This window comes from Candoia aspera, chromosome 7, assembly GCF_035149785.1.
Source record: "Candoia aspera isolate rCanAsp1 chromosome 7, rCanAsp1.hap2, whole genome shotgun sequence".
Classification (NCBI taxonomy): domain Eukaryota; kingdom Metazoa; phylum Chordata; class Lepidosauria; order Squamata; family Boidae; genus Candoia; species Candoia aspera.
In genome coordinates, this window is record NC_086159.1 from 37,192,867 (window position 1) to 37,337,045 (window position 144,179).

General features: G+C 38.0%; 2 protein-coding genes across 2 annotated transcripts; one reads left to right on the forward strand and one right to left on the reverse strand.

Moving 5' to 3' along the window:
- The first annotated feature begins 6,174 nt into the window (after positions 1 to 6,174).
- Positions 6,175 to 63,572, forward strand: EEA1 (early endosome antigen 1). The gene is made up of 29 exons (XM_063308897.1): positions 6,175 to 6,344; positions 12,441 to 12,533; positions 14,716 to 14,843; positions 15,542 to 15,596; positions 15,710 to 15,775; positions 16,653 to 16,692; positions 18,032 to 18,145; positions 18,236 to 18,357; positions 20,227 to 20,382; positions 28,050 to 28,166; positions 28,832 to 29,170; positions 31,868 to 32,017; positions 32,706 to 32,825; positions 33,500 to 33,703; positions 35,250 to 35,450; positions 37,131 to 37,244; positions 38,602 to 38,757; positions 41,608 to 41,747; positions 42,109 to 42,439; positions 42,885 to 42,986; positions 43,324 to 43,518; positions 44,171 to 44,353; positions 46,988 to 47,173; positions 47,842 to 47,973; positions 54,695 to 54,880; positions 55,697 to 55,935; positions 56,791 to 56,911; positions 57,214 to 57,312; positions 59,387 to 63,572. Exons 1-29 carry the CDS (start codon positions 6,321 to 6,323, stop codon positions 59,507 to 59,509), a joined length of 4,236 nt encoding a protein of 1,411 aa, XP_063164967.1. The 5' UTR covers positions 6,175 to 6,320; the 3' UTR covers positions 59,510 to 63,572.
- A 2,527-nt stretch (positions 63,573 to 66,099) lies between these two features.
- PLEKHG7 (pleckstrin homology and RhoGEF domain containing G7) lies at positions 66,100 to 85,492 on the reverse strand. Its single transcript, XM_063308470.1, has 14 exons — positions 85,381 to 85,492; positions 82,863 to 82,903; positions 80,925 to 81,026; positions 80,514 to 80,663; positions 77,516 to 77,611; positions 76,387 to 76,482; positions 75,370 to 75,483; positions 74,543 to 74,714; positions 73,484 to 73,599; positions 72,667 to 72,760; positions 71,594 to 71,673; positions 69,668 to 69,818; positions 67,789 to 67,886; positions 66,100 to 66,219 (listed from the first exon to the last, which is right to left on the reverse strand). The coding sequence occupies exons 1-14, from the start codon at positions 85,454 to 85,456 to the stop codon at positions 66,112 to 66,114; spliced, it is 1,494 nt and encodes a 497-aa protein (XP_063164540.1). The 5' UTR covers positions 85,457 to 85,492; the 3' UTR covers positions 66,100 to 66,111.
- Positions 85,493 to 144,179: the final 58,687 nt, after the last annotated feature.

Genomic DNA, 144,179 nt, shown 5'->3' on the forward strand with positions numbered 1-144,179 from the left:
AATTTAGATCAGCAAATTCATTATAATGTTTGAAACTGCATTCTTGCTTATCTCCTTTTTCTCCTTTTAGTTTTGGAACAAATATAAATATACGTATGGATTATTCAATGCTGATATCCCCACATATAATGATATATGCTGGCATTAAGAGTATGCAGTAATGCCATCCAATGGAGTTTAGACATTTGTCACTTCAGTTCTAAATATCAAATGCCAGTTTATGAAAATGACACCGTAAAACAAGTTTTTCACAAAGATTAGCCAAGATAGGTTGGTGCCTGAAGTAGAAAATCCATATAGTACCCTCTTGTGGGGAAAAAAAAAAATAAAACTAGACAACTGGCAAATTTGCTGATGTTTTTAGGAATTTCAAAATGTCTTTTCTGAGGCCATACCAATAATAAGATTTGCTTGGCATTTCATTCAATTATCCAACAGTATAAGCAAAGTTATTATTATAGTATGCAAAAATGAAATGTCTTTGAAACAAAGAAGAAAACTTTAGAGATGGTTTAACGTAGCTCTGCTACTAGAAACATTGTTTTTCCTTCTACCTTTTATAACACCCTGGAGAACTCAAAAGCTTTTTCACATTTTTGTGTTATTTTGGTTGATTGTAATAAAGATATGGCTCAAGTAGATGGCAGCTCTAGCCAACCTTGGCTGATTTTGAGAAACTGAATCGGCTCAGACCTGGGCAGGACTTGGATGTGAGACCACTAGGAAATCTGAGGAATGTCAGCTAGATTGTGAATTTAAAATATTTACTCTGGAGAAAGGCAATGGCAAAACACAAGAATGTATATGTCCATATAATTGAGCTGAATTTTAATAAAAGTATCACCTAGCTATGGATTTTGAACTTTTCCCCATAGACTAATATGATGACAATTGCTCTTTGATAGAATGTATAATATCAGACTTCAAGGAGATGTGGAAACTGATGAAAAAGGGATTATCTTTAAAACCTAATCCAATGACAAGGGGGGGAAAAGTAGAATTTCAAGAAGTGAAGAATAAAGGGCGGACAGGCATTAATCTACACACAGTGATAGAACGGGGGGGAGGGATGAGATCATGGAATAGATTATTTAGTGGTGAAGACAAATATACTGAACAAGCATGTGAGAACTTGACTGATGCAGGTGTTAGTCGATGTAGTGGTTTGTGGATAAGGGCACTGTGTCTATTATTAAATATGGGGATACTGGATGTCTTCACAATGAAGCCAGAAATCTGCCATGTGTGTCAATCACAGGAATTGCTGCCAAGTTGTCAGAACAGGATGTCCAGGAGGGATTACAATATGACACTGGAGTGCAAAGTTGATGCAAACACAGTATTTTTTTCCTTCTCTGAGGTTGTTTTGCTTTTCATTAAGCTACAATGGCAACTCCCTTGAAGCAGGTACTGCAGTGTGACATAGGATTTTCACACATAATCCTAAAACCACAAAGAGTACATATAGAGTACATTATGACATTGTCAAAAATGAGATGGTTTCCTTCTTGTTTTCCAGTTATAATGCTGTTCCAGTTGTGTGTGTGTATATATGTATATATGTATGATTGTATGAGGAGAAGACTGATATACTGGATAATGTAACAGTAGCATATTTTTAGGTGGGTACTATAGAGTGGTAAAGAAAAGCAATAGAAATCACACTTGCAGCAAACTTGCACAAAAGAAGAAGGGACAATTTGTATCATTTATGTTGTGTTGGATTAAAACCCTCTGCCTGCCATTGGCAATTATTGCTTCCCCCTTCAGGGGCATCCAGCTGCTGGACAAATTATTCCCATAAATATCTCTATCACTTCTAGATTCACATCCTTGGAAAGAGCACTGCACTAGATGGCCCAAGACATAATGGTCATCAATCTATTGCAATCTCTTGAAAATATTAAGAAAACAACGAACTAAATATTAAGAAAACACGGGTCTAGGAAAACTTATGATAACCTTTATTTGGCCTCTATAGAAGATTTTGATTAAATGCATCATGTTTAATGAAAAAGAAGCAAATAAAAGAAAACACATATGGAAAATCGAAGCCTATGATGACTGACATACCAAAAAAGGTTGTTTGTAGGTTTGGAATATTCATGCAGAAGATGCAGATGCTGAATTGAGATTTTTCTAATTTCTAATTACATAGACATCTACAAAATGGCGATGAGATGATGATTATATTGCAAAGTTTAAAAAACCAGGAAGTATTCAAGCTAAGGTAATATTAGCTTAGAAAATTACAGGATGGCTAGTTCTTTCCAAATCAATAGCAGGAAATTAATTGAATCAGCCAAGAAATAACACTTTTAATTTTCATCAACATATTCCTTATTTATGAAAGCCACCATCTACTACACACATTATCGTACATTATAACAAAAATTTTAAAAACCAACAGATAGGACTACTATTTTACTTAGTCTATTAGTCTATGGATTTTCCAAGATGGCTCTCAAGATGCAATACTTAATACTTCTAAGTATTAAACATTTTTATTACTTTTTAGTTCTGTTACACTTTTATTCTTTCTGATTTTTTTTCCAAAACATTGCTGGTTTATTGTTACTTTCTTTTATTTTCAAATTGTATTTCACTTAATTTTTTATTTGTAAACCATCCAGTGAACATTTATTATTGTGTGGTATATACAATTAATGAATAACTATACTTTTAATAATATTTGTAGTTGCCTTAACACTAATTTCAGTTAATCAGGCAAATGTATGGCAACACAAATGTGAAGAGTAGCAACTGAGTAGCTCATAGAAACTTAGTCTCATTCTCTCTTCCAAATAAACTGAGTCATTAAACTCAATAACACAGTTGAATTAGGATAGGCCTGTGTAGCAGCTTTAAGAAAATAGAGACTTACTACTCAGTTTCCTACAATCTTCCAGTTAGAAATAAAATGAATTTAAATGTGAAATCTTAATTAGTTTTGAATCATCTCTGAAATATTCCAAGATTTTGAACTTAATTATACTGCATGGTGTCTAATTATTGCTTTTGCTATTTTTTTAAAAAAATTATTTTCTATCCCACCTTTATTATTTTTATAAATAACTCAAGGTGGGGAACATACCTAATACTCCTTCCTCCTCCTATTTTCCCCACAACAACAACCCTGTGAGGTGAGTTTGGCTGAGAGAGAGTGACTGGCCCAAGGCCACCCAGCCGGCTTTCATGCCTAAGGCAGGACTAGAACTCACAGTCTCCTGGTTTTTAGCCCATTGCTAAAACTAGACCAAACTGGCTCTCAACTATTTAATAAGAGCTAGAACAAATGAATTATGACCCACTGTGCATTTTTTCCCAATTCTTTCATATTAACCTTTCATCTTTCATTGGTGTCACTCTAATCCTCCATATGTATGTCACCATGAGATTAAAGAGAAGTAGGGCTGTGTTCCTAATGGCCTACTCTAAAGGAAACATGAGTTTTCCTTGCAGTGATGGGTTGATCTCTTTAGGAGAAAGTAGTTTAGCTGGCATCATGCAGACATTAATTTATTATTAATGTATAAACAACCAGTTTGGTTTAGTGGTTAAGGGATCAGGCTAGAAACTGGGAGACCTAGTCCCACCTTAGGCACAATGCAAGCTGGGTGACCTTGGGCCAGTCACTGTCTCTTAGCCCTAGGAAGCAGGCAATGGCAAACCACTTCTGAAAAACTTGTCAAGAAAACTGCAGGGACTTGTCCAGGCAGTATCTGAGAATTGGACCCAATTGAATGGATAAATAAAAAATAAAAAAAACAACAACAACCAAGGGGACATCACATAACCTTGTCTTATTCCCTGCCACTGAATCTATTGCTATGCATTCCATGCATTCTCATGTATGCTTACTTTCATAATATATTGCTTTTGTAGCATTCAGTAACCATCTTTCACCTCCATATTAATGGAAAAAAATCCCTAATTCCAGCCAATTCATTTCATCATATAATTGCTTTAAGTATGAAAATGTACAATTAAACTTTCTCATATTCATGTATTTCTCAATGACCTATTGAAGAACAAAAATCTATTTTTCAGACTCCTGCCCAGAATAAAGTTGCATTGCAGTTCCTAAATGTTGCTCATTATTACTTCTCATAGTGTTTCAAACGGAATATTGCTAAACACCTTGCCAGGCATACTTAACAAACTATAGTTTTTGAATGTACTCTTACTACTTTTCTCCTTATAAGTGAATAATCAGTAATATCCATAGGAACTCATTGCTTTCATCAGAATGATAAAAGCAGCATTGCAATATAGTGCTGCAAATTCCATCCCTTTCGGTGGGGGTATGCAATGTCAGTCTATTCTGGACATGTGGTCTGACTCCTGCTGTGCCCCACCCACAGACACCAGTGGGAACAATGATGGCATTCTTCAGTTGTCAGTCATAATTGCAGTCTCCACACACATATTAAGGAAGTCACATAGCCACTCTACTGTATAGGCAAACAATATTCATAATGTAATGGCAGGGCTGAACCCATAGAGTGAAAAGTTGGAGGACTCAACTTCTCCACCACAAGTCCTCTGAGTAGACACACCTTGGTTTTGCCTCCTTGATCTTCAGTACATTAAGGGGTGTAGTGGCATGGTAGTTCTCACTGCCACCACCTATCTTTCAAGGGATGCAAGGGGTGCAAACAAAGCTCAGTGTTTTCCTAAATTGCATTGTCCTATGCAAGCTAGAATATCTAAAGATTATCCTGCAAGCCAATATACTATTGCCTGCATCCCACCAATTAAGAGTAGTGGTATTGTACTGAGATAACCAGGATACAAATGGATGGATGGATGGATGGATGGATGGATGGATGGATAGATAGATAGATAGATAGATAGATAGATAGATAGATAGATAGATAGATAGATAAGGTGCAAAGAGAGATCTGTCCTTATATTGTTTACTGTCTTACCATAAACAGTTTGGTTTCTGTGAAAAAAAAAAGGCTGAACCATAGAGGCCTTCGTTATGGTCCATTAGGACTAAGTCTTCTGGTCAGAAGATGATAAAGTAAAACTATAGAGTAATAGATATGAGAAAGTCCTAGTATCTATAGTTTGATCCAATCAAAAGAGAAAATAGCAATGAATCCAACAAGCAAAATTTCCTTTTCTTTTGTTAGTAAACTTAATTACGTTCTTTTCTTCCTTCCCACCTAAAGTGTTTCCACTTGGACAGTAAAAGTTAACCCTTCAGTTCTTAAGAATATTATATTCAGTGAGCTGCCATTTTGGCAAAGCAGAATAAGAACAGAATAGAGCTGAAAATTACTTAGTAAGATTATTCTTACTTGAATTGACTCCTTATCTATTGCTTTTTGCAAGCTTGGCTGATCAAGTACAGTTATCTTATTATCTGCCATAGATATAATTCTACTGTTGCAATTTTGGGGGAGTATATCCCGCTAGGGTCAATGGCTGTGTTTGCACTGTACGGGAACCCATGGTTAATTGTAGTATAGATACCTCAATTGGAATTGTACACTTCTAAAGGTTAAAGTAATACTTAGTTCTCTGAGACAATGGTGTGTGTGATCCCTTGTATTTTGGCGTTAAGAATTAGGATCATTCTGGGATGGTGGGAGATAATGAAAAAAAATGTTTGGGTTGATTTCTGTAGGCTTATTTGAACACCAGTATCAGTTATGCGAGCTGGGAAAATCACGCGGACAGCTGAATGGTTTTCTTTAGAGAGCATATTTTTAGAATCCATTTTCAAAGGACCCAAAAGAGCTAAACGTCAAGATGACATGGAGTACAGTATCTGTGGATTGGGCGGCAGTCGTGCTTGGAAAGATGCATATAGCACGTGGCTAGAGTCACCCGGGAAGCTCTGGAAGTGAAAAGCGACGAGAAGCTGAGATAAGAAACTCTCCTTGCAGAAGGGGAGGGAGGAAGACAAGGAGACCCTCGCTGCCAGCACTGACCTGGGACGGCGACTATCATCCGCCCTGCTGCCCGCCCACCTTCACCCACCCCGCTCCTCGGCCCAGTCTCGGACGCGGTCCGACAACCGTCTCCGCCTCTCTGCCAGACAGTGCGAAGCCCCACCTTTGCCAACCCGAAGGGGAGGAAAGGAGGGGCGGGAGCGCCCCTCCCCTTCGCGGCCCGTGCCCGCCCCTCTTTCCCTCTTTCCCCGCCCCACTCCTGGCGGAGCCTTTCCCTGCTGTCAAGGAGCGGCGGAACGGGTTGGGCCGGAGCGAGCGGGAGGGCGGGGGCAGCCCGTGATTTGGAGATGGCTGTGGGGAGCCTGCGATGATCCTGGAGTCGTTGCTCCCTGGAGGGACGTGACCTCTGCCGCGATGCTGAGGAGGATTTTACAGAGGGTAAGGGCCGGCGGGGAGGCGGCGGCGGCGGCGCCGCTTCGGTCGCCCTGCTGCAGCATCAGGCTTGGCTGCCTGAGGCGCCGCGGCGGCGTGGAGCGGCGGCGCTCCTGGAGCCGGCCCAGCACCCGAATGGGCGCTTTGACACCCAGCTGCCTGCCTCTCTTCCCCCCGGCCTCGGGGGCTGGCCGCTCCCTCTCATCCCGGCGAGCGGCCGCGCTGGTCTTCGATTACCCTCCTCTCTGGCCGTGGGCGCCTGCCCTGTTAGGCCTCTTTTTCTGACTCTTCGCGGCAGAGAATAGGAGAGAAGCCTGGGAGCAAAGGGTCTCTCAGGGACGGGAAGGCTAGACTGGTCCCGAAGAAGAGGCGTGGAGTTGCAGGGGGAGGGCGGGCGACATTAGGCTTCTCAGGGGATCGTTCAGAAGCTTGGACTAGGGAGGCGGGCGGGGGTGCGGGAGAAGTTGTGGGACTCCATCTTGGATAGGGGAAAAGGGAGAGTGAAATGAAGGTTGGAATGGACTTTCTCGTCGGTCGCGGATGCGGACTTTGAGGGGCCTCCGGCCTCGGTGCTGTGAACGTTGCTGCAAGGCTTGGCAGAGTTAACCATGGTTGGGTTCTCCTTTCTGTTGAGAATATTAGCCGTGCCTGCGTTATATTCAACAGAGCAGCAGATTAGATCTCTGTAAAGTTGTAGGAGCTGATGCACATTTGGTTCATGTGGCTTCTGGTGTTGCATTGTCTCTCTGGGGAAGGTCTTGTTTAGATATACCTAAAAATTGATGGCAAAACAGAGGTACCTGTATTTTTGACAATAGATGGGTTCTACACAAGGCCGTTTTGCTGCTGTAATGGACTATAAAAAGTAAAAAAAAAGAAGAAATGAAGATAAGGAATGTTGCAAATATTCATACAGAATGGAAAGTAGAGTGAATGGAATGTCCATCACTATGGCTTGTGAAGTTGTAAGTAATACCTAGGATTGTATTCTTATAGTCAAGCTGCTGGGAAGATAGGACCTGAGATGTGTGGATACCCATTAGGCTATCGGCCTTGTCCCTTGAAAATTTACACAGCTGAAACATGAAAACACTTCCTTACTATATAATTAAAAATCAGTTTTTGAAATTCTATACATGTGTCCAAGAGGGAATTTGAACATTTATAGGCATCCTCAGAGAGCCCAGATGATGGAATGCAAGTTGCAACTTCACAACACAAACCCTAATCTACTGGAGTCCCAATGTCTGATGCAAGTGCATAAGTTGCAAGGCTTGCTTGTTATGTCATAATGAAAGTTTTGTCAATTACCCCCCCATTTAACCCTCTCCGCTTATGGACCCCTATGGGAAGATTCTTCTAGAATCAAGTGAGAAAGAAGTTACTTCTGTTGTGTGGCTATTTTTGCTCCTCTAGTTTTGAGGGCTGCCAGTGCAGATGGCATGATTCACATTCTTGTGTAGTCCCAGTTTATGGAACTGTACTAGGTTTCTTTAACTCACATTATGTGCACTTTGTTTTCTTATTATCATTTGTCACCTACTGTCTTACCACCTTTGATAAACACTGAGATACTAGAAGAAATGTCACAAAAGTGATTTTTCTACTACATAAATTATATACACACACATACACACACACACACACATACATACAGGTGAAAGATTTTTTTTTTTGGTCATCTATAGTTTCATAAATCCAAGCAGAAGAATAAATATTGTGTTCCAGCGTTGTCAAATAACTGCCTGGTGAATCATGTTTGCACCTGTACTGTTTCATTTGATATATATCCTATTCCATATACAGCATGTGGTGAGATTGCTCACAGTCTTAATAGGTCTGACCAGCTTACAAACTACTAGTTAAAAAAAAAAAGTGAAAGGTCCCCTGTGCAAGCACCGAGTCATGCCTGACCCTTTGGGGGGGCACCGCTTTCGTGATGTTTTCTTGGCAGACTATAGTGGGGTGGTTTGCCATTGCCTTCCCCAGTTGTCACCTTCCCCAGCAAGCCGGGTACTCATTTTACCGACCTCGGAGGGATGGAAGGCTGAGTCGACCTGAGCCAGCTACCTGAGAATCCAGCTTCCGCTGGGATTGAACTTGGGTCGTGGGGAGAGTTTCAGCTGCAATACTGCCGCCTACCACTCTGCGCCACACAAGTAAAAACACTCATACAATACAGGTAGTCCTCGGTTAACAACCATTCATTCAGCGACCGTTTGAAGTTATGACGGTGCTGAATGAGGAGACTAATGGCCGGTTCTTGAATTTGCGGCCATTGCAGCATCCCCTCAGACACGTGATCACAATTGGAATGCTTGGCAACTGGCTCGCAATTATGACAGTCGCACTGTCCTGCAGTCATGCGATTGCCATTTGCAACCTTTGCTGCCAGCTTCTGACAAGCAAAGCCGGTAGGAGATCGCAAATGGTGATCATGCGATGTCAAGCCTAATGACTGTGGAATTTGCCTAATGGCAGCAACTGGAACTGCAGTTGTAAGTCAGTGTGGTCATGTGACATCACTCTTAGCAATGGAGTTCCTGGTCCCAATTACAGTTGTTACCCAAGGACTACCTGTAACAAAACAGTTTCTAGCACAAAAATTAACTTATATTAAAATATCTAGGTAAGTATGTATTAAGTTTTGTTGCTGACTGTACTAAAGATAAGGTTTGCTTAAACTCCAGTGGCAATTTCTTTCACATTGGCATTTTCAGTTAAAGAATCTTTGAAAGAAGAGCTAGTAAAAATCTGTAATAGTGATCTTGAAGAGTTGTTGTTAGAAAATAATTCTTAGCTTCACAGACATTCTGGGACGCCATATAAGGTCCCTTTGTATATTCATACTCTGTTTGGGTATTCAGTTTAAGATCAAGACAGGATTATTTCTCTTCTGATACTGTGAAAACAGGGTAGAGCCAACAAAGGAACTAAATTACTTTCTGTAATTCAGAAAGTATTTCTGTTATTGCTGCCTAAAATTGCATTTCCCACTTTTGCAGCCACATTGTGACTAACATTCAATTGGCAATAAATATATACACTGCATGCACAATTATTAGACAAGTTGTATTTCTGAGGATGAATTTCATTATTGAACAACTACAGTGCTCTCGGTCAATCCAAAATGTTAATAAACCTCAAACCTGAGTATTTAAGAAAGTAAAAGTGAGGTTTTGGCTTTCTTAGGAGCATATCTGTGTGTGCACAATTATTGGGCAGAATTATTATGCAACTAAATGAAAAACGAAAATTCCCCCATCTCGTTTATTTTCATCTCTTAAAGTGAGAATAATAAACAAACAACTCAAAATTTACAAATAAACGTTTCTGACATTTCAGACAAAAAATCAGTGACCAATATAGCCACCCTTCTTTGCAATAACAGTCATAAGCTTTCCATTCATGGAGTCTGTCAGTTTCTTGATCTGTTGATGATCAACTTTTGATGCAGCAACAACCACAGCCTCCCAGACACTGTTCAGAGAGGTGTACTGTTTTTCTTCACCGTACATCTCCCATTTGAGAAGGGCCCACAAGTTCTCAATAGGGTTTAGGTCAGGTGAGGAAGGGGACCATGTCATTATTCTTTCATCTTTGAGGCCTTTACTGGCTAGCCATGCGGTGGGGTACTTCGATGCATGTGATGGAGCATTGTCCTGCATAAACATCATGGTCTTCTTGAAAGATGCAGACTTTTTCCTGTAGCACTGCTTGAAGAAAGTATTTTGTAAAAACTGGCAGTAGGTTTGGAAGTTGATTTGGAGTCCATCTTCAACCCAAAAAGGTCCAATTAGCTCATCTTCAATAATACCAGCCCATACCAGTACCCTACCTCCACCTTGCTGGCATCTGAATTGAAGTGGAGCTCTGTGCCCGTTACTGATGCAGCCAGGGGCCCATGCATCTGGTCCATCAAGAGTCACTCTCATCTTATCAGTCCATAAAACCTTTGAAAAATCTGTCTTCAGATATTTCTTGGCCCAGTCTTGCTGTTTCAACTTATGTGTCTTGTTCAGTGGTGGTTGAGTTTCAGCCTTCCTTATCTTGGCCATGTCTCTGAGCACTGAACACCTTGTCCTTCTGGGCGCTCCAGGTAGGTTGCAGTTCTGGAATATGACAGCACTGGAGGATAATGGGTTCCTGGTAGCTTCACGTTTGATTCTTCTCAAATCTTTGGCAGTTAATTTGCATCTTTTTTTTTCAACACGTTTCTTGCAACCCTGTTGACTATTTGCAACAAAAAGTTTGATGGTTCTGTGGTCACACCCCAATATCTTAGCAATTTCAAGAGTGCTGCATCCCTCTGAAAGACTTTTTAGTTTTTGACTTTTCAGAGTCAGTTAAATCTCTTTTTTGGCCCATTTTGCCTGAGGAAAAGAAGCTGCCTAATAATTATGCACACCTTGATATAGGGTGTTGATCTCCTTAAGCCACACCCTCCCTCATTACACAAATACACATCACCTGATATGCTTATATCCAATAAGCATTCAGGTTTATAGAGCTTGGAGGTGGAAAATATGCATAAAAATGATGATACGGTCAAAATACTCACTTGCCTAATAACTGTGCACACAGTGTAGCATTCCCACAAGTACTAATAAAGTGAACTGATTAAAAAATGGGATGAAGTTATTCTGGCAAGGCTTGTTTGTTCATTCATTTATTCATTTATTCATTTATTTATTTATTTATCAAATTAATTTATAAAGCTACCCTACTCCATAGCAACTCTGGGTGTCATAAAATATTTAAAAACAGAACAATAAAAAACAAAATAGTGACCATCCAGGAGGTTCAAAACAACACATTCTGTTACACAAAACATTTCCTCAAGCTGAGTGCCATCCACCCTATCCCACGACATGAGGGGAAAATGGGTTTAAAGAGTTTGATTGAATAAGGTCAGGTTAGGGGCCATACAGATCTTTGGGGATGTTATTCCATAGGGCAGGTAGGGTGATAGGGAAGGTCTGCTTCCTGGGTCCAATCAGGTGACATTGTTTAATCAATGGGACCTAAAGTATGCCAACTATCTGATTGTACAGGATGGGTAGAATCTAAAAGAGGCAGATGGTCCTTCATATAGCAGTCTGAACAAAAATTGTTCTTGACAAATCTGTGCTGATTTTTAGTAATTACCGCATTGTTTTCAAGGTGCTTACAAACTGATCTTGTTGTGATCTGTTCTGAATTTCCCAGGTTGTGTTTTGACAGGTCTGTGGTTTCCTGAATCCTCCCTTCCCACTTTTTGAAGTTAGGGACAACATTTCCCTTTATTTAGTCTTTTGACATATCAGCTGTTCTCCAGGATTTCTCAAAGATAATACATAAAAGTTCAGACCATCAGCAAGTTCATGTGAGCCTGGAGATTTAAACGTTTTGAAAGTAAATAGGCATTCCTTGTCCATGTTTCTGTGACTCTCAAGCTTCAATCCTATCCTTTCATCCTTCTCTTCATAATTACCTGGTGGAATATATGTATATGTATATGTATGTGTCTGTCTGTCTGTCTATCTTGTTGGAAAGATACACATTTTATCATAGTCAGCTTTACATTTCTATTAAGTGATCGCTAAAATGTAGAATAGCTGCCAACCTAAAAAACTTTTATCTGACAATATATCTTAAATCTAGAGGACAGAGGAAAGATCCAAATGTTGAGTAAGCTTTTTAAAAAAGTTCAGTTTTCAATAAATGTGTTTAAAAATGCCACTTGGTGTATTTAGATTAGCAAGTAGGCAAAGGGTGTTGTCTTAATATCATAGCTATGATTCACACTATATCCATGCATGCACATTACTGTCATACAGAATTTTCCTGTAGGAAAATACATGTGAAGAGAAGCAGTTATTGGCAAAGGATATTTTTGTTGTATGACTTCTTCAAAGGAAAATTTGCAACACTGAATCAAGAAAGGTTATTTTATTTGGCTTTTTCTATAAGAATTAAGTGGCTGTCAATAACTGCTATTTCCTACCCCTGTGAATAATCTGAATCATGGAAGGATCTATGGGAATAAATTTACTGCTGTCAGTAGTCCCCAGAGCAAGGCATTTTGACAGTGATAATACATTATATTTTCTCTTTTTTCAGACTCCAGGCAGAGTTGGATCTCAGAGCTCTGACTCTGATTCTTCTGCAGTCCCTGGAAATTCAGTGGATATCAACAATGAGAGTACTTCAGAGGTACTACATTGCAACAATATATGAGTTTATATTCAAACTCGAATGATTTCAGGATGTAATTCCAGTGGCTTTGTAACATCTTACAATATTGCATAAATACTGGTTTGTGTGGCATTTAATTCTGCATTTGACAAACTTATTTTGTAATTAGTTATCAGCAGATTAAGCCTGAGAACTGGTAGTAGAAGAGAACCAAAATGAAATATCTTTTCTGTATAAGAGATGTCAGAAGACTTTGCAGATTTTCAGCCTCAAATGATCTATGTTCTGGTCTGAATTAATGTAAAATCTCTGGAAACTATGTAGATTTGCTAGAGTAAATAAAATTAAGCAGAACTTCTGAGTATGATTGCCAATATCTTTTTTTTTCACTATTGATATCTATATGGCAGACAGGGGAAGCAGACGTATTTTTGGCAACACTGGTATCAATGATTTATTTTAAGGAGCAGTCATTTTCTCCTAGAACATCATCCTATGTATCATAATGGGTATCTCTATTTTTTGCTATATATGACATTTTGCACCTTGAAGTATTAATGTAGCCCTGGCCTTTGAAAGACATACAGTTTCTTCAGAAACTGATTTTATGATTATTTGCCACCCTGAGTCACTTGTCTGAGATGGGTGGCTATAGAAATTGAAACTGAAATAAATCACTATCATTCCCATACAAACTCTAATATACTCCTTCAGGCATTGCTTCATTTCAATTTTGTCCCAAATAATTTCATCACTTTTAATTCCATTCATTCTGTTGAGGGCTCTTCATGTAACCTTTTCCACCAACTTCTACAATATTTTTTAAAATTGCTGGGCATTTTTAACTTTAATCTTCCTTTGTTCTCTTGGACTACATTCTTTGCAGCTATCTTCTTCTCTCTATTGTTTATATTTTGTACAATACCTTTCTCACATGCTCTTTTTTTACAGCAATGGTATGCATTTTTTTTCTCATTGATAGCATTTTTATTTCATTGTTCACCAAGCATCTTTTTTTCATTCTTCCCATTAGTGTAACACCATATTTACTTACTTCAGTCATTAATTCATGCCCTTTCCCATTTATTCCTTTTACATTCTAAGTTGCAATCTTCTGCATGCCATAGTAATGCCAAATAGTAATACCCTAGGTAGTGACATCTGCCATCCATTCATAGCTTTGGTCAAGGCTTTCATATAATGCTTGTTAGTAAGTTAGGGAATGTGTATGCTAGGTTACTAGCCTTTGTACCCACTTCACCTGCAGCATCCTCTGGTAATGGTAAGGACAGTACTGATCAGTTTTGACACATTTTGGCCAGTATGCCACAAATGCAACAATAGCTTAGTTTTGTCCTAAGCTTGTTGACATTATTCTATCCAAGCTAGGATCTCTAATCAAGATATTATTCTAAACTGCCCAGAGTCCCTTTTGGGAGATGGGTGGTGATAAATTTGACTAATTAATAAATAAATAAGTAAGTAAGTAAGTAAGTAAGTAAGTAATCTTGCAAGCTGATATACTATTGCCTGTGTATCGCCAAATAACAATATATATTGTAGTGACACACACCATAGTACATAACTGTTCCAAAATTTGAAGTATTTAAGTATGACATATTTGCCATTGAGTTGAATTGTAACAATTGAATGAGTTGATGTACACTGTCCACTCACTTCTGCTTCTCCTTAGGAATGACGAAGTATCCCAGGAGACTTCCATCTCTGGGTTGTTTAATATTATGTCCAGTGTAATAATACTTTATTTACTCCAAGCTAGAATCATAAATTAAACCCAAAGTATAAATTATAATTCTGGTTTAAGAGAGCAAAAGGCCAAGAATCCCAGTTTGAATATAATATTAACTAAATGATCAAGCCATGTATACCAGCAAGTTTGTCTGTTTTGACAGAATTTGTTACAATTCTTTTTATTGTACATGCAGATTAAGCCATTTTGCTTAGTAGTTCAAACCCAATATTGGCATTTGTTCTTGCAATTAGAAAATGACATAGCATTTAGGGTTTCTCTAAGAAAACTTAGCACAATTTCTCCTATTCAATTTGCATGGTAGTATTCATTTTCATGCCACTAAATTAGGTTGTTACATATTTTTCTAATTACTATTGATGTATAAAAATGACAACAAGTAAATGTGAATATTGTTAAATGGTTATTTTTTTTTGCTTCATGTTTCAGGGATTTATTTGTCCTCTTTGCATGAAATCTCATGGATCAGCTGAAGAACTTTTTAAACACTATGAAGCAGTTCATGATTCCGGTATTGATACAAGTCATGGAGGAGAATCTAACATGACCCCCAAAAGGTACTTATAAATATTGGTTTATTTCTTTTTATTATATATTGAATAATAATAATTTATTGTAACTGCATTTTAATCACAGGTTAATCTGGATATTGGATGATAGAGTGAAATATATTAGTTTGTAGTAGAAAAATACATTCAACAAAAAGAAAGTTGCTAATAGAAAAAACTTTTTTTTTAACCATATGGTAGATTGGGTAGTATCTTGGTTTGTATTTACCTTAGACTTTCCTTATGAAGACAGTTAAACCCTTTTTGTTTTGCTAGGCCTCAGAATTATGCTTTAATTTATAAAAATTAAAATTATTGATTAAATATTTTGATGCCACTTAAATATTATTTTCATTACATTAATTGAACTGAAATTAAAAGAATGACAATATAAAAGGAAAGAATAAATCCATACATCTAAGGCCAAACTTTATTTAACTAGGAAGTAAGTTCCATTACGCTCATAGTGATTCACCTCTGAGGGAACATGCTTAAGACTGTGCTACATTTTAACCTAACACATATATCTTAATTGTTTTAATGTTTGTTTGTTTGGTGACTAATATCAAGACTTAATTTTTTTTTTTAAATATGTTTAAAAATATATTTAAATATATAATTTTATAGAAATAGACTGAATTTAATTGCAGTGATTTTTAAAACATTTAAATATATATTTCCTTCTCTTTAATGTGGATTATATTTAGTGATGACATAACTTTACTGAGACAAGAAGTTCAAGACTTACAAGCTTCACTTAAGGTTGGGAAAGTGCATTATTTATGTATTCAGTTTTTTAAATTTCAATTTAAAAATACATTGGAATATTATCAAAGTCCCAGGTTCATACAATTTTTTTAACTCTCTTTCTTCAGGAAGAACGATGGTACTCTGAAGAGTTGAAGAAAGAATTAGAAAAAGTTCAAGGGCAGAGGCAGCAAGTAATTATTTTAAAATATTTGAAGCAAGCTTTCCGCAAGCAGTTTGTTATCAGCCTTGAAATGAAGATTATTACCTATTTTGTAAGGCACGTGGCCTGATTCAGTTAGTTCTAATTCTCCTATTCTACTGTGGTGATAAAATGTAAGAATATTACATGTGCATTGTATCCCCTATGGATGCCATTAAATATTTTGGTCGGCAAAAATTCCTTAACCTATACAGTATTATAGATTTATTATAAGAATAAAGATTTCATGAAGTTTGCTGCTTCATGTTTGTCTATCTGCAAAGCCTGAACTGTGGTCTGTGAGCCTTCTGCAAGCTTCTCCCATCCAGTTTTCTGTTTTCTTGTCATCTTCCCACTTCTGTCATACGTCTTTCCATTCCCCCATTCCCATGTTTCTTTTTCTATGGCTTTTTCTTTGCTAATCTCCTGTGTATTCATCCCTAATACAGAAAGGAGGATTTTGTAAATAATTAATTCTAAAAATAAATAGTTGATTTAAGCTTCCATTGGGATATCATAATAAAATTGTTTAGTGGGAAAAATGCTTATGGTTCATTCCTAGGTAAATCAGTTTGCAATACATGAGTGCAGTTTACTGCACATCTTTTTAGTCATTTTAGTGAATTCAGTTTGAAACAGCAGCATAGTGGATTATAGCCCCCAACACATGGTAGACTCTTGTAGTAGTTCTTGATAGTTAATGGAGGATCGATCAGTCTAGGTGATATGCTGAAGTGCAGGAATTCTCAGTCGTAAAACTTGGTTTAAGATCTTTACATTTTTATTCTCTACTGTAATTATGTAAATGGTTACAAACTTGTAACACAAAGTGCAGACTCATAACTTTTTATTTATTTCTTTTTTTACAGGAATCCAAACCTGATGGACTGGCAACTGCTGCCTCTACAGGTGACAAACATTTTTAAATGGTCTCATTACTATGAGAGAAACAATGTTAATGAAAATAGTTGTCTAGAAAATTGATTTCCTGATCCATATCTCTCATTAAGGAGGCATTTTTCTATAAAATAATTAATTGACTGATTGTAAAAAGCAGTCTTTAAATAATTTAAGATTTTGAAGATTCTTTTTGCTTATTCATGTAGCAGTTCTATGTTTTATAGAAGAAAAAAAGACCTAGAAGAAATACCTTTTTGTTAAACAATTTTATTTTTAAAGCTTATCTGCTGTAGAGCTATTTCCATTTTAATTAACATTGTTGTTAAAAAATAAGGATTTAAATGATCTTTTTACTGAGAACTAGAACCACAATTGCTATTTTTGTCAGATCAAATAATTGTAAAGCATTTGAAGCATCATAATTAACACACAGTTGTTTTTCTTAGTGTCTAATACTCCATTTGGTTGCAGGGCCAGTTGTTTTTGTGCTGTGCTTGCCCAGTTCACACAGCGACACAATCAGTGCGTGATGTGACAGAGCTTTTCTTTTTTTCTCAGTTGGCTTGCTGCAGAGTCAGACACTGATTGTGACTAAGAAAGAGTGATTGGCCCAAGGTCACCCGGCTCTGCTCATTTAAAGCCCTACACAAAAATATATCAGCTAATATCTTGCCAATTCAATCAGCCTGCATGGCCTAAAGAAGGCCCCCGTCCTCTCTGTATTCCCCATTTTGTGGAATAATCTCCCCTTAGAAGTATGTGTAATCTTCACTTTGCTGTCATTCTGGAAAACAGTTAAATCTGTTTTATTTTAGCAAGGCTTTGACCTCACTTGACTGATCCAAGGCATCTGTCTTTGGCTTTGATTATTGTCATTTGATCTCTGTTTTGTTAATTAGTTTTCTTTTCCTTGCTATACACCTTCCAGATTGGGGCAGGCTATAAGTAATGACAAATATAGAAGGCAGGCCAGAAGTCAGGCATACTTTTACCAGCATGGCAGTATTCTTCTTGGTTAAAGAAGGGAACTGTCATGAGTAAGGATGGCGAGCAGGGGGCTCCCACCCAGACTGTCAAGCGCATGCGTAGCACTGAGGAACTGTTCAGCCATTCAAAGAGACACAGATCGGGACCGCCTTAACCTTTGGGGTTTATATGGCTGGGTTTTTCCCACGCTTCCTCAGTTTGTTAGGATTCTTGTTAAGTACTAGTAATAAATATTAGAGACCAAGTCATTGTCTCAGTGTGTTTCCTGGTAGTCAGGACAGGAACCTTTTATCAATATGAGTTTCTATAAAATATTATGTATTATCTTAGTTCCACCTAGTAATTATACTTTTTGTTTTAGAATTGGAATCTTTAGAACAGCAGTTAGAAGACAGTCAAGTAGAAAAATTTAATATTAAGCAAATGAAAGACTTGTTTGAACAGAAAGCAGCACAACTGGCCACTGAGATTGTGGGTAAGTTGTCTGTACTTATTACATAATACAGTGTCATTCTTCTTGTTTAAATTGAAGGAACAACTTTTTAAAAATGTTTCTCTATAACAGAACTTAAAGCCAAATATGATGAAGAAACAAGCCTTCGAGAACTTGCAGAACAGAAAGTGACTAATTTGACACAAGAGTTACAGAAGCAAAAAGGTGTATGTGAAGATTTAAACACAGAGCTGGTAATTCACGTGTTCCTGTTTTATCATGCCTTGTCTAATTGGAAGGGGATGATTCCAACAGCTTGATCAATTTCATCACAGATGTTTAAAATTTAAACAAGTTGACGTTTATTTTTATAGTGATCTATTTATGGTGCAAAATAAAGAATCTACTTCTATGGTACAGAATCTGTTACTTTCCCATGCTCAGAGTAATATTTTAATTTGAAATACCTTTTATTTCCATACTTTGTCATATTTTTCCTGTTTATCATGGCAGTAGTAGTTGGCTGTCATTAGACATTTATTTATTTATTTACTTACTTACTTACCCGCCCACCCTCCCTCTATTTGTTGCTGTTCTTTTCATAGAGTTAATTTGTAGTATGTATATTTTTATAAATTATATTTATATATTTGTGCATGTTTTATAAATTACAAGTGCATTACTACAGAGGAAACTACTTTTGAATACAGAAATTAGATATCAGGACTTTGTAGAGATCCACATGCAAAGATTCTTGCCGGATTACAATATATATAAAATACCCACAATAAAAGAAAAAATGTCCACAGTATATAAAATATCCCTAGAGAAAAATGTATTTATGTAGTTGCTAAGGGTCAACACCAACTTGATGGCACATAATCAGTCAAACATGGAATATATATAAAAAATCAATCAAAATCATACCAACTTACAGTCTAAAAATGGAGCAATCTGGGGAAGAAATCACAAGATAGCATCATCTTAACTAAGTTAAAAAATGAAGTTAAAAAAGCCTCCAGAAGAGGTCTGTCTTCAATTGCTTCTACTGAAGGCACATACAGGAGAGGTCTGTTCCATAACATAGATGCTATACAAAAATGGAAAAATATCTCCTCCTGGCTTCAATGGCCCTAACTTTATAAGAGTAAGTGATTAAATGTAACTTTTCCTGGGATGTATGTTTTGGACAGGTTAATTCTAACTGCAGGAGATCCTAATCCTAATCCTAATAGGAGTTTCTAGGTCAAACCAGCACTTTAAATTGAACCTGGAAACTTGTTAGTAACCAAGCTAGGTCCTGCAGTGCAGGTGTAAAGTGGATTGCTGCCTTTTTGCATCAACTGTAGTTTTTGAGTAGTTCTTAAAGGAAGGTCCAGATAAAGTGCCTTATAGTTCTCCAGTCTGTGATGCAGTAGTCCAGGTGGCGATGAGAACGTAAATTACTTTTGCTCTAGGTAAGACTCTAATTGGTACATCAGCCAAAATTGGCCAAAGGGCCTTTTGATTCCAGAATGTACTTTGGAGCACTTATGGGCACATGTAGTGTCTGTTGGGAACACTTTTAAATCCAGAGCCTCTTTTCACAGCCTCTTTTTCTTTTTTAGCAGTTAGGAATCAATCCTAGGAAATGGTGCAACTGCTTCAAGGGTTTCTCAACAGGTGCTTTGTGCACACCTTTAGGTTTTCAAAACTTACTGTGTCCTCTGAAACTCAATCTCTGCTTACCCTATGATTAATTAATTGTTTATTATTAATTAATCAACAGTTGAAATGTTGATGTTGAATGACTCTTAAGAAAGGGATTTAGTTGCATATTTTAATAAAATGAGTTTAAGTAAATTTATTAAAATAGCATAAACCCAATAAACCAAATACTGGAACTACAACTATAGATGTATTTCAGCTATATTTGAATATACTGTAACAGCTTTCATGAAATTAAGTAGCTCTAAGGTTGGGCACTGGAATACGAAATATATATACACACACATATACATACCCATAGAGAGAGAGAGAGAGAGAGAGAGACTGTTTTGCAGCCTAACTTTATAAACCATATTGAAAATATACTTTCATTCTGATTTTTGTAATACTGACTTTTATATTGCTGTTTTCTAAAGCTTCAAAGACCAGGGATAGAAGATGTTGCAGTTCTAAAGAAGGAATTAGTCCAAGTTCAAACTTTGATGGATAAGATGACTTTGGAGTGTGAGAAAGAATCTGAAAAATTGAAAGATGAGTGCAGTCATTTGAGAGCAGAATATACAAATGCAGAGGTAATGAATCTAGTCAAAACATTTGAATATGAACCATAATTTTATATAAAATAAAGTTAATCTGGTTGCATTAGTAGAAAGCTATATGATAAAAATTTGATGGTCTTTTAATGGTGGTGCAATACAACTCTTTTTGCTGCAAGATAACACAGTTCCCCCTTTGGAAATTCTGTAGTTATAACACTGATACAGCATCATTATAAATTTGTATTATCTTGGATGTCTGCAAGGTAATTCCAGTTCAGTTCTAGTTCACATCTGTGTTGGGCGATCAAGCCTCTGCTTTACTCAGTTGTAATCCTGCTTGATATATCTGATTGTGTTGTTAGGCTATATAAAATTCATAGATAAGTCAACTTGCTAGGTTTTGAGCTCTGCATTCATTGTCTTATTATTTATTCAGTACTTGTTACATGTTATTTTTGTTGATGGATGCTTCATTAGATTGTGCCTAATTGGCTGCTTTCTTCAATCCTGCTTAATTCTTTCTTGCAGTCCTTCGTAACTTGAACCTAAATGCTGCTTAAACTGATTTTATTTCATAACTCCCAAGTTCAGAAACCCTTTTACTGGACTAAGTAAATATTAGAAGATATTTCTGTATATTTCTGTAACGAAGGTGATAATATATTGTAAAATATATAAAGGTTATATGAATATTAGTAATACGATATTAATAGTATTATGCATATTTATTTTGGTCCCCTAGTTCTTATTTCAGAGTACATATGTTTTGAATCTCCTTATAAGAACCTGTACATAGCTATTCAAACTAGGCCTTTAGGGGTTCAGTGCATCTTGGTCCTAGATTTAGCTGAAAGTGTTGTCCTTATCTAGACAAAATTGCAAAATAATGTTTATCAACAGATGCTGGAAAAAAATAAATTGATGGATAGAAGCTTACCAGTATTGCATTCTTGTTTAATCAGGAAATGCACATTGTACAAGTTGTCATTGATCAGGCAGTGGCTGTTTGAACAAAACAGTGGTTTCCTTTAACTGTTTTTGCCAAATAAGTCACAGTGGTTGTATACACTTACTGTAAACTTTACAAAGCAAATGGCTGAGGTTACAAAGCACACTAAGCTAGAATCAGCTTAGTTTTAAGACACATTGTACGCTTCCAAACACCTGAGGAAACAGAGACATAGAATTGGCAAACTCTAGAAGTTCTTGATGAAAGATTTAAAGGATTGGAGCAGTGATAGCCAATCTTCAGGTTTTAAGAAAGAACAAAGATTCACCAGAAGAAAATGTAAGGGGCCACTACAGTAAAAACTGGCAGAAGAAGCAACTCTCCAGAAAGAAGACCATCAAACAAAGGAACAAGTCCAATGGATGAGAATGTCTGCAGGAAGCAAGAGAAATCAGACATATTCTGCATCTTTGGAACCATTAAGGATCAGTCTGAGTTCTCAGATTCAGAAGCTGAAGAACTTGACCAGACTTCAGCCTTAGCCTGCATCACAGGAAGAGACTGCATCTGAAGGGAGACAGCTGCAGGCCGAGTCAGCTGGCCTATAGAGTCTATGTTAGCCAGTGTTCTAACCGCAGCCATACAAAGAGAAGATCAACAGAATTCAAGTGATTTACTTGAATGAAAGAAGTGTGCTTCTGCCAATTAGTCAAGCTAATAATCAGGGAACTAGTCCAATGGATGAGAAGAGAGATTGAAGAGATGGGCATGTTTAGCTTTGAAAAGTCTGAAGGTGGGGAATGTTAGCATTCTTCACACAGAAGAATGCCAAGATCTGTTTGCCATCATTGCAGGGTACAGCACATGAAATAATGGATTTAAGTTAACAGGCAGGATAATTCTGATTAAATGTCAGAAAAAAAACAATAAGAGCAGTTAGGCAGTTGAACCAATTACCTAGGTAAGGTTGGCTTCCTCTTTGCTGGGTGTGTTCAAATAGAAGCTAGTCAGTCTTCTGTAGGAAATGCTATAATTTGAATTCCTGCGGTAAGCAGAGAATTGGAGGGCCCCTTCTACCTCTGATTCTAGGTTTAGTCACTCATAAAGACAAACATTTTCTTTTTTTTTAGAAAACTTTATTAAAGCATTTTCAAAATATTCATAAAAAACTAAAAAGATTGAAACAAAGAAGACTATAAAGAAAAAGAACTAAAAAGGTGTGAAAAAACACAAAACAAACTACTACAAAGTGACTTCTGAGTTTCTGTAACAAAGATATACATACATCAATATCAATCTCTTACTCCAATTCATATTATAGTAAACATTATTTCTATAAAGCATTTAAATTCTCACTATGACATTCCCTTCTAAAACAAAATTACCCTCCCAATTAAAGAAAAACATATAAAACCCTTCAAACATAGTTTAGAACCCAATATAGTAACAAGCACCACCCTTCACTATAATTTACTCCTTTCTGCCAACTAAACTAACGTTAACCAAAAATATAAAATTATCCAAACAGCATAAATATTTATCTAAGCCCTTAAAAAACCATCCTGATAACCACACTTAAACAATAACCTAGCCATTTACCACAAATGTAAGAATTTTCAAAACAGCATAACCATTTATCCAAACCTTTAAGAAACATCCTTATAAACACATTTAGACAATTATCCCACTTCAAAGTAAACCAAGCCATTCACATATCTCAGTATTATGTACAGAACTTTCTTCTTGTCAATTTCAAATTCTACAACCTGCTTTAAAAAGCCCAAATATTTGTCCAAAATCTTCCAGCCTCTAGAGTTTAATTCTCTTTCTTGATCATGGTGTGGTGACAACACTTTTTTTTTATCTTCAACTTTTGACAACTCAATTTTCCTTTGACTGTTTAAATGTAAGTCAGCAATTCTCATCTTTTTCTTTGGAGAAACCACTTTACTCTTAAGGTAGTTTTCAACCTTATCAATTTCTTTCAATTCTCGTGACAATTTGGATTCCACAAATTCTGAGAAATGCTCCAAGACTTGAATAACAGTATTGTAGAGATCTTTAAATATCAAATTAATTTCCTCCATATTTCTTAACAGTAAGGTAGATTATGGCACCCTTTAGTGCCTCAGGAAGGTAAAGTCATTAACATGTAACTGGACAGTCTCTCCAGCCTTTTTATCTCTGTTGTGGCCAATCAAGAAAATAAAACGTGATAACAAACAGCATTTGCATGGGAAAGTGAAAGCAAATAGATCAGAACACCAATCCGCAGATTCAATGAAGAAACAAAAGTTTTATATTCCTCAAAAATCACTTTAATAAAAAAGCAGTAAAAAAAAGAATTCTTTAAATTTCAATTTAACAAATTATATATAAAAAGCCAAATTACCAAGTTAATAATTTTCAAAAATAATGAGAGTCACCAAGAGATTCCACATTCTTTGTTGTAGAAAACCTCTCTTTGGTAAAATTCAAACAAAAAAATACCTTAGTGCTGTAGAAATGGGGTGGGCAGCTTTAAGGTCCATTTTGGCTTCAGAGCGGCTTGGGAAGAAGATGCCTAACAGCTGATTGCTTACCAGTCGATTGCAAAATGCTGTTTTGCGGTCTTCTGGCTGTGACCAGCCATCTGGAGAACACATGGGGTAATTCCTGGGGTTCTCCTTAATGGGGTGAATGCTTCTGGGTGCCAAGGAAGCCTGCCCGACTCCAAGAAAAAAAGCCACTCTGACAGGTCAGTTCACAGACAGCGGAAAAAACCAGCTCAAGCCGTCATTGTCCCCACGGGAAGTCAAAGACAAACATTTTCTGATTGAACGTGCAAAGTAACACTTGTATATTTTTCTTTGCTTTGATCATACAGTTTGCATACAGAATCTGCTGAGAATACTCTTGTGATTTTGTCTAGATTGGCTTTAAAAATCACTGAAGTTGTCTGTCCTACTAATTAAATGTGCATGGGATTTCAGCATCTGGCTACTGATTTAAGAGTTCCATGAACGTTCTGTCTAATGTTGCAATAACATTTATCACTGTTTTCTTTTCCATTCACCCATCATTTTTTTTTTTTGCTGCTTTCTGTGGAGGTCTTTAAATTTGAGGTAATGCTCTAACCTTTACACCTCTTTCCAAAGGTAATTGCAAACTAATAGTAAACCAGTTAGGAATTAATTTGTGTACATATTTGCAAGCCACCCCTCTTTTTTTTTTTGCTCTTATTTTGCAAACTATTCTCACAATTAAACTAGCCAGATTTCCAGTGATTTTATGTGATTGGTATAAGCATCTGCATTTTGTCTCTTTTTAATCAACTTGAAACAAAACATACTGATGTTCTCTTTTGGGGTTTAACTCTTTTATTATTTGCTTGGTGTTTTCATGAACCACATTGAGGCCCTTTTTATGGCTGATAGGAACAGAAATGCCTTAGTAAGTAAATTCTGCAAACTTGATGGATAAATATACAGGTCGTCCTCACTTAATGACCATTTGTTCAAAATTATGACTGCTGAAAAATTGGACTTAAGACCTGTGTCTGAAATTATGACCATTGCAGCGCCCCCGCAGTCACGTGATCAAAATTTGGGCATTTGGCAGCCTGCCTGCACTTACGACCACAGAGGCACTTCAACTCCCCCTGCCTGCCTATCTCACCCCCATCTCTGCCCTTTTGGCTACCCTGCACCCTGCCTTGTGGGGCAGCAAGCAGCCCTAGAACCGTGCGGCTCTGTGGCTGCTTGCCACACCTGGGAAGCCTCAGCAGTGCCAGCAAGCATCCATTCACCCAGCTGCCTCCTCTTCCAGTTCCCCGCACCAACCTTTCACCTTTTGTGCCCAGCACCTTACTGCCTGTTCTCTCTCCTTTTCAGACCCAGCTTCTTCTACACATGGCTAATGCTGCACCCTCTTCAGAAAGGTTTGCAAAGAGAGCGCAGCTTTAGCCACTTCAGAAATGGGGAGGGGAAGGCTTGAGAACAGAGAGCTGCTTTAGCCACTTCCCTCCCCATTTCCAAAGCTTGAGAAGAGGGTGCAGCTTTAGCCACATGAAGGAAATGTTGCTGGAGAAGCTGGGTCTGAAAAGGAGAGAGCAAAGGCAGCTAGGCCCTGGGCACAAAAGGCGGAAGGTTGGTGCGAGGAACTGGAAGAGAAGGCAGCTGGGCGAATGGATGCTTGCTGGCTGGCTTGCTTGCTGGGGAGTGGGAGCCATGCGGGGCTGGGAAGAGAAGGCAACTGGGTGAATGGATGCTTGCTGGTGCTTTCTGAGGCTTCCCAGGTGTGGCAAACAGCTGCAGAGCCACATGGTTCTGGGGCTGCTTGCTGCCCTGCAAGGCAGGGTGCAGGGCGGCCAAAAGGGCAGAGATGGGGGTGGGTGGGGGGAGTTGAAGGCAGTCACTTACCTTACTGAGGCTTGGGGCTTAGAGTGGGTGCTTGGCTAACAACTGGTAAATTTTGCTTAATGATGGCATGGGGAATTGCCAGGATTGCCATCACTAAGTGAAGCGGTCACGTGACATCTTGCTTAACGACCACATCGCTTAGCTATCTAAATTCCAGTCCCAACTGTGGTTGTTAAGTGAGGACTACCTGTAGTTCCAGAAAATAAGGGGGGAAAAAAAGACATCCAAAAGTGTGTATCAGTTTTCTCCAACATGATGCCTTCAGGGCATTAGATTATATTTTCCAACTGGCATTATAGAAATTGCAGAAGAACATGCCCAAAGGACAGTAGTTTGGGTGAGGCAGCTGGTGAGAGCAGTTATAGCAGCCTAGCACTTACATGTCCATTTTGGTTTATTCTCCCTTAATAAAAGAAGACTAATGAGTTTTCTACATTAGTGTTGCAGCCCCACCTTTTGGTAAGCTCATTGCATATGAATTCAAGTTAAAAAGAACATAGGTCACAAAGATGCTTTTAGTCTCTAATATTTTTTGAGTCTTTAATTTTTGAAGTTGTGTCAGGCTCAGGAGTGAATTTCTTGTAAAGTAGAGAAATCACTTTGTGATCATGTTATAATGTGGACTCTGTCAGATTCAGAGAAAACTCTTTTCTCTGTTTTTTGTTACTGGCACTTCTCTGCTACAGCAATTCATGGGAGAACTGTCAAATGAATTATATAAATCATGATCCACATACTGATAAGATTTATTTTTTCCCTCTTTTTTTCCTTCTAGCACACACATCATTCACCCTGAAATCTGTCCTGCATCCAAATTCCAAATAGAGCATTCACTTTTAAAATAAAGCTATGTTCGTTATGTTCCAACATACTAGTTTTTATTTCAATATATTTATTTTATTTAACATATTTAAAACATTTCTGTCCTACTGTTCTTAAAAAGCACTCAGAACAGCTATATGTTGTTGACTGGTTACCATTAGATTTCTAAAGAGTGTAGTTGTTTTTTTCTGTTTTCTATCACATGTCTTAAAACTGTATTTTTAATAAATGCTACATACATGCACACACATTGCATTGTGCACAGTGTGCAGCTTTAAGTGCACCTACTTGCTACCTTGTTTCTCCATTCCTCATTTTCAGAACTTAGGAAAAATCTATAAGGAACATTTAAAGCTGAGGGTTGATGGAAAGGAACAGTAGAGGGATACAGTAGATAGATATAGGTCCTAGTGCTAGTGTACTAGTGAATTTACTTTGGTATTCACTAGACCAGGGTTTCTCAACTAGGGTTCCGGGAATCCTAGGGTTCCATGAGAAGTCACTACGGTTCCCTGGGAAATCACAATTTATTTTAAAAAATATTTTAATTTTGGGCAACTTCACATTAAAGAGGTAAGTTTCATTCTTTGTTTTTAGTTTAAGAACACTGTTAATGCATATATATAGGCCTACACATGAAATGAATATAATAATTTTGTAACTTCTGGCCTATGTTTGAGCCTGAATGTGCAGGGGCTCCCCAAGGCCTGAAAAATATTTCAGGGGTTCCTCCAGGGTCAAAAGGTTGAGAAAGGCTGCACTATACAGTGAAGATCTAGAGTAACCAAGTGTACAAAATGGCTGGAATAACTTATACCAATATACAAGGAAAGCCCGTATTATCATTAAGAGGTACAATATGATAGTTTTTTGCCAGGTGTTTGAATATACAAACACATATACACTTCTCTGCTTATGTGTTTATTGTAACATCTCCCTTTTCTTTTTGTTGAACGAAACTAGAATTTTAGCTTTCATATTTAAAACAGGAGACTTTATTAGAGAACAGGACGCTTGTTTTTTTATAAAGAAAAAAATTATATCAAGAGCCATGAAATGTTTTATACACATAATTTTTCAGAATTACGGCTTATCAGGATCAGGCAAGTTGCTGGTACGCATTGTCTGATGGCATCCATTATATTTCTTCTGCCAATTTAAGTTGAAATAGAGAAAAGGGAACCCTTTACTTCAGATCCAGATTTGGCAAAAATACAATAAGCAACTGATCCTTGGCCATAATGTTATAATTGCCTTATTTGTATAGCTTTTCTTGCTGACAGCAGAAACCAAGCAGGAATCATGCTTTCATGATCCAATTGTGGCATTGTTTCCTCTTTTTACTAGTGATGTTTGAAGAACTGATCTAAAGCAATATTTTTATATACAATTACTTAGAGTAGACATTTAAATTACTTTAATTTTTTTTTAAAGGCACATAAACTTTTATTATGGATTTCAGTAATTTTATTATGGAATATACTTCTGCTGAATTAAAGGTATAAATTGAATTTTCTCAATCCCCCCAGGCTACCATTAATCAGTTAAGAGCTGAACTTGCCAAAGGACCACAAGAGGTTGCTATATATGTACAAGACATCCAAAAACTTCAAACGTCAGTTAATGAATTGGCACAGAAAAATCAGGTAAGAATTATTGTTATTTAATTATGTTTTGGAAGCTTGTTCAACTCTAAAGGTAAAGTCTTATCAGCTAAACAAATCAGGAAGCCTCTATCACTTGTTGAATCATTGACTTGTTCATTTTCTAGTAGGACAGAATTAAAAACCAAGATCTGTTCTTTGATTATGATTCCATGTATTTTGAAAAAACAAGTCAGGGATGCCAGCCCTGTAGCAATCTTGTATTGATATGAAGTACCATTATACTAGATCATGCAATATTTGTCAGTTGATCCTAACATAGCAAGTATCATAGTTACTATCCTATAACATTTGTATACTTATATATTCTTGCAAACACATTATCTTTTGTTATCAAGCTCACATGGTTGGTTTAAATGTGGCTGCAACTGAGCTTATGAGCAATAGGGAAGTAGGTCTGTATCTTCTCAGTTTAGGGTCCTTCTTGATACTGTAGCGGAGTAATAAAAATCCAGACACAGAATATCGTCTCATTACAATAAAACTAATTGAAAACTACATTTTGGGGCCCTCAGTGGTACATGTAAATATCAGTCATGCATGTTTTTATATTAAAATATTAATTTTGCATTTGTAATCCAGCTTCCTATTATTTTATTTAAAATTAATTAAATACACTAATTAAATACCATTAATTGTTATTTTAGAGTCTAGTGGAAAAATTAAAAAAGAAAGAATCAGATTATACTCAGTTAGAAGAAAGACAAAATGAAGAATTACTAGGTAAAAAGAATCTGCAAGCAACTCTTAATCAAAAGGACTTGGACTGTCAACAACTTCAGGCAAGACTATCTGCATCTGAGGACTCATTACAGAGATTGCAGAAAGAACTGTGTGAAAGGGGAGAAGCAAGTCAAAAACTTAAGGAAGAATTGTCAGAAAATGAAGCCAAATACCAACATCTTAAGGCAGAATACAAGCAGCTACAACAACAAAGGGAAGAAAAAGAACAACGAAGCCTGCTGCTTCAAAATGAGCTCAATCAGGTAAAGTTGAGTTTATACATTTTTAAGCAAAGAAATTATAAAGACTGATTTCACTGTTGGGCAAGAATTCCTGTACTGTTTCTCATAGTTTAAACAGACAACAACAACAGCTGTACATGCTAATCAGATCATAAATGCAAAAGCATTTCTAAATAGTAACTATCTTTTTTCATTATTCTGAGCAATAGCATATAAAACTTCTTTTTAACGACCTGACTATATGTACAGATTAGGGAAACTAACTTATCAGTTTCCCTAACAAATGCACAGAGCAGATAACAATAAACATCAATGTGGTATAAAATTTACCCAAGAAATGCCAGCAACTGCAGAGGCTCTAAACTATCATTTTATTTTCTAAGACTAGCAAGTTACCATGATCCATGGTCTCTTGCACCTGGATGAGCTAAGAGCAAGAGCCCCAAAGTTACATAGTTCTTATATAGGATGCTGATCAAAGAAAATTGAGCAAGCAGATGCACTAATATGAGACCCCAACAGAAAGAATTGCTTTTCAACTGATAAAGAAAGAAGATAATTCTAAGGGAGACATGGGCGTCATTCGTATATGAAAACATTATAGATGCGTACTTTAGCATGCAAGTATTAAGGTTCTTAATGCTGACCCTGTACTTTACTGCAGAAGTAGAGGGAGATATGGAAGCATATCTTGTACATCCGTGAATCTACTGCCTCTCCTCAAAACACAAATTCTGTAGGCATTAAATCATCAAAAGGCAATAAGTGGGCATAGTAACAAGAATGTCATACTGAAAGGAGCTAAAAAATACAACTAAAATGATTATTAAATAGTATAATTAATTCAAGCTAAATTATTATTCCAAATCACCAAAACAAGATAACAGTAAAGACTCTCTTGATGTGCGCTTGACTTATAGTAACTATGTGGGCATGTCTGTGTAGTTTTCTTGGGAACAATACAGGAGTGGTTTGCCATTGCCTTTTTCTGAAATATTTTGACTTCTAGGTCTAGCCTTCAATCTTAAGCTTTCCTGGTGATAAAGCTTACATATATAGTCTGTCTGTTCAGACCAGGCAAATGATAAATTTCTACTCTACTGCTGCAATAAGTTCTTCTAGTATACTTTTACAATGCCAGTCTTCAGCCAAATACCTGAAGTAGAATTATGTTTATACTGTTCCTGTTTTTAGTTTTCTACTTTGGTATATTAATAGAAATATTTTGGTAACTTGTATGTCACAGGGGATTGGATTCTCAGCATCCAACCGGACAAACTACAGCATGCAAATACCTTCTGTGGACTTTTTTTTTTTAATTCATGACATAACTCAGAGATACAAAAGTCTTAGAATCTTAGTATCATGCAAGGCTAATCCTAGAAATGTCATTTCGCTTAAGCAGATTAAGAAAAAGTGTTCTTCTCTCCTGCCTCTTCATTTGATTTCAAAGAAGATTTACCTGCAATAAAACAGAACATTTCTTTATGACTAAAATGATTCTGCTGATTAGAAATTAACTGTTTCGCTGTGTACAAAGTAAGGCTTCTGATGTTATGTTAGTTTATGCCTAACCTAAGCTACATTTAAGTGTGCATTGCTATTACTAAACTCCCCTTAGAGTTAATCAAGAACATTAATCACTATTAGCTGGCAGTGCCTTGTGGCTAGCAGAATGTTGATCATCTTGGGTCTTTCCTGGATCTGCTTCTCCCTCTGGTAAGTTAGATATGATCCCTTGAACCCTGGTCCTTTTCCATCTTCAGTGATATTCCCATCACTTCAGAACTCATGGTGGTCTTCACCCCATCTTGGAACCCGCAGCTCTTCAGCAGCCAAAATTGTATAAATCCAACAATTAGTTTGCCAGCCAGCTGCTTTTCCCTCTCCAAAACCCCAAATCTTTTCCTGCCAGCTTTTCAGACAATTTTCATCTCTTTTCCCTTCTATCCCCTGTGAGAGCTCTGCATGAGAAAAACCCTTTATCTTTTCTAGCTCAGTGGTTTCCCAGCTGAATCGATCAACCTCCACATATGTACAGTTTTGGTGTTTGGGAGATTACATGACAGAATGACAGATTGTGTTTTCTTGCTCCCTTCTGTCCCAGTGCAGTTCATATGCATGTATAACTTGCTTGTCTGAAAAAAATCTGTAGATTATTCTGTGCTTTGAAGTCAATTGAGACAATCTAGTCGTATAAATCTATTATGCTAAATATATATACTTGTATCGGTTTATACAAGTAACTGAGAGACAATGTATAGTGGTTAAGGTACTAGAATATCCAGGTTTAAATCCATCCTTGGACATGAAGGCTAGCTATGTGACTTTGGGCCAATTACACTCTCTCAGCCTAGACTGGGAAGTGGAAAAACATCTGTCTACCCATCTGGACTAGACGAGTGTGGTAGATAAAGGTCCATAACGATCAGTGAAGAGGCCTTCATCCTGCAGTAGATTGATTTGGGCTGATCATCATCTTCAGGAAAACAAAATGAGACTGCTCCCATTCTTATAGCTGCAGTCTGTTTGTGATTAGAAGGGAGGCTTGAATTGAGTCATCCCACCTGCCAGACTTTTGGATTGGGTTGTGTGTGGAAACTATCCACAACTTACTAGGACTGAATTTATTAATACCATTTGTATGCAAGTACAGTACATTTTGTAAAAAATAAAGCATGGCATGTCCATTAAAATGAGACCAGTTTTCACTTCCAGTTGCACAATAAACTTCTGGAAACAGAACATCAACTTGGGGAAGCACATGGCCGACTAAAAGAGCAGAGACAGCTATCTAGTGAAAAGCTGATGGACAAGGAACAGCAAGTGGCTGACATTCAGTTAAAACTTTCACGTGCTGAAGAGCAGGTAAGAATTATATGCAGAATATAATTCCTGGTTGAGTTGAATTTGTGTTTTGTAGTTAGTAACCAGAAAACCCCATCTTCTTGATCTAAGATTGGGAGTCCACCTTGCATGCTGTCTCTTCCCTTTGCTAGTTTTAATTAAAGAAATGTACCTTCCTAAATTCCTTAATCCTTCAGTAAGCCTAATGGATCAGGGTATTGATCCTTCATCATTATGCTAGGAGTGCTTAATGTCTGCTTCTCAAGATTTTTTCCAGGATTGGGTCCAGCCTTTGCCTGGCTTTAACTAAATGTGTGCAAGAATTATAAAGATTTTTGTTACTGTTGCCTAATTAATGATTGGCATCTAAAAATTCTAGTTATCTCAAAATAGTTGATAATGAGACACAACAGAACTTTTATTTTTGTATGCAAGTTTCCTAACGTAAAATGCCTAATGTAAAGTAGGAAAGAACCTATTTTGTTATAATGTTATTATAGTTTAACCTTTGATTTTTGTGGAAAAGTTATTGATTTGATTGTTGAATTTTTTTAAAAACCTACTAGGACAAATGCAACGTATGACTTCTAATTTAATATAAAACTCATCTGATGTAAAACACTTCAGTATTAGAGTAAATTATAAACTATTAAACTACTAAATTGTGCTTGTCAGTTTTCAGTCAACAGTCTGTGACTATTTTTCTAAGCTAAAGGAAAAAGCAGCAAATACAACTGAATTGCAACATCAGTTAGACAAAATGAAGCAGCAGCATCAGGAGCAACAGAATCTTCAGCAAAGTACTACAGCAAAACTTCGAGAAGCCCAGGTAAGAGAAATTTTGCCGCTGGGAAAACCCCCTAACATATTCCTAGTGTGCTTCAAGAAGGAATATTTCTGTTGAAACACTGGTTATGGTTATCCTAGGAGACAAGAAACTGGCTATAATCATTCAAGTTTTGATTATTTTTAAGTTCAGTTATGCTGTATTTTTAATGGAACTGTCATTAGGCATGCCATATGAAGTGACTCAGAATTAGATAAACATACACTTGTTTTGAGGCATTATTATTGGCAACTAGGTTTCTGAAGCTCAGTTCAAAGTAGGAATTGACCTTCAAACCCACAGTATACATTTCATAATATGTCCACTTTATCATTGATAATTTGATAGTAAGAACTTGCGGCAGATACCATTAATTCATTGGTATATGCTTTGGAGATGTGTCTTTTTCTATCTCTTTCTTCTCCCCATTTTTTCTGAAAAATGAATAAAAACTTGTCTTTGTATTTTAAACTTATATTCTCTTTTATGCTCCTCATTGCAAACATTTAATTTTGATTGTACTTTTTAACTTTTAGGGTTAGACTTTCTGTTATTATTTGAAAAACTAGAATGGTTTTAAGTTGTTCTTGTTAAAAAAGGTGTCAGGAGCTCTCTCTAAATATAGTATGCAGAAATTATGTTTCAAGATTAATTGAGCTATTAATCCCCTTTCCAAGAACGATTTAGAGCAAGTACTACGCCAGATTGGGGATAAGGATCAAAAAATCCAAAACCTTGAAGCCCTGCTACAAAAGAGTAAGGAGAATATCTCTCTGCTAGAAAAAGAAAGGGAAGATTTGTATGCCAAAATTCAAGCTGGTGAAGGAGAAACGGCAGTTCTAAATCAGTTACAGGAGAAGAATCATGCTTTGCAGGAACAGGTAAGTTTTCAAAGTAAAAATTCCAAATTTGTTAGAGGATAGTATTTTAAAAGTGACCGATCTTTTTACTTGATAGTTTACTTCTTGTTGCCTATTGTTGCAGTAGGGACTAACTACATTAGGGTTAGATGTAGGGGGAATGGAGGATAGCAAGGTACAGGCTTAGAAGTGGAGGGTATTGTTTGTTAGGAGTAAACCCCTTCTATGAGTTTTTTTTTGGAAGGAAGTTAGATTATAATGAAGCTCACTTTTCCCATTATTTTTCTTTGTATCATGGGATGCTGCCTCCTTCTGGAGTTAATAGGTCCAATGTTGAATGACTTCTCTGGAGAAAGGATTCAGGACTGCCCTGCATAGTGAGCAGAGCTGTTGGGTCCAGCTGAAGTAACTAAGAGTCTAGCCTTGTTACTTAAAATAAAATTGCCCTTTCTTTTCCTCTGTCCCTTCCTTCCTTAATCTGTATTTCTTTAGCAAAGGGGTAGGATAGAAGGTAGAGAAGATGAGTATGCTCTCCAAGAGAACTCTGTCAGAGGTTCACAATTACAGGCTATACAACGTGAAAACTGTGTCTCAACATTCTTTGCCAGCTTGAAGGTATTGAATAGCTGGTTGGCACAGTAGCAGTACCATACTGGAAGATTCATAGAGCCAGCTAATTGAAAAGCCATAATGCCAGGAAGACTTTGTTTATTGAAAGTGTATTTTATATCTAGTGTCTCACATGGAAAAGGTTAGGAATTATATTATTTTATTAAATTTAGAGATTGCCTGACTCCAGAAAACTCTGTCTAGTTTACAATTTAAAAGTAAGAAAAGACCATAAAATCGAGGAAAAAGAACCATGCATGTATGGGAAGAACATACAGTATAACAAAAACGACCACAACTTGGACTACTGGAAGTGTTGTTGCTAAGAGATAGGGTCACGTGATGTTTCGCCTAACAACTGCTTCACTTAGTGATGGACATTCTGGTCCCAGTTAGGGTCGTTAAGTGAAGATTACATATATAGCACTTACTTTCTACTATTTTATTTACTAATTATTTAGTGGGCTTATGTTCTACTCCAGTCATAGCTGAGCATTGTACATACCCAGTACAGTAATCTGATTCAAAATAAAGTACATAAGAAATATATAAAATATATATCAAAATACTCCCAGTATGATGAAAATGTAATTGCAAACTCTTCTGCTGCAGGAAATGATCAGAAAATATCTTGGGTTCCAAAGGCATTCTGAAAGAGCTAGGTCTAGGTTGCTTTTCAAAAACTCAGTGGTGGAGGGGCCATTCTAATCTCTTAGGAATGCTGTTCAGGGGTGGGGGCAGTGACAGAAAGCCTGACTCTGTGGTCCCTGCAGATAATATTCCTTTGGTATGGACCCAGAGGGAACCTTCTGTTCCAAATATTAATAGACACGCAGAAACCAGTGGAAGAAGACATTGCCAAGGATACCCCGATCCTGAGCCATGGAAGATCAGGACTGGTCCACAGCCAGTTTTAATTTCTATGTTTTATAATTGTTTTCCTTTATTTTGCATGTAGGTAACTCAGTTGACAGAAAAACTGAAGAATCAGTCAGAAAGCCATAAACAAGCCCTAGAAAATTTGCACGAGCAGGTGCAGGAGCAGAAGGCCCATCTAAGAGCCTCTCAAGACCGTGTTCTCTCCTTGGAAGCAACTATCAGTGAGCTAAATAATCAGCTAAGTGAAAGTAAAGAAAAAGTAATGCAACTTGATTTGCAGGTGATCTAACTTTGTATTTTTATTTATGTAAAGTATAAGGGGTAGAAGTATTGATTTAACAAACCCAGTAACACCTATCTAAGTTAAGCTTCAGAAAGTTTTTAATCCGTAAGCATTGTATACACTGGCTGCATTCAGATGTTACATCACTGATTTATTGTGATGAAACTGAGTGAACCTTGGGCTTTTCTGTTTTCCCTTTGCCTCTATGGTGCAGCTGTGAGAAGATGATTGAAACCTTTGCTTCCATTGATTTATACCTAATAGTTCATTGTGATGAGGAATGAGCTATAGTAAGTCTTCATCTTGGGTACCTCCTTCATTATGAAGTTGTTCATCTCAATTAGGGTATTAAGAAGATAGCGTATTGAAGATGTTACTTCGTTTTATAGTCTTTAAAAGACATGTAGAGATACTAGGCTAGAAAGAAATCAGATGGTGACATATTCTGGTGGTCTTCTGGAAGGCCGCTTGACAAATATATGAAAAGCCACCACAGCTTTGGCTCTGGACAGCTGTTCCATGAGATATGTGTGGGGGCAGTGCCTGTGTAGGCAACATCCCTGCAGGAAAGTAGACCTTCAGTGTGGGGGATCCTACCATTTTATTACTTGGATAACTGGTACCAAAACATATACTTGCACAGACTATGCTGAGCAGTTGAATGGATGGCAGAACCCATACTGCTTCTGCCATCCATGGCAGCAGAAAAGCAGGAAAGACTGGCTCCTCTGTTACTGATTTTTTGATCTACAGAGACTGCAGAACTGACAGCAGAAGACCCACTTCTCCCCCTTCTCCTTTTTGTGAAGTGGGTCTTTTTTGGCTCTGGGAGAATTGGAACCCCAAAAGACCTGCTTTCCCTTCTTCTCTCCTTGCTTTTGATGACAAGGGTTAGCAAGAGAAGTGGGAAAGACAGTTTTTGTGCATACAGGAGACTTTTGGACTCTCCTGCTGTCAAAAGGCAAATGAAAATCAATGACCAGGGACCTGGGGGGGAAGGGGTGTTCTGTATTTTCAGGGGGCCAGGCCACTCCATTCAACTGCTCAGCATAGTCTGTGCAAACAGAAGTGGAAAAGCACCACTTTCAGAAACAAGGATCAAGGGAAGACAGACAGTGGGCCAGGATAGGTTGGAGACTCAATTTATCCTCAATAAAGGGTTAATAGGCCTTCTGCATGCCAGGGCAAGCAGCATATAGAGATGTACCGTTCAAAAAAATTCCGTAGCTTGGGTTAACTATTAGATTACATAGCCTCTTGTTTCCTTAAAAGTTTCTACTGTCACTTTAGTTGTTCACTTAGACTTTGGTGCCTTACAAATGCACCTTTGTAGATGTCAGTTTAACTCTGTTTGAAGAATCAAGGATCTGGATGAAGTTTTAAAGCAATTTAATGTAGTGTGACTAAACAGTAAAATCAATTTAGAGCTCTCAGGAAAAAAAGCATTTTGCAATCATTTGTTAAAAATATCCATAATTGGTGATACATGGAATAGAAATGAATTGAGATTTTTCAGTAACTTGATAGACTTTTTAAATGTTCTGGTTGATTTTGGTTCAATTGTATCATACACACACACACACACACACACACGATTATGCATTGATAATGCTGCTGTGGTACAACTGTGTAGTATTTATAATCAACATTATGGAACATATTTTAATTCTCTGTCAGGTAAAAGCAAAGACTGAATTGCTTCTGTCGGCGGAAGCAGCAAAAGCTGCTCAGAGAGCAGACCTTCAGAATCATTTGGACACTGCCCAGAATGCGTTGCAAGATAAACAGCAGGTGAGAGAAACAGTAAGGCCCTGTGCTATGGCTTCATGGTTAAGGACAATAATCTGATTTATTTAAAACTAGGTGAATCTTATGTATCATCTTCTAGAATATGTAACTCTGTGATGGTGTTTTTATATTTAGCTCAAATATCCCAAACTATACATATAAAATATATAATTTTTAAATGACAGATAAAATGATGGAGGAAAAAAATGTCATGCACTTGGGGACTGTCACTTGATTGTTGAAAGATGGTGTGTAAATCTTTTTTTTTAAAGGGAACCAAATGGTTCTTTTTGAGAATCAGCGTGGTATAAGGATGATGATGCAGATGTAGGAGACAGACATTCTAGTCCTTTCTTAGACACAGAAGCCGGCTGGTTGACTTGAGCAAGTCACTTCCTCTCAGCCCAAATCAGCATCAGGATCTGTGACAAGGTGGCTGATAAATAAGCCCCCTCATTGCACCATGCATTGATAGCTTCACTGTAAAGAACTAGGCGAGTTCAGTGCAAAAACAAATGGACCCTGCAACTGTGTGAGACAAACACTAAGAAAACAACAACAGATGGTTTTTTTTAATACTGGGAATTAATTTTCCTGTGTTCGTGTTGGCAGGAAACACATTTATAGTATATCACCTTTCTTTTTAGTGTATAATTGGTTTTGATCTGAATTGTACAGGTAACTAGAATATGTACAAGGATCTCTTACATTAAAAGGGGGACTTGAACATCTTTGTGTGATCTTTCAGTAATTATTTTGTAATACATAGTTCCATGTAGCCTTATCCAACATGTGTCCTCTCCAGATAGTGAATTTCAACTACAGAATTCTTAGCTTTGTATGGTCCTGCAATGGCATTCATAAAAAAATTATCTTGCCTTTATCAGGGATGTTGTGGTTATCTGCACTGGTGAAGTTTGATTATTTATTTATTAATTTATTAATTAAATTTACATAGCTGGCCATCTCACATATGTGACTGGGCAACATACAATAAAACAATCAAGTAAGCAATTATAAAACAACAGTATAATACAACAATTTAAAATGTAAAACAATTTAAAATAGTTTAAAACACAGATATACATATGATTACATAGATTATTATAGTCTATATTGAATTATTAGTCATAAATTTTATTTGTAATATTAAGTGAGGATATGGGAAATGAACAGTTTTGCACCATGAACTTCCAGTATGCCAAATCTACACTTTCTTTTTGATGATGATAATCATAAATATAATAATTTTTTACTTTATATATGGGATGTTTTCATATATAAAATGTTTTTCATATTTAAACAAATATCACTGCACTAGGTTCTCTAAAAATGTTTTTTTTTCAATTATTGCTAATAGGAACTAACAAAGGTCAGTACGCAGTTGGATCAAGTTGCTTCCAAGTTGCATGACAAAGAAGAATATTGTATACAGCTGGAATCCAGTCTTAAAGAGTACAAAGAAAAGCACCTTCATTTAGAGCAAAAAACCGAAGAGCTGGAAGGTCAGCATAAGGTTTGTATCTAGTTTTTTCTTTGAATTCATATTGCCAGTTGTGGCTGGTGTCCCTATGGAGTGATGATGAGGAAGGCAGAACAGTTGATGCAAAGCATAGTCATTATTAAATATGAAATGAAACAAACAAGACTGATTTCACATAGAAGCAGATAGGAAAGTCATAAGGTATCTGATCAGTCAAGAAAAGTCAAGTTGCGTTTAACTGTGGAAAGTGTGGAAAAGAAGATTAAGGATTTGTGCTTTTCTTATCCCTTCTATAACACAAAAGCACCGATTACATTTTCTGGACCACAGCAGCAATCTTGGGCTCATGGAAGTCATACAGAATTCTTGCTACCCTCTACTGGTTTCTGTTTATACACCTTTTTTTTCATTTTGCATTCAGACTGTGACTAACACAAACTTTGGGAATTATAAAGATATTCTATGTTTCTCTGCCTAACTATCTCCATCGAAACAATTCTGATCACCTGATTTCTCACAGATTGCCTAGATGTGAACCTTGCACAACTCTGAAAGATTTTCACCTCTCTATTTCAGCCACTTACAGAAACAACAGAATGGCAAGACTGCCTTTACAAGTAGGAGTTAGCAGGAAATGGCAAACCTGAGACTCTATGGGAGAAGACAGATGACAAATATTGTGAAGATAAAGAGTTTAGAAAAGAGACAATAATCGTGCTGATTTGCTGCCCAGTTGGAAGGATGAGGCTCATCAAGTTACAAACTGCTAGAGAAAATACTTTCCCCAAGTTATTTAAAAGAAAGGGGAAAATAATTTCCCCTTTCTTTTAATTCTGCCCAGGGTATTGTTTTTTCCTAATGAATGTTGCAGTGCTAAGGAAACATTTATTTTTCATTTATTCTCTTCAAGCCTGTAAAAAACTTAACAAGGCACAGCACTTGTATACTATGTGAGCTCTACAGGCAGTCTTCAGAAAGGACAAAAGTTAAGGGCTAAGGCAGTTAATGGAGTCTGGGGCAAATGGCATATTTTCTGCCTGTTTTTCTGTTTTCTATTTTCTGTGCTTCCTTCTACACTCAGGTTGGTTTGTTCATTAGGGCAAGTCTGTCAACAAGACTGGTGGAGAACGTGTTTCTAACAGTCCACTGATCAACAAAAGACTATATTTTATTTTCTCTGTCTGGATAATCAAACTTAAAAAAGCAGGAACGAAAAGGGAGAGTATTTGCTTCTGATCCCTTTACCAAAGCAGTTTAAATTGTTCTTTAACAGTTTAAAGTTTAAAAAATTCCTGGTGCTGATGATAGTTAGGGAAAATGCATGTAATTTGCAATAACAACAACTACTACTACTACTATTACTATTACTAGTGAATGAGGAAAACTAGAAAACAAATTTCCATACTGAATTAGCCATTGATCAACAACTATACTGGATCAGTCAGTCAACAAGAGACTAACGTTGTGGCTCCTAGGCATTCAGATGACAAATGGGATATAGGTCTTGCTTCCCTCTGATAGGCAGCCAGTGCAAGAAACTATAAAACTATTGGGAAGAAAGTGCCAAAAAACAATTGGTGAAAATCAAGACAGAAAATGTTATGAGTCAAATCCATAGACTCATGGTTTCCAGAGATAAGTCTATGAAATTGGCAAAATTTCCAAAATCATATATCCCTGACAATGACTTATGGATCAGAGTTGCTTCATACACAGGAACAAGGTTTTTACAGATATTGAAGTTAATAAATTGGAACAAAAATAAAAAATAATGAGATTTGAAATTGCAAAAGAATAACAGCAACAACTTTGACAAAAAGATTTGGAATGCAAGAAAGAAATTGTAAGACAAAGATTACTTCATTTGAAATCCGTACAAACATTTAAATGATTTTTTGTGTGATGCAAACATGGTCGCCCAATCAGTAATGACAGAAGCAGTCAAAAGACTAATGAGCTCATGTACAACCTTGCAAAAGGAATAACAATAGAACTAGGTTATAAATTGAAAGCGAGTTGCCAAATTAAAATATCAATTACCAAAATTAGACTAGAAATGAAATAAAATTGAAAAAGATATTAGCAATCTACAAAATTTAAAATAAAATCTGAAGATTAGGTTTGGGCTGAAAATAAGCCTCTGGAAGTATTGAAATCAGCCTCAGAAGGAAAGAAAATTATTGCTGTTAGCACTTTCGGTGTTGAAGTTCTCCAACAGGTTATAGAACATAACCATATAATTAATCAGCTTTGACCCTGATCAGTTAGGAAATTCTCCCGGACATTCTCCATTTAGATTATGTCTAAAATTCAAAGATCAAACTTGCTGAGGGTTAATGCCTGGCAAAATATGTTGTAGAGTATTTAAAGAAATTAGTTATGCTATGTTTCTATAATTACAGTTAGCTGCAGAAATTAGTTTCAGTTAACCTATTGTAGTTTCCCTCCCTCCCTCCCTCCCTCCCTCCCTCCCTCCTTCCTTCCTTCCTTCCTTCCTTTCGTATTTGGACATGTTTTTTAGTCATTACCAACTGCATATTCTGACATATGCTATTTTAAATGGAGACTTCTGTAGAAGGTGTGACAGACCCAAACTAAAGGTTTACCCAGAAGAGATTACTGGATATACTGGATATAAGGATTTGTCTTTGAAAATCTGGATGAGACTAGGATAGGAAAGATTGGAATATTGTAAATTTCTATTCTTTTAGCCTCTAGGTGTACAGAGGGCAGCTGACCCATTCAGAACTAAATGTTTTGACAGTCCATACTTATATTAGTTGAGAGAAGGTAGTAAAGCCGCAGAAGATTAAGGTAATCACCTTTCCCTTATAGGATTTTATTTTGTTATAATTATTGGCTTTCTAAAAACTATCATTACAGAAACTTGAAGCTGATCTTTTTGAAGTTTTGGGACATAAAGAAAAAGCTCTTCAAGAATTACAGCAGCAGAGAAAACAGTGCACAGACTTGAGCCTCAAAGCTGCAGAGCTGAGCAGACAACTAGATACAGAAAGAGAAATGTATGTTAAATTACTCAAATGTACTACTTTTCTGTTAGCTGTATCCACATTTTAAAAGTCCTCAGAGATTCTGATTTATAACATCTTTTTTCTTTTGCACCCTGTCTCCTGGAGTTGAAATTATCAACTGTTTATTTTGAATTAAAATTTTGTTTAAATCCGCATTGAATTTTAACTGTTTTTTGCTTTGTTAGTATATAATCAGGAAAAGATTCATGCTACTAAGATATTGGCATTAGTTTTTACACAGAAAAGTACAGGAGATATGTTGAATACTTGAAATGTGTTATACAAAAGTTAATGCTCAGTCATGTAATTTTGTACTGAAATATTTTCATTTTTATGTTTTGTGTCTGTATAGGATATCTAGAACCAAATTAGACTTAGAGAAAAAAAATGATGCACTAGAAGAAGTAAGCCAACAGAGATTAAAGCAAGAAGAAGAAAGTGCAAAACTGAAGTTAGAAATTGAGAAACTAAATCAAGCTAAATTCAAGTATCACAAGGAATTAGATGGAAAGCTACAAACATTAACAGATGATTTGAAGAAAATGAAGTTGGAAAAGGATACTCTGTTAAAAGAACTTGAAATCATCAAAGGCAAACTATCAAACAGCAATAAATTTTTGGAAGAAGCAAGGGATGCGTTGGAGAAAGAGAAACAGAGAGGAAAGGCAACAGTGGCAGAAATGGTGAGTCTTGAATTTTAAGCAAACGTATTTTCTATGTAACCAATGTGCAAATACAGTTTGCATGCTACCTGTGAAAATTCAAAGCAGTATGTTAGTAGTCATGGCATTGACTATGGAAAATACTTAAAAATACTTAATTGACCATTTCACTATTTAAATGTGTATCTTGGCCCCTAAATGCATGGCCTATTTTGAAAAGAAAAATGTTATTTCTGCTTAATAGCTTGGTAAAACATTATGTTCTTTGGATAACCAGTTTTGCTCAACTCTTTAGTTTTGCTTTTAAAAACGTAATGATTAGATTTTGTGTATGTTAGATCCATTTGCTTTGAACTGTATTGTGTGTTCTTGAAACTAATTTGAAAGGATGTTAGAGTTCAGTACTGATATTTATGTATTTTAGTAATTTAACAAAAATTCTCATTAAGTTTTCCTTTTTATATAGGAAAAATCTTGTCAAGAAGCTAGGCATCAGCTTCAGTTACAGTCTGAATCTACAGCTAAAGAGCAGAATGAACTGAAAAACTTACTGGAAAAACAAGAAGGGGTAATGTTAATTGTTGATCACAAGCATGAATCCTGTGGAATGGCTGCTTTCTCAGTTAGTGTTGCTAGACTCAGAACTCTGTGGAAAGAAAGGATGAATTTTCTCTTGAGTCTGCATACAAAACATACTATACTCAAAAGAATTACGAATTATTCTGTGAGATTAAATTATTTAGTATGTGTATATGAAATGTGTGGAGTCTTATTATATATACTGGATTTTTAAAAAGTGTTTAGCATTTTAAAAAAATGTAGTAACATGAGATAAAATGAGATTTTCTATCAAAGCATAATAGAAAGGCAATGGTGTTAAAGTAATACTACATTTCAATATTTAGATATCTATGCAGCTAATAACAGAGCGTGAGTCAACACGTGACCAAGTCCTGCAGCTTCAGGGTATTCTCAAAGACAAAGAAAAAAATGAACAGCAGCTCCAATTAAAGGTAAAAGAACTGAAGGAATCTTTTGACCAGAAGAAAAAACAAAATGAGATACAGCAAGCTGAATTAAAAACAGCCCTATTAGAAAAGGTAAGTTCATATATATCCCTCAAGAATGTAATGTTACATGCTATGCTATGTTAATGTTATGGCTGATGCAAGACATTGATTTTGTTGCTTCATAATAATAGTAATAAGTATTATTATTCATTTTTTGCTGATGCTGTGGCATCACAGCAACAGTATGATCTGCGGAGGCATCTCTCCCACTATGTATCATTTTTAGGAGTGTGGAATAATTTTTCAGGGCAAGATGGCATAAGGGAGACCTGTTAAAATTTTTACTGCGCTGTTGTTAAACTTGGAAAATAATTTGCTGCTCAGTGGCAAATACGAGTTTAAGTGAAATGCTACTAAATTATGGAAACTTAAGCATTCTCTAGGCCAGCTTTTTACTGTTATCCCACACTGGAATGATAACAGAATAGATTTTGATTTTCCTCTTCAATAACTGCAGATAAATAGTAAGTATTCATTCTAATTTGCAGACAAATATGTTAGCTTTGTACCATGTAGAATTCGTGTCTGCTTTTGTTCACCTAGAGATTCATTAGAATATACAATTTGGTCAGGGCTTCCCAAACTTTTGGATGCAGTGGTATTTTTATGTTGCCTTATTATCCCTTTTCTCAATTACCTTCCTGTGTATAAGATAAATATATCTTGTGCATGTATGTATTAGGCAGAACTGGAAAATAAATTGCAGCAGCAAATAACATTGTCAGAACAAGACCTTGCTACACAGAGAGAAAAAATAACAGAGCTGCAAAAATCCCTTAAGAAAACTCAAGAAAACATGGAAAAACTTCAACTGGATATTTATGGTAAAGAATCTGAAATCTTGGCTACACGGCAAGACCTTAAGGTATATGACAATGTTTTGAGATTGTACATGTTTCGCTCAGTGTTTGCAGTGAGTAAGTTAAAAGATTCTTTCTTTTGGTTAGGATTTATAATAAACAGCTGAAACTAACAGTAACATATTTCAATGAAGAGTTCTTCAGTTCATTTTTTTCTAGTCAGCCATAGCTATTCCTCCATGTAGTCTATTTTATTCTCCCTCCTCCCAAGTTTTCTATTTTTTCTTCTCTAATCAAAATGTTCAGTCCTCATTAATATATTTTGGATTCTGCCCCTCCCCCATTCCATTCAATCTTGTAAAATGTTTTATAAGGTTTAATGTTACGGAAGCTTGTTGATACATTACTTTTATGTATAGAGGGTGTTGTTTGGCTACACATAAATTTACATAGGAGAGCCCATTTGGTGTAGTAGTTTAAGGCATCAGGCTAGAAACTAGAGACCGTGAGCTCTAGTCCCACCTTAGGAATGAAGCCAGCAGAGTGACCTTGGGTCAGTCACTGTCTCTGAACCCTGAGGGGAAGACATTACCTTGTCAAACCACTTTCTAAATCTTTTCCAGAAGTCCAGGCAGCCGCTAGACAAGACAGACTCAAAGACAGACACAAAAAATCAAAAGAGAACAAAACTATATTAACCTCTGAAATTTAGAAACAGAGGAAAGGTTTTATTTAATACACTTACATTCCATTTTTTACAACATTTTCTCACATCTTTTTTCAACAGCTTTTTTGTCAGGTGGCTTACAAAACTATTATATAAAAACTTCCTAGTTAACAGCATTTCTTTGTGCCTTTTAATCGGTATTCACTCCTGGCGACTGCCTGGACTAGTCCTTACAGTTTTCTTGGCAACATTTTTAGAACTGGTTAGTTTTTCAACTATTAAAATTAGTTTTTCAATAATTTTCAATGATTGCTTAAAGGTCTACAATAAAGGAGCCTGTCAAATCCAAATTAGTTGCTACACTGAGTGCTCAGACATTCCATTTTATTCTAGTCTTTCCAGGCAGTTCTTATTGGACTGTTTTGCCTTTTCAGATTCCTATACTGTTCCTCATACATTTCTAAATGAGTACAGATTACTCCATTTCTGACTAGGATAATGCTTTGAATTGTGAAATTTATATAAAAATGCACTTATGGTCATGCTTACCTAGAAAAAGCAGTACATGGGAGAATATAACTTTAAAATAAACAGTTAAAATGAAATACAGTATATCTTGGAGAGTGGGAATGATTATATGAAGTGTTTGAAGATATTTTTGACAAAGAATGCTAGTGATTGATTATGAGGCATTTATTGATCCAAGACATGGACATACTGCAGTGCTTTTTGGCAAACACACACACACATGTGTACCCACCCACAACCAAGAAATATTGTGATCAAGTATCTGTTGAATTGAAGTAATAATGTAAGCATAACAAACTTAGAAATGATAAGATCAATGATAATTGGTTGAGCTAAGTTAATGGCACCATCTGCTGGAAGATTAGGTACAAATAATAATTTTGATATGTGCTTTTGCATTACTTCCCTAGTAAAACTGTAATAGCCGCATAGTTAAGAAGATTATTGAAGACAGCTTTGAATTTGGAGTATAAGGCTATACAGTATAGTTGCCCTAATTTCATCTTTAAAGGAACCAATTAAAGCACCCAGCAAGTAGCAATAGGATATCATTCATGTATAGCTTCTTTCTTCAGTATAGTTATGTATAAAGTGTCTGGAATAGAAGTTAAATGTAATTTAAAACCTTTATTAAAATGTTGTTTGTTATATAAAATAAAGACCTGAGAGAAGTTGAATTGTTGGGACAAAGAGTGTAATGTCTTCTGGTCCTCACATCTCTTGACATTTTTTTCCTTATCTAAGTTGTCATGATCTTTCTCATCCAGCACCAATTTGTCCATCACTCTTTTACTGTCTAGGAGAAAAGTATGTTGGAAAAACATACTTGCTATTTGCTGTGCATGGCAGATAAATACAAGAATAAATAATCTATTGTACAGCCCACAGCTCAGTGTCATTGATCAGAATGATAGAGAATTGGTATTCCTTGATACAATATTACAGGGAATCTGGTGTCATGTAACAGAAAGATCCAACCAGTAGGCAAGGCTCAGAAATCCTTTTTTTTTTTAATTGTTCCATTTTGTTATATTTTATGACAAGATTATAAAAAGTAAAAATAGAAAAGGTAAACAATGAAATACCAAAAACAACTAATTAACAAGAAAAAATAATCAGAACAAAGAAATAGAGGGAAATCACACCCCCAACCATTTATATCCTATTTACTGATCTGTCAGAATTGCTTCATTTTCAAGAATTTCATTGTCTTTTATTGTTGGCAGATGCTCTAGGGACCCGTGAATGAAGGGAGGGCTTTCAAAGCCTCAAATGATTGAATGAAAAAGAATAACATCGGTGCAGTTTTTTTCCCTTCCATTACTTGTTTTGTGTTTTTGTGGATAAATTTGTCAGCTGAACTGATGTATTCTTGTGATGTTCTGCTACCAATGCTTTACTGTAGTTCATATAGATGATTCATTCACCTTTCGCCTAAAAATGTATTGTCCGTTTTGACTCATGAACTAGCTCCGGAGCATTAGTAATTTTGCTTTCAATTTAGATTACAGAAGAGAAGCTGGCTTTGGCACAAGAAGAATTGATTTCAAATAGAAATCAAATTAGTAATCATAACCAGTTGATCAAAGAACTTAAGACTATAAGATCTACACTGGAACAGGATGTGTCCAAAAAAGAACAGCAACTGAAAGAGCAAGAGAAGTTGTTACAGGAAATACAGAAAGACAAGGTAATGTGTTTTTTAATCCTTTGAACTACATTTCTGGTTGCAATTGCTTCTTCTGTTGCCGTTTTTTTTTAAAAAAAGGTTTGCTACTTTACATTTTTGTTACTTCTTACAAGGAGAAAAATTATCTTTCCTTTGGCTGTTGAAGTTGGAAAGAGTGGTCATAGTACAACACTAACTATATTACTATTCATCTAATATAGCGTGCTTAAGTATTAAATGTATCTTGAAAGATGATTGTCTTGGCTATTAAGAAAACTGAAGCATTAATTCAGCATGTGCTTCTTTAGCCCCCCCAGCCCCCAATTACATCAATTGCATAATTATCTTTCTTTGAGCCAAGAGATTCAGTTCTTTAGTCTCAAAGCAACAGATAGTGATATAATATCTAAAAATTCAATTCAATAAATTATACAACATAAATAGCTAGGTTTATCCATGGTACATGAAATGATCATATTAACCTCCTGGAAGAGGAAGTATACAGTCAGCATTAAAGGAATAAATTAAGAGAAAACTTTGGGACTAGTGGAAAATACAGGTTCAGTTATCAATTGGCTTTATTTCAATGAATACTGTTCATTGAAAGTAGTAGCTTCTTTCTGAGTAAATATGCATATTTATTTAGGAAGGGGTATTTAAATAAACTTGTTGACTTTTTCTGTCTAAAGGATTTAAAAGAAAAAGATTTGGTTAATGAAAAGTCGAAAACTTCAGAGCTCTATAACATAAATTGCAAACAGGAAAAAGAAATTGTCAAGCTAAGGGATGAAATTAGACTCTGCAAACAAGAGTTTGAGAAGGTATGTAGAGTCATAAACATTCCAAATTGATCAGCGTTATATTGTATAAGGCTTTGGAAAATACGCATTAACAATGCTCCAGAATTGTGCCATAAGGCAGCTGAAATGCACTGAGGTGCAATGCTAGCTTTGAGATCAGCCTTTTTATCCTCTAGCTTTGATACCTATTTTTTCAGCTCCAGTGTATTCTTCCCTTCCCAACCTTACACGTTTCTTAGTTGTTTGTTCATTTATTTATTTAAAGCATTTATATGACTGCCCAACTCAAACAACGTGACTCTGGGCAGCATACAATAAACCAGTAAGCAAAGATAACAAAAAATAAATAATACCAATTAAAAGTAAATATGAACAATTAATTGGCAGCTGAGAATGATGTTCACTGCACTCTTCCAAACAGGAGCTCTGACCCAAAAACCTAAGCACAGAGCCAGGTTTTCACTCCCTCTCTAAAGGTCTGCAGGGTTAGGGCCAACTGTATGTTATGGGAAAGAGGGAAGAGATGGATAAGATAAGATAGATAAGCTAAACTTTTATTGTCATTTCACTATATACCAAAGTGTACATTAAAATGAAATTTCGTTGCATTGGCTCAAGCAATAAAATAAGAATACCATAATTACCACAATATGTAATATACATTCTTTACTCATTCCACTCCTCTAATCTTTATCCTAATAAATATCAGTCCTACACCCAGCATGTGTACCCATGGAATGAGAAGGGATTATTAAGAGTTCAGGAGTCTAATAGCCCAGGGGACAAAACTGTTGCCTAATCTAGCTGTTGTACATCAGATGCAGCAGAATCTTTTCCCAGAGGGCAGCAAGGAGAACAAGCCATAATGGGGGTGGAAATGGTCACTAACAATATTTCTGGCTCTGGACAGTGTGTATGCGCTATGTCCTGCATGGGAGGAAGTGAGGTTCCCATTATCTTCTCTGCTGCCCTCATCACCCTCTGCACAGACTTTTTATCTGAGGCACTACAACCTCCAAACCAGACAGAAATACAGTTGGTCAATACACTCTCTATAGTGCCTTTATAGAAAGTAAGAAGGATGGGAGGTGGAAGATGTGCCTTCCTTATCCGGTGCAAAAAATACAGACGCTGCTGTGCTCGTTTTACCAAAGTTGCAGTATTAAGAGACCAAATCCGACTGTTGGTTATATGCACCCCCAGATACCTGATGCTACTAACTGACTCCACAGCTATGTCATTAATAAAGAGTGGTGTATGGCTGGGCTGGTTCTTTCTAAAGTCGATAATAATCTCCTTGGTTTTTTCAACATTTAGAACCAGGCTATTTATATTACACCAATCCACAAAAGCCTTCACCTCCTCCCTATAAGCCCAGTCATTGTCATCTCTGATAAAACCCACCACCGCCATATCATCTGCATACTTCACAACGGAATTGGTGGTAAACCTGGCACAACAGTCATAGGTCATCAGGGTAAACAGCAATAGGCTCAGGATCAGCCCTGTGGAGAACTGATGCTCAAGGAAATAGGGCTGGAGATATTGTTTCCAGCTTGCACTGACTGGGATCTATCGGTGAGGAAGTCAAGTAGCCAATTACACAAAGGAGTACTAAAACCCAAAGAACCCAGTTTGTCTACCATATGCTGAGGAACAATTGGATTAAATGCTGAGCTGAAATCAACAAACAGCATTCGCACGTAGCTGTTTTCCTCTAAATGTGCCAAGCTCAAATGGAGAACAGAGGAGATTGCATCTCCTATAGAGCGGTTCCACCGGTAAGCAAACTGAAGTGGATCAAACGATGGAGGAAGTCTGAAGACAATATGGTTCTTTATCAGCCTCTCAAAACATTTCATCATAATAGGAGTGAGTGCTATCGGACAATAATCATTAAGACATGAGATTGTAGATTTTTTAGGCACAGGTATTCCACAGGTTGCTGTGGAAGATGGAAGAAACATCAATAACCTTCAATATGCGGATGATGCAACCGTCCTCTCAGAAACCCAGGAAGGCCTAAAGCACCTAATCATGAGACTTAGAGAAGAAAGTGAGAAGTTTGGCCTCTTTCTGAATATCAAAAAGACCAAACTCATGACAACTGCAAGGAATGGAAACATCAAAATAGTAATTGATGGAGAGGAGGTGGAATATGTGGAAGAATTCACCTTTTTAGGATCACTGGTCAATCAAAATGGCGAATGCATTCAAGAAATTAAACGCCGAATCATTCTGGGTCGCACAGCAATGATAAGTATGAATCAAATTTGGGAAGACAAGGATGTCAGCTTGATGACTAAGTGTAGTCCACACTGTTGTGTCCTCCATAACTACATATGGCTGTGAAAGCTGGACGATGAAAAAGTTGGATAGAAGGAAAATTGATTCGTTTGAACTATGGCTTTGGAGGAGGCTCTTGCGCATCCCTTGGACTGCAAAGATAAAGAAGTGTTGAGCATAAAACGAGTCATGTCACTAGAAGGAAGAATAACAAAACGTAGACTTAGTTACTTAGGTCATGTCATGAGATCAACATTGTTGGAGAAAGACATGCTTGGAATGGTCAGTGGCAAAAGACGAGGATGCCAAAGAACGGGCTGGTTGGATGTAATCAAAGCAGACACAGGCCAAAATATACAGCAACTGAAAGAAGCTGTACAAGATCAGAAATCATGGAGAGAGCTAGCTTATAGAATCACCAAGGGTCGGATACGGCTGAATGGATAATTCGATTTGATAATGGTTGCAGTTTTAAAACATACCAGAACTGGGGCCTGATGCAGTGAAATGTTGAAGATGTCCGTGAGAACACTGGCCAACTGATCAGCACAGTCCCTGAGTACCCGCCCTGGAATATTAGCTTTCCAGAGGGTACGCACCACCACGGAAAAGGACACCTCCTTGGTCTTGTTAGGTGACATTTTAGGGAGAGGACCAACAGCATGCCCACCCTTGCAGAAGGCATTTCTGCCAATAACTCAGTCCTGTGCCATGTAGGGCTTTATAGGTGATAACCATCTCCTTGAATTGCACCTGGAAGGCTATAAGAAGCCAGTATAGCTCAAACTGTAGTGGTGACTATTCCACACCATCTGGATTGGTTGAAGCTTCCAGTTGGTTTTCTGACTGATCTTCAGAGGCAGTCCTGTATAGAGTGCATTGCAGTATCCAACTGGGAGATGATTAAGGTATGAATAACTCCAAGCAGGGCCTCACAATCTAGGAATAGCTGCAATTGGTGCAAACATGAAATTCTGCAAATGTTCCTGTGTCCACTGGTGCCACTTGCTCTTCGAGGAGAAACTGTAAGTCCATGGAGACCCCCAAATTGTGTATCAGGTCTGACTGGGATGGTGCAACCCCATCCAGAGCCATGAATGGACACTTTCCAGGTCCTGGAACCAGGTGACCCAAAACCCATAGCTACTTGGTCTTGGTGGGGTTGAGCCAAAGCCTCTTCTTCCCCATCTGTATTTCTTCAGCCTCAAGATACTGGGACAGAATCTTGACAGCCTCACTTGGTTAGCCAGGGTGGAGATACACAATTGAGTATCATCAGCATTTTAATGATACTGCACTACATGCTGCACCCCAGTGGCTTCATGTAGATGTGAAAAAGAAGTGAGGAGAGGGGAGAGCCCTGCAGCTTCCTACATGGTGGGTGTCTAAGGCTAGACTAGCACTGACTGGAACTGGCCCCAGAGGGAGGAGAAGAACATAGTAGCACTGTGCCTCCCACTCCCAATCTCCTGAACTGGTCCAGAAGGATATCATAGATAATATTATAGTTCAGTTCAGTTCAATTCAATTTTATTACGGTCACTGACCAGTACAAGATACAATTCTATAAAGATATACACATTAGCCTTAGCCTTAAAATGTGAGCCATCTGATTTAAAATAATTTTAAATTTGAATTTACAAGTTCCAATTAAATGTTAAAATACATTTAGATCACAATGTAAATGAGCCCCTTAATCAAATTTGAAAACAATCTTATTTATTTGCATTATCATGACTAATATTCTATCAAATATTTATTTATTTATTTATTTAAATATAAGTGTCTATAAAAATACGATATGTAAAATATTAAAAAGAGTAATAAAAAGAGTAAAATATCATATATAAAATGTGATATATAGACCACAAAGTTATTACAAGGGGTACATTACTACATTTTTCCAATCATAATCTGACATATCTTCATAGCAGCTGCGCAGAATCTGGCTACCTGTGCCGTGACAGTTGGATGTTCGTCTATAAGTAACAAGCATGACCAAAGTTGTCTGAGTACTATATCTTGGTCTAAAACCCATCTGGAAGGGGTCCAAATAATCAGAACCCTGTGTAGCTGAAGGATGACCACCTTCTTAATAATCTTCCCTACAGAGGGAATGTTGAAGACAGGAAAAGGTTGTTTAGATGACCTACTGTCTCGTTTTCAGGATATTTCATTAAATATTGCCTTATTTTTAGATTTTATTTATTCATTCATTCATTCAATTTCTAAGACGGCCTACTTGCCACTGACTCAGTTTTTAATCTCAGGAAGGTAAATTATCTTGTGGGCCATACAAAGTTTATAAATAGATTGCATTTGAAAATAATCCTAGTTGTACCATAAAGTATTTTTTCTCTTCACTTTTCTCTGGAGTAGCTTCAAGGAGATTTTAAGCTTTGGTTTCTGTTTTAAATTAAGCATAATTTAGCATTAGGTTTGATGCAAAAACTGCTTAATTTTAATCATAGCTGACTAAAAGAAGATAGTTTTCAGAAATAGAAAAACTCTGGACCTTATTTGTATTGATGAATCACAATTAAGACTAAAAAAGATAAAGAAATGTTAACATGCAGTTGTAATCTAATATTATTTCAAATTTTTAATTGTTTTATGTCGCTTATAAATCTCTATTTTTGTCTATTTTTCTATTTTTTCCTCATTTTCTCTTAGTAGTGTTTTAAACTATCCAAATAAATAAATAAATAAAATTAACTGTACTTTGTTTAGAAGTGTAATGTGAAGTGCTAAGGTATTGGATTAGGACCAGGAAGATGCAGATTCAAATCCCCAATCCGTGTAGATTTGAGCTGATTTGGGGGCAATATCTCTCTTAGTTCAACTGATTCACAGGTTTGCTGTTTGAGAAATAAAATGACGGTAGACTCCCATATGGGGGCGTGGTGGCTCAGCGGTTAAGACGCCAGGCTTGTCAGCCAGAAGTTTGCAAGTTCGGCGGTTCAAGACCTGAGCACCACGTGACGGAGTGAGCTCCCACACTCGCCCCAGCTCTTGCCAGCCTAGCAATTTGAAAGCATACAAATGTGAGTAGATAAATAGGTACCGCTTCGGCAGGAAGGTAGCCACGTTCCATGACTGTCATGCTGGCCACATGACCGTGGAAGTGTCTTTGGACAACACTGGTTCTTTGGCCATGAAACGGAGATGAGCACCGCCCCCTAGTGTTGGACACGACTAAACGGGAACTTCTACCTTTACCTTAGACTCCCATATAACCTACCTTGGATTCCCAGAAGGAGGATATAGATTTAATCAATCAGTCAGTCAATCATTCAATCAATAACCCACCCAGCCACTCTAATTAATAAAAAATAAGATATTTTTTCCTTTGTATTTCATTATTCTAACAATAAAAATATCTTAAAAGAGACAAAAGCTCTTGTGGCTGCCAAAGTCTGTTTAACTTAATTGTGATTGGAATATATGAACCTTCACTAGGCAACAAAACCACTTTTTATGTGGTAAACATTGAAGTCACGGTTTTAAGTCAGTTTTCAGAACCTGATACATTTTTAACTCTTTAGTAATATTTCATAATATGTGGATTCTTGCTTTCTGTGGAAGCTTCTGGCCAATCCACAGAAAAGATAGACAAGAACACCTACAACAGGAAGGCTTAATTGTTTTTTCAAGTTTTCTGTGAAGCTTTTTTTCATTGCAATAGTTGCCCAGATTTGCCCCAGTCCTCCTACATCTTTCTTCCAATACAGGAAGTTAGGAAGAATTGTAGACTTTACATTACATTTTCTCCACATCTTGGCATAATTAAAAGAGAGGGAGTGAGGGATCCCCAGTGTTGGATGTCCAGGTTGAACTGTAGCTTGCCTCATGGAAGCACACTGGGTGACTTTGGGCCAGACGCACACTTTCTCTGTCGTTACTGTTTTGGGAAAAAGTGGAAAATGAAGTATGTGTGTGGTGCCTTGAAGTCCTCAGGAAAAGGTAACGAATAAATATGTCCTATGGTTTTATTTTCTTCAAAATAAGAATTTTCAAATTAAAACATATTACTCAGGAACAATACAACTGGTAATTTAGACATTTCTCTTGCTGCTTTTTTCCTTCCTTCAGCCTTCATGTCCTGGAACTTTGCTTTCCTTATTTAACTTGGTTTAATTTTCATTTTCTCTTCCTCCTGCCTGTGTAATGTTGTTGTCCAGATCTTTCTAGGTTTTCCTCAATTCTGATATTTTTTTCTTTATTTTGGAATTGACAGTGTACTAGTAAGCATCACAGCATTGGGAAATGCCAGAGGCCAAAACAGCATTAACAACAAAGCAAGTTACTAACTTCTTAAAATAAAGTATTTATCTATTCCTCTTTCTTACTTGAAAATATAAGGGAAAGCCCATACATTTTCAAATATTGTTCATTAACATAGTATAACTCTTTTTCATATATTAGTTTAACAGAATAATTTTTGTTTTTTTAACAGGAGATATCAAATCTAAAAGATGCCAAACAGCTGTTGATTAAACAGAAACTGGAATTACAGGAAAAGATTGATAATTTTAGTACAGCTCTTGAACAAGAGAAGAAAAACCAGGAAGTCATCAAAGATCAGTGGAAAAAGAGAGAAGGAGAATTGAAGAAGAAATATGCTGAGATAGAAGCAAAATTGGTCAGTATGTTTGAGAAACAGATCCAGAGGTGTATCACATAATGAGTAAAGTGATTCATTGAATGATTTGCACAGCCATAATGCTTAATTTTGATTATAAATGAAGAGATTCAAATATTCCTTTTTCTTCCTGCCTTTTATATTGCAGCCAGTGAATACAAGTGAAATTGCTTATGGAACACACTATTATGTTTTATTTACAATTTCATTCCAAATCAAGCAATTTACAACCAGTATTAATTTATTTATAGATAGGCAGAATTTGATTCAAGTATATGAAACTCTTGATGTGTTGTGGATTCAGAAATAAATTCTGGTAGGTTCTTCTAGGAAGCATTTGGTTTTACTGAAAACAATACTGCTACAATGTTCATTTGACTGAGTTGGTGGTTAATTATGCATGAATTGGAGCATAATGCATTTCAAGAAATAACTAAGATTCTCCTGCAATTTCCCTGATTCCTTATTCTCTCCACAGTGCCCTGTGATTTCAAAAAAATCTGCTCTCCAGAACTGGGAAACCCTCTGAAATATTGTGAGAAGTGTTTGTTAGGGGTGTAGAGGAAAAGCAAATTAATAAAAACCAACTGTTTATCTTTAGCCAGTGAGAATTTTGTTGGATGAAATTCCTTCTGTTTGGCAACTGAGGTTCCAAGCCCATTTACTAATTCATTTTTCTCCAGAAAGGAACATGAGTTTTTGAAGCTTGTTTTATTTTTCTTCAAAAATGTCACTTTCCTCCTGGAATAATACTTGAACAGACATCTGAGGTGTTGGAAAGAGGACTGTTATGTTGAAATGTTTCTCTTATTTTAGCAAGCTTTGATCAAGGAAAAAGATGAACAGTGTAAAAGTCACGAAGAGGCTGAGTGTAAGCTCCATATGCAGATCACAGCGCTGAATGAAAATCTGGGGACAGTGAAGAAAGAGTGGCAAAGCAGCCAAAGAAGGGTTAGTGAGCTAGAAAAACAAATAGATGATCTGCGTGGAGAAATTGCAGTTCTTGAAGCCACTGTACAAAACAATCAGGATGAGAGAAGAGTACTGCTGGAAAGGTAAGTTGCTAAATATGTTTTTAAGTGGGTTTTTTTGAACTAGGGAAGACATTCTTTCCGTTTTTTGTTATAAGTTGAACTTTGTGTAATTTGGTCTAAAAATTAGCTTTTTTGCCACAGATTTTTTTTAAAAAACGCTGTGGATTCACAATAAGCTATACAAAACAGTAACAGCTAAAATTCATAATCTTAGGGTGAGCTTGACGATTTTGTGAAATTCCAAACTTTCGTGACTTTTCGCTGTTGGTATAACTAGGTTTGTCATGAAATTCTGCTTGACTTAGAATAGCAAAATACCTTAATGGCCTCTCTTGTTAACCAGAAATATGCATTGTTGTTTTTCTGTTTTGGGTGGAGCCAAGTTGAAACAGCTTTCCACAGAATAGTGATAATAAAAGGATATTATGAATATCAAGATTGATGGTACAGAAATGTTTACAAACTGGATGGTTTAAATAGACAGAATGCTATTATAGTGTAATATAGCTTCATCTTACAAAATCTTTAGAGTAAATATTTCTAATAGAAAGGAAATCAAATTATTTGTTTTCTTTGCTGCCTCCTTCCTCCACATATGCTTCATTATAAAGAGATAAATTAGATACACCTGAGACTGTGCTGAAATATTTCTTCTTTAGTAAATTTTCTGCATTTTTTGCTGCAGTCAGCCATTTTTGTATAATAACTTAATTGACAAAAGGAGCAGTGGTCTTAGAACAGGTTAATGCTGTTCATTTATTCATATGATAATTATCAGGGTGACCTTATATTTTCCCAGATACAGTATATTAAAATCCTTTTTTTTTCCTTTCAGTATTTAGAAGATTATTCCATTATTTACTATCTTCTCTATAGGTGCCTTAAAAGTGAAGGAGAAATCGAAAAGCTTCAAAGCAAACTCATGGATGCACGAAGAAAACTAGATGATACTACTGCAGCCATGCAGGAACTAGGGAGAGAGAACCAGTCACTGCAGGTATTTCATTTTTATGCTGAAAGACAGTCATTGGCAATTTAATATTAGCACTGTTCATATGGCATAGATAAGTGAGGAAGCAGAATATGTAAACAAGATATGGCAATGCAGTTGAGTTGGCTTATACTGGTCTAACAGCAGGTGGCCCATGGGTTTGGAGTACTCTGTATACAGAGGGTTGCAGGGGGAGAGAGGGAATCATTTTCAAATATTAACAGTCTTACTGAATTTGGATTACAGAGGTTTCATATGATTTGTTGATTTAATATTTACATGATATCTGTTTTTTATGTTTTATATAGATCAAGCATACACAAGCATTAAATAGGAAATGGGCTGAAGACAATGAAGTTCAGAATTGCATGGCTTGTGGAAAAGGTTTTTCTGTAACCATAAGAAGGGTATGTATGTCTCAGAATATATTATGAGACTTATTTTCATAAAGTGAAGTGATATGTGTGAATAAAGTTAATTTAAGAAATAGTCTCATAAATCCTATTTCTTTGATAGAATGCAGCAAATTTATTCAAAATATATATTTTCTTTTGGACACAGTGAGGTGAAAAGCTTGTTATCAATGCCAAATTCTCACTTGCTTTCATTTAAACTTGATGAGAGAACCTGCTCTGGGTAGTGATATAGTTCTCTCTTGATAAACTCACTGCATACAGTATATTCTGATGGAAATGGATGATTATGACTTTGGAAGTGTGAACATTTCAAGCAAATACAAACATTTTACATGCATCTTACACTGTAGCAAAATTAGCATTAGATTTTTTTTCAGGAACTTCTAGTTCCAGAGCTATATAGGAAAGAGAAGTAATTTCTTATTACTGTCTAGTTAAACTTTAAATATAGGCTTCTTGCTTGGTTATTTTTGAACTATACCTGTTCATTGAACTAGACACCGATATTCATGTATATAGATAAGGACGCACACTCACACAGTCCAGTCTCATCCCAAGAAATACAGTAGACTCTCAGTTAACCAGAACTCAAGCAACTGGCACTCTCAAGCAACCGGCAAAAAATCGAATAAATAATACAGTAGACTCTCAGTTAACTGGAACTCACTGTCAGGTAACTGGAACTCACTCTCAAGCAACTGGCAAAAAAATGGAATAAATAATACTTTAAATAAAATTTAATAGTAACTGAAGCAACCAGAAACTACATTTATCTGGCATCTACCAATCCCCATGGGTGCCAGTTAACTGAGAGTCTACTGTATATTTTTGGCAGAAAACTCAGAGTATATTGCCTATTGTGTTTTAATCTCATCTCATGTAATACAGCAACTCCTTGTTTAGTGTCTACCAAGGTTTGCAAATACGATGGTAATAAACGGTAATAAAAAATTCATTTTCTGACCAATGCGCGCATTTATGAGCAAATTTAATGGGCCTGACAACAAAAGCCTTTGGTGTGAAACTGATTAAGATCTGGTCGGTTTCAGGCAGTAGTGGAGCCTGGGAGGGCTCTAATTAACGTTTAATGAATATTTTTAGCTCTTTGTAGGCTACCCAGAGTTGCTTGTTTGTGCGATGGGCAGCTATATAAACTTGAAAGATAAATAGATAAATAAATAAAGGTCACAGCTGGGCTTGTTAAAGCTGAGCTTGTTAACTTGGGATTAGCACTTTTTACGGAAGTGCTGCACTGCTGAGAAAAGCAGCTCAGGAAGAGATAGTTTGTTTAAACAATCTCTCTGGGACAAAAAAAAAAAGGAAAAGGAAAAAGGGTCAGGCACAGTACACTGTATGAGATAACTTTATCTGAATGAGACGGCAGCAACCAGTGATCTCTGCAGCATGTCTCTCTCTCTCTCTCTCTCTCTCTCTCATGGTCACTTAATGACCATTTCCCTTAATGACAAAGTCATTGGAATGGAATGTGGTCGCTAAACAAGGAGAGGGTGTGCCTCTAAAAATATTGTACATACTTGGTTTTTTAATATACTCCACTGGTAATTCAGTGTTTTAAAATATTGTAGATTGGGTTGTGCAGTATAGTGGTGAGCAAGTTTAGACTTGCATGCTCACTTTACTCCTCTTGCAAGCTGAGTTCAATTCATTATTTATCACAAGCCATAGCTAACTATTGCATCAGAAATATCCATCTATGGTTTTATGCTTGATGTTGGGTCCTGATTTGAAAAGCAAGCACAAAATAGTCTAAGATTACACATCACACTAAAGCCTGATGTGATGTGATTTAACTAATTTTGGCTTAATGTGTTGCTTGAACATAGTCATTGAAGTTTAGCAAAGCATGGTTCATGTCTTAGTTTAGGAACTAGGCCACCATGGCTTGTTCAATAACCAGATATTAACCCATAGTTTAACAGTGATGTAAGAGCCAAGTCTAAGCAGTTAATCAATTGAAGGGGAAGTAATATTTATGTAATACCAAGCTATAGAGTTCAAGGTTATATCTGTCATGTGTTTGTAACTTTTCTTTTTCATTTTACAGCACCACTGCAGACAGTGTGGAAATATCTTTTGTGCTGAGTGTTCCTCAAAGAATGCCTTAACTCCTTCTTCTAAAAAACCTGTTCGTGTCTGTGATACTTGTTTCAATGATCTACAAGGATAATTACTCACAACTCTTACATGTTATGCTAGAGTAAAGTTTCTGTTATGCACTTCGTACAATACTCAGACTACTATTTTGGGTGGGCACCAATTGTAACAGTTGGCAAAATTATAGTATAGTGTTTAACTGATAAAGTCAAACAATTGTACTTCTTGTGAGGCTGAAGTTATCTGTGGCTTATTTGGTTTTGGTCCAAGAGAGCTTCTGTGTCAAGTTTATAAGTCTCCAGTGACTTGTAAATAAAATTTGAATAGAGGAGTTACAATGTATTTTTTTTATCCTGATTTGTTTGTTCAAAAATAACCCCCTTTAAACCTTTTTGCAGGGATTTTGTGTTTCAAATATTGCTGCACAACTATAACTTAATGATTGCTCAAAAATGTGTAATGTATTAGTAGCCTCAAACAAGCAGCTTTTTGTGTTTTTTCTTTCTTCGCTTTTTCCCTCTCACTTTTACTGTGAGTTCCTTTTTATGATTGTGTCTAGTTAGTGGAAAGCTGCCTTGAACTTTTAAGATTGTCAAGCTGTTTTACTATAGTATCACTGTATAGTATATGTCACAGAAAATGAAAAGCAATCTCAATACTATAGCGTAGATCGATATTTCTTCTCTAAGAATATGCTGCATCCTATTGAAAATAGGTGGGCTACATCATCTTTGATATGCAAATTCCTTTTTGTAAACTTTTGAGTTAGAGATGTATTTTTGCTTCTTGCCCTCTTAAAAGCTCGTATGCTCCTTTACATTTCTTTGTACTATTCAAATATGTTTGCACTGTTCTCTCTTTTTTATTCACAGGAAATATTGCCTGGAAGAGCCAGGTGTAGAAAGCTCTGGTACTGAAAGATACATAGTTGTGATAATTATTAATTATTTTACAGTTCCACCATTTTCAGTGTGCATTTTCTCCTTTTTTAATTGTTACTAGAAGTCTATGGGTTTGTCCTCCTTAAAATTTGGAGTGAAACAGCACTGCTAAAGATTGAAGGGAAACCTAAACTCTGAGTAGTTTGTCTTGCTTTATTTTAATTCATGTAATGAGATCCCTCTAATCATGGAGTTCATTAAAAGTGATGTCATATTTTGTCCATCTGAAAGTTAGCAAAATTTACTGTTTTTAAACTAGTAGGCAGAATATGACATCGTCCCTTTCAGCTGAGATTGGGATAATACACAGATACACCCACACACATCTATGCACACTGTGATGATACAAAATAATGCATTGGTAAAATCTAGGTTTACTAAAATATAAGGTGATATTTAAAATTAACTTTTTTGGATTTGTAACCTGTTTGCATGAGAGATGAGTGCAGCTGTAGACATAGAAATGAATATAGAACTAGAAAGAAAAAGAATGCAAATAAATTAACAAAGATATATTGCCAGAGGGGGCTTTCCATGCAGAAGATTCTAGTTCTAGTACTTATGCCTCCAAATAAAGAATTCACAGGTACTAGGGCTTACACACCATTTTTTTTACTTGTATGAAATCCTGGAGAATCATTAGTTGTGGACTATACAATTTTGGATTAATAGATTAAAAGACTTACAGGTTACGAATCAGCTTGATGCAGTAAAAATGTCTAAAGGTCAAATATGAATATAATGTATATAGGTCAAATCTCCTAAATCACCTATTCATAGAGTATACAATAGATGTACAATTCAGATGTTATCCAGCTGTTTTATTCACTACTGTCTCTTTGGACTAAAATGGAAAAGGGTAATGTATGAAGTATTCACAATAAGAACTGAAATTTATTGGAGCTTTCGTCTGATTTATCTTAGTTGATTAATCATATATGAAACCCTTCAGTCTGCGTAAGTTAACTTGTAAAGAAACTGGTTCAGAAGGGGAAAGTAATATATTTTAAGGTGATGCTTGTGTGTGTTGTACTAGGCATCATTTTGGAAATGGTTTCCTGTGTATAAGATAAAGGGGAATTCTTTTCCAAGGTTGTGCCACCTGCATTTTTTCTAAGTATTTTTTTTTAAAGAATGTTAAAAACAAGCAAACTATCTGCTCATTTAAATGGGGATTTGATTTCACTGCAGTCCCTAGATGTTTTACACGCACACACACACACACACACAAGTTCAGCTTGTCCAGAGAAAGCAAATGAGGTTGATCCGATAGTTTAAAAATTTGGACTATTTGATTGAAAACTCAGGAAGAATAAGAGCACTATGCACTTTTTAGTGTAACCAACACTATATGCAAGAGAAGGAACAACTGTTTGCAAGAAGTGATGTAGTAATTGGTCCACAAAGTTGTACATTCTTAATTAAGTGCTCATTCACTTCCCTAGTAATTTCATATGGTATTTAGGAATATTATGTCCATAATTCCTATGTACTCCAGAGGATATATGTATACTAAAGAGGTTGCATGTTCTTTAGAAGCACTGCTTGATTTTAAGAATAGAAAAAGTGGACTTGGGAATTTTGCACATTTCATGTTCTGAATGGTTTTCATTGTTCATGTATAAGCATTTGTTTTCTTCTTAAATTACATTAAAATTTATTTAGGTGGTCTGTTTTCCAGATCATAGCAATAAACAGAAAAGGAAATTCCCTACTTAAGAGCAGAAGTGTTAGTGTTTGTATCATTTCTTTAAAATTTAGAAGTGATATATATTTAAAAAATTCTTATAGTTTCCATTTAAGAATTTAGAAATGAGTAAAGTCCATATTTAACATTGACTGTTCTGCCTTAGTATGTAATTGTTTGATAGCAGGCACACAGGAAAACAATCATGGGAAAACTACTTTGTTTTGTGCCAGCAAAACGGCAACCCATTTAACAGAGGTTTGTTTTTCAGTTGTGATCTTCTCCTTAAAGCCCATATGAATAAGGTTTATTATTGGCTTTCTGAATTTATAAATTCCAAATACAGTGTACATTGTTGACTAGTGTGGCAGATCTGAATTGCTTTCATGCCACCTACATTGTACTATGTGCTTAAATTCAAACTCTTTGCACCAAAGAGAAAGAAAAAACACTGTTACATCAGGTTAATAAACAAGGAAACATTTTGTAATAGAAATCTGTCCAAAATGCTGCTTGTATAGGATTTATCACTTTTGTAATAAAATTATTTTAAAAACACACACAAAAAGCCCAATCTGAGAATGCCACTATGTAAGATTTCATTTTAACTACCTCTTGATATGAAACTCAACTTCAGCCCATTTTAAAATGGTTTCCTCACTATGATGTTAGATTTGATTTGTGATGACTGCCAAATTTTAAAATATTTTAATTCACCAGAAATGTAATATTTCAGTATTTGTGCTTATATGGCTTATTGTTATTACAGATCTGTGCTCTTTTGATTCCTTTAATTTAGTTCTACAAACCTGTAGGTGTTGGAGAAAAATTAATTTACACAAGTGTTCCTAATTATAATCTTTGAGCTATATCAGCTGTATGTATCACATTGGCTGCTATTACTATTTACATGTCATTAAGTTAGCCTCTATTTCCAGTGCTCATGACAAGAAGTTGACAAATGCTATTATGCTATAATGGAAGTGTGCCACAAATTGTATTGTCCTATTGGCCTCTTTGTAACTATTGGTTTATTATAGTTGCAGATGTGAATATTGTGCATAATGTTTATTGGGGTGGGGTAGGGTCTGTATAATTGTATAAATTAGACTTGGAAAATTTCTCTGCTTATCTTATATTGACAGTTATATTAAGGTAGCTTTACCTACATAAGATTGCACTTCTTTTTCAACTGGATCCTTTCATTCACATTATATTTAGATAGTCTTGCATGGCAATTTTTATCAGGTGGATTCTCTTAAGTCCTTCTTTCAGTGGTGTGTTTATGACTTGTAGTCATGTAGTTGTGCCTTACAATGTGAAAGAGTTTAGTTCAGTATGCACTGTAATTCCTAAACTCTGCATCTGGAAAGTAATGGAAGCTGAGGAGTGAGAAAAATGACACAATGCAACCACTAATTCTGTATGAAACCCATGGGTGGATACTTGTGGAAATGTTAATTTTGTATTCTATTATTGGGCTGAAAATAAAATTAGAAATTTCTAAAGGACCATTTGCAATGACTGTTTTGGTGCACTTTTGCTGGTATGGAAAGCTGTCTACTGTATATGTCATACCTATTCATCTCCAATTCACATATTAGTGGAATGCTTCAACTATTTCATATCTTGATTGTGGCAAGATTGAATTTCCCCCTTTATTCCATACGATGAAGTTGGCTGTTTTAAGCGATTAACATTAAATAGTTTCATTAAACAGTTCTTTGGATTTAATGGGTTCTACTAAAATTTTCTTCAATATTGCTATAAAAGTCTGTAGAGCCAGTTTCCCTAGTGTGTAGTGCCAAGTACTCATGGCAGAATGGAAAAGCTTCTAGAGATACAACATCATTAGATGTGTTTTATGAACTAGTGAGCCTATATGGGAAGCTGTGATTAGTTCAGAGTCATGGTGTCCTAGTCATATGAAAGTATTTTTAGTAGCAATTTCACCCAAACATTTCAATTAACTTTTCCACTGCAGCATCCCATAGCATCCCTTATTAATTGCCAAGGGAAATGAATGGGCATGAGTGATCCATCATATTTTCAAAAAAGTAAAAAGACCTTTTATAATGGAAGTTATAAAGGAGCCAGGGTGGCTCAGTGGTTAAGATGCTGAGTCAGAGGACCATTAAGCTTGGCAGCTCAGCAGTTTGAAACCCGAGAGTGCGAGCCGGGTGATGGAGTGAGCTCCCATCAATTTGTCCCAGCTCCTGCTAACCTAGCAGTTTGAAAGTGTGCAAATGCAAGTAGATTAATAGGTACCACTTCGGTGGGAAAATAACAGGGACATGAAAGGAGCCCCCTCAGGCGTTCCCCGGGCAATGATGACGTCACTGGCAAATGCTTTCAATACAGAAGTGCCTTGGTAGGTGCTTCTGACACTAGACAGACAGACAGACAGACAAGATATATAATGGATTTTTGGATGTTTAAGTAACAGTACTTGTACTGTATTGCAAGTCAGCCTTAAGGCAAAGCCAAGCTCATATGGCAACTTCTTGGACATCTGTGTAGCTTTTCATGCTGCCCCAAATGTTGAATAAATACAATGACTTGCCATTGTCTTAATCCAAGATTCCCCTCCCCAACCTTTCAGTCTCCCTTAAATATTGGTATTTCCCAGTGGTCTTCCGTCCAAAAGATCAGCTAGGTTGGATCTTGCTTAGCTTTTCAAAATCAGCCAAAGTTAGGTGCCACCAAGTAGGTCACTTATTCATAAATAATATTTTGTGAACTCTAATGAAAACATTTTAATTATAAATCAAAAGCCATATTGTCCAATAACTTGGTATGATGTATAAGGTTATTTCTAGCTGTGGCTTTGGAGTAGTTTTCAACTCCAGATATTCCAGTTAACCTGATTGTCAAATGTCTGTCAGGTCCTCAAACTTTTTTTAGTGATGGCAGTGAGTTTATTACTAAACTCATAAATCATATTCTGTGGCATCTCTTCCATTTTCCATCAGCATAGTTGCTTCAGGAACATATTACAGCCATAAAGATTTGTTGCTACTAATTCTTTACAACATAACAGTTCTGTTTTACAATAATCAATGTGGCAAATGAATTCTAGCAATTGAGCTTTTCTTCCAATGTCTGATGACTTAACCACAGTACTGTACAAACATTTCAAAGCCTGTGGACTTACCATGAATCCATCTGTTAATGGTGTTGCCCAAAAAAGGAACCCTTTGAAAAACCCTTCTGTTTCTCTGCTTACTCCTAAGAATCTCTTCAGTGCAAGGGAGAATCAGGGCCTCTGGAACTGTAGGAGGTTTCATAGTTTTAGGTCTCGGTTCTGCTTTTAAATACCTACCTTCTTGAGTTTTACTCAACACTTGTTTTAGCTGATTCCAAGCTTGTTTTCCTGAATTTAAATCTCTCAAAGCAGAATCAAGGTTTTTTTTCAACTAGATGAGTGTTCTATTGAGAAATCTCCTTTCAGTTTGCTGGGTACCATTACTTCACTAGTCAGTTTACCATAACAAATAGTAAATTCTGATTAAATTCATCAATACACCATGCAAATTCCAATTATTTTCTTAATTTTTTGTAGTCACATTAGTCTTGCATATTGCAGGATTTTTTTCTTTCTCACTGTTCCTTCATCTCTGCTTTCTCTTCACCACTATCATCTTCATGTTTTCTCTTCCTATTGACATTAGGCAGGTCACAGTATGCACTTGAGGGCTCCTTCTCTTATCTGGCTTCCATTATTTTTTTTATAAGCATTATGCTGCTGCCATAGCCTGATACAGAATTAAATATGAAGGTAAATTAAAAGATGTTAGTTTAATGGCACTTAGTATTCCGATTTTTTTTTCCTTTATTAGGGAATCCAGAAGAACTAAAGGTCACAGTAGCACTGTTGTTTGCATATATTCATACGAGTTGTCCTCTGAACTCTGTTCCAGCTAAAGTATGCTCCCAAATTTTCACCTTTTGCAAACTTTTCTGAATTTCAGAAAAGTTTGCAAACATTTTAACAATTTTCTTTAAAAAATAAAAATATTAAAAAAGTAAAAGTATTACAAGTCACAGCTAAATTTCAGATGATTCAGCAAGTGTATTGAAAAATGAAGTATTTAAAAGATAATTTCTCCTTGCAAAGTTGGTGATTGTTGTTTCCATCTGGGACATCCATGTTTTCTGGGGGAAAAAGGAAGTGTTTTTAATTAATTTAACTTTAAAATTTTACTTACTGAATTTGTATGCCACCTGACTTCCAACGACTCTGGGTAATTCATGAATAAAAACATTAAAAACAAGAAAAAACAAGAGCAAAATAAAATAATAAAAGATGGCAAGAATGACAAAAAACAGACAGGAAGGAAAGAGAAACAAACCCACACAATCCAAAGGGGGCCTCACTCACCCGTGCTAAAGGCCGGGACGAAAATCTGGTTAAGGCGGGTGCTGCTACAGAGAAGGCATACTTCCAGGGTTCCAATAGATAGCATTATTTAAACAAAGGCACTTGTAGTGCGCCAATGCTGCTAGATTGAATTGGCTGGGCAGATACTATAGGAGATAGGCAGTCCCTCAAGTAATTAGGCCCTATGCCGTAAAGATAGGCATATTGGTAATCACAGCACTTTGAATAGCACCAGGAAGCAAACAGGCAACCGGTGCAGCTCATAAAGCAGGGATGTTACATGGGCATAATGAGTTACGCTCACCACTGCCTGTGCCACTGCTTTCTGGATCAGTTGAAGCTGCTGGGTGGTCTTCAAGGGCAACCCCATGTAGAGCTATTGCAGTAGTCAAGCCATGAGATGATCAGGGTATGACTGTATGACAGGCCTCCTGATCTAGGAAAGGGCACAGCTGGTGCCCCAGATGAAGCTGTGCAAAGGCCTTCCTGGCCACAGCTGCCACCTGCTCACTGAGACCCCCATGGCAAAGTGCAACCCCATCTAAGATCAAAGATGGAATAACCCCAGATCTGGGTGGCCCAAACACTCAAGTCAGTCTTGGTAGGGTTGAATTGGAGACAGTTCTTCCCCATCCAAACTCGCACAGACTCCAAGCACTGGGATAGAACCTTGACAGCTTTACTTGGCCAGCCTGGGATCAAGAAATATAATTAAGTATTATCAGTGTATGGATGATAGTGAACCTAGCAGTCTAGTGTGGATGTTGAAAAGGAGGGGATAGAAGGTAGAACTCTATGGCACCTCACAAAGGAGGATCCTGGGGAGCCATCTCTCCCCCCAACCAATATTGATTGGAACTGGCCCTGGAGAAAGGAAGATAATCACCATAAAATGGCGCCCAGCCCATGGAGGCAATTTAGAAGAATACCATGGTCAACAGTATCAAAAGCCACTGAGAGATCAAGAAGCACATGGATGGATGCACCATCACCATCCTGGTTTCGCCACAGATCATCTACAGTACAAGGACAACCAAAGCTGTCTCAATACTAAATCATGGCTGAAACCTGACTGAAATGAGTCTAGATAATCCATTTCCTCCACAGTACTCATCAACTGCAGACTGACCACCTGCTCAACAACCTTCCCCCAAAAGGGAAGGTTGGAGACTGGATGATAGTTAACGAAAACTATTGGGTCCAAGGATGGTCTGTCTCTTGAAGAGGGGCGCACCACCACCAATTTCAAGGCAGGAGGTACCACTCCTCCATCAAAGAGGCTAATACCACAACATGGATACATTTTATGCTTTCAAGAAATGTTTCTGAAATGAAATGCCTACCTTGGCTACCTCTGTCTGTGCTTGAAGTAAGTAGGCTCCTATGCACTGTTGATACCTATTTTCATGCTGTATTAGAAAAGCATTTCGTAGTCCCAGAGCTAAGAAAATATAGATACATGATAAATACCTCCCACAATTTTCACTCCTGGTCTCTATAAACAATGAATAGCTGCCTTTCAGTTTGTGACGGGAATATTTAATTGATAACTTCACATGATGTACACACAGATGACAACTCAGTAAACAAACAGCTTCAGTGGAATGTACAGCTAGCTTTCTTTTATAGTAGGTAACAATGACCTTTGGGCTAATTTCATGTAGTCCTTGGCATACTTTCAGAATTTTATTTATTAAATTAATTGAGATCTCTGTTAACTGCTTTATTTTCCCTGCAGTCTGGGAAAGGGGAAGGGATGAGGATGCCAGGAAGCAATACATACATACATACATAAAAATGGGTGTCATCAAAGAGAATGGGTGTTTACATTATCTGTTTAATGTTGGTTTCTCCCATTGCTTGTTTTGGCTCTGTCTCATTCCCTATCATGTATGTTCCTAAACAAAGATGACTCAGGTTTAGAAATAAATACAGTCTAAAAAGTGGTCCTAAGTGGTAAGAAAACAAAAAACAAGGTTTCCAAAAATATCTGTGAAAAGGTATCAGTGTTAACTACTAAGTATAAAGATCTTCAAGGAAATTAAAGTGCAATATCATGCACACTTTGGAAGCTTCATTTTCTCCTATCTGGTTGTTGCTCTTGTGATGTCACTTCTGCTAGTACTACCTATCTTTATTTCATCATCCAAGGAATGCCTTTCAATTGCTATGAAGAGGATAGCAGAGTTCTGCCCAGAGTCCCCCAATGGGAGGATATGGATGTAATAAAATAAATAAATAAATAAATAAATAGTAAAAGAATGTATTCATCAATACTAAGAAAAAGGTTCTGCTATAAATGATGGTATTTAATCTCGCAGCTGTCTGAGTTACTACTTCAACATATAATAGATTGTATTAAGACTAAATTTGAATATGAAAACTAGCTTTTCCATTTCCATTTTAGTTTTAATTATCTGCATACCTATATATTATTTCTTAAATTGCTTTTCTAAGGAAAGGGCATAATAGTGCCTCCCCATTTTTTCTCTTCTGATCAAATATTTACTGTGTCTGTCTATACACATGAGGCAGAAATAGACTATATTTTTAAGAGTTGAAGCTGGTTTTATAGATATAAGATTTCTTGTGACATTAACAATCACTGTAATCTCCATAGCAGTATTTAATCAGTCGAATAATGAAGAGGTATAATAATCATATCATAGTCACATGCACTATATATAACCAGTTGCTTCAAACCTCCATGAGCTGTGAACAACATCTTCATACTAATACATTATACACTGGGGACATCGAAAACGGAGAACCCAAATATTACAGTAGATTTATTTGAAAGTGGATAAAATAAGAATTATTTTGCAGAAGGTTCATTTTCACATGTATAGGAATAAGGGTGGTTTAGATTTAACTATGAATACCAATGTCAGTGTTAAATTGTGGGTCTGTCTCATCAGTTTGGCTTCTTTCCCCAGCACACTTTTTAAAAGATGTCCATAATAAATGCCATCTGCAGTTCATTATTGTATGAATTCTACTCATTACTTACAAGCTGTTGCATGCATACAATGGCTGTTTAGAGGCTTTGAAATGAAAGTAGACATTTTTGGAAATGCTTCACTCACCAGTGCATTCTTTAAGTTTTCTAAACATTTTAAAGAGGGCTGACTTAGATGATCATGCACTCAAAAAACTACTGTGTATATGACATCTACAATTTTTAAAAGCACTGGCTAAGCAATTGTAAAGCATTTAACGTACCTGTTATATGGAACGAATCAATGTTTTTGACCATCATTCTATCTAATGGAATAGGCTGGTCAAGTACTGTGCAGTTACCACCTTCTTCAAGCAAAGATTGCAACTCCAGAGTGAAGAAAGAACAGACAGGTGTTAAACTCAGGTCAAATTTCTGAAATGAAACCAAAAAACGTATTTGCGACCCATGGTGGCAGGGAAGGCAGGAAAGATTCAGGTTAAGCTAACTAGCTAAATTGCAGGATGCAGGACCTAGGACCTAGGATTCTCTGAGATGAATAAATAGAAATAGAACAGCAGTGTGGGGGGTGATAATTTGCAAGTTGGCGGATTTAGTGTTGTGATACAAGCCCTGGCCATTTTGTAATGCACTGATGGTGCACACATATTCAAAAGGGGCAGGGCTTGTGTAGTGATGCTTTTGCCAATTTTGACTCTCCACCCACAGTCGCCACTGAAATAGAGATTGTAGGAAGAGTTAGCAAGCTCACCTCAAATCTTCTGGTTTATGTCATAGTTTAATTAACCCATACAGGTCAAGTATGGGTGGGAGGGAGATGGAATGGAAAGAAAGGAAACTAGTTGTGGGAAGGAGACAGTGAACCAGCTTGGAAGCACACATATTGAATCCCAACTTTGGGTGTATCCAAGGAGAAGAGGGAGGAAAAGAAAGGAGAAAGACTTGGAAACCAGCAGGGTAAAGATGAATAAATCAAGCTATTAATATGAATAACTAGGGCCATTTCCTGCTTATATCAAAGGCTCTGCAGAAAGTGTACAACATGCTAAACCTTAATGTGGTTTCTTTATTTTCGGCTTAATGAGATAAGAGAATCATCATGCTCAGTAAATCATGTTTGTACCTTAGCATTATGTTTGAACCAGGCCAATATAACTTCTTCAACAAACCATAATTACAACTAACCCCATCTTAGTGGTTGTGAAGCTAGTCACCTTTGCACAGCTTTTGACATAAGCCAGAAACATTCTCTAGTTATTAATGTTAACTATATTTACTACCTATTGTGAAGAGAGTCAAGTGGAGTCCCCACCCCATATCCTTCAGCCAAGCTGTAATAACTACCATGCACAATAAAATAGAAGATATTGAAAGTATGGAATGAAGTCTTTACAACAAGCAACATTGTTGATACAAGCAGGTATTACAGGTCCTCCAAAGACTTGGCTTCTATCACAGCAACCTTAAGGCCTCTCTGTTCTGGGAGACTAACTCACCCAAAGAATAAGCCAATGGCTTTAGTGTATGTTTTGCAAGAGTGTTTTTTGTTTCTTTAAAGATGATCTTCAGGGATAATCTTCCCCCCTCCCTATACAGTTAGTAAGCTCAGCTAAACTTAGCCCTTGCATTTCAATAGGTCTCCCCCCCCCCACGATTTATAGGGATTTATTTATACCATAACATGTTTAGACTGTTGCAAAATCCTTATTTCTGTCTGCCATCTGCTCTTTGATCTACGCTATTTTTTCCATCTTCTTAAAATTGATTACTGCTAATTCAAAAGTTGTTGATCAGGATGGCACTGAAGGTGAACCACAGAAGTTGGAGGCCATTCCAAAAAGTGATTCCACCATGTAAGCAAATGATGGCTTTGTTTGGTAAGGTGTGTCTTTGTAAATGTTAGCAACATGCGCTCTCTACCAGGAACTGCCTCAACAAGCGAAACAAAGGGAGACAATTCCAAGTGCTGAATGAATCAGTTCTGAAGACAAGTCAGGTAGCTTTCTGCAAGAAAACATACTGTATTATTCTATTCTGAATAATAGCCTTCTTCTGAATTCTTTGATAATTAAATAGTTGCTATGCTGGTAATCCACAACTCTTTCTGCTCCCAACAGGTCAAAATGTATATAAATAGAACAGCAGCTGATTATTATTTTTCTCTTTCTTTCCTTCTTTCATTTTGTTACCTTTTTATATCGGTTAGGTTTTGTAATCAATAGCAAATCATCAAACAGGAACAGATAGACGTCAGTAAATCTCATAGATTCTGGGGAGCAAATAAAAGGTGAACTGTGATGCAGATATTTTAAAAACAAAACTAACATTTTATTTTCTGAGCATTTTGCTGCATCTTGATTTTGGCTGATCTAATAGAAAGAATTTGGAAGAAGTCCAAAAGTATGTTACCTTTTCCCACCAACAGATATCTGATTTTACAATTTTATCTTCTGTGCATGAGGAAATTGGGAGAAAACAGTTCCCTACCATTAACACCTGCATCTTCTTTATAAGTATAGAGTTAAAATTTATATTTGAGTTATTAAACATTCATACCAGCCACAGTGCTATGGACTACAATGTATAGGTAGGCCCTGATGTAAAAACACTTGCAATTGTATCTACAAGGCTGAGTTAAGTAAATGACTGCAAAGCACTGGTGGCAGCAGAAGTAGCATTAGGACAGACTATGGATTTCAAGTCTGGAGTCCCACGGTAACTCCCCCCATTCATCCGAAAAAAAAAACACCAGTCCCGTGATGTAAGAGAACTGGCTAAGAGAAAGCAGCTGCATCTCATAAGAGGCTGAACAAAAGAATTCCCCAAGAGTTAATACTGTAGTAGACCTCTGAACCAACCCCAGGAATATGCAGGCAAAAAGAACACCAGTTGGAGATCCATTTGGTCTTGACTAAGTAGTAGACTGTGCACATTGCAAACCATGGTGGTGGTGGGGGAATGCTGCCTTGACTTTGTGAAGTGCCTCTCTGAATGCTTACAAAGCCCTACTGCATTTATGGAGGCCCTAGTTTTCTCTGACTGATGCTCTGATTTGTAACTACGGTCATGTACTTCTACTAATTCAGTAGTGCGTCAGTTAAATATCCAGAACTGGAAACAAAAATGAGTTAGAAGCATTGCCTGGGTAAGATTAATTCTGTGACTCATTTTGTCAAGATTTTGTTTCTGTTGTTTCATGAGGTTTGGAAGCTATTTCATTCTGTGTATTGTCTGATATGCTTGCCAGATGTGAAATATTTACCTGCAAGTATTAATCGCCCTTCAAGAACAAGTGATCTGTTTGTAGGTGACAAGATGTTTTCACGTGGGTTATCTCTTAGCATGTACTTGAGACACTTAAGATGGGGAAAAAGGAAGCCAGAAAAGGTCATTTAATAGATCAGAAGTGAATTTTTATTTGAAAGTGTAAAGAAGATAAATAGCAAGCTACATGTCAGTAGAAAACAAACTGATACATCATCACACTGTTAAAGGCTACAGTGATCAAATCTCATTTATCCAAACTTCTCAATACAAAGTTTTTAACACCAGTCTCTGCTTTCTTAGCATGGAGCAGAGCAAAGGAATCAGGGACTCTGACTTCAGCACTACACACATATATTTATTTGTTTTTAAAAAAGCAGCAGCATGGGTCTGGTAATGCCTCCTTCTCTTAGAGGCTGGCTGAAGAAATGAAAATGCTGAGCATAACTATAGTACACCACATCCAAACATTTAAAAAAATGTTATGAAGAAGCAACCGGGACGTGGAGGAGACACTGAAAGGGTGAAAATACCAGACTTTTGTTTTATGGGCTCCAGGACCACCTTGTCACGGGACCCCTCAAACTTTATAGTTCTTACTGTGATCAATCCTTTCAAACAAACAATCAATAGATTGTAACCATTTCCATTCAATCTTGTGATTGAATATTGTGATCTACCTGCCATGAAGGTAGAATATTCCACACTATGTGATAATTGTTAGAAACTTTTTCTCCATTTGTATGGTAACTCTTAGCTGAGAAAGATTTAGACTACAGTATAACATTTTCTATACTAATCAAGAAATTGCATACCTCAGGAACAAAAAATCTTTTGTCTTGATCCCAAAGTGAAGGCCAAATTATAATTTCCTGAAGCTGTTTAAATTTCTGAAAATTGTCCAGCCATTTCACTTTACCTTCCAAATCCCCTGAAAAATATGCCACAGAAAGTCAAGAATGGATGACTGATAATGACATCTACATACATATTTTGGATTGCAAATTATGATGAGCATTAGCAGTCTTCACACAAGAAGTGAATGTCCACATTGGTAGACTCTAGTGCAAGTAGTTAATCTCTGGATATCATAATATCAAAAAATCAATTTGTGTATATCCCAAAACTGAGTTGTCAGATTTTTAGTTTCTTGTGCTTTGTTCTAGTTCGAATAAGTTGATTTTTTCAGCTAGTTTGTATGGTACTACTACTGATACTGGCACTAAATAGTTTGTACATTAATTTTCAGAACAAATAGTTTCCCCAAGCATCCTATATGTATCAGAAATATTTTAAAACCAATATCTAATAAATTAAGAACAGCAAACATAAAAAATATAAGAACTGTAGCATAAATTTAAAAAAATATCCAAATATAATGATAGAATACTTAAAATAACCACCGGATAGTAAGACCTAAACAGTAAAAACAAAATTGATTAAGAGCCTATATGGCAAAAACCACAGGGGATGAAAAGGGAATGGGCCAAAAGGAACAAGAAAGCTTTCCAAAACAAAAATAGCAGAATAAGGGCAGGGGTCCAGAGGATATTCCAGTGTTGTGGGATGAACATGGAGAAGGCCTGGCCACATCTCAGCCTGCAAATTCCCTAGGCCTTCAGAGATGATCTAACATTTTGGCAGAGAAGAAACATTCACAAGATACTGTAGTCCAAAACTGAAAGGCGAGATATAATACTGAAAATATAATACTGAAAATAAAACTGAAATGGGGGTGTAATAATGAAGTAATACCAACCTTGCTATTTTTTTGTCCTAGTTACAGTCATAGAAAAACAATTTTTGCAAATTTGAGAAACTCAGAACAGAACAAATCCCAAAGCAAGGTTGATGTTTAGACTTCCTTTACTCACGTATTGATGTTTCCACCTTTTCCTTAAGTGAGCTAATGGTAACTTTCTCTGCTGCCTCTGTATTTTTCCAGATGTTCTTTAACAGGAGGGGATAGCGGGTCAGCTTGTGTAAAGGTGCAACTAACATTTCAGATAGACGGAGTCGCTTACACTCTTTGTTCCGCTCACACCACTGTTGAATTTGATGGAAAAATCATGTTAGGAACACAACTTCAGTGGGCTTTCTTAACAGAATGAGTATCAGTCATACCATAAACCATTTATTTCTTAAATGTAAATCGAATATGACATTATTTGTCACGTAACATATCTTTGCAAATTATTCTATTTTTTTCAAAGTGAATCTTTTCAAGGTATATTACCATGAAGTACTAGTGTTAAATCTCTTTTGAGTTAAGTTTAACTCTGGCAATTTTCTTTTTTTTCATTGGTGCATGTATGTTGTTTGTTGGTAGCAGTTTGGAGATGGCTTCCCACTGCTGCCTTCTGTAAATTTTTCTTTTTCTTTTTAGTCTAGCTTACCTCCCTAGTATTTCTTGGTCATCTCTCATTCAAGTACCAACCAGATCTGACCCTGCTTAGCTTTTGAGATCAGCCAAGGTCAGCTAGGCTGTGCCATCTGGAAGAACTTAACATATTGATCAGCATCAATATTCTGCCATTATTCAGTTAAAGGCGGATTGAATCAGCTTGTATATATTTTTTAATCAGAAGACCCTGTTAATTATATGTCTTTTATCTATCAGATAATAGTGATTTATTCTGGACATAGTGGAATGAATTTAAAACACTATAAAAGCAATCAAAGACAAGATTAATAGCTTTACTTTCAAATAGGTTCCAAAGTCCTCTCTTTTCTTCAGTTTTTCCAAGTAAAAAACAGCAGAAGTGTAAGTCAGACAGTATATCTGGTGGCTCTGACACAGGTTACCTTGGAAATACTGGAAGATAAAAAATACTAGACACTTACTATTAGAATACCAGCATACTGATCCATATGCTTTTAAAAAATTTTGTCTTGCATTTTTCACCTAGCCATGATTCTGAATCTTGTATACATTAATATTAGTTCTTTGTTCATGATTGTTACAAAAACAAAACAAAACAAAAGTCCCTTGGGCCTGATCCAGCCTTAGTGCAAGGCTTGAAACAGTAAGCACATTAATTTAGGATGTTCCATTGATTTCAATAAAATGTATTTCTCAGTAAATATGCATAGGATCATGCAACCCACTGGCTTGTCTTTGGCTGACAAAAGGAAACGATCTCTGAAACTCCATTTTACCAGACCTTAATGCAAGAGATGTTGCATATAAAAGACCAAATTTCTGCTGTGATTTATGTATTTTGTGTAATCAGAGAATTACTCAATTGGCATGGCTCGTATGATGTACATAATAACATAATCACACAAATGATGTAAAGCCCTGCCATGCCCAATTCAATGGAATGTTCTCAATAACAGACACCCTTTCTCCCAATTAGTCTGTTAAAGCAAGGTTTCACTAGTGGTTTTGCACTGTGTTTAGTTGTCCAAATAGATTGGTCCAAATGTCAGATTTCCATTATCAGCCACAATGACCAAAGCCTTGGAGCCTGGAGGATTATAGGCACTGAAATCCAACATACCTAGAAATCAAAAGATTGGGAAAAACAACTTATCATAACTGTAGGAAAGGAAGCCACTTTGAACTTTTGTAGCAAAAACACCTTTTTTTGTGGCACTCTAGCGATTTGAGACTAAAAGGACAGAATTGTGGGTTTCTTCAGGATAATTAAAATGTTCTGCTTCCCAACATTTCTTACCAGGTTTCATAACTTGAATGTATTTGGTCACTTTTTACCTTTGTGAGTATGCTGGTGAAATCAAGGGAGGGTGTTCGCTTGAGAAGATGATCCTCTATGGTGCTAAATAAACTGGTTACAAAACTTAGAGTCACCTAGGTAAAGAGTATTTGAAATTAATTTTGGATAAAACACTAGACTTTAAGATACACAAGGTAAGAGCCACATTCTTTTCCACTGAAGCCTGTAGGCCAGAAGATGACAGCCTCTGCAAAGAAAGGTGGATAGGGTGAAAACTGAAGAGGCCTCTTTTCTCTGAAGCAGATAAAGACCACCCTGCCTGCTGCACTTGGATTTGAAAGTGCTTTGTGATGCCACTGTGTAATTGGCAGGAAGACACCACAACCAGGTAGGAAAAAGGTTGTTTTTCCTGTTATTCTTCCCAAAAGTTACTTGCTGTACTTCTTTTCCACTTCATTTCTCAAGCCTGGTTGTTTCACTGCAAGTTTGTCCTTTTTTTTTAGTGCCCGTGATCCTTTCCCCAAATCATTCCTCCAGGCAGCCAAGTTAGGTTTGGCAAAAACTTTTCAGTGTTTTTAATTACTGAGGTTGAGCACTTCTGGATTGGCCCAGGTTGGGGGAGATTGCCCTGCTGAATTTGTGTAGCACAGCCCATGAATGTTCTTTTGAAATTAAATTAAAATATATTTCTAGAATTTATGTCTTATTGTAAGATGGAGAGCAAAAGACATTCTTCTGTAATATTGGTGTTAAGATCTCAGGATCTTTTTTCCTACTCTAGCATAAAATAAGGAAAATCTATTGAAATCTTAACAGATATTAAAATGAGTTCTAGATCATCATTAAAAAAAATATGTCAGATCTGGTGAGCACACACAGTTTTCACCACTCAAACCAGGAGTCCAAATGCTGTTTAATGTAGGGCTATATAACATACTTTATAATTGAACCACTACTTTGGGATAAATGCATTGAAAACTTAATATCTTGTATTTTCTATTTCAATTTTTCCAGAGATCAACATTTTTTAAAAATAAGCAGGATTTGGATTGTTTTGATACTACTAGTATTTTACTTTAATTATTACCAATCATATTAATTCAGTAGCATGAATAATTCTGGTATAAGTCCACATTTTTTATTATCACTAAAGTTCCTTGTTGTCACCTGATTTAATTCTTCCAAATTTGCAAATAGTAGCCGAGGTTCCACATCTGGAAGGAGTTCCTTGCTCTGCAGGTACTTTAATGTATCCATAAAGATCTTTGAAAGAAACAAACAGTAATTTCTGGGTAATAATTTATTTTCCAAATCCCTGAATCCTACCATTGCTACTGGTTCTTTCTTTTGAGGAAGCTAATCCTTCTCCAGTCCCATTATAGCTCCAAAACAGAGTTCAGATTTCACTGAAAGATTACTTTGTTTTTAAACTAGAATGTCATAATCTACCAATTATTCAGAGAGAGAGAGAGAGAGAGAGAGAGATTGATTGATTGATTGATTGATTGATTGATTTAGAATGAACTGTAAAGTCAAGAATCAGTTCTGGCTGTCAAAACTGAACTGAACTCATCCTTGTCCTAAGCTTTCTTCATTTCAGTATTATAATTTAGGACAGTGGGGTCATGTTGTTGTCATTATTAAAGAACTGGGAATACGTTATCCCTGCCAAATCTATTTCAGATCATCTGGAGAACTATTAGTAAATTACAATCTGTGTTCTGTCCATCCCCCAAATAAGCAAAAAATCCCAAGAATAGAATTACTTTTCAAGGACCTGCATTATATGTTTATATATTAGTGAATGTATCTCCCTTCCTCTCATCATTTCCCCCCAAATCTCCTGTAATAGTTTCCTAAAAACACAACACAGATGTGCTCATAATTGCTTGGAAATCTGTACATACTGCATTGCTGCCAAGTTGAAATGACAATTACTCAACAATTCAGTTAAAGAATTAAACCCTCCAAATGGCTTAATTGGAAGTAGGCATGTATAAAATTGGGCCATATGTTTTGCCCATGTTCTTGTTTTATACAGGTCTTTTCAGGAAGCACAATGCTGTTCTCTCAAGGTACTTTCTTTGAAATACCAAGTATTGGTATAATTAAACTAGGTTCATTGCTTCTGATTATTATATATAGTAAGTAATGATGGTTATCTACCTCACAACTTCTTTATAGGAGATGCAGTGAGCACCCACCCAGCCTTGTACAGAAAATATTGGATGAGAGAGCACCAGGAAATATAAGGCTGTAACCTCTGTTTGGAAGTGGAAATGCCATTCCAGAAGGAGGCAATGGGACAAACCATTTCTATACGGTGCCAAGGCAACTACCTGGCCATGTCCATTAAGTCATCAGGAAATGAGTGTGATTGGAGGGAGATTTTCCCTTTCCCTTTGGAAAGACTCATGACTAGAACAGTGTTTCTCAGCCTTTCTGGCTGGGGAATTCTGAAAGTTGAAGTCCACACATCTTAAAGTTGACAATGTTGAGAAATACTGTACTAGAAGAATATCTTCCTCTTAATTTTGAGGAAGCCATTTCAAGTGAGCATAATTCCCCATTTAAGTAAATGCAAGCAGTCTTTTCTTCACAAATGTATTTGTACAACTGAGTTTCAGATCTCATGTAGGAAGGAAGCTGGTAAATGCAGAAGTGAAGAACAAAAGCAGTATACTGTTGAAGAAACCAGGAAGTTTTATGTTTTAGATTGGCCTTATTTGCACATACTACTGAGCCAAGATTTTTTAAATCATGGATTGTTCAACAACTCCTTGTGGACTGGTTCACACTTAACTTTAAGCTATACAGAATGGACTTGCATAGCACTTGCATAAGCCAAAAATAAGCAAGTCACATTATTGATATTATATATGGACCTGATTATTGTTAAATTGAGTTTTACTGTTCTTAACATAGCATCACGCTAACCTTCCCCAATCAAGTGTGCTGAGTTATACTTTCCATTTATCCAACACATCTGTTTCTTAAGCCAGTTTCAGAAATTCCATTCTGGATTGCACTGCAAGATCTGCTTGGCCATTCTCCTTCTTCTTGCTTTTCCTATCCATGCATAGAAAGCAACCCTCACTAGCCAGCTCTTGTGTGGATCAGTCTACCAATGTCTTTCTTTCCTTTCATGGATTGTTCCCTTCTCACTAGTTCCTATCTCTTTGCTTGTTTTCCCAAATGTTTGAACACGTGGATCCTTTGCCACTACCACCCCCTTTCCCATATTAGCTGCTTTGACACTAACAAAGATTCTCTCCCCACCCCCCTCCCTTCATGTTCCAGGGTTCCTCTTATACTACAATATAGTAATCAAAGCAACAAGGAACAGGTGATTTTTTTTCACTCCTATTTCCTCTGTGAAGCCATGGAAACTTTGTAGCAAGAAAGGACTGATAGATCAGGTTTATGGAAACCAAGTAGCCATTTTCTCCATTGCAACTTAAAGCTTTTTGTTTTTGTTTTTTAAGGAGGGGTAGCTTTGCAGAACTGTGCAGTTCGTTCAGCCAACCTGGGCAGAAATCAAAAGGGTTGAATGGAGCATAAGCTTCTAGGGTTGCAGATGGTTCATTGACATCAGACCATCAACCTTAATGTCAAGATTATTTAAAAAATAGCCACTACCCACCAGCAGAGAACATAGCCTGGCAAGGAAGGAACCTGCTGGGGGAGGGAGGGGGGACATGCAAGGCACGGCAGCTAACCGGACACGGATGCTATTAGAATGGAATGAAGCACTGGAGACCATGTCTGCTGAAGGGCTTTAGGTAGCTCCCCTCACAAAACAGCAGTTTTGAACTGACACTGGAAAACATAGATGTGAGATGTGTTTGCAATGGGCTGGGAATGGGAGAAGGACAGGGTCATCCATTCCTGCACTCAGGGAGCAGAGAGTGCTGATGATGGGCCAAGCAGAAAGTCTGGATCTGCTCTTAGATTATTTCTAAAAAGAGATGCCCCTTTCCAATGCACTTTTTCCAACTCAGATTGATTTGTAAAAATTGCCAGAGTCTTGTTGAGCAACCACTGCTACAGCTGGCATCTCAGGCTACAGAACACCACCTTCAGTGGAGCAAATGGTTGCATAAGACTATTGTCAGGTGAATGGGCAAGCTGCAAGCAGTAAAGTTGCTGAAAAGCTTAAACATACCATTTTGAGAACCAAAAGATGATCAAGAAAGTAATTGCATTCTGTTGTGAATAGCTCCCACACAGCTTCTTTCTTCTTTGTGTCTAACTGATCACCAGCAGTTTGTGGCTCAAGCTGATGCGTCTTCAACATTTCATGCCATGTTTTATCCTGTACTTGTGAATACAAATATATACTTATTTATACATATTCATTCTGAAATGAGAATTCTTTGCTATTTAAACACCAGAGTGATTGTTGATATTCAGCATTTTTCTGTTGAATATTTATTATAGGGTTGAAGCTCATATAAAATAACATTAATAATATTCTATATATTGCACTGAGGGAAATAATCAGTTAAGAGAAATCAAAATACAAAGTTAAAACAAATATAGGGGACTGAAAATTATATGATAAGTAGTATTGTACCTTAACATTGTGTAATCTGTAGCCATCACACTCTGGCATGTTAATGGTTAGAGTTGAAAGACAGTATTCCAGCTCAGCCATTTGTTTTTGTTTGTCTTTATTCTATTTAAAGACAAAATTTACATGTTAGTTTGCAAAATCTGAAGTTGTATATTTAAACTGGAGGGAAGAGGGAAGGTTATAGATTATTTTCCAGTGAGGTCTCCCTTTAGAAAAATCAAGATCAGACTTTGAAAAGGCATTGCATCATGAAGATATATGACTTTTATTGAAACATGATTGCCAACTGTTGTGGAATATAGGTAAAAAATAAAGTAGACTGATCTACCAGATTAGTCAGTACTGGCACAGGAAAATAAGCAGGGAAATATTGTGCTTGTTTTTATTGTAAGTGAATCTTTTCAGAGTGTATGGAATGCAGAAGAATTAAGTAACAGTCTGTTCATCCACCATAAGTTATGAGGGTATCCCTTTCTCTCTACCACCAGAGTGAAGGAAAACCTATGACTTTCTGTGGCATAGCTTATGTTTCTATATAGCTTACAGAAATATGAGTTGAATATCAGTGCAAAATATGGGGCTGCTATGGTGATAAGTAGCTACCCTTCTCTGCTATTTTATAATCCCTTATAGATGTTCTTCCATTTGTTGACCTAACTCTTGAACTGAATCTAAATATCCAAGCTGTATTAATGAACACTGGGTGCATGCCTGTTTGAATGTAGCCCTTTATTCCCCCATCTCAGTTTATTTAAGCAAAATGTTTCTAGCATATACAGCTGCTTTTTGTCTCTATCATCCATCCATCCATCCATCCATCCATCTATCATCTACCTACCTACCTACCTACCTACCACCACCACGACCACCACCACCAGGGGGCCAAACGTACCTGACACATTAATATAATTTCACTCAGGAGCACATATCCCACTTACTACAGGGCCTGGGGAAAAGACCAGATCTTCAAGGCCTATTTAAAAGGCACTGGGGTCAGGAAAACCTGAACCTCTGGGGGAACACTATTCCAGAGGGCAGGCACTGTGACAGAGAAGGCATGCCTCCAGGGTTTCATCAGATGGGACCTGGAGTACTGTTGGACCTTACTGGATGGGCAGAGACAATAAGAGACAGATGGCCCTTTAGATAACCAGGCCCTATGCCATGCAGGCCTTAGTAGGCAATAGCCAGCACCCTGACTTGCACCTGGAAACTTACTGGCAGCCAGTTACATGGCTGTACTGAACTGCTTCAAACTCAGTGCCACATGATGGCAAGTTAAAGTCTCCAAGAGCTAAAAGTCTTGGAGATTCCTCTGCCAGCTGAGCAGTAGAATTGGGAAGCTCTGGCAAGGATGTCACTATGCAGCAGGTAGGTCAACACAGCAGCAACAAACTCAATCCATACAGCCCAACTTCAAACACAGGGTCTCACCGAGTTACCTGTGGTGCAGTGCTGAAAGCTGTTAAGGTTCCCTGATAATACTCTTTCCCAGATAATATCCACCTCCCTGGCTTCCTAGCTGCTGCCACACTCAAAATCCAGGTAGGCACATCTTTGAGAGAGAAACACCCCACTCGTGGCCACTCAGGGCTCAATGACATGCCTGGTCAGCTGCCTTATTCTGCTTTACTACAGACTAACCTGGCATTTAGCAGTGGCAGCAGGAAGAAGAAGGTAACAAGATAGGAATTTTCATGGAGGATTACGGTACTGTGCAAAGAATGTATATGAAAAGGAAACATTCTGTATGGGTGGCTGGTGAAAACTAGTTGGGTGCCCTCAAGGTATGTTGGACTTCAACTCTCAGCATTTGTAGCCATGGTCCAACTCATCTAGAGGTCTTCAAAGTGAAGAAGCTTGTCATGTATTTTTCAGTCTATAGACACATCAACTGATAGTGAGGGGGAAAATCTGCAAAATTTGAAAAATACTCACAATTCCTTTTTTAGCGAATGGCCACCAAGGCCTTTTGGATTCTACTGCATGGAAGAAAAAGAAAAGCATTGTTAAAGAAATAAAAATACCTACTGTAGAAAATGTGATTGTATGTCCCTATTTATACAACATAGTTAACTCAGTCAATCCAGTGCCTGGGAAAAAGACCATGTCTTCACGGCCCATTTAAAGGAGAGCAGAGATAGGGAAACTTGAACTTCTGGGGGAGATACTATTCCAGAGGGCTAACCCAGTCAAATCACCTTATGATGGTTCTGGCAGCACACAGTCATGCTAACTTGGCCAAAAGTTGCCATTCTGAGAATACTGAGTCACTTCCCCCACCTCCATTTCTCCAGGAAGCATGTCTGGTATCCTAAGAGATCTCACACAGGAAAATCCTGGTTGGGGGATATTTATATCACCAGGCTCTTCTCCACCAGTCAGTCAAGCAACAGTGTCCAGGAAAAGAAAGGAAAAGAAGGAAAAAGAACACGAAAAGGGAGGAAAACTGGCAATGCTCCATGTCCAACAAACTTACAAATCTCACAGCTGTCTCTGCTGGCAACCTCCCTTCCATCCAACATCTTCCCCTCAACTCCTGGCTCACAATATTCACTTTATAGTTCTCTGCCCATTATACCCTCCCTCAACACAGCCAGGAAGTAGAAGATAAGATGCCAAAAGAAACACTGAAATGTGAAATGCAAACCTGTCTATTTGACACCATCTACAAGGGGCACCAGCCAGTTCCATCATCATCATCATCATCATCATCAATAATTTATATGCTGCCCAATTCCCAGTGACTCTGGGTGGATTACAATTATTTAAAACATGAAAAACAGGACAATAAAAACAAGAAGAAATGAAACAAGGGTAGATAGAGATGGCACAATAACAAACCAGTTGGAAACTAAAGAAAACAACCCAAGTTAAAAGAAGGCTTCAGTCATTCTCACCAAAGGTTGGTGAAGAGCCAGGCTTTCATGACTCTTTGAAACACCAGCAGGGTGGGGGCTGTGGGGATCTCAGGGGAACCTCATTCCAGATAGCAGGGGCTATGACAGAGGAGGCATACTTCTGGGGTACCAATAGATGGCATTGCTTAATTGAAGGGACCCAGAGCACACCAACTCTTCTAGACTGGATTTTGCGGCAGATACTAGGGGAGACAGGCAGTCCCTCAAGTAATTAGGCCCTATGCCATGAAGGTCTTTATAGGTAATGACAAGCATCTTGAATCACACCCAGAAGCAAATTGGCAACCAGTGCAGCTTGTAAAGCAGAGGTATTATATGAGCACACTAAGGCATGCCCATCATTGCTCACACTGCTGCATTCTGGACCAGTTGAAGCTTCCAGGTGGTCTTCAAGGGCAGCCTCATGTAGAGCACATTGCAGTAGTCAAACCATGAGACTATCAAGGACTGACTGTTTGATGGGCCTTCGTCCTGGCTCTACCAAGGTCATCTAGAAGCACAACCAGAGCTGTCTCACTACTAAATCCCAGCCAGAAACCTGACTGAAATAGATTTAGATAATTCATTTCCTCCATTGTCAGCTGCAGACCAACCACCTTCTCAACAACCTTCCCCCAAAAGGGAAGGTTGGAGACTGGAAAACAGTTATTGAAAACTGTTGGGTCCAAAGTTGGCTTCTTGAGAAGGGGGTACACTACCACCTCTTTCAAGGCTGGAGGCACCACCTCCTCCATCAAAGAGGCAGATACTACAGCATGGACCAAGCTGCCGGTCACCTCCCTGGTGGCTTTCACAACCCAGGAGGGACCCAGATCCAGGAAACAGATGGCCAAGCTGACAGCAGAGAGACCTCTGCCACTTCCTCAGGAGTCACCAGCTCAAACTCATTCCAGATCACACTACAAGTTCATGCCCCAGGCACCTTGGCTTGCCCTGCTAGTCAGAGTCCATACAGCATTGTTTGGAATACTATAGTTATACTATACCATGTGGGAGTAGGTGTGCATGATTTCAGACCTTAAGCATGAGTGTTTCCACTGAGGAATTTTCACAACTGGGATTATTTCTGATTGTAAATACTTACAGAGAAGCAGTATGGGTGTGTGTAGGGTGGGTGAGGAGGGCTTGCTTTTTCCCTGCAGTCAATCACCATCAGGGACACATATTCAGTGGTTACCAGGACTCTAACTGGGTGCACTATAATATAGAACACAGACACCCTCCAGCTTCAACACTTTTTCTTGGAAGACTAAGAAGGTGAGGGTGGCAATTGTCTCACTTTTGACTGTTTATTTGTCTCTCTCTCTCTCTCTCTCTGTGTATATAAACATGAAATTATGGTTTGTTATCCACATTTAGGGCTTAGCATGTTCTTTTCCACCAAGGCCTGGAGGCGCAGGGCATTCTGGTTGGGACTGGTGTTGTTTTCATAGCCAGTGGTGCAAAACTGCTATTGCAGTGCTACATTTAACAGTATACAAACCATAGGAGCTATTCTTAGTTCAAAGCTCAATTCACAGCTCTCCCTCCCTGACCTGAATTTTGCAGTGATGCTGATCGGTATAGGAATTGTGCTGCACTGTCTGATATCAACAGGTCTCCTGGGAACATCTCAAGTCCAGGCAAACTCACCACCACTGAGCTATGCCTGCGGACAGCTGACCTGTACAGTTTACAAAGAAGACACAAACATGGCACTTAATTACTTCCAAGAAAGTTGTTATTAAAGAAATGAGAAAATGCAACCCTTGGCTTTATTTTTTACCCAAAGATCCCAACATTCATAGTCTGAAACAGACAGTCTTGTACAATAATGTACAGAAAATTACCCAATCAACATAGCAAGGTGGCTTACCCAAATGAGTCTTTGCAGGGAAAATAATGTTTGTCAAGCAATTTCAGCTTAGCCATCATGTAGCAGCCGTGTCATCTCAGTTCTGAGGGTTAAAGTCCTAATACATCTAGAAGGTTGACCTACATAGATTTTTGCCTCATATTTTACCAGCACAAATATTAACTTTTTTTACTGAGAAAATACAGGTACCATTGATACAGATGCCTTACACATGCATTCTGCATGTTTAAATGGTTGCTCATCCATAACAGTTTTGTTCCTACTGATGTGCAGTCTTCTTGCATGATAAGAAGCAAGGGCTTATGACAATCAACCACGTCGATGCGGTTTTCTATTTTCTGGTTATCTTGTGACATACCTGAAAGAACCATCTGGCTAATTAATGAATCACCTTGAATGCAATATTGACACATTCCTTGTGTACTGGAATACAAATATTTGCTTACGTGTATCTTACCCCTTTTAGGTTTTTGTGCTGTGTCTGAAAATCTGAACCTTATTTTACTATTGCAAGAATGAAGATGTGAATCTAAGGAGCTATTTAATGAAAAGAAGTTTAGAACTCAGTTAATTGGCATATTGCCAGAACTGTTCAGGAAAAGTAAGTATGTGTTATACTTAACTTTAGCCATGTGAAATGTCAAAATCTCTGTTATACAATGATTTTTTAAAGTTACAAACTGGTTATGATAAACTCAAAATGGAAAGCCTATGTAACGTGTTTTATTATAGCTTTCCCTCCTAGGCTTTACCAGAAATCATTGGATCAATCAAGGAGTTTGATAAATCAAGCAAAAAAGGATTAAAGTGGTTTGCCTATTTTATTTTATTCCTGCACAGAATCTGAGACATTTCTCATGCCCATTGATCACAGGGGATATGATTCTGCCTAACTCTGTTCTGCAGGGTCAGGCCAAGGAATTAGCCACCCAAATCAGAATAGCCAATGAATGCTTCCTGCCTGCTCAAATTCAAGGCTGGTTTTACCCAACCTATGCACACCCTTGAGGAAGAAAGATCCCTCAGACATTTATCTGCCTCCTTGAAAGTAACAATAGAACAATCACAAATGGGAAAAAAAACCTGAACAGTTTGTTGTGTTGTCATAACATACAGAATCTGCTGCTTGTGACAGCAGCTTCACTCTTCTTAATGGGATCAGCCTGGTTGTAGTATTTTTTTAAAAAAACTATAAAATTGAACAACATTCTCTACATGTAACAGAAGAGGGAAGGGAAGAGGGATTCTGATGTTCTGAAAGCAAGGAATAGCTCTTAGCATTGTCAGCTGAATTGGTAACCTTATTTTTCAAGACAGTACACTTGCAAGCATCAAATAACTGAACAACTGTTGATCTACTTTGAAATATCTATTTGTTCTTCTACCATTAACATACAGAATAAAGGGAATATGGACCATTAATCTAATCAGCAATGGCCTTAATATTCAATAAAATAATCTTACAGTTTAGGAATCAATCTATGTTTGATGTATATGTAACAACATGGACTTTGTCTAATGCCTTGTGCAGAATAGCTGTAGCATTCTTCCTCAATATTGACCATATGCCTCGGGATTAAGGGACCTGAAATCCAACACATCCCAAAGGCACCAGGTTGAAAAAAGGAGGTCTGAACTGTACATGTATTTTCAACTTAAAATTAAAAAAGAAACTTGGATAAAGGCATATTACAGTAGTCTTCTTTACTTTGGGGTGTTTCAACTCTGTTAGCAATTTCAAGCAGTTGTGCAGCTGCTTCTAACAATGCAAAATGCAAAGAAAGACAAACATAGCTGGGCATGTTTGAACTAATATGCAAACCATGAAGTACCTGTTGTTAACAAGGGCAAGTTCAAACAATTCAGTAGTGGAACATTTAAAAACGTGGCCACCTATATTTAAAGAGAACTGATTTTGTTAGATGCAGTGAATATATCACTCTTACTTCTTAACATGAAATAACAGGGAAATACTATGTTGATTTTAAAAGAGTAAGATTAAGTTCATACGTACCTACTAGATTTATGTAAATCCAAGGCCTGAGAAAATAAGGCATTGAATGTTAGTGCTTATAACTAAAGGCTGCACTTCACATAAAAATGGAAATAAAATAGAACATTGATCGTATTCACCTAAGGCCTAAGAATCAGGCCAGGAACATATCTAGTCTAGCATTCTGTGCCAGACAGTAACCAACTGGTTGGATTCAAGAAGCTCACAAGCATGTGGATAACAACGTTTTTCTACTGTTGTGCTCAAGCAGCAATGTACTCCAATGAAGAGTACAACCTGCAAGCTGGCTTTTGACTAGTTGAGGGACACTAGGAAATAGAGTAAATGCTTCTCTGCCAACGTGATGGCACATCCACAACTAGGGAAAAATTCTGTCCATTCATATATGTATGCAAAGTGTTGCAGGCTTTGACCCTCCATCAGCAAGGATAATGAGGTTTTTCAGGGGCATATAAGGGCCACAGCTTGCATCCCAGAATACATCAGCACTGTGGATAGCATAATAATTTCTCTTTCATTGGAATCAACGGGAGAAGATAATTCTTGGCATCTTTGACAGAGAAGTAGCATGGCTGAGGAAACAGATAATGCTATTACAAAATCCTGTTCTGATCATAATCATAGAACTGTTCAGCTCATGAGTGTTTCATGATGGAATCAAAATTCACCTGTAATTTTTTTCCCCTGAGTTTTAGATGGCATTTGAAACCTTTGGGATTCAGGCCATTTAATAAATCATGTGACAAATGTTTGATTGAATTTACAAATCCTTCCTGCTTCTGAACAACTATGTTAGGACATGAATATGACATTCTAAATTCCTAGATTCTTGGAAATGTTTATTTTGACAATCCACTTAAGTAAAAAAGTTTGGACTTAAAAACAAATTAATTTTGGTCAATTCTAATGGTCCTCTACTGCTTAACACCTGAATGGAGCCCATGACCATTTAGACTCTACTGCCAACTCCCAGCATTCCTTGACAATGGCCATGATGGTTAATGATGTTAGGGGTTGAAGATCAGCACCATCTTAACTGTTTCAATCATATAACGTAAATTATTTGATTCAAACAATAGCTTTTCAGCCTAAATTAATGATTCCAGGCTTAATCAATAATTTAAGATGTGCAAGCTTAATTGGAAAATGACTAGATAAAGATGTCCCATTTGGTGCCCTTCAGAAGTGTTCAGCTGTAATAATCATGGTAGCTGGAGGAAACAGAAGATGCATTTCAACAAGTTTGTGGGACATCAGGTTGAGAAAGGCTGGAATAGGCCGTCAAACTGCGTTAAATTCCTTAAATTCCTTTTAAATCTAAGAATAACAATGACATGATCTATTATATGAGATATTCAGCTGAAGAATTCATACCAAACTAAAAACAAGAAGTTTGTTTGTTGCATTACTTACCTGGATACATTGCTGAGAATCCTTTCCTTCATATTCTACAGAAGTTCTGTTCTCTCTACTGTTCTGCACTGTTTGAGTATCACTGAAATCATCTTTATGATCCAATGGAGTCACTGTGGGGTTAACTGATATAGAGTGTTCTATTTGTGGCACTGAATTTAAGTAAATGCCAGGGGATGATGGGAGAGAAGAATACTGAGAGTATGAAGGTAGTTTTGGATGAATAGAAAGAAAAATGTCAACTTGTGGCACCTGGTTGCCTGTTCTTGGTTTCTCAGTATCATCCTGGAGTGGAGATTTTTGAGAAACTGATGATGTATTCTTTCTTAGCCTCCTCAAGGTTGGAGAAGTAGAAATCCTTCCTGGAGCATGCCTGTCAAATAGATATGGTGGATTGTCAGCACCATCATGCTCCACTGTTGGAACATTCAGTAGATGTAACTTACTAATCAAGCCCCGCCTCCTGGTGAGGCTATCAGGGCCCAATTTTATCCCTGTGTTGGTTGGGGCTGACATTTCATAGGAAGAGGACACAGTATTTCCCAAGTCACTCTTTTCTATTAAATCCACATTTTCTTTCCAAAGTTCAGTCTCCGTAAATATATGGCACTGTTCATTCATGTTAATTACTTCATCCATGTCCAGAGAAGATCCACTGTCCATGTTTTGCATTCTGTATCATACAGCATAAATCTATAGTCATAGGATAGAAATAAGACTAATGCTTTCAATTGCACAATCAACACCAGTTATTTTAATACTATACATTTTATCATTTATTTCCAAAAGGTTGGATCTTAATGATTAATTATTTTTCATGAAGAACTCTTAACAACTGTTGTTATGTTATCTTTAGTTCTGGATGAGATGATGCATGATTCCCTCTGTGGCAAACTGGTTCTAAACTTGGGGTTCCTGCTGTGAAATTGTTATGTGCACAAAAATGGAAAGACTCTGAAATACCCACGATGGAGGAATGGCTGGTGAAGATGACAGGATTAGCAGAGATGGTAAAATTGACTTGTCTGATTAGAGAAAGGACAATAACCACATATATTAGTGACTGGAGACCCCTTATGGACTTTTTGCTAAAAAAAGAAAAAAATGAACTTGTGATTTATGGTTTGATGATTAGAAAGGTGGACTGTGGAAAGAAGGAAATTACGTTGTAAGCTTAGAGCAGTTATTCTCAACCTTGGCCACTTGAAGATGTGTGGACATCAACTCCCAGAATTCCCCAGCCATGCTGGCTGGGAAATTCTGGGAGTTGAAGTCCACACATCTTCAAGTGGCCAAGGCTGAGAAACATTGCCTTAGAGAGAGAAGATAAAATACAAATGTACTTGTAACTGCTGTTAAGAAGATCAGAAGCAGCTTCTTCATAACTTTTTCTTTTCTTTTCTTCCTTTTTCTTCTCTGTTTCTTTCTTTGCACTTTTTTCAATTACGCATTACTTCCTTTACTTTTTTCTTTTGAAATTTGTATTGTTTTTATTCTTTTAAAAATTTAATAAAAAATTTAATATTTAATAAAAATATATGTAAAAAAATAACTTGGGATTCCTCACTGAATCCCAGCTGGCAGCTTTAGAAAAGACACCCTTGTAAAATTTCACCTGCAGGAGAACCTATGACCATTCTTGGAGTGGGACACCCTCCCCTCACTCACTCCTGCCTTGGTAGCTTCTTGTTTGGACTATTGCAATGCGCTGTACCGGGGTTGCAGTTGAAAACCTTTCTGAAGCTACAGATAGGTCAGACTAAATGCGATCACTGGGGAAGGTAATGGCAACCCACCCCAGTATTCTTGCCATGAAAACTAAATGGATCAGTACAACCAGAGATATGTCAGTATACCATCGGAAGATGAGACTCCCAGGTCGGAAGATGGTCAAAATGCTACTGGGGAGGAACAGAGGATGAGTTCAACTAGCCCCAGAAGTGATGACGCAGCTAGCTCAAAGCCGAAAGGATGGCTAGCGGCCGACGGTGCTGGTGGTGAACGGCGAATCCGATGTTCTAAGGATCAACACACCATTGGAACCTGGAATGTAAGATCTATGAGCCAGGGCAAATTGGATGTGGTTATTGGTGAGATGTCCAGATTAAAGATAGACATTTTGGGCATCAGTGAACTGAAATGGACTGGAATGGGTCACTTCACATCAGATGACCACCAGATCTACTACTGTGGACAAGAGGACCACAGAAGAAATGGAGTAGCCTTCATAATTAATAGTAAAGTAGCTAAAGCAGTGCTTGGATACAACCCCCAAAACGACAGAATTATCTCAATTCGAATTCAGGGCAAGCCATCTAACATCACAGTGATCCAAATATACGCCCCAACCACAAATGCTGAAGAAGCTGAAGTAGAGCAGTTCTATGAGGATCTGCAGCACCTACTGGACAACACGCCTAAAAGAGACATAATTTTCATCACAGTAGACTGGAATGCTAAGGTGAGCAGTCAGAAGACACCTGGAATTACAGGTAAGCATGGCCTGGGAGAACAAAAGGAAGCAGGACATAGGCTAATAGAATTTTGCCAAGACAACTCACTCTGCATAACAAACACTCTCTTCCAACAACCTAAGAGACGGCTTTATACATGGACTTCACCAGATGGACAACACCGAAATCAGATTGACTATATCCTTTGCAGCCAGAGATGGTGGACATCTATACAATCAGTAAAAACAAGACCTGGAGCTGACTGTAGTTCAGATCACGAACTTCTTGCACAATTTAGGATCAGACTAAAGAGATTAGGGAAGACCCACAGATCAGTTGGATATGAGCTCACTAATATTCCTAAGGAATATGCAGTGGAGGTAAAGAATAGATATAAGGGACTGGACTTAGTAGATAGGGTCCCGGAAGAACTATGGACAAAAGTCCGCAACATTGTTCAGGAGGTGGCAACAAAATACATCCCAAAGAAAGAGAAAACCAAAAAGGCAAAATGGCTGTCTGCTGAGACACTAGAAGTAGCTCAAGAAAGAAGGAAAGCAAAAGGCAACAGTGATAGGGGGAGATATGCCCAATTAAATGCAAAATTCCAGAGGTTAGCCAGAAGAGATAAGGAATTATTTTTAAACAAGCAATGCGCGGAAGTGGAAGATGACAATAGAATAGGAAGGACGAGAGACCTCTTCCAGAAAATTAGAAACATTGGAGCTAAATTCCAGGCAAAAATTGGTATGATCAAAAACAAAGATGGCAAGGACCTAACAGAAGAAGAAGAGATCAAGAAAAGGTGGCAAGAATATACGGAAGACCTGTATAGGAAGGATAACAATATCAGGGATAGCTTTGACAATGTGGTCAGTGAGTTAGAGCCAGACATCCTGAAGAGTGAGGTTGAATGGGCCTTGAGAAGCATTGCTAATAACAAGGCAGCAGGAGACAACGGCATCCCAGCTGAACTGTTCAAAATCTTGCGAGATGATGCTGTCAAGGTGATGCATGCCATATGCCAACAAATTTGGAAAACACAAGAATGGCCATCAGATTGGAAAAAATCAACTTATATCCCCATACCAAAAAAGGGGAACACTAAAGAATGTTCAAACTATCGAACAGTGGCACTTATTTCACATGCCAGTAAGGTAATGCTCTAGATCCTGCAAGGTAGACTTCAGCAATTCATGGAGCAAGAATTGCCAGATGTACAAACTGGATTTAGAAAAGGCAGGGACCAAATTGCCAATATCTGCTGGATAATGGAAAAAGCCAGGGAGTTTCAGAAAAACATCTATTTCTGTTTTATCGACTATTCTAAAGCCTTTGACTGTGTGGACCATAACAAATTGTGGCAAGTTCTTAGTGGTATGGAGATACTAAGTCATCTTGTCTGCCTCCTGAGGAATCTGTATAATGACCAAATAGCAACAGTAAGAACAGACCACGGAACAACGGATTGGTTTAAGATTGGGAAAGGAGTACGGCAGGGTTGTATACTCTCACCCTACCTATTCAACTTGTACGCAGAACACATCATGAGACATGCTGGGCTTGAGGAATCCAAGGCTGGAGTTAAAATCGCTGGAAGAAACATTAACAATCTTAGATATGCAGATGATACCACTTTGATGGCTGAATGTGAAGAGGAACTGAGGAACCTTATGATGAAGGTGAAAGAAGAAAGTGCAAAAGCTGGTCTGCAGCTAAACCTCAATAAAACCAAGATTATGGCAACCAGCTTGATTGATAACTGGCAAATAGAGGGAGAAAACGTAGAGGCAGTGAACGACTTTGTATTTCTAGGTGCAAAGATTACTGCAGATGCTGACTGCAGTCAGGAAATTAGAAGACGTTTAATCCTTGGGAGAAGAGCAAATCTCAATAAAATAGTTAAGAGCAGAGACATCACGCTGACAACAAAGGTCCGCATAGTTAAAGCAATGGTTTTCCCAGTAGTAACATATGGCTGTGAGAGCTGGACCATAAGGAAGGCTGAGAGAAGGAAGATAGGTGCTTTTGAACTGTGGTGTTGGAGGAAAATTCTGAGAGTGCCTTGGACTGCAAGAAGATCAAACCAGTCCATACTCCAGGAAATACAGCCAGACTGCTCACTTGAGGGAATGATATTAAAGGCAAAACTGACATACTTTGGCCACATAATGAGAAGACAGGACACCCTGGAGAAGATGCTGATCCTAGGGAGAGTGGAAGGCAAAAGGAAGAGGGGCCGACCAAGGGTAAGATGGATGGATGATATTCTAGAGGTGATGGACTTGTCCCTGGGGGAGCTGGGGGTGTTGACGACCGACAGGATGCTCTGGTGTGGGCTGGTCCATGAAGTCACGAAGAGTCGGAAGCAACTGAACGAATAAACAACAATACCTGTTTGAAAATGGATTAATAAAAACTATTCAAATTTTATAAAAAATGGCTCAGGACCTGGATATCTTTAGGACCACCTTCTCCCAATTGTTTCTGCCCGTTCAGATCAGGCAGGTCTTTTCAATCAAGGTCCCCCCTTCTTTGGAACAGCATTCTCTCCCCAACCCTCTAAATCTGTTGGACTCCTAGGTAAAGGTAAAGGTTTCCCTTGACGTAAAGTCCAGTCGTGTCCGACTCTAGGGGGCGGTGCTCATCTCCGTTTCAAAGCCTTGGAGCCGGCGTTGTCCATAGGACACTTCCGGGTCATGTGGCCAGCATGACTCACGGAACGCCGTTACCTTCCCGCCGAAGCAGTACCAATTAATCTACTCACATTTGCATGTTTTCGAACTGCTTGGTGTGCAGGAGCTGGGACGAGCAACGGGAGCTCACCCCGCCGCGCGGTTTCGAACCGCCGACCTTCCGATCGACAGCTCAGCGTAGAAAGGCCATTAAAACTGGCTTTTTCTGTAGACCTTAAGGATATAGAGTTGTGGTGAACTGAGACTTCTTGTAATTTGCAGGTTGTTTGAAATGGATTTATTTTACTGATATCTGGCATAAAAATATGAGCTACAGTAGAATGTTGTATAGTTATTGATATTTGTATATTTTTAATCTTATTTTTGAAAATAGAGTATGTAAGCTGTTCAGAGATGGTATCTATTGGAGTAGAATATAAGCCCAGAAAACAAACAAACAAACAAACAAACAACAGTTTACTTTGAAGTTACTCCCCAGAAATCAATGGAGAGCAGAATTTTATGGAAATTAATATTACAAGTTCTTTTTTTAAAATTTCACACAACTGTTCACATTTCTTGGGGAGTTGTTGTTGTTGATAGTCTAGCCCAAAGCAATATCTTTCTAAGTTCCTCTTTCACAAATATTTCTAATGGAAGATTTCTAAATATCTACCAGTGGGTAGGGAGTCTTTGACCATAGGACCATATTAAATATTTCCTGGGGAGTATGGGTTTCTATCAATGATGGAAAGTGGGTGGGGCAGAGGAACACATGCATAAAGTTGTGATTTTTCAATTTTATAATGCCTTTGGGGAAGGACGTGGGCTTTTATTTTTATTTATTTTTAACTCTGTTAAACACTACAATTCTCAATGTTCTGCATTAAAATGGTGTGAAACCATGCAACCATTTTTGGTCACCATTTTTGTGAAATTTGTCAGTATGATTCCTGCCACAGAAAAGACTTTTTGGGATTCCTAGTTGCGGACTGCTGGACTACTGCTGGATTAGCCCATTTTAAGTTACTGTATCTATACAGATTATCCACCCTGCGTGAATGATGTAACTTGGATTGTTTCAGTTTACTTAATGTAAACCAAAAGCTTACAGTCCGATAAATACTAACTCCTACTGCATAAAACAAGACATTGGAGGGTTTTTTTTCCTTCTAAAGATTTCTTGCACTTCTGCAAACCTATGGGTTTGGCAAGCTTGTTTAATACATAACATGTATTACTGTTTTGGCTATGTAATGGCTGGTCTTTGGAAAACATATAATTTGTATATGTTTTATACAAGCACCAGAGAATACAATGTTTTTAGAATCACACTGCACATCACCTTAAAGTATTTTAATTTCTCTGTCTTTCTAAAGCTACGTTAAAACTAAACATGAAAGAAACATGCACTCCTAGTTAACATTTTTCTATAAATAATAGCACAAGGTAAAATTTCTATAAAGGATAATCTGATGATCCTTTAGCTCATTACTTACAGTTTAAACAGCAGATGAACAGCTATTTCAAACAGTTGGTTTTTCCTGCAGAAACAGATATATTACAGGATTTTTTCTTCAAAGATTGCCTGAATCCTCAGTAGTTTCACTACCTTTTAGCGTAGCTGAGTTTAGTGTAATTACCTGAGATGTAACTGTAGTGCTTTGTTGTTTGCCTTCCCTGGACTTCTTTCTGAAAGCAAGAATAAAAAACTTGTTTGTCCTCTTTGTACGTTTCCAAGGGATTTCTCTATCACAACAGTGAAAAGGGAAGTCGTAACAAGTTAGTTTACAGAAGGTAACACGATCTACTTCAATACAGTACTCATTATCTTTGCCCTATAGATGTGCTCATTTAATTCTTCCACTTCCCAGTTTCTTATTTTTTTCTCTTCTGTTTTCAGGTATCTGCCTGGAGAATAAATAGATCAAAAAAATATCAAGAAACATTGCTAGAGTAGATTTGATGGATAGTGTGCCATTTCTCTGTGAATAAATGTATAGTTTGAACAGATTGATCTATCTTCTACCGTGTTTTCTTGCTGTCTTACAACACCAAGATGCTAATAAATCCCTTTTCACTGTCCTCTTGGTCAGAGCAATCTTACCTGATCAGAGGACTTTAATATCACAGCCTTTGGGAACTCAGGACTCTCCTGGGTACAGGTTGGGAGCAGAAGTGAAGAAGTAGAGGAAGAGAGGATTTGCCAGAGCAGGTGTAGATTATAGTTTGGTCTGGGGACATGCTGGCTGGGACATTCTGGGAGCTGAAGTCTACACATCTTAAAGTTGCCAAGGTTAAGAAACACTATCTTAGAGATTCAGGATGCTCTTGGATTCAGGAGATCCATGACCTTTTTAAGCCCATCCCAAGGAAGCCTCCTTTTCTGACCTTAGATATTCTGAGCTCAGAAAGAACTTGCCTTGGATGGAGTTGATTGGGAAGGAAGGAAGATGGTTTCTGGTAATACAACATTATTTTCATTATGTTTTGGTTGTGATAATGCTTCATTTATTCAGAACACTTAAGATGTTATACTAGGGCCTCTGGGAGCTCTGCTTATTACTTTATTATCATAGAATGTAAGTGTTTGAATGTACTTAAAGATCATCTAGTCTAACCTTTGCCCAATGCAGATATCCACTAATACAGTATCCCCAAGGGTTGGCTATTTAACCTGTCTTTAAACACCTTCAGCAAAGTAAGAGTCCACTACTTCCAAGGCAGTCTGTTCCATGTTTAGGACTTTTTCTCCCTGATGTCCAACCAAAATATAGTTCCTTGTAATTTAAGCCTATTTTTCTCGTCCGTGTTCTGGAGCAACTGTGAACAATTCTGCCCATTCTTCTACATGACAGCTGTTTAGGTACTTGCACCCAAGTTTCATGTCTACCCACAGTCTCTATTTTCCAGGCTAAAGATACTCAATGCCTCCAATATTACTTATAAGGTCTCCCACCCCACCCCAGGTCCTGATCTTCTTCCTTGCTATTCTTTAGATATGCTCCAGTTTGTCAATGTCCTTCCTTCCTAAAATGCAATGCCCATTCTAAGTGTGATCTGGCCAATGTAGAATAAAGAGGAAAGATGAATTCTCTTAATCTTGACACTAAACTTTTGTTGATGCAGCCAAGGATTGCATGTGCTTGTTTTGCAGTTGCATCAAATGGTTAGCTTGATAGAAGATTTTACATATATAGAACTTAAATACAAAAATATTTCATTTTCATATATTTTATATGTAGTATTCATATGTTAGAAACATTTGCACTTGTACTATGGCCCTGAAACCATGTTGTATTTCCTAGAAGAGTTCTGTTTACTTTCTCCCTGTTCCTTTCTCAGAGGCCTACAGGGATACAAGGATAGCTTTTCCAGAGGAAAGGCATTGTTTGATAACGGTCAAGGCGCCCTAGCAAGGATGGAAGGAAGTCTCTTATATGGAATGGTATTAAGATAGACTAAAGGAAGGAAATTCCTAATATGGAATGAGGTTAAGGTGGAGTATGGGTAACTGAGTAAGGGGTGGTATTCGGAAGGAGGAGTTGAATGGAATGTATATAATGTGCTGTAAGAAGGGGGTCCTGCATGGCCGCCCACCTAACAGCTTGATGTCATTGCTTTTGCTCTTGGGTGAAGAATAAAGAACTTAATTTCATGCAACTGCCTGTGTCTTTGGTCCTGGCTCAGAAACAAACCTGATAAGGAAATATAAAAAATTCTAACAAGCTCAAGCTCAGTTTATCATCCATCTTTAGATATCTCTGGAAGGGAGCTATCTAGCAACTATCATATTTTAAATAAGATATAGAAGACAACACAAGGATGGTGAATCTGAGACAAGTATAAAAATAGGATAAAGGCTCATAAATGGCCTAGTGATAATGCATGCTTTTAGCCCACTCATGACACAGCCATGCAAGCTTGTTTGCTTAAGGCCACTTATAAATACAAACTAACTTTATATCTCTTTCATATTAGCTTTAAAATGTCTGGGCTGTTCCTGACAACCACCTGAAGAAGCAAGCTGGTAGCATTTTGGCTCGTCAAACCTTATCGTGAATTATGCAATGCTAAATCTGTGAATGTTGTTTTTTATTAATAAAGATAATGGACTCCTAATTGATCAAAAGAGTGTTTAAAATGTGGTAAAGTTCTTCATCCTCTTTATACTGTAGAGTTGAAATAATACTTTTTTTTTAATTTGAAAAGGAGAAGTAGAGCATATGATAAGCATAATCATTCATTAGCCCTAATAGCTGACCCTGGGGAGCCATACTGATCCACTAGGTCCTACAGTCATAAGGGTGTTTAGAAAGAAAGTGAGGGTGTCTTGTTCTGTGTTTGTTTGCATCTTTGGAAGACTTCATTATTATTCTTAAAAAAAATATTTTCTGCCTCAAAACAGCAGAAACTGTGTTGCTGTTTTCAGCAATTCTGCTGAAATTGACTTGGGGGAGGGCTTTGGAGTCACACAGCATTAGGGCCCATGTGAGACTTTGGGGACTGCATTCTTCCACTCCTGGAAATGCGAAGTACAAAAACTATTTTTAAAAAAAAATAAAAATACTATCTTAGCTGCCAGATACAATATAATACAGTTGTTTCCATACAGTGATACAGCAGCAGAATTAATGAGCTTTTATTATTTTAAGAATTGGCTCCTCTTGCCTTACGTTTAGACGCTCATCACTGTACATTTAAAAAACTAATTTGGCACCCCTTTAAGCCAGTTATGAAAAGCCAAAGAAAAACAAAAGTATGGTAAATGCAAATTTAGAGTAACTAAGAAAATTAAAAGTGGTTTGTGTGCATTTATTATTCTTATGTTTATATATGCTTAGAAAATAACTGAAGATAGGAGATTTTTCAAATATGTTTTCACTGGGAGAAGGAAGAGATGGTGATAAGGAAGTGACACTTTGTAGCAATGTAAATATATGATCCCCTCTTTTTTAATATAGCACCAAAGAAACAATTCTCCAAAACACAGTGATTTGTTTTGCCATATTTCCAAGTATATTTGACTTACTTTTAATAAGTTAACATTATTTAAAACTGAGTAACCAGCCAAGAATCTCAGTTCTCACTGAGTTCAATGAAATCAGGATTTCCCTTAGAATTAATGGAATCTTTATCTAGTGGGCAATCAATGAAATGGGTATTTCCCTTTTTTTAGTATTGCATAGCAGTCCATTAGTGGAAGAATTATTTTTAATATCATACAAAACATATTTATAAGTTTCATCTGCACTTTTTCTCTTACTGCTGTCTCAGCAGAATAATGCATTAAAATGGTTTTGTTCTGAGTGCAATTTTATCAGAATGTTTGTTTATTATTCTTCAGCAAATGTAACAAAGGCACTATTGAAAAAACCTAGCTGCTGTTTTAATCTTAGGACTGATTCTCTCAATCGTTTAAATTATACCCCAGCCACTATCATATGGTTGTACAAGCAGAAGATCCTGTTTTAAATCACACACTTTTGTGTGATTTAAAACAGAAGCTGGTTAGACTTCATGAGACTTGGATGGGAGACTATCAGGAAATACCAGGCAAAGAAGGAAAAAGAAGAAAAAATATCCTGGGTGAAGGCCAGGGCAAACCATGCATGAACCCAAAGTCAGCAGGCCTGATTTCTCAGCAGTGGATTATGGCCTAAGAGCATCTTGTGAGTCCTTGAAAGAATGATTTCCCCCACCAAAATTTGGGTCATATGCTCCTCAAATTTGGAAGCATTTTTTTCAAAGCCTGCTTCCCCCAAGGGGATAACGTTTTGGTGTTTCTTATACTGTATATGAATAATCAGGAAGATATTCAACCACCTCCCCCAAATGATGCTTCTGAATAGATTTGGACATGTGCCTTATTGAAAACCATAGGCAATGTCAAACATTTAGCACAAGACAGCTCAGTATAAGAGTATAGTCTCATTGGTTTGAATCCAAATTCCTGCTGGGTGAACAGATGGCAGACTGCCAACAAAGGTGGTAACAGTTCTTTGGTAATGGCATTATAAAGAATACAGGTTAACAGTAGTAATTCTGTCTTTCATCCCCACATATGCAATGTTTAATGTGGTGCATTTACATAATGGTGACAATTATTTTATTCTCTCCAAAACAGCAGATGGCATAGTCTGATTACTTACTTTGGAGTGCAAATGCTCTTCTCTAGGAGCTGATGCTTAAAAGTGACAAGCATATGTTTTGTCAAAACAAAGTGCCATTACAAGTCCACTTGCAGTGTATAGCCAGATATTGAATTGATCCTTTCTCATGTTTGCAGACTTGAATGGGTTTTAGTTGAGTGTCATGTTATTGGGCCTATTCATTCCTTAAAAACATAGGCAGGTTATTCAGACAGAAATTGCTGATTAATATAACCGTTAATCAATAGAAAGAATTGCTCTTCTTCTATAGAAAATGTGAAGTTAAAATTAAATTCTCTTGCTCTTTTCAGCTGAAGTGCTGACTAGAAATTTGATTTTTCAGCTCAGTATGTGTGTGTGTCTGTGTTTCTCTGTGTGTATATTTGTTCCTTCAAGTCAGTGTTGACCCCTGACAACTGCCTGGACAAGTCCCTGCAGTTTTCTTGGCAAGATTTCGGAAGTGGTTTGCCATTGCCTCATTCCTAGGGCTGAGAGAGAGTGACTGGCCCAAGGTCACCCAGCTGGCTTCATGCCTAAGGCTGGAATAGAACTCATGGTCTTTCAGTTTCCAGCCTGATGCCTTAACCACTTCACTACACCAAACTGGGTCAGACATTGATTTGACATTGATTTGACCTTGACGTATCAGCTCAGACATTTATTTAATTTGCTTACCATATATACAGTATTCAAACTTACAGATTTTCTTAGGCATATTATTCAATTTTCTAAAGTTATTTGAAAAGATTCCAGTCTTGTCTCCAGATACAAGCTTCCAAAATGTTTGCTCAGTCCCAAGCTTTGGGAAAAACAACAACAACAACAACAATAATAATAATAATAAAAAATCCAGGTTGGAAAGAACTGACTGGATAAAATCTGGTGAGTGGAACCTACAACATAGGAATTCAGCAATTCCCAAACTTCAGCTCCCAGAAATCGAAGTCAGCCACAGCTAGATGAAATTGCATTTCAGCTAGATGAAATTGCATTTCAGCTAGATGAAATTGCATTTCAGCTAGATATGGAGAGCCATTTGTTTCTTGCCCCTGATACAAATACTCAGACAATATTTAAGGTATGGGGAATTATTAGAAACTCATTAATTTTTTTAGTACCACTCTCCCTTAGCAGGTAGGCCTTTTCCATTCATCATCTGACATATGGAGCCAAGAGAACCTGCCAACCTTTCCCCCCAAATCCTTTTCCCGTAACACTACCTAGGGATCTCCCAGGCCAGATAGTTTTGGTGCAACTTGGGGTGAATCCTTGAAACACATGGAGTTGGAAAGAGGCCTGATGCCTCCTTGGCACTTCCAAGTGGGCAACTCCAGTGCATGTCAGAGGTGGCCCACCTGTACCATTCACATTTCCAGAGCTTTGGCCAGCAGGTGCTGGAGGTTGCTGGTAGGTACTAGAGGGAGTATATAGACAATGGGTGGAACAGTGCTGCCAGTCTTCTTCCTGGTCCATGTTGGCCAGGATCTTTGGCCAGATGATACTGGAGGGAGCTGAGTGAGCAGTGCTCCAAATATTATCCATGTTTGGCAGTGTTATGGGATTACCCACTGTGGGTGCATGCTGAAGCCAATGAGTTTGGAATCTTTTCCCAAGCTCTTCAAAGCTGGGTGACCTTGGTACTGGTATAAGCAGGGGGAGGAGGCTGAAAGCAGCTTTATCCTGCAGCACTGGCCTGAAGCATTTTGCCTTGTGGAGGCCAACTGGATAGCCTCTTTGCTTCAGTGAAGTGAATCTTGGGTACTTTGCCCAGGCCCTGAAGTAATGTCCAGAGGAGTCATCTACTGTTCCTTCCATTCTTCTAAGGTTGCTTCTGTTGTTGATATATAGAATTCACTGGAAATGTGTACTAAGAACCATATTTGTTTCAATGCTTTCTTTCCAAACTTCCATGAGGCCAACAGGGAGAGGAGATGGAGTACTACAAGTAGCAGTGGCCAGACAGGAGGTTCTATGAATAGAATGAGAGCAAAAGGAAAGGAAATCAATGTATCTCCCAGACTTTCAAATGTACCTGGGTGTTGTGCTGGAAAAGCAAACAGATAGAGACCAATGTACCTGGGAATGTGGAACACTTAACAATCTCTCTCATGTTTCCTGATTAAATAAGAGCTAGATGGGAATAGAGATTTGGAATTTGAAATCTGTTGAGGTTGCTATTTTCCTGCTGGAAAGGTACATCATATAATGGCCTCTAGATGGCAACACAACATCTTGCAAAGCATGTCCTGGCCCCTTTGCAATAATCTTTTCTGATGTGTCTTTTTTTTAAAGAAACAAACAACAACAACAAAACGTAAACAAAACTCAGTAGAGATGGTATCATAAATATTTTTATGTAGTGATGCTTTCTCTCTCATCTCTCAGTTGACTAGAAGAAAACAAAAACAAAAATTTCACAGGACACACCAAGTTGTTAAAGCTCAGTTATATTACCTCATAACATGCCAACTCTTTAACTGAGAATTGTGGTGAACTGAAACATTATTTGTGGGACTGCCTCTCTCTGAGGACATCTGCCTGTCCCACCAGATTGGATAGGGTAGGCATGTTCCTGGTCCCCTCCCTTAAATGCTGCCATCTTATGGCACGTGGGAAGCATGCCTTTTCTGTGGCAGTCCCCGCCCTATGGAACACCCTTCCCCCGAGGTACAGCAGTCCCCCACTCCTTTAACCTTCCTAAAAGCACTTAAGACCTGGCTTTTCCTCCAATCGCTGGGATAGGGTGAGATTGGCATGGGACGAACTTGTGGGCTGCATGGGGATGTGGTGCCAGGTCTTTTTTGTGCTAATATTTTTTTTTAAAATTTCACTGTTTTTAAATATGTTTATTTTGGGGCTGTGAGCTGCCAGAGTTTGGTTCAAGGTGGACAGCTATATAAATGCTCTAAATAAATAAATAAATAAATAAATAAATAAGTAAGTAAGTAAGTAAGTAAGTAAGTAAGTAAGTAAGTAAGACTTGGACAACCAGAAAGAAAATGTTACCATCTGGTAAAGCCTCACAGGGAGAGCCAGTCTGATGTAGTGGTTAAGGCATCATGCTAGGAACTGGGAGACCAGGAGTTCTAGTCCCACCTTGGGCATGAAGCCAGCTGGGTGATCTTGGGTCAGTCACTTTCTCTCAGCCCTAGGAAGCAGGCAATGGCAAACCACTTCTGAAAAACCTTGCCAAGAAAACTGCAGGAACTTATCCAGGCAGTCTCTGAGAATTGGATACCACTGAAAGGATTTAAAAAAAAAGCCTCACCGAGGACAGTGACTGGCTCCACACATCATATAGTATTATCTCCAAACTCCTACTTTTGGTGTGTGAAAAGTCCCCTGTGCAAGCACCAAGTCACGTCTGACCCTTTGGGAGGACGCCGCTTTCATGACGTTTTCTTGGCAGACTGTAGCGGGGTGGTTTGCCATTACCTTATGGTAGTTGTCCAAAGGTATCTAGAGGCAATTAAACAACTATGGGATTAAGCTCTGCACTTCTCTTTTCTCCACACATTTGTGGAAAAAAGCATAGTCAGAATCTCTTAAAAGAGCAGTTCATGACAGTTGGATTTTTTAAAAGCACTAATACTCTGAAAACTGTCTTGTAAATGCAATACTCTGGAACCCCTCTTCATTTTTTAACTGATGTGTTTTTATATGGTTGTTCAGACCTGAAATGTTTGGCCTTTGAATTCTTATCTAGAGAATTCACAGGCTGGGATTTGCACTTCCTGTATGACCAAAAACTCACTATGCACAAGACTCACTCACAGTGTTCTCACTATTTAGTAGCGTAAATGAGATAAAGACAATGTGAAAGAGCCCACCCAGATTATATAGTCTGTATGTGATGGCCATTTTTCCTCCTGGATGTAATGCTGCTTGTCAGGGCCCTTGACTGGATTCTAGAAGACACTTCTTGATGCTCCAAAATGGCCCTTACAGCTATGCCCTTAGGTGGTCTCCAACAATTTAAACAATTTCTTTCTTTTTGTTCACTTTAGTCCCCTGTGGGAGGCCTTGGTGATTATAGGTACATAAAATAGATGCATATCCTATCCTATTTCCTTCACAATAAACACACAATTACTGTAGGGCCATAAAAGAAATAAGGTAGTTACAAACTCTTAACTGCACATTATCTGGTAATTAGCAAGAATCCAAGAACCCTGATTACAAATCTTCAAAGAAAGTTTCAAAGCCCTGTTTACTTTTGCAACCTCATGTTCCTTTTGGTGGATTAGCAAGAGAGTTACATGACATAAATGCAGTTCAGTGAAAATACTCAGAGCCCAAAAGCCCAACTGTAATAGCTCGTGGCCTCTCTCGGATAGTATAAACAGTGTCAGTTGCTTTATCATTTTCAGCAAACATAATCTTCAGAAATAAAAGGTTATGTCAAACCTTTGAAGAAAAAGAAAGCAAGAGTTAAATGACTTTTTGTATACATTTGTATGTATCAGAGAGGGTAGTAAATGTGTTTGTGGGCATGTATATGCATGCATGCATATACACAAGCCAAAGGGGGATTTTGTTATCTTGTTGAAATATCTTATAGTCTAAATTATCTTATGAAATCCCTTATACAGCTGTGTTGCAAGTGATAACTTGCTGACTAATGTGTAACTACAAAGCAGATCTATACTTCAGCTTCTTTAAATAGACAGAAACTTGTGTATCTTCACCAAACCTCAGCATGTAGGTCATGTATTTCCAGATCTCCCTTCCAATGCATGAGATGTAGATATAAAGGCTACCAAATTTTTCAGAAACAAAGTGTCCTACCTGTAAATGATGGACAAAACCAACCTAATTATGGTCTACTACAAAATTGCATGTCTTTTTTCAGACTTAGAGTTGTACTTGAGTGATTCTTTAGGACCAACAGACTTGACTGTAAGGAAGTATGGACATTCAGGACAAGAAACAAAATTTGAATTAATTTATTTTTAAAAGGAAAACAAAATAGTTACTAATCTTTCACATTAACATGTGTAATTTTGTGGCAACTTCCAGGGACTTGTGGCTCTGAGATCTCAGTTTACACATCCAGATCCCTACAGCACATCTGTATGATATCTAAGAATTCTGGCACTAGGAGCAAGTAAAAGAATATGGCAACTCATTATTTCACTTCCAGGACCCTGAACTGTAAGAACAACAAAACTTGGCCTGAGTTCTTCATTTTGCATACAAAGATTGTGCATGTAAAATGCAATCCTGTTCAAAAAATAAACTTCAGTAGGACTTGCTCCCTGGGAAACACATTTAGAATTGTAGCCTACTTTCTCTTCAGGAACCCAGAAAGTGTTTGCCACCCTGCCATTTTCTCTGCTGGGTTTCAGCCTCAGCCACCCCACTCCTCAGGCCCTGCCACCATACACTAATTCTGCCCATCTTCTTCTAAGAGTAAATGTTCATTCCTCAGTAAAATTGTTCAGAATGTTATGAAAACCCTTCAGCATACCAGTTTGTTGTCTGCTATTCAGACATTATGAAAAATGCTTTTCAGTCTATAAAACTGAACATTTTTCAGTTGTGCTATTTTATTATTGCAATGCCCAAATAGTACAGAAATAACTACTTCAATTGTTTTAGTGATTTGCATCATTGTACACCAGAACCTTCCCTCCAATCTGTAGTTATTTTTTTTCTTGATAATACAGATAAAACAGATGTCAAACATTAGGAAGCACATTTCACTTCCAAGCAAATCTTCAAGATGACTATTGCTCTCCCTGACCTGCTTTTGGTGACCTGCACAATTAGATGCAACTCTGAGCAAAATTCTGCCTGATATTCAGTGGACACACATCCAATTCAAAGCCTGGCTGCACACAGGAAAAATTTTTTTTTCTGTTAATTGAATGCACTTACAAATATTTTGTTAGAGTGTATTGGCATTTTGGTTCCAAGGTGGCATGTGGAGCAGAGAGAAAAAAGAAATCTTTTCCAGCATATTTTACTGAACAGCTCCATAGAGGGGAAGATTACAAACCCCATGAGGAGTGGAGGCCTGGACAGTTTTGAGCACCAAGCAAGTCCTTTGTTTGACAAGTGGATATAATCCAAATACTGCCTGAGGCAGAAAGGCAATCCACTTACCAACCAGTGGGAGGGAGAGTGCTTCCTAGGACATAGGACAATTTCACTTCTCCTAACAAGGAAGGAGAAGGAGGAAGAGGAGGAGGCCCAATTTATAGTACTTGCTGGGTTGGCAACCTTGGTGACACTTGAGGATTGCAGGGTGGCCTCACAATCTAAATTTAGGGACATCGCTATTGTAAAGCTGTGATTAGTTTCTTGGTTCCCCTGAATATGAATGTGAATAATTCACATGAGCTTTTTTTTTAAGTGAATAAATGGATAGATGTGATCCTTCGATCTGAACCTCTTTCTCACATGCTGCAATAGCTTAAGCAAGCAAAATGCTCAAAACTGCAGACAGTTTTGTGGCAAGCTTATGGGCACAGCAATTCTCATGCTCTGTCATAATGCTTCGTAGTTGGAATTCAAAGCCAAACAGCTGCAGGCTCTCAGGGCAGAAGTGATGGCAAAGAATCTTTTTTTAAAAAAATTCCCTTCAAATTTGACCTTACACCCCTGTTCTAGGCTGGAAATAGCCAGCTTTGGAGGTCAGCAGAAGATGAAGGAAAGAATCCAATTTTGGATTTCCTCCTCAGAGGCTGAAGCTTTCTTCTGTCATCAGAGAAGACATCTGAACAACACCATATCCCATGGAGTGCCACCACAGGGATCCTAGATCAATTCAAGAATATTGTGTTAATGACTTGAGGGCATTGGATAGAATGAATACCATTAGATGCAAAACAGTAGGTCTTTTGTTTTATTTGTAAAATGACTACTACTGTAAGTATTATTCTTTTCAAATGAAGAAAAAAGTGAAAATTCTGCAAATATGAGTACAGAACCTTACAAAACATATACTTTTTAAATTTGTATTGTCCTTGTAGGACTGTATCCTTCAAGTTGCAGTTTAGAAATTGCCAATTGCTACTGGTCTCCTGTTTCTTGGAGCTACAAGTGCTTTCAAAAGGGTATCCAAAGTGCCTAGGACTTTGAACAACTACATCTGGCTGACTGTGGAGTTTCAAACAAGAATTGCATATTTTTGAACTGGATTATTAATCTACATTGCATGTATGTACGTATTAGATAAACCACTTGTATACTTGGTTCTACAGTTTTATATGCTGGTGGTAATAATCTAAATATATTTTGTTCAATTTAAATCTTTTTCAATTTGAGTTCCATTATGACTCTTGGAGCTCATGTAGGCAAAGGCTACACAGCTGTTGATGAAGAAGTCAGTGTTGCACTAAGAATCATAATACAGGTAGCCCTTGCTTAGCGACCACAATTGGGACCGGCAACTCTGTCACTAAGCACCATGGTTGCTAAGCGGAAAATCACACAACGGCAATAGACTTACAATGTCACTTCCCATTTGGTTGCTAAGTGAGTCACCATGGTCATTAAGCAAGACATCACATGACCACAACTTGTGATTTTACTTCCACATTCTCCTTTAACTCTGCTTGTTGGAAGCTGGTTGTGAAGCACACAAATGGCGATCATGTGACCGTGGAATGCTGCGATGGTTGTAAATGTGAGGATTGGTCGCAAATCTGTTTTTTTATACTGTTGTTAAACAAGGCAGTCAGTAAGCAAGGACCACCTGTATTTGCATTCTCAGAGGAAATGAGCTCAGAGAAAAATAATCTAGGATTCATTAGGATCTTCCATTGTTACTTAACCTAATTTTGACTGCACTGAAATATGTAGGATTACTGAATGAAGACACTGTGTATTGTCTCAGTAAACCATGGTAGACTACAGAAAGCAATTAGTACTGCTGCAATAGCTTTGCAAAGACACGTTAAAACTGGTGAGCTGAAATAGCACCTTTGTGAAAACAGCACAGGAAACTTACACAAAAGGGCAATTTTACATAACTGAAGCTCTTTACAAGTCTAACATTCCCAGCTCTTAAGCTGACTCTGATTTAGGCTTGAAACAGTCTGCCAATTTCTTTTTAGACATGCTGCTTGGAACATACACCAACGTTACTCTTCAAAGAAAGGTATTAGATCACACATTTCCTTGAAATATTTCTCAGGTGCTACATCAAGCGCTGAGAAATATCCCCAAGTAATATACAGCAGTTGCCAAAAAGAATTCATCTCGGGTGGATTTAAAAAAAATCATTTAAAATACAATACAGAGAACTAATGGTAAAGATCCTACTGAAGATTTCCCAGAAGAGTTACCAGCCTGATTCCAGCATTAATCCATATGGATAATCTTCTATAATTTCCTCAAAGCTACTGCTTTGAAAATAAGGATATTAGTGTTATAACATACTTGCACTACATAAGAGCATCCTGATTCAAGACTGACCCTAAGGTGATATATTACACCACAATCCAAAGGTTCATTGGCTTTGACTTTTCCAGCTTTGCAGTCCCTTGTTCTACTCTATTTAGCTCTTCCTGTTTAGAACTTAATCCTGGCATTTTTTTCCCCTGGTTTTAGGAAAGCAGGTTAATGTTGATGACAACTTTTTTTTGCTGATCAGATAGAATATGACAATATTAATACAGTCTAGCCCTTTGCCATGGTCAAATCATTTCCTGGTCCAGTTCAGACTGACTGCTGCCTGAGACTTTTGAAAGGCAAACAGACCTATTTGGATGATCTGTCATCTGGATGGATTCCAGCAGGTACTTGGGGATTTTCCCAGCAATTTGATAGGCAGTTTCTTTGATTGCCTGGTTAACCACTGGCAACAAGGGGCCACCCAGTCTCTTGATGTGATTGCTCCCCAGAGGCTCCTCTCTGTTAATCTTATCTCCTTGGTTTACTGAGGAACTCTGGAAGATGAAGTGGCAGAAGCGAGGTCTGAAGTGCTAGTGGAAAAAGATGAAAAGTGAATCTGACTGAGCTCAGGTACAAGCCCAATCTTTGGTATATACCATGGCAGAGAGGGACAAGGAACATCATAACTTCTTCTTCCTTATTGCAGTGGCATTGTTCAGGGTTGCGGTTAGAAAGAAGCAAAGAAGTAGATCTCCTGCTTGGCTCCACTGTGTCCATTTTGCACAGCATTTTGCTGACAAACTCATTCAGATTCACCAGACTCTTGATTTATCCTGGGCATGGTTTGATGGAATGACTGGGGCAATAACTTGCCATATTACCTGGCATTCCTGTTGGCCCGTGGACTCTGATGAAATGATACAGTGCATTCCAGCATGACTTCTTCCATCTCTGTGTTGGACTCTTGTCCAGATGGTGACGCGGGCAGTCTTCAGAGACGTTGTGGTATGTCCTGCCCTGTGGAACGTAATTCCACCTGAGATTAGGTTAGCCTGAACCCTTTCTCAAGGCCCTAAAGACTTGGTTTTGGGCCTGGGCCTGGGGCCCCGGGTGTCATGAGTACTGATGGCGAGCAGGAGGGGGCCTCTATCCAGGGGGGAAAATGCATGCGGAGTACTGAGGAATTAAGCAGCCATTCAAAGAGACACAGATCAGACCCGCCTTAGCTTTTGGGGTTTATCTGTCTGGGTTTTTCCCACACTTCTTCAGTTTGTTAGGATTTTCTGTCCTAACATGTAATAATATGTACATATTATGTAGTGCTACATAATATGTAGCAGTAATAAACACTAGAGACCTATTCCTCATCTCAGCATGATTCCTGACTGTTAGGACATCAATCCTAACAAACTCTTACTCCCATTGAAAGAGGGAGGAACAAGAAAAAATAAAGGAGAGACATTTGGGAAAATGTCTTCGGAAAACCAGGAAATTTAGCAAGCCATCCAACAATTGGCAGCAGCCCTGCAACAACACCAACAACAAGTAGATCTCCAGATCAACACATTACAGGCAGCCTTGCTACAGCAGTTACAACAACCAGCTCCGATTAACCCACAACCAGTGCCAGCAGCAGCAGCAGCAGCAGCTCCACCAATAGTCTTGAGATCCCAGGGCAGATTACCAGAGAAGTTTGGAGGAGAAGCAGGACAGTTGAGAACCTTTCTCACACAGGGCACAATGTTTTTCGACAGCAGACCAGCAGAGTTTCCCACAGACAGAACCAGAGTCACCTTCATTTTAAGTCTGCTAAAGGGCCCAGCAGCCAAATGGGCTATTCCCATGGTGGAGAACAACGACCCAATTCTCAATGACTACCAGAATTTTCTGGCAGGGTTCCGAGCACACTTTGATGACCCGATCAGAGAGGTCACTGCCGGCCGGGAAATTCAGAAGCTCAAGCAAGGCAACAAGAGGGTGGGAATCTACATTGCTGATGTCAAGCTGTTAGCAGGGGATCTGGACTGGAATGAGAGTGCCTTGAAAGACCAATTCAAACAGGGGCTGGATGAAGAAATTAAAAATGAATTAGTGTGCCAGGGAACACCAGCTACCCTAAAAGGTTTATATCAGTTGTCTGTGGTCATAGATGCCAGGCTAGAAGAGCTCAGACAGATGCAGCTGGGGAGAGGCAGGGGCCTCAGGGTGCTTCCAGGATTTCCCGCTTTCTCCGCAGCATCTCCTTACTCAGGACCAGAGGAGCCGAGGCAGATCGGGGCGAGCAGGAGGCTTATTTCTGAGGCTGAGAGACAGAGGAGAGAGAGAGCCCTCTGTTTCTACTGCAGAGTCCAGGGACACATGGTGAGAGCCTGCCCAGTGAGAAGCCAAGCAAATTCCATAAGAGCCCCAGGGTAAGCAGCTGAACCAAGAGCCACCTCCACCTCGACTTCCAACCAGGGAAACTCCATCAGTCTCCCTCCACAGAGCTCAGCAGGGAGACCATCAATCAGTTAAGAAGGGCTCATTCTGAGGATTCCAGGCAATCCTTTTACTACTTACCAGTCATAATGCACGTAAACCCAGAGCACCAGGTCAAGCTAGAGGCCCTCATGGATTCCGGAGCTTCCACCAATTTTATTGATGTACAGACCATACAAGACTTCAACATCCTGACCATAGAATTGCCACGTCCCATAAAAGTGGAGACCATTGACGGGCAGCAGGGCCGATTAGAAGGTTCACAGAACCTTTGCAACTAACAACAGGAGACCACACTGAGTGGATCCAATGTTATGTTATGGCATCACTTAATGTGCCTATAGTCCTGGGCACACCTTGGCTGAAGATCCACAACCCATTGTTGAACTGGACTACGGGAGCAATCTCCTTCCCAGCTAAGGAATGCCAGCACCACAAGATTCAATCCACTCTCCTCTCTCCAGCAACCAATGGAGCCACGGAAGCAGGGGGGGTCCAATTGCCAGCCAAGTATGCAGATTTCGCAGACGTTTTCAGTGAACAAGAGGCCACAGCACTACCCCCCCCCCCCATAGGGACTGTGATTGCACCATTGAGTTGATACCAGGAGCCAAGATTCCAGCAAGGAAACAATATCCCATGTCCCCCAAGGAACTAGCCACCTTAAAGGATTACTTGGATTCTAATCTCCAAAAGGGTTTCATCCGACCATCTACTTCTCCAGCGTCTGCTCCTACCTTCTTTGTACCAAAGAAGCCTGACCCGTTGGCACCGGCAACCCAGGAGGCACCCGTGAGAGTGGTCCACAATTTCAGTTCCCCCAATAAACTCATGATAAAAGAAAATTATCCCCTCCTGCTAATATCTGATCTGCTGGATCGCTTACAGAAAGCACACATTTTTACTAGGTTGGACCTCAGGAATGCATACAATCTGATCCAGATGAAAGAGGGGCATGAATATCTGACTGCCTTCGATACCAGGTTTGGTAAATTTGAGTACCTTGTTTTGCCCTTTGGCTTGTCTAATACAGGAGCCATATTTTCCCGATTTATCAACCAAATTTTCTCTGATTTACTAGATAAGTATCTAGTCATTTATCTAGATAACATATTAATATTCTCTGACGATGCTACAACTCATGTAACCCAGGTATGTAATGTCTTACAAACTTTAAGTTTAACTGAATTACATTTCCTGGGCTATAAAATATCAACAGAAGGCATATCCATGGATCCTTCTAAGGTCCGGGCAATTCTCTCTTGGCAACCCCCCCGAAATGTGAAAGATGTACAAAGGTTCCTAGGGTTTTGCAATTTCTACAGGAGATTCATAAATAAATTTAGTGACAGGGCTAAACCCCTCACACAACTTTTGAAGAAAGGATCAAAATTCATTTGGGGGGAGAGAGAGCAAGCAGCCTTCCAAGAATTTAAGCAACTCTTTGTATCCCAGCCACTTTTGAAGCATCCTGATCCCACGAAGCAATTCATAATGCATTCAGATGCTTCCGATATTGCCATTGGGGCGGTGTTATTGCAATATACAAACAACACCGAGAATACATTGCTTCCTTGTGCCTTTTTTCATGCATGCTCTCACCAGCAGAGAGAAACTATGATGTTTTTAACAAGGAGTTGCTAGCAATTAAAGCAGCATTCCAAGAGTGGAGGCACTGGCTAGAAGGTGCAACCTTTCCTGTGAAAGTTTGCACCAATCACAAGAATTTACAGCTTCTACAAAACACCAGATCCCTCACCCCACGCCAAATCAGATGGAGCCAGTTTTTCTCCCATTTCAATTTTGTTATTTCTTATGTTCCTGGGGTGCAGAACTGTTTGGCAGATGCCCTCTCTCAATCCATTCAGGCAACCCCCGCTACTCACCAGGAGGTACAGGCTACTATATTACAACCTCACAACTTTGATCAGTCTATGAGGGGGAACCAGACAGAGATTTTAGCAGCAGACAGACAAGCAGAGGACCTATTTACAAGAGTCAGAGCTCAGCAACAACAGGAACCATATGCCAGGGCCAGGATGGATGACCTCCAGAGGGACCTGCAAGACACTGCCTCCCCCTTTAATGTGGATGCAGGAATTCTCTGGCATAGTGGGTGATTATACATTCCCCCCTCATTGAGGGAAGAAGTACTGAGACTTTGCCATGACCATCAAATGGCAGGCCATGGAGGTGTTTTCAAAACTCTCCATAGAGCTCTGAGAGACTACTGGTGGCCTAAGATGACTGCAGACATAAAGGGCTACGTGGCTTCTTGTCATACCTGTAGACAAGACAAGCCTCTCCCAGGGAAGCCCACAGGACTCTTGCAACCCCTACCCACTCCCAGTAGGCCTTGGGATACAATCTCCATGGATTTCATCACTGATTTACCCCCAGTCCAGGGGCTGACTTCCATACTAGTGGTGGTGGACCTTTTCACAAAAATGGCGCATTTTATTCCATGCAAGGGCCTCCCATCTGCGCAAGCCACAGCACAGTTGTTCATGGACCATGTTTTTAGGTATAGAGGCATGGTAAATCACTTGGTGAGTGACAGAGGCCCTCAGTTCACTTCCAGGTTCTGGAGGGCGCTTTTCCAGTCATTAGGGGTCCAGATCCACATATCATCATCACATCATCCGGCTAGTAATGGGCAAGCTGAGAAAATTAACCAATGGTTACAGCAGTATCTCAGGTGTTACACCACTTATCAGCAAGACAATTGGCCAGCCCTGCTCACCATGGCAGAATTTACTTATAACAACTCTGTGCAATCTTCTACCAAGATGTCTCCTTTCCAAGCACTCTACAGGGTTAACCCTTGGGTGTTGCCCACCTCTGCCCAGCAGGGAGCTGTTCCAGCTGCGGCTGATTTTCTTAAAGAGCAACAAGCCACACAGGAGTTGTTAAAGGAGCAGCTGAACAGGGCAAAGAGTGCTTACAAGAGAGCTGCAGATGCTCACAGACAAGAGGGGCCAGCGATTGTGGTAGGAGACAAAGTGTGGCTCTCTACCAAGTTTTTGACCTCTACCAGGCCCTCCAAGAAGTTGGACTCTAGGTTTGTGGGCCCTTTCACTGTGGTACAGCAGATAAATCCAGTGGCTTATTGCTTAAAGCTGCCAGCATCCATGAAAATCCATCCAGTCTTTCACAGAGCCTTGCTAGCCAAGGACCCGGCCCCAAGTGCCTTACGATCGCAACTGCCCCCCCACCTCCAGTAATTGTGGAGGGGAAGGAGGAATATGAAGTCGAGGAAATTCTGGACTCTAGGAGGAGGGGAAGGGGCATCCAATATTTAATACACTGGAAAGGGTACCCTGAGGAAGAGAGCATGTGGGAGAATGCCAGAGATGTACATGCACCAATGCTGGTTCATTGATTCCATCAGCTTTTCCCTCACAAACCCAAGCCTCGCACTCTACCAGAGATTCCTCACCTGGCTGGGCAAGCAGAGGAATCCCAAGCAGAGGAGTTCGTAAGTTTGCAGCCCCCACCCCCGCCTGAAGCCTTCAGACCATAAACAGAGGAGGAGGGAGGGTTGCAGCCCTCCACCTCGGGCTTGCATTTCCCAAGGGGGAGGGGGGAAGAATCTTCTAATTATCTAGCTATTTTCCAGCAGCAGCCACCTGGGCCAGAAGTGTTATCAGACCTGGAGAGCAGCACTGATTTGTCCTTGGAGGAGTTTTCCTTTGAAGAATTGCCATTGTTGCCCAGTTCCCATGGGAGCTTGGAAGGAGAGACCTCTTATCAGACCTCTGGAAGGGAGGGGGCTGAAATGGAATGTGAATCTGGAGGGGAGGGTGATGTCATGAGTACTGATGGCAAGCAGGAGGGGGCCTCTATCCAGGGGGGAAAACGCATGCGTAGTACTGAGGAATTAAGCAGCCATTCAAAGAGACACAGATCAGACCCGCCTTAGCTTTTGGGGTTTTATCTGTCTGGGTTTTTCCCACGCTTCTTCAGTTTGTTAGGATTTTCTGTCTTATGTAGCAGTAATAAACATTAGAGACCTATTCCTTGTCTCTGAGTGATTCCTGACTGTTAGGACACCGGGAGTGTCCTAGAGCCTCTCTCTTGGCTTTATTGATAGTTATTTATGAAGCTTGGGTGCTTTTTAAATTTTAAATTATATATTTTATTGTTTTTATCTATTTTATTGTAAGCCACCCAGAGTCACTTATGTGAACTGGGCAGCTATGTAAATCAAGGAAACAAATAAAAAACAAATAAAAAAGAAAGAAAGAAACCCTCTCTGGATCCAGTCATACTTGAGAAATATATAGCAGTTTCCAACTGTCCTTTTCTAGGGAAGGTTGTTGAAAAATTGATAGGAATTGGTAGGAAGTCGGCTACAGAATACAGAGGAAGTGGATTATTTGGACCTCTTTCAGTCAAAATTCAGACCTAAGAATGGGATGGAAACAGTACTGTTCATGCTGGTGAATGATCTTGTCAGACCATGAGGGCAGATTGTCCTATTAGATCTCTCAGCAACCTTCAGTATCATCTATCATAGTATCCTTCTGGACTCTCTGTGGAAGTTGGGAATGGGAAGCACTGTTTTGCTCCTTCTTCAGGGGGCAGTCATCAAAGGACAGGTCATCACTTGTTGTAATGGTATGTGGGAAAGACCTTGGGAGACGGGACAAAGAGATGCTGCTTAGGGAATGGTCAGATAAGAGGCAGCAGACCCTCCCTAGATGGTGGAAGAATTGTACTTTCAGATTTGCAAGATTCTATTAATGTAGCTTTACAATAAAGTAGAATTAGCTTATCTGGTTGTGTTTCCTGTCTGGTCTACCTGGTAAGGCTGACATCAATCTTGCAAGTCTGAAAGTACAATTCTCTTGTCATCCCATTTACAGCCTGAGAAACTAGGGAGGATCCCTTCTGAGCCTCTTGCCCCACCCACTATCCAGCTGCAGGCTATGCTCTCTCTTATCTGACTGTTCCTAGGCAATGTCTCTTCATCCCATCTCCCAAGGTCCTTCCCACATACCATTACGCTTGTATGTATGGTTCTTTAAAATTAATCCTTACCCATTTTTTCCCCCTAGCATTTATCTTATACTTTAATACCTGACATATCCAGAAAGACATGTCCTTATATTTCTGCTTGAACCAGTTTGTTGTCTCAAATTGTAGGTGCTGGTAAAGCATTAATCTGCAATAAAGATTGGTTCCACATACAACATAACACTGTAGGCAGCTTGTTGCTCTGGGAGGCTGTAGCAGTTGTTAGTTTGAGATCAATGTTGGCACCAAGCAAGGACTTTGGGAAGCTGCTACAAAAGGTTCCTAGCCAAGTACAAAAATTAAACCACTATTTAAATCTGTTTTCTTGGATCAAAATGCTTTATCTCTGAGGTTCTTAATAACAATTAACTTATTGCTATGAAACTGCATTTGATATATTATCTAGTGTTTGTTTCTGAAATATTCCTAAGCAGCCAGATTTAAACAGATATAAAACACGCCCATTTGCCAGATATCGATTACTTTCAGGTTGTATTAGAGACCAAAGATACTATATTTGAAATGATTGTTCACCTATTTCCATAGATTAATAGCTGGGAAAAAAACCAGGTAGTCAGTAGGTCTACCCTGTTACTTCCAAAGCAATGGTTTTCATCCTTGGCTTCAAAATCTTCAAGGAAAGACATTCTGATGGTCATTCATTGATTATTCTCCTAATATGTCTATGACCAAAGTTCTTGACTAGAATTTTATTCAAAAGAAAACATTTTCTAAAACTCCCAGAAAAATATATATAAAAATGAAGACAACAGAATCCTATTGATAAATAAACACCCCAGGAAAGATATAACCCATATAAAACTAACTGTAAAGCCCTAGAGATCTGTAAGTGTTGCATTTATTTCCCAATTTGAAATCTTTTCTCAATATTTAATTGAAAACTGGCAATGAAATAATTTAAAGAATTACTTCTTTCTCCTTTACCTGGTTGAACAAATACTTGTATTATCAATTGAATTTACTTTGATTAGGTTCACCTTTTTCCTGGATTATTATTATTATTATTATTATTATTAATAATAATAATAATAATAATAATTTGCTAAATGCTGTTGCAGTATCCAGTCAGCAGAGGGTGCAACAAGTGCAATGAATTTGGCTTCAGAATCCATGTGTAGACTTCTGATGACTGACTGTAAGATAACTAACTGCTCTAGTAATAACTTAGAGATTTTTTTGCAAGCTCTGCCTTGTTGCTAAGTTTGTTCTGCACTACAACTCCTATCCCACCCAGGCAACATGGCTCTAAGCTGCCTGGGGGTTGATGACAGCATATCTGGAGAACACCAGACTAGGAAAAGCTGTACCAATACAATACACTGAAAACAGTACTGAAAACAACAGAGAATAGGACTTCCTCCTTTCCTTTCTTTGTTCTTCCCATTGATGTTCTTCCAGTTATTTTCATGTTTTGACCCATCAGTTTTATTTATTCCTATTTTAGGCATTAGCTATGTGCTATTAATTGAAGAGCAGTAATTAAGAGGCACTGAAGATATTTCCATTTGTTGGAGGTCCTGGCAAATCTGGCATGCCTCATTAGCATGAAAATGAGTTCGTTCCACAATGCAACTCTTCCTGCTTCTGAGGAAGCTGTTTGTTGCCACTCCCACTTCCTTTTTCCTCACTTCCTTCTTCTCCACTGGGAGCTAAGCATGCTGCTGTATGCTCTGGGTGCCATGCAGCGGGCCTGGAATTCCTCCCCTTTCTACATGCAGCTCTTGGCAGCAATTAGGGCTGAGAGTTTAGGGTTAATTACATTTAGAAAGAACAGAAGATACAAGGAACTTCATTTTTCCACCGAAGATGGATGTAACAACCAAGAATAAAGTCAGTAAGACTCTTTTTATTTATCTTAAACCTACTTTGTCTAAGCGTGTGATTCTTTATGCTTGGGAGAGCTGAATGTGTAAGATCAATAACCTGTGTTTCTCTGATGTGCTCATTGAAGCTATTTAAGATAATATTCTTTTTCTGTGCACGGCTTCTCTGCTGTGTTAAGCTCTGCTCCATTGTGTGGTCCTAGCTGTCCACTAATGGCTTCACCATTGAGCTCATATTTTAATGAACTGAAGAACATCTAGAAATTGCCTTTCCTGTGGATTGATGAAAGAAGTGATTCTAGCAGGATTGGCTCTCTCTCCACATCTGGAAAGACCACTAGTTTTACAGGAAAACTTGGCTTTCTTTCACCAGTTAAAGGGAGGGAGTACTCTGTTTATTGGATCTGTACAGATTAAGGAGCATCCAAATAGCCATGGAGGAAGCACACATCAACGAGCCCAATTCTTGGCTTATATCTAAACTCAAATGTCTTATAGAGCAAACCTTCAAGAGGGCAAAGGCATCTACAGGTAGCTCCAATGATGCCAAAATGCCAAAATGTGCATTGTGATGTCAGGATGCAAACCATGCCCTTCCATATGTACATTGTGACATCACAACTTGTGTTTCATCTCTTGCCCCTCCTTCTCACCATGGACCTCCATGCAAGACAGTAAAGGAACTACCTCACCCCCAGACCTATTGACTTATGCCACCAAACAGAATGGAAGGGAGGAGTTATAGTATTTTTAACCCACCCCTCCTGTCCTAACTACCAGGAAACACACTGAGACAATGAACTGGTCTCTAATATTTATTGCTAGTACTTAACAGGAATCCTAACAAACTGAGGAAGCGTGGGAAAAACCCAGACATATAACCCCCCAGGGTTAAGGCGGTCCCGATCTGTGTCTCTTTGAATGGCTGAACAGTTCCTCAGTGCTACGCATGCGCTTGACAGTCTGGGTGGGAGCCCCCTGCTCGCCATCCTTACTCATGACATCTCCTCTTTTTATTTTAGTAGGGGAAAATTAATTACACCTGTCTTAGTGTAGATCTAGTGCTGGTTTTGGAGCATGTCTAGACCTGGGGGTGTTGGGGGTCCCAGAAATCCTCTAGCCTACCTGCTGTATATCTCTGGAACTTCTCTTCCTTCTCAAGCTTTAGAAAAGTTCCAGCAGCAGAGAAGTACCAGTGTCTGCAGGAGCAGGAGTGAAAGGGGTCCAAGTGTCAGAGCTCTCCACCTGACAACAATCCTCTCTCTACTCTTGAACTGGCAGTTTATGTTCATCCAGTCAATGATTTTAATTTTATGCATTTTTAATCATTTGTATGTATGCATTAAAAAAGTGAGATATACATTTTGATATCAGTCAGTGAATAGGCCTTGGGGCTGTATGATAGAATCATAAACTTTGTGGCCTTAGATCCATTTTAAATAATTTAATTGTTGGATATCATCACCAATAGGTTCCATAATGTTTTCTCTTCAGTGTATCAATATGAACTATTTTAAACGCAGATGTACTGGCTCAAGTGGTTTAAAATTTGTGAATATATTTGCTGAGTAGAGGAAATCCATTAGAACAACTTTATAATGAAATAATTCATGCCTACAGGTCATGCAGCTGCTGAAGAAAGATCTCTCACTGAATCTTTCAGATGTAAGCTACACTTAATAGAAAGACTACTTTTATTTGAGGATTTTAGCATTGTATTGATTTATTGATTATGTGCCATCAAGTTGTTGTTGACCCTTAGTGACCACATAGATAGATTGTCTCCATGATGATCTATTCCTAACCTGGTCCTTCAGATCTTCCAATGGTGCACTCAGGCTACTGTAATAGAGTCCATCCATCTTGCTGCTGCTTATCCTCTTCTTCTCTTTCCTTCCACCTTTCCCAGCATTAGAGTCTTCTCCAGAGAGCTTGGTCTTTGCATAATGTGTCCGAAGTAGGATAATTTAAGCCTGGCCATTTGTACTTCAAGTGAGAGCTCTGAGTTGATTTGGTCGATGATCCATTGGTTTGTTTTCCTGTCTGTCCATGGTATTCTCAGGAGTCTTCTCCAACATCAAAGTTCAAAACTCCTGCAATTCTTCCTGTGAGGTATGTAGATACCATTTGAGGATCAACCAGCAGAACAAGGACAAGTGATTCTAAAATTCTAGTTATCTGCAAGCAAATGACTGAATCCAGATGTAGGACTTCCAGTGTCCACCATTCTCGTCCTGGGCCCTTTCACTTTAGGGGTTGGCTTCATTATTCAAATGCCCCACAATGCTAGAGGGGAAATTGAAGGACATTAAAACGGCAGGTTGAAGCTATCTACTCATTTTTGAGATGGGTGGTGGAAAAATACGATAAAATAAATAAATAAATAAATAATTCTAGCACCAGTTGCAGCTCTCCTGCCCATTTCTGTTATTCCAAACGTAAATAGAGGAACAACAACAAGAAAAAGGGCGTATTTCTACATTAATTTGTATGATATGTTTAGTTATTTGGCCCCAGCAACCTTGGCTATGTTATGTGGATAACATCTCATTACCAAGTTATCTTGTAGGAAATCCCAGATTCTCTCAATTCTATCACTTTTTAAAATTACCTTCATAAGTCATTTGTCCCATAATAACCTCCCCTTAGAAATAACTGACTGACACATTCCTCACTCACTGATCCTTCAGGGCACATCTCATTACAACTCCACCACCAATTATCCTTTCTTTCTCTCACCAACTCATCTCATCAGCACTTAACTACAAAACAGGACATCCACACACCAGCTGTGCTTATAAAGGCAACTCTGAGTTATTACTTGCCACTGCTCTATCCCTTAACTGTGCATGCACCCTACTCCTCATGGATGCCTTATCCAGCTCTCCACCATGAAAGCATACAAAGCCATACTCCCAACATCTCCAACGCCTGCCTCCGGGACAGTCCTGAGTAATCCAGTGCATGTGCAAAGTCACTCCCTCTGTTCATTTCAAATCTCCATCCTCTCTCAAACTTACTGACGCCTGCTCACATCTCACATAACATTTTCTGTCATCTTTCAGCCAATTGCCCCAGAAATAGAAAGAACAGCAAGGACAAGGCTTCCCTAAGCCCAGAAAAGCTAGACATCAACTGGATTTTGAAATTTCCTCCTGAATTCTTTGGAGACTTTTCTGAGCACTTGGTAGACTTCTTCAATAGGACTCTTCTTCCAGAGTCTGCTGGAGTTAGGCAGCCAATAAATTTATAGTAGTAATAACAATAACAATAACAATAACAACAACAACAACAACAACAATAATAGCAGCAAACTCTCTGCCTAACTGTAACACTTTCAGCATGATTGGAACTGTGCCCAGCCCCTAATTTGGTGGTGAAATTTGACTCAGGACCTTATTTTCCATAGTACATAGTTGATAAATTAACCTGGGATTATTTTTTTAAAGATTTTTTTTTATCCTGCCTTTATTATTTTTATAAATAACTCAAGGTGGCAAACATACCTAATACTCCTTCCTCTTCCTATTTTCCCCACAACAAGAACCCTGTGAGGTGAGTTGGGCTGAGAGAGAGTGACTGGCCCAGGGTCACCCAGCTGGTTTCATGCCTAAGGCAGGACTAGAACTCTAGTGGTTAAGGCAACTGGATTCTAGCCCATTGCCTTAACCACTAGACCAAACTGGTTCTTTTTTGTGCTTAAAATCAAGACAGACATAGGTGTGAGTGTGCATGTAAAGCCACATATGAAAATTGTAATAGGATAGATTTTCCCTATAGTCATGTATTGCTTTCTCAATGGTTTTATTGATATTTGAAGCTTTTAATATGAGTTCTAGTCCCATCTTAGGCACAAAGCCAGCTGGGTGACCTTGGGCCAGTCACTTTCTCTCAGCCCTAGGAACGAGGCAATGGCAAACCACTTCTGAAAAGCTTTGCCAAGAAAACTGCAGGGACTTGTCCAGGCAGTCTCCAAGAATCGGACACAATTGAACAGATTAAAAAGAAAAATCTGAATTCAGATTGCTGTTTTGCTTCTACAAATCCAGACAAGATATCAAGGGCAATAAACACAGTCAATGCTAGATGTTTGACTATTTGTAGAAATGGTTCAAAATTTAATGAAAGCAACAATAACAAAAAGCAATGTAATTTTTGAATTCCATTTTAGCCAACCTCCCAAGTTTGTTTCTGACCAGTTACATTGTTTTCAAAAGGCCATACTTTTCATGTTACTCTCTTCCCTAAATATTTTATGAGAAAGTAAATTTTTCAAAGGTTGTCCCCTCCCCTGGAAGGATAAAGCCAAGTTAGGGAAGATGGAGCCTCTTCTGGTTAGTTCAGATTTAGAGTTTAATGTTTAGCTCAAATGCCATCATGGTACCAACATGGTGGTGAGGAAAAGCTGAATGGAGTTCACTGTAGGTGCAAAAATGATCCTCTTGCACAATTCATTAAAACCTTGATGAAAATTTGTAATGTTGAACAAGATCTTTGGGCTGCCTAAAGTAGCTTTCTTGAACTTGCAGTTGTGCTGGGACTGCAATTTCCAGAATTCTAAGCCAGAAAGTCAAATACCCATGCCAGCTGAGAATTCTGGGAGTTTAGTCCCAACGTACAGTATCTGGAAAATTCAGATGGGGAACTGCGAAGAATAGAACATATTGGTCTGTCTGTCTGATAGCTTTCTTTGTGTAAAGGCAAATATTAATCTCCTCCATAAGCCCAGTTGGAATTTTACTTTTTTGGTTCCAGCTATTTTGGATCAACTCACAGTTGCTATCAGCCATTAAGACTTAACTCAACTAGAGAAAGGGCTGCTGAAAGAGACTATGGGCACTTTTCTCAACCACATATTATAGCCAGTGCAATGTTCTTGGATCTTCATGAGCTAAACCAAATAGTAGGTAAAATATACATTATGTTACCAGGTATTCTGTTTGCTTTAAAGTAAGCACATGGTGACCAAGTCTGACTGGGACCACTGCCTTAGGGAGAAGATACTATAATCCTTTTTACCATAACACCTCTTATTTGAAAAAAAGATCACAACTGTTATATATATTTTTTCTAAAGCTTATGCTCTCCTCAATGTGTTAGTCTTTGAGGTGTCCCAAGACTCTCTGTTCCTTTTGCTGTTAACAGTTTAACAACTGAAAAGACACATCAGAGAACAGTGATTTAAAGGCTGAGGGCTGACTGTTCCTTTACACAGGCAGATTGTTGATTAAAAGCACAGAATAGTTGATTGATGGGAACTATCTGTTAGGAATTGATTTCAAGAAATCTGTCATGCGGCTGCTTAAAGATATGCCCATCAGGGCTTGGACAAGTTGACATCCTTCCAATTAAGCAGAGATTATGCATACTGTGTGTATTTATGTATGAAGAGGAGCAGGGTATTAGTATTTTGTGGCTCAAGAGCCACTGTCATCAAGATGTAAGCTGCTTTGACATCTACACTATAATAATAATAATAATAATAATAATAATAATAATAATAATAATAATAATATCCCTTACTTTAAAGTGAGCCCCTTGGCTAGAAATATTTACATCTGAGACCAGCTCCTCCAAGCTAAGATTCAGTCCTAGCAGGAAAATCTAAACAAGTTTAATCGGTCAATTTAGTACAATTTAGTAAATAGAGTCCAAATGATGCAGCCAATAATTCACTGTGGTTGTATTTAGAGTTCAGCAGGGGCCCATTGACTCTTATCCATTTGCCTCAAGAAATATCACCAGCATGCAAAAATGCCTTTGAACTATTAAGACTGCATACATGCTTATATGAGAATAACCTAATTGCAGAGAGTACAATTTACTTTGGAGTAAACATTCGGAACTTTTTCAAAGGGCTTCAAGATAGGAAAGACTGTTCCACTTAAAATAGCAGAGTGTACCTAGTCTTGATGTCTTAAAAAATCCACTATAGACTACATTCAAAATCAATAACTAATATTAATACATTGTGAATAGTCATGCCAAAAATCCCTGAATACTATTTTATGGGACTTTGGAAGGAATAGTAGCAACCAGGGATAAAGCTTATAAAGACTCTCCAATGCAAATGCCTAGTTAGATCAAAGTAGCTTGGCATGAAAAATGAGTAATTCACAATGAATAATTCATCAGTTGCATTTAGCATTTCATTGGCTCTGCAGAATCTCTATGAGCAGATGCCAGTTCTTTAAAACATCTCCATTATTTTCATTTTTACTGACCTTTATGTATGTATGCTCTTTTTTTATTTTTATTTTTTGCATTGAGTAAAATCTGGCAGCAAAAAGGATGACTTAGGTTTACCAAGTAGGGAAAGGGTGGGTTGAGACAAATTTCAGTTGTCCTGTGCCTTCTGATGTTCTGCGGGCAAAAATAGGGGCACTCATTAATAGTTCTCCTCTCCTGCCAGGGATCACAGCCTGGGCTTCCATTCTATTTAATATTGCTTGAAGGGTTTTATCTGTGCTGTTTATTACCTCAGACACTTTCAGTAGCATTTCCTGGGTGGGGTTGCACATGTGTGTGGAAAATGCCACACTCATTTTCCAACAGTGTTCGTATATTTACATGCTGCATCTCTTTCCATCTCAACCCAGATTCTTAACCTTCATAGGTCCTGAGGGTGTTTCTTTAAAGAACAGCAACTTTAATAATTCATTCAAGTAACATTATTTAAAGGCACCTCCCCGTCCCAGATTGCTGAAGAGAAAATGGAGATGATGATTCTCTTTGGCCAGGTATCTGGTAAGCTTTTGAATTTGAAAGCATATATTGTTTTCTGTTTGGACTTGTTCATATTGGCATTTATTTGCAGCAGGGCACAGGGCCATGCCCCTATGCTTGGCTTTAAGATGTCTTAGTGCTGTACTGAAAATTCTTCTGTGTATTTCTCCTACTAATGGAGATCTCTTGCACACTGGCCAGCTCCCCACTATTTGATGGGAAAATGCATGGGTGTCCCTGTGGCTCTGTGGGCAATGAATTCCGTTCACTGATGATGATAAAGTATGGATAGGTGAATAGGTTTTTTGAATATCCTGGTTCTAAATCATAAAGGGCTTTAAAGATCAAAATCAGTATGCTCCAGTGGGCTGGCAATTCAGTCAGTTATTTGTTAATAGTTATTTGTTCACATCCCATCTCTTCTCCAGAAACTCAAGGACCAGAAGTCAGTGATGTAGGTAAAGCATGCTTGTATTTAGGCATAGCAAAAATGTTATAGAAAGGGATTTTGTACATTTAAAATAATAGGAAGATGAAGATTCTCAGTCATCCAGGTGGAATTGTCTGTAGGTTGAGTTATGGCAACTGGATTTCTTTCTTTTTGGTAGAAACGTTTCACTGCTTGTCCAAGCAGCTTCTTCAATCTGGACAAGCAGTGAAACATTTCTATCAAAAAGAAAGAAATCCAGTTGTCATGACTCAACCTACAGACATTTAAAATAATAATAACAACTTTGAAAATCTGAAACAATCTATGTGTTGTCCTCTGTTGAAGGTGATAGGTCACCTTAGATCCTCAGTGACTGCCTGGCTAGTCCCTGAAGTTTTCTTGGCAAGATTTCAGAAGTGCTTTGCCATTGCCTCCTTCCTAGGGCTGAGAGAGAGTGACTTGCCCAAAATCACCCAGCCAGCTTTCATGCTTAAGGAGGGACTAGAACTCACAGTCTCCTGGTTTCTAGCCCATTACCTTATCCATTACTGGATCTCAAGATATTAAATAGAAGAGAATATATGCAGCTCAGGGTTGAACTGTAGAGTCCTTGGTGCTCTCTGAGCTTGGTTGTTTGCTTGCAGATGTTTCATTACCCAACTAGGTAACATCATCAGTGCTGATGATGAAACATCTGCAAGCAAACAACCAAGCTCACAGAGCACCAAGGACTCTACAGATATTAAATAGCAAATGGGACCAAACAGAATTCTGCAGGACTGTTTGCATAAAATGAACACCAAGGAGTTCAGCTGTAGTCCCTCAATCCACTATTGAAATCAGTTGTGCTGATAGGAATAGAATCAGGGCAACAAACATTCCTGAAGAATTGAAGGGGAATTGCACACACAGTACTGTAAATATTGCTATCTGTTCTATCTGGGAATCTGCCTTTTTTGTATCCTGGATCACATGGAGAGCTGTACTCATGGGATAAGCAAATGCAAGAACAGTTCCCTATCTCACCTGAATGTATGGAGGATAGAGAATGATTGGGATCAAGCTTTGTGCATGGCCCCACCCTCTTCCAGCTCTGATCTCCCATGTGTACAGGTCAATGCCAGATTATGGCTCTGTGCCTCCAGCTGTTCAGCCAGTCTAGTTAGAAGGATACAATATGTAATGCAACTTATGCCTCCCTTATTCTACTTTCCCCTATTGAAGCCTCTCGAATGTTAGTGTCTACAGAGGACCCCCATATTTGGCTATAACATTTTAAAAGCTCTTACTGTGGGGTGGCTCTACATTCATGTAAAGTCTTCAAACCAGCAACATATATTTGGGCAGCAATTATATGCCATGATTGAGAAAACCTGAAGATTTCAAGCTTTATGACCAATCTACTATTACATCATAAGAATATCATTTTAACAGTCTTGTGTGTAAACCTAAGATTTAAACTGACCTTTAATTATGGTCAATAGCTGAGATCACAGAATTTGATTAGTCCTCAGTCAGGTAGAGGATTTGGCATGGTTCAAGATGAAAAATTGTTGAAGTTGTTCAGACTTGTAACTGGCTTTGTCCAAATAATAGAGTTGCAATCATTCATTTTGAAATGTAATTTAATTGCATCTGTTTACACTTCAGAAAGCCTAGGGTGTTTTAAAGATGTTTTTTTCCTGCCTGCTTCAGAAAAAGCTTCACCCACCTTACTGTCCTCCAGCTAGTTGCACTACAACTTCCATATTTCCCAAGTGGGGAGAATGGAAGTTCTCTAGCACAACTGGAAGGCTCCAGGTTGGGAAATGCTGCTGAAGCACATGGGGCAAAAAAAGTTTTTCTTTTCCCAGCAAGGAATCAATTGCTTTCCTCCCTAGGTATAGTTTGATTTTACAGTACAGTTTCATAATCAGAATTTAAACCTCTATCACTACATTTCTGGAAAATAAGGCTCAAAAAGATAGATAGAGTATATTTGATATATTTATTTAAAGAAAGCACACAATATCTCAGCTGCAAGCTGTGAGTTGGAAAATGGGGGAAGTCATTTGATTTACTTTCTGAGAGGAAAGAGTGAATCTGAACGGAGTTCCTTCATGCTGTTTGCAGCTGTTAGCAGTGGTATCTGCAGAGGAAGTCAAAAAGTGAAGTGGTGAGGCTTAATTTGTGCTTCTGTGACTATGACTCCCCTTGTGGACACTACTGACTGTTAACTACTATATTTTTCCTTCAGTGTACTGCAGAAGTATACTATGTCTTGTTTCATGTTTTAGTCTATGAACTGTCATTCATTTGGTTCATTTAAAAAGCCCATACAGTGAAATTTCTGATCATTAATAATGTATTATTTATATATGAATATTCTGAGGGGCAAATGATGATACAGAAACGATGCATGGCACTGCCCTTTGTCCTGCTTTTATTTCATAAATTAAAAACACACACACAAAAACACTGACAGTGAATTTATCGGATCAGGAAAATGTGTTGGATAGGATTTTTTTTCCTCTTAGCCTTTTTTTTTTTAATAACTAGCAAAGCATAAGTGGGGATTAAATAACTGCACTGGCACACCATGGGGCTGGCAGATACAGTTTTAAACACAAATGAGCTGGGAAGGATTAAGAGTCCCCTATCAAGTGGTCTCAATCTGGATGGAGCTCCCATTTTCTGACAATAATAATGAGAGGGACAAGAGAGAGAGGGAGAAAAAAAAGTGGGCAATATTCAGTATGCATTTTACCTGTCATTTAGTTTGCTCCTAGTACTTTGAAGTTTCTTCTATATGCAGTCTCTAGTTTATTAATTCAGCTTGCAATCCAAACCCATAAAGAGCTGAAAACCCATCTATGGCTCTCTAAAACATGTTTACATTTATGGAGAAAGGCAAAATGGTATCAACTACTACTGAACTGGCATTCAGTTTTTAAACCAAGGAAGCAGAAAGCCCACTATAGAATCCCTTGCCTGAGGTGAGTGCTTTGAGCTAAGGTCTGGAGTAGCAGTCAGTTTCCTAAAGCATTTTCATATATGTCATGTTCCCAGGTCAAATGTTCCTGGAACATCTGATCAGACTCGCATGCAAGAATGAAGTCAACACGTGTCGAGACTTGCGAGTCAGTAGAAGTGGGAGGGGGAAGCCAGGCATGTGAAAGCACCTTGTTTGGGCTATCTCTGACACCCAAGGTCAAGCTGCCAGGCCGTTGGAGACATCTGCACAGAACTGAACGAACTGGCACGAGAATGGGGGCTGCATACCCAGGAAGGGGGAGGGCATTGAATTCATTGGACTGTTTAACTTAGAGGAAGCGCGGGAACTTCCATTTGCAACTTTTTCACAGTACTGCACACTATACTCCATTAAATAGATTTCTACTTTAATCACGTATGAATCGAATTTAATGGTAAGCTGAGTAGGGCAGTCATCACAATATCAGCAGTAAATCACTTAGATTTCAGTGAAATGGTGCTAGGTCCTTTCAGAACAGCCTATGGTGGCACTGTCTCTGGTGCAAGTTTCACATTTGAGCACCAGACTCATTTTTCTTGGTGCTTGTGTCTTTAAAATGGTTTGGATGAACTCCATGGGTTATTTTCTGTTCAACACAAGGCACTACGGATTGGTAGTTTCCTTCATGTTTTAAAGCATCATTTAGAAAGCATGCATTCAGTCCATAGAGTGAAACTGAAACAGTGTTAGATCATCTCAGCTTCAATTTTCATTACCATGTATAGATTCCAAGAACATTTCTCATATTTTATTTATTTTGATTTCTGTAATGAAATCTTCATCTTAGGCTCCAGGCACTTTTCTGTAATTCATGGTATAAAATTAGCTCCAGTAGTTTTGTGGTCCCTCCAGTAAAGAACCACACATTAATTATATTTAATTGGCATATCAGATCAATAGTATTTACAGTTTAAAACAATGAAGTGCTCTTTACTATCGCCATTATTCTTTTCTCTGTTAAGAAAGACATACCCTTCAGCAGTCTTAATTCTTGGATATGATTTCAAAATTACTATTGGTGGAAAATGTACTAAATTATAAAACTAGTATCTAAAAATATAAATTAAGAACACCAGCCTCACACAGCCTAGCAAAACAACTAAAACCTATAAACAAGCAATTAAAGCACCTATTACAATGACCATTAAAAAGCAAGAACAAAAAATAGTAAAGAAAAATGTATTCAAAACTAACCTTGCAGGACAAATGCAAACATTTGAATTAAAAGGCAGTGGAGGATAAAAAAGTATTTTTCTGCTGCTGGAAAGCTGGGCTGGGGAAGCCTCAGAGGGGGACTTTGTGTGGAACAGAGCCCTGACTGAAGGCCCCCTTTGTGGCTACTCTGCCAAGTGATGGCTCAACAAAACCAAGCCACATTGGAGCAGGTTCTTCAAATACCTTCAGCTGCCCAGAAGACACATCCACTGGCACTCTGGTAAAGCGGCTGGTTGAAGCAAAGCACAAGTGAGGTAGGCATCATATACCTGATTATTGTTAGGGCTGGGCAGTGGTTCAGTTCCAAAGGGGAAAAGGTGTTCATGAGTATGTGTGGGCATGCACACAGCACCTGACAGAAACTCTTAAACCAAGTACTCTTCTGGTGGGCTGTCTCCATTTTCACATACCCCATCATCCACAGGTTCATTAGGTTCTGTGAGTGTACAATTCTCAATGCATCTTGAATACTATGGAAGCAAGTTTGTAAAATCCACTAAAATAAATTCTGTCAAGGCACAGAAAACAGCACTGAAGAGAGTCTGCAAGCCACTGCCCTTTTCTGGTCAAAAATGTACAAAAAGGTTTGTGCTATATATGTCCAAAATATGGATGCTTGAATATAAACATATCAATAGCATTTACTTTAATAAAACCTACAGCAGAGAAATTTGTTTTTGTCATGCAGATTTCCTTTACAAGCCAGCATACATTAAGGAAAGTTCTATGCACAAGCTCCATAGTTTTAGACAGCTTACAGAAGTTTCTAAACTGGCCAGTAAAATGGACCGACACCTTAAATTATGGAAGCAGATAGAGATACTACACTTAGTGGGTCTTACATCACAGAAAGGAAGCACATCCATAAGCATTCTTTATGAAATTAAATTGCACATAAAGGTGGTCCTTGTTTAGTGACTACAATTGATTCCAGTGACTTGGTTGTTAAATGAAGTCACTAAATGAAAATCATGTGAATGCGACTCTGCTTACAATTTTACTTCAGTTTTCCTTTGCTTCTTGCTATTTCCTCAGCTGAACTGGGGTTTTTTTTGTTGCTTTTTTCCTTATTGTCTCTTTTTTCCTTATTAATGGCATCCTGACATCCAAACAGATCTGAAAGTAGATGAACATCAGTCTTCATTGTGTTTTAAACTGGATACCATGGGGTTTAAAGAGGGAAATGGTTGTCATCTAGAAGAGCCCTGTGAATGTAGTCACAAGAAGAAATGGGACACTGTGATGCTACATGCTCAATAGCACTTAAAATGTGGCTGTACAAAGATGTAAATTTGAGTGGCTGCTGCCCTGTTTACTCTTCGTGCTTAAAAGGTAAACCTGTCGTCTGATTTTTGTTCTTTGTCTAGTCTTTGTCCATAGTCTTTAAAGGTAAGTTAGGAAGACAAATGCAAACATTCTGGCAGTGAAGTCATTTGCCCAGCCTTAGACTGGGTGGTTCCAGAAATGCTACAAAGTATTTCCAAAATTTAGGTGGTATTTAAGGTAGACTTAGGAGTCTCATAGTAAACAGATAGTTCTAATCCACTCCTTATGCAGGAGTGGCAGCATTTGTTCTAGTGAATGAACAAGAAGGAGTTGCTGAATATTTTCTGCTGATAATTGATACTTTCCTACACAGCATGAATCTTCATCTGATTTTATTTTTTTCCAAGCCAGATTCTTAAGCTGAAAAAAGGCTCAGTGTAGGAATAAAATGCCAAATGGAGATGGAAGAAAATCAATTAGAGGAAGAATTAACTATTTCCCCTTTCACAAATTACCCAGCCTTGTATCACCATTAACCAGAAAACACAAAGTCTGTCATTTGTATGTCAGTGTTTGCAGTCTACCTCATTCAATGGGACTGAGTGTAGGAATTCATATTTAGAAATATGTTCTATCTCAGTTTTCCTTTGGGGCTTAAGGCAGTGCAGATGGGAGGATCTCTTCTTTATCCTCCCAACAATAAGTCTGTGAGGTAGTTTTGACTAAGAGATAGTATCAGTCCTAAATATAAGTTTAAGCTCCATGGTCAAGAGGGGATTTCAAGCTGCTCACCCTTAGTCCCTTAGACTAGTACCTTAATCATTATACCACTCTGACTCTCTATGCTATGCTTCACTTTTTCTTGAACCTTTAAGATGGACTGTATAGAATAAATATATTATTTGTACTGTTCTGTTTAACTCTTAACAGTATCTTCTGGTGGTTTTTTTTGTTTTGCTTTTCCAGACTCATCAGTTAAGGAAAAGGTTGTTGATTAATGTTCTTTCCCAATTTCACAGAGATTCAGCAATTACATTTCCTGGAGACACTTTCAGGTCTTTAAGAAGCCCTAAGCTATAACTTGTTTCATCAGGATTACGTGCAATGGCTCAGGCTTTGTTACAATCTCCTTGAGTACATAGTGATTCCTATCAGGCAGTTTATTCAAAACTGTCTCAGATCAAGTTTCAAATTTTGCAGCCCAGAACAGATGTGATGTTCCATGCAGCATCACTGATTTAAAGAAGCTTATGAAAGGGGTTCAAAGTGCTTTGAAAACAACTCCAGGCCACAAATGAAGCAACACTTCAAGTCTAAGAGCTGATCAGTTTCAGGCTTGTTAACCAAAAATGTTGCTCAAACTGGTTGTTAAATGGTATCAAGACAAGAAAGAAAGGGAGAGAGAAAAGCTGGAAGGTATATATCAAGCAAGCCTGCTATCATAAAAAGTGTGGCAGATTAAATACATAGGCATATACTATATATGTAGTGCAGAAGATGTCAGTTCTGTCCTCAGATAATTTTGTAAACCATGGTACACAATCTTTTCTTGCCCAAAGACAGTGCTTGGATTTTAAGTAACATGTTGGGAGCGCACTCCAAAACATAAGGGATGGGGCCAAGCCAAAAATTAAATTTCATTTCCTTTGTTTAATTAAAATTAAACAAAGAAAATGTTTAATTTTATTTAGTCTATATAGAACATATAGTTATCATGTTCATTCTTTATCCAGGTACATAATAGCTTTTCCCTTTTGCCCTAATTGACAAGAAATGTGATATCCAGCTGTGCTAGGGACATTTTGGGAAGAAATTTAGCCCCAGGATCTCAGGTTGTCCACTTTTGTTCTAGGCCAATGAGAGAAATCAAATTCCTTATAAACCAAGGTTTGTTAAATGAACCAAATCTTTGTTTTATAAACGACTGTCATTGTATAACTTGTCTGTACCATGTTTGTTAAATGAACTGAAGTGTCTGTTTCACAGACTATCAGTGTTTCTTAAATGATATTTTAAATGATTTCTTTTATCAACTAGTGTTTGCTGCATGAAAACCATCTGTGTAATAAAAAATGAAATCTCTACAGCAGCTTTAACAAGTTTCCAAACCACTCAAATCCTGGATTGCACCTTCTAGTCCCCCATGGCCAGCAGTGCCTCTTCATACATGCTTGCAGACTACTTCCTTCATCCACAGCCTCCCCATCAAGAGGCACTAAAGGTGAGGCATCTTTTCCAGCAATTACAATAATCATTTTCCAGTTCAACTTGGCTGCTGTGACGTTGACGGCTTTGCCCCCATGCTTGCAGTGGAATGAAAGTTCTGTTCTGTGCCAACTAGTCACATTAAAAATCTACTGGTTGGCAAGTTCAAACCTGGTTTTGTAGTCCTTCTGTTATGAGTAGTCATTCTTGGGTATCTTAGGACATCACTAACTGCTAAAGTTCATCTTAAATGCATCACCTGCTGTCTCAAATCTTAGAACATGATAAACTCATTTTGTGTTAAGGACGCGTTTCTTCCATGTCTTCAGCCAACCACCTTCAACTCCAGAACTTTTCTGGGATTACTTACATGGTTAACTGGGCTGGAAATAACAGAAATGAGATCTACCACTTAGGTTTTATAAATGAGATGGATAAACTCTACAGGAGAGTTAAAACTCGTGCTATATTTTAAAACAAGACTGATTGATTATGTGCCATCTGGTCGTTTTTGACTCCAAGCGACCACATAGATTTTCTCCATGATGATCTATCCCTAACATGGTCTTTCAGGACTCCTAAGGGTGCGCTCATTACCACTGTGACTGAGTCCACCCACCTTGCTGCTGGTCATCCTCTTCTCTTTCCTTCCACCTTTCCCAGCATTAGAGCAAGATTACTGCAACTTAATAGGAATTCCTGGATCATGCACTGCCTAGGACATGGAGACAGCAGTCAAGACAGGCTGCAATGATAAAGCATCATAAACATTGAATGTGATATTTTGTTTCTAGCCTATGGTATCATGATGTGTGAACTCAGCCATTGCATTTTATAATGTGTTTTGTTCAAGAAACCTTGGTTAAAAACCATGAATTTGGCTAATGTGATAAAAAACATGGTATAATTATTGATGAATATAATTCATGCTTTTCAGTGATTTAATGCTGAAGATTTTTTTTGGCATGACGTGTTGTATTTCAGAGCCTTCCCTAACCTGGTGCTATCTGGATGTTTGGGGATTACAATGGATGTGTTATGTGAAGACATAACTGTAGGCCTTCAGAATTTCTAGAAGGCATCAGGTTGAAGAAGAAAATTAAATATAGCTATAATGTGTTAGATTTGTATGCATTTGATATTTAATAATGAGGTGAAGGGGTATAAAGAAGTATTGAAGAAAAAGTTCTAGTACAGGTGAATCTGAGTTATTCTATGATCGCATGCAACCTCTTTATAGGAGGCTAACTGGAGAGACCTTATTATTTTTCCCATCAACATTTTCTCACCTGAATTGTCCTGAATGCCCAGAGAAGAACAGAGATAAAAAACTGATGTAGGTGATATGGAAGACATTGACTTATGTTAGACACTTGAAACATTAGACTTCTTCCCTACCATTATCTTTGCTGGCAGCAAGCACACTTCCTTTGTTAACCAACAAGGTGCCTAGCAGCATGTTTTGAAATCTGCATTGTACATATAGAACTTGTCTTTTATTAGTAAAAGTAAAATTATTTAAGTTTGGAAGGTGCTTGGCTGTGTCTGGTCCCTGAATTTATCTGCACAGAGTATGACCTAGCATTTTGTTATCTGATGAAATCTTCATTTATTCTGCTCCACATATTTTGCTTTGCTTCATGGATAAATCTGACACAACAAAATGTTCCTGCTTATATTCTGTCCTATTCCACCATTTCAATTCAATATGCCTTTCAAGTCTCCTCTTATTTTAAATTCAGTCAGTATCTACTCTCTGAAGAACTTTTGTTTATTCATATTACTTTGGGATTCTGCTTTGAATTCTGCTCATCATCTGCCTGTGTTGAAAGAGATTCTTTTGTTAAGCTGGAGGAATCATTTTGGCAAGTTTGGAGTTGTTCTGTTCTGGAATAAGATCCCTGAGGCTTGATTTTAGAAGAAACTAAAATATGGAATTAAGCTCTGATCTACCCCAGACATAGTATCAAGCTGACCCATAGCATTTTTAGAGTTTCATATTCATTTACTTTCCAGATCATGTCTACCACTAGATATGGATTAAACATCTACATTTCAAAAGGCATGTGTCTTTGCTTTTATTTCATAATTTATTTCAACAGCTTTGAACATAAGCATCCATTCCTCACCCCAGTGAAGCCAAAATGGTGAAAAATATATTATGATGTCACACCATAAGCTTTGCCCTTTCATATTTGCATTGCAATGTGACATGCAAACATTTAAGGGGTGGGTTAATGCTGTGATGTCTTAATGAGCATTTCATCACTTCTTCCCTTTGCTTCCCCTGTGAATGTCTATGGTTATGAAGCAAGTTTGCTTCAGTCTTGTTTTCATTGTATCAGCTTATTTCATGGCTGTGGTGCTCTGTTGGTTTTTTTGTAGTAAATGGTGTTAGGATGTAGAGGGACCAATGAAGCAGGAATTTATGAGCTCTTTAAGTTATTATTAAAAAGAATGCATGTTTTTGTCTTTTATTTATCACTTATTGTTCTCTTTCAGAAGCTGACATCTTTTGAGGCTCCAGAATGAGTGTTAACACACATTTGGACAGGGGTGTTGTGTTGTCAGTTTGGGGAACGAACTGTTAATTTTTTCTAAAGATAGGGGAATGTGTTGGCAGGAAAACCAGCAGGGAAGATGCTGGGCAGGTGAGGATAGGCAGACCAGTGGGAAGATGGGGGATGTGGGTATGGCCTGGCAGAAAGATGCTGGAAGATTGGGTGTGTGGGAAGGTAGGGATGGGCCAGAGGGAAAATTTTGGGAGGATGGAGGGGTACAGTCAAACCAGCTGTTGCTCAATTTAGATCACATATCTGCATTTTCAGAATGGAATATGCAAGCTCTGGAAAATACGGAAAATTTGGTTGTTTTGCTTTTAGGAATGTATTTCCTGCCTGTAATTTAAAATATAATCATTCAGAGAAAGAAATATAACCCTGAGGTCCCATTTACCTGACAGTAATCCTGTAATGTGTAAGATTTCCTTTTGTTACTGCTGCATATGATGAAAAGAGCAAAGCAGAGAACCATCACATTGTTACAATTTTAAACAAATTGCAACCATCATTTTAGCTTGGTCAAATCTGTCTATTGTCAAAATAGTTAAATGGCATTCAATGATTAGATTTTGTCTCATGTTTTCTGCATATAAACTGGCAGCACTGCTTTCTTTTCTTAAGCAATCATGGAATCTTTCTGATCAGTTAATGAAAAGGCAGATTGGCTTACAACTGAGAATATCCATGATGGATTCTAACTTCCAAACTGATGATACGCAAAGTCTGTTTGGAACGAGATGATTTTCAGCATAGAGGGAACAAAATGAAAATGAATGAATGAAAAAATAAACTAGAAACAAACAAATGAGCAAGATGGCTATGGCCTAACAATTTTTCCATGTTTCCACAAGCCATAAAACCTAAGCAAGTTTATTAGCAACTTCTAATTCTTAACTGACCCAGTTGAACATGTTGAGCAAACACAAATAGTAAGACCATAACAGTCCTTGTGGGTCTTCTCTAGAACAATTGGATGGCTTCTATGAGCAGGAAGATAGTGGACTAGATCAGGGATGAGCCCTTCTGGTTTCCTGTAGGGAACTGGAGTTAAATCACAATCATCCCTCATCACATAAGCTAGGTTTGATGTGAGTACCAGTTCAAAATATCTAGAGGGCCCCATGTTGCCGATCTCTGGAAAAGATGGGTCTCCAGTTTAATCCAGAACAATCAAGAGCCATATTAGCTGATAGGAGTTGCAGTCCTGACATATTTGGAGGGGATCAGGTTAGGGAGTAATGCTGAATGTTTCCTTTGTCTTGTTTCTCAATACTTTCAGTATGACTGTATTTCAGATGGTGAAATAAACTTTTAGTAATTGTTTTTTCGTCAGAGCTTTGGGAAATATGATCCTCTTCCCAGCTTCATATGAAAATTTGGCCAGTGACCCAGCTGCTGCTGGTTATCACATCTTCATGGCTATGAGTCATCCAGAATCAGTGGTAAATTCTAATGCATTGTGGGAATGTGGTATACAAAGGGGCTGAGACAGCAGATCCAGCAGGAAGCCACTGAGAACTTGTTTGCAATTATATCTATGTAATTTGATGGCTTTTAACTGAAAGAGTATTTTTGGTAAAAAGCCAAGGAACCTAATCTGACATTTCTAATCAGCAACTTCTGTTCTCTTGGATGCTTCTGGATTTTAGACGCTATGAAACAAGGTGCATCCATTAGTCCCTTCTCACCAAGTTGATGAGGGGGATATTACTAATTGACCTTGAACTGGCTTGATTTCAAGCATGTTATATATACTGACCATGATTTAGTGTGGCCTCCAGCTGCTAAGCATTTTCCAACCACTCTAGATTTAGTATAAGCCCAAATGCTATTTTGTCCTCTTGTATATTACACTCTAAGGTCTTCTGTTTTTCTCTGTGGGATATTCCATCAACATAGACCTCTTGTCTGGGCTACTTTGTGGCCCAGAAAAGATCCATCTAGTGTTTGCTCATTATCTTCATATAATAGGACTAATGTAAAGCTATCCATGAGAGAATTCTCTCAGTCCAGTCACAGAAGAAGTTAAAAAAAGAAAAGAAAATAATGCAAGGAACACACTTAAGGTTTTCATTAAAGATTAATCTGGAAATGAATTAAAGCTTCTGATAGCTTACTGTTAGGCCCCTGTAAACATATATTATGTGGAAAAATACACTGAACAGTAGTTTGTTTCCTTTAGAGCACCTTTCCTGACTGGTGCTGATATGTTGAATTTCAGCTTCTATAATTTTGCAGCCACCAATGCATAGATGTTACAGAGTGTGTCCAAATACTATTCTGCATTGAGGTAAAATGCAGAAATACATAAACACATACATAGAAATAAAAATGTCTGGACCAGGTTAGGGAACTCTGCTATAAATAAAAAAGCAAATCTCACTGAAGTAGGAAAGATAGAATTCAGTTCTGGTTGATTTTCCCTTTACTCAGTGGTGCCTTGACCTTCCCTAACAAAAACAAAATGAGGCTGGCTACCCTGAGAGAGTTCTGTAGGGTTTTCCTGTAGCAAACATGCTGACTCAAACCGAACCAGACTTGTGCTGCCCCAAACTGGCCACATAATAGCTCCTTTGAGAAACACAACAGAAATCGTGCAAGAAGCCATGGACTCTTAATTGCCACGTGCAGGGACAGACTGTAAACAAATGATGATAGGACATAAGCATGAGAGGATCAGAAGTACAGCTTCCAAAGGAGCAGGGGAATGAAGCTGTGGGATGTTTTGTATGCAATATTCTTGCTCATCTCCACAGATTTCTTTTTGAATGAAAATGTTTGATCTTCTGAACTGGTTTGAACTGCAGTAGCAAATGGAGCCCAGGGACTTGGCATCCAATGTACTTTACTGGAAACAGGTGTAATAAACCCAGTGTTTCTTTAAGTAAGTTACATATAAAACAGCATCCATTACTGAAAGTTGCAAATATATCAGGATATGTTGGTTTTCATACAAAAATGATCTTAGTAATTTATGGATACTTATATAAGTTAGATAAAAAAATCAAAGTTTCATAATTTGAGGAAGCACAGATCCATACTCCATTTGTGTAAGTAGATTTGATTTTCTTTAAAAAAATATAAAGTGGAACATATAACACTAAATACATGTGATATATACTGATTTGTACATGTCTATTGCCTATAAACACTTTAGAATGTGCATAAAACTATATCATTTGATATTATATGTATGTACCTGTATGTATGTATGTATGTTAATAAGGACATTTATTCTAGGTCAAGACTGCCTGAATTTCTGCAAGGTTGCTATCAACTGCATATTGAGATCTGAGCCTAGAAGAACAAATGAGCACCATATGTACACCTAACATAAAAATGAATATTAACAGTCTAAAACATCAAAGATGAAACCAATAACTTAAAAGCCAACAGCATCCTTGCTACAACCATCTCAGTTAAAATATATTTGGAGGCTTGAATTAATACAGCTAAATCCATGTCCCTTAGGAGGATATTTCATGGGCCACCAAATACAGGCTCTATCTTTAGTCCTGTTCAAGTGTTGTATTATCTTGAATGCTCCATGTGTGACATTTCAAATTAAAATCCCTTCTGACAGCATCGCTCCAATGACATCTGCAGAAGAAAGATATTACACATAGTGTTGTACATGTGTAGCCTTCCATATATGCTAGGATCCATTTGTGACTGTGCACAATGCAGAAAATGCAGCAAACCAACCACATCTGACTTGTGTTGGTGGGACGGGGACTTTACTGCAGGACTCACATGCGAGCATTCAGGTTTCTATAATATGTGAGTAGAACCAATTAAATCTACCAATCTAAATAATTTTCATATTAAATCTGCAATCACAACCTTCAAATCTAAGGGTACGGGCAAATTCAAACAGGTACAAGTAGTTCTCCAAAAAAAAAAAAAAAAGTATAAAGTAGTTTAGAGCTTTATAGAGCAAAACTAGCACTTTGAACTGAGTTAGAAATCCCTTGGAAACCAATGCCTACTGCTGAGAACTATATGTATTCATAATCCAACTTGATGATGGGTATTGGTCCATTGGCCCTTAATGTGAAGTCTCTGGATGGAGCCAACTCAGAAATAGCAGGAGCCTAGGCTAACTCTGAACTGTCAACAAAAGAGTTTTCAGCCTAGCTGAAAATGTGGTGGAAAAATGCTTGCTTCAGTATTTTGCCCTTTCCCTGATATTTTGCATTCAGTAAAGCACAAAACACATGGCCTCAAAGCTTCTTTGCTGCACAGCTGAAAGGTAGAAACATTCTGATTTTGGCAGAATAGAAGGAGCACTCTGACTTGCATCCAAGCAGTTTTCAGGGACTGCAAATTTGGCAAACATTATGAAGCACAACCATTCCTCAAAACTTATTGAAAAAAGGAAAATTTCCACAACCTTCTTGTATATATGAACTGAGGGTGCCAGCTGAACCCCTGGAAATAACATATTTCATAATTTGGAGACTGTCACAGAGGAGGCCTGTCATCTTGTCCAAGTTCTATGAACCCTGGAGAAAATTCTTAACAAGCCTTCCCAAGATACCTGGACCACATGAGTAGAGTTAACTACCTCAAGGTAATGCCTGATGTAACCGGTTACTACACTATAACAGGGCTTTATAAGCAATGGCCTGCATATTCAGTTGGGCTTGATAGAAGTAGAAAATCAGTGTAGTAACTCATTAATTTGTAATGGTATTTTCCTACCAGCAGTTTGGACTAATTAAAGCTTCTAGCTCATCTCCAAAGGTTAACCCATATAAAGTGCATTGCAGTAGGCCAACTATTGAATTAGGCATGAATTACTGTTGCCAAAGCATCCTGGTTGAGGTGGAGCCTCAATTGGCACACTAACCAGAGCTGGGCAAAGGTTCTTCTGGCCACACCCTCCACCTGCTGTTTAAGTAGGAGCCACGAGTCCAAAAGGACCTCCAAGTTGCAGACCGACTCTGTCAAGGGTAGTGTGACCTGTCTAGAGTTACTACCAGAATTATTTTTAACTAGATCACCACAATGTTTATTGACAAAAAATAAACTGGTTTTAGAAGGATTTAATTTGAGTTTGTTTTGTCCCATCTGGATTCTGAGAGCATTCATATGCTGTTCCAAGCTGTCCATGGCACTTCTAGCCTTTCATGCTGTATTATGCCAGTATGGAAGACATGAGGGAAAGTATCAGCAATGACCCACTCTCTCTGTGCTATAATGAATAGGATATGTAACTGGTCACATCTCTTTTCTTGTTGCTCTTAGGACATAAAACTGCTGGAGTCCCCATCTATGGTAATCCTCAACATTGACAATGGGCAAAAAATAGGAATTTTGGGGAGCTGGGAACCTGCCTTCATAATGCCTCTTCCTCCAAACAGATACCATTCCAGGAGTCTTGCACCATCTTTAAAACAATCAGGAATCTAGAAACTGAATGAATGTACACTTAAAATGTTTGTTTTTTACATTTAAAGCGCTGGGCTATCTTGTAACATAATCAAAATATGCCAGGAACTAAGGGGAACTTTAGCCAGACAAATATTTTGTCAAATCCTCTGTGTAGGGTTTGCACAAGATGAAGTACCCTGCAACTGCTTCCTCAAAATGCAGTGATTCATCCATACAGAAACATTTCATGATGGCTGTGTATATTTCTAAATCACCTTAATCCTAGGAAGGTGTCTTGTAAAAGGGGAAAATATTGTCATCCAGCTACCTCAAGATCACTTCCCCCAGACGTGGCAAAAGAACTTGCAGCCCCAGTAATAAATGTTCCCATGTAGTTCTTTACATCAAATCCTGGTAGCTAGGCCTAAACAATCTGATGGAGAACTGCAGTCTCTGACTTGAATGACCAACCCTCTAAATGCTGGACAGGGAGTGCCCAAGTGTGATTTCTTTGGGTCAAAGGAGAAGCGTTCTGCATGTACACAGGCTTTCTCTTCTCTCATTATTCCTTATATATTGTTCACCTGAGAATAAACATTATCTGAAATCTCATGGGTGATTTGATATAACTATAAGGCAGCCTTCCTCAGTGTAGTACCTTCAAATTGTTGGGTTCTGGCTCTCATTATCCTCAAAAAGGCAGGCCTGGGATTATGGCAGTTATAGTTCAACCCATACAGACTAAGGGGAAACTCCTATAAGACACATCATGTTTTATAATTCTTAGGCTTATAAAGTCTTGTTGGACTTCTGTTGGATTTGGCATCAAATGGTAAGCAAATCAAATTTGCCCTCATCTGCATTATTTATTTGTTCTGTGTGTCTCTCCTGCTTAACCTCTTCTCTTGATCTGGAGATAATGTTGGGGAATATGGCACCTTCTGCCTTGCCAGCCTCCCATAACAACAGAAGTTCTGTCAAAATCGTTTTAGTGGTGCTATATGTAAGTAATCTGTACTCCAGTAATCAAAATTTCCTCATGAACTTCTGTTATTGCATTGGGATAAGATGTTATAATGGACACTTACTATTCTGGGAGATTTCAGTTGAACTATATTTCTTTGTATGTGTTTTATTTATTTGCTTATAATGTTTTGATTTTTATCTTCAGCCTACAGACAATCATTGAAAGCATACAGGACCAAAAGAGGTACTGCCTGTTCATATCTAGAAGACATGACATGGAAGGGAAGGTGGAAGAGAGAGAGAGAGAATCATTATCTCAGAAACAAATTCTTAATGTTAATTCTAATTCCTAAGAAATGACCAGCTAGATACGGTTCAGGCACAGAAGGAGTCGGATGGGAAGGAACTGATCTTTCAGCAAAGTTGATGAAGTGACTAAGTTTCCATGATATCTCTCTTGCCTGCAGCCTCATATGTAATGGTCAGTAAGATATTCAGTGATTATATCACTTTTCTCCCCACCTGGCCTATTGCAATTTGAGAAGATTTGCCTTTCTATCATGCTAACTAGATCACCAGACTTCTGAATAGAAGCTTGTGCCAAAAGTGATAAAGGCTCAGCCTTTGTCCTGACACATACATTGGCAGAAGTTATGGTAATTTTTTTGGACATTGAACTGTCATGTGTGCTGAATTCACTTTGTTAGGGATGTATTTGTTTTTTTTGTTTGCAACAGATTCACTTGAGATATGTTTTGCTCTAGGCGAACCTTAATTTTGTGTATCTTATTTTTAAAATATAAGTTTCTAGTAAGTTTCGAGACTCTGAGATAGAAAGTTCTTCCTTAGTAGGAATTTTATTTCCTTTTGTCCAACATTTATAATTTGTTTTACATGGCAGGCATTGTGGTGGTGGTAAAAAAAAAGTCAAGATGGCAGCTGCAAATGCATGATTGATGCCCTGCCCCTTTTCTACATGTATCATTGACATGACTATATAAGGATTACTTCTGCTATTAGGGGAAATGAAACATTCTGACCTGAAATGATTGATACATTTTGCCAACAATATAGTGGTAAAATACAGCATATCTTTGATTGTTCCCATTTTTGACATCTTTTTTAATGATCCAAGTTTCATCTCCCTCATTTATTTTTTCAGGTTTCAAAATTACATGGAATTTGCTTACATGGAAAAGTAGAGTGTGGGTCTCATGTTGCCTAATACTTAAATAACAACATACTGTACAGTGGCTGGCCGCCTTTTTCCATGAAACAGATTCCTAGGTTTTCAAGTAATTTCTATTCAAATGATGAACCTGAACTTTCTCTGAACTTGGCAGATATTGAAGCAATAAACAGTCAAGAAGGGGGTGGGGGGTGGAATATGAAGGAATTAAGCAAGAAGCAGAACTCTTACAACACAGCTCTGTCCATAGTCACTCCCTTTCATTGCTAGTCTTGTTGACACTTGCTGAGTGTCAGCCAGATCAAGTTAAAAAGGAACTTTGATCCTTTATTAGTGAGAAAACAGGAAACTGAAAGAGGTGTTATTTTTCTTCTTCTTAAGACACAGCAGGTAAAAGCTGATGGTCATTTCTTCTGTTGATATTACAACCTGCAAATTTCATACTTTTTTTGGCACTGTGTGAGATGCTAACAATAAACAAGTATAGCAAAGCAAATTCCTGGCTGTGCAGTATGAAAAAAGGTGATACGTGTCTTTACTCCTGACTAAAATATTTTGATGGACTACTGGGAGGTGAGATTGAGCTGCACCGTTCTTGACACCCAAGATACCTCATGGATTAACAGCTTTGCCAGCTGCTTGTAATGTGATTGTATAAGATTGATAAGATCTGCTAAAACCAAGAGTTTCTAAAAACTGTCACAACTCTCATGGCTCCAATTTGTTTGAGGGATATGATGAGCAGTATTAATTCATACTGTGCAATCTTACAGTCCTGTTTTACTGGTGGGAATTGGCACGATGTTGATGCAATTAAGATGCTACGTTTACCATCCCCAGTAAACTGACAGAACTTCAATCAATACGCAGTGGAGTAATATGATCTGAGAAGATCCACACACTCACTTCAGGAGTCATGGTGAACATTGATGACATCCTTGTTAGCTGCAAAAGCGATCAGGAACACTTTTCAATATCAAGAAAGTACTTCCAAGACTGGGATGAATCCATGTTTAAAACAGTGATGGGCATGCCTCCTAGATCCCATAAAGTGACATTGTTTAATTGTTGCAACATAGGGCATAGAACTTTGTCAGATGTTTTAGGACAAAGATAATTGGAAACAGATAACTCCACAAAT

Coding starts and splice junctions, on each gene's coding strand:
- EEA1 (XM_063308897.1), top strand. CDS start 6,321: ATGCTGAGGAGGATTTTACAGAGG. Junction 6,345..12,440: donor TGAGGAGGATTTTACAGAGG/GTAAGGGCCGGC, acceptor CTCTTTTTTCAG/ACTCCAGGCAGAGTTGGATC. Junction 47,174..47,841: donor AGGAAATACAGAAAGACAAG/GTAATGTGTTTT, acceptor TTCTGTCTAAAG/GATTTAAAAGAAAAAGATTT.
- PLEKHG7 (XM_063308470.1), bottom strand. CDS start 85,456: ATGTTCCCAGGAGACCTGTTGATATCAGACAGTGCAGCACAATTCCTA. Junction 75,484..76,386: donor TCACCAGCATACTCACAAAG/GTAAAAAGTGAC, acceptor TTTATCTTCCAG/TATTTCCAAGGTAACCTGTG. Junction 66,220..67,788: donor CACAGACAGAGGTAGCCAAG/GTAGGCATTTCA, acceptor TTTTTCCCCCAG/AAAACATGGATGTCCCAGAT.